Raw genomic sequence first — 117,940 nt, 5'->3', positions numbered from 1 at the left:
TCTCAAGAAGGAAGCTATTATGCAATTGAAGAGCAGGCAGAGAAAAAAAGAACTGAGAGCTCAGTCTATGTGTGGTATTCAAGAGGATGTCAGTTGGGCCACTGTAAGCAGATTTCATGGCTTTCAACAGACAGTTATTGATTCTGTGACAAAGATTCAGAACCTGAAAACTCTCCATATGTCACTTCATACATTAAATAGGCTTTCACAACAGTCCCATTTGGTAGAGAACATCTGTAATTTGGCTCCCGCTTAGAGTGGCTTGGTAAGAGGCGCAGGGAAAATGTTTGCTGTAGTTGGAATATAAGTCTTAGTTGGCTTTCTTCCCCTTCTCTATCTGACTAGAATGTGGCTTTTTTGCAGTTGTGAATCCTGGCTTTCAGTAAAAGGAAAAGTTTTAAGTTGCATTGCATCCAGCACCCTGCCATCCTGATTCCCAGCAAGTGGTTCAAAGACAGATGCTTCCATCAGGTTGTTGCCAGGTGTTCACAGCACTCCTGCACTTTCCCTTCCCTCCACTCACTAACATTGCCAGTGCCACTGAAGTCTAGCCAGACCCCTCTGTTCAGCTATACTCATTTATGCATGGAGTTTTTAAACTATTGCCAGCTTTTATGTGAGGGGTTAAGCTACACATTCTTTTCAGCAGGGAAGTGGCATCCAACCTGAGCTGGAAAGCAGCACTCAGATTGAGTCAAGTATTTTCCCCAGGGAAAAACTGAGTGGCTTGCACACTCAGCTGCTCTGAAAGAGGCTCTTCCCTTCCATTCCCACCCATATTTTCCAGCTCTGGCCATCTATCTGGGAGGAGAGACCCACTGTCAAACATTAGCCACAATTCTAGTCCTGGAATAAATGCTTCATCTTGGACACTGGTAACTGGGGTGGAACCAGTCTTTGAATGTTGTATCATCCTGTCCTCTAGAGCAGCCTGTTTCTAGGAACTGCGGTGTCATAATGGAAGGCACTCCTTTCTGTGTACTTTGGGAAGGTGTTTCCTGCACTCCTCATCTCTTGAGTCATACAAAGCCCATGCTGTGCAGAAAAGTGAAATGACATATTTTCCTGTGGAAAATTATAAGAATATCAGGCCACTCAGTTTGGGTAGTTTCAGGAGGATGTAAGCAGTGCTGATACCTTTCAAATTTTGTATTTTGATGTATCTAGTAATTTGGAATTGTAGATAGGTTTGTCTTGATCAGTTTTTTGTGTCAATTACTGAACTCATTAGACAGTTATGACCTGAGGTCATGAGTCCTTGCTCTTGTGATTTTTGTGGCTGCTTCCATATTCTAAATGTAGTTTGGATACCTGGAGCTTGATAAGCTTGTGACAAGTACTGATCCTCCCTTAAATTGAGCCAGGAGGGAGAGGGATGGTACAAATTTATAGGTAGCATGGGATTTACACTAGCCTAGTAGAACACAGGTCCGCTCAAGCCTCTGCTGTTGCTAGTAAACTTGTGTGTATGCATTTACATATATACATATATAATAATTTATAAAATATATATGGTGGCACATTAATGTCAAGCAAGAAATACTGAAGGATGTTCCTGCATCAAATTGCTCTTAACACATGTAACACGATGTGGTAGTCGCTTGGTGTTGTGCAGTTCCATTGAGGGCTGGAGAGAGGCTGGTAAACTGTGCACCAAGTTTCTTTCTTTCAAGAGAGTGCGAAGGAGAATGAGCTAAAAAATATCTCCCTTCACGTGACCCAAATCTTCATTGCAGTGAAGGATCACATTAGCACAAAGTGTTCTTTGGAGAGCTCCAAAAAGCCCTCCAGCTCTGACAGCTGTGTAGTAAAGGGGTACATCCAGAGGGATGTACTGAGGGGGCAGAACCTGATCGTCTTGCAGGAGATTCAGCCACTCCTTCCTCGTGAAGTGCATGGATATGCAATGCATGTCAGTGAGAAGCTGAACGTGGGGCTATGCATGTACAAAAGTAAGAGAGAAATTGCACCCATACACACAGCTTTGGCATGGGAGAAATTCATTCCCTTTCCTATTCCCAGGCTCCTCTGTCAGACCTGGGGGCTGGCTGTATGTGAGGCACCTGAGAGCAGAGAGGGGAAGATGCCGAAGGAAAAGCTAGGTCTCATCACACAGGTTTTCCTGTCCCAGCCCCAGCTGCTGGACTCTCCCAGGCTCTGAGGACAGACTGTTGATGTACACAGTATTTCCCTCATATCTTTTTGACCTTTGTCAAAGTTCAGATAAGAGCTTATGGCAAATGTAGCTTGGACTGGGTGGTGTCTTCAGTGACACATGGACATCACATCACCATGAACACAGAAAAGCCAAGTATGCTGATGATGAATGTCTAGGAGAAGTGGGCTGGAAGGCACATTAGAACTACTGTATCCAACTGTACTGTAACTCAGCTTTGTACTTTGCTGTTCTGTAGTCATGTTCTATTTTACATGTCTCCTTTTTACATGCCCCCACTGCCCGTTCACCAACTTTCCCACAAATGCCCTTTTCAACACAGAACGTGTTCTGTAAGGGTTTTAATAAAAATTCCATTCCTTCATTCTCCTCAAGGCATACTCTGCACATGAGTCCAAAAGTAACCGTCAACCGGTAGCAAATGGGCATGTGGGCTCTAAGCCATCTCTGATGTTTCTTTAATTTATATTACTTTAAAGTAAGCAAAAATTACATAACTATATGTAGGTAATACCTTTCTTTTTCTACTGTTACATTTCTTGCATCTTGTGATATTTATTTTTGTTCATTTGTATGAAAGGTGTGTTGTTATGTATTAATGAAATTGCCGTTTTTGTAATCCACAATGTCTGTAGGAGAAAACAAAGGAACTTCAGAATTGTGGTGGACTATCTAAGCACCACTGAAGAACTTTTAATAATGAGGACAAAAATTCCACCTAAGGTATTTTCAAAAATGAGAGAACAAAAGAATTGTTTCCTTTAGGGTTACCTGTTATTTATTTCTCTGTGGGGCTGTGTGGTCTCTGTCTTGTTACAAGTTTTTGCCAAGTCACACAAATTATTATTTATAGTGGTTATACAGCCACTATTTGCCAGTTATATATTCTTCTTGTCACTATGCATGCTGAAGGGCACATCTGTCCGTTGGGTACCATCATCCTCTTGCTGTAATTTAGTTTTTCTTCTTCCTCTCGGCTTTACAAAAGCAAGCAAACAAGCAGGAAATGCCTGGGAAACTACGCCAGTGGCTTCAAATTTTAGAAACAGATTAATCTGCCTCCTATTTTTACCAGATGCATTTATTCTTTCCCTGCTTTGCAGGGAAGTGTCACAGGATGCTATCACTGGGTTTGGTTTTCTGTAACTTCTATCTCAAAGTAACCATTTGTCACTGACTTATGTCTTCAGAGCCCAGTGTTCATCCTGATTCAGTGTGTTTCTGAAGTGTGCAGCAATATACAGTGCGTCTCCTTGTGTATTATCCTCACAAAAACCCAGTGCTTTTCATGCTTGGGTCTGCTTCTAGTTTCATTTTCTAGCAGTCAGCATACCTGAGGTTTCACAAGAAAATTTCAGGTGTAAGTAAGATTTGTACGAGGACTCTAAGTCTTTGAAAATATGAGAAATTGAAATTACTGTTGCTTGAATGGAATCTTGGCTACAACTTGAAATACATAGCTCCCATCATATTCAGGGAGGGCAGATTTAAATTCTTGTATTCTTGGTTTTGTCAGGCTTTTTATGTCTGTATTTTGATAATATCCTATCACTGTGTCTTTTGCCACAACAAACATCTTTAAGTTTTTGCATCACATGCCTGGACCTGGAATTTCCTTCTTTGCTTTTATAAGCACTCAGATTCTTATAGTGTGTAACAGGGCCGTTCGGCTGGCTTTTTTCTCTCCCACTCTCCTTTCAAGGGCTCTTACAGACAGCCCAGGGTTTTACCAGCCTTTCTGGTGCAAATACCTGATAGAATGCCAGGAGTGCTGCTGTTGCTACTGTGGCTATGGTTGCTGCCTTCCCTGTTTCCAAACCATTGGTGCTGGTGCAGGTGGAGATTGCTTCTGTCTTTACTGGGGTGCAAACATCAAGTGTACACATGGCCCTGAGGGAAGATAGGTGCCAGAGAAAAAGCCTGAGCATTCTTACCCCGGCTAGATACCAGTGTAATTGAGATGAAAATCCTTTCACAGATTCATTAATTCACCATAGCTAGGAACCTTGTGGCCTCAAATGCAAAACAGGAATAATGCTGCAAACTTACATGGAGTTGCTTTGTTTTCACCCTGGAAGAGAATACTTACCTGCTGATGAACAGCTTTCCCCATATGCTGGTTCCTGTGGAAATGAGGAGATGCAAGCTGCACATCCATCAAACCCAGTCTCTCTGTCCAGTTTCAAACCTGCTGCTTTGCTTCATATTCTCCACTTGTGTTGTCCAGCTGAATTGTTCAAGTGCTCCTTGAAAATGACATGATTGTGGCTAATTGGCTCTCTTACTTCTCTTGCTTCTCCAGAATTCTGTAAGGGATATGTCTGCCTTAAGGCTTGTGTAGGGAGGCAGAATGAAGAACGAAAGGAAGGAAGGCTATCTTTTCTGTGGAAGTAGAACTGTTTCCATTTTGGGTCAAATCTGAAAGACTGTTACAGTTTTGAGTGTGTTCAAATTTAAGGATTGCTGTGGGTCATTCCAAGCTGTATGTCTCATGTACTTAGATGCAATTCTGTACAGCTTTTGACTGACAGTATGAATGTTTCATACACCATTCTCTTTAATTCATCTGGTGAGAGACTGGGATGCATAATGCTTCATATTTCTCTTACTCATAACTATAAACATGCCTCCAGCTGGCTAGTCCACCTCCTGTGCTGATTTTACCTGGACATTTGTTAAGAGTGGGGTCATAGTCCAGGTTTACAATTTATTTCCTCTTCAGTTGTTTTCTTTGTTATCCTCATGCTGTAATTCTATTACAGAAAGAGATTTTCAAGACTGAATTGTATGTTTATCTATGCTTCTCCCCTCTGATAGCAAGAATCAAGAAATTCTAAAGGAAGCAGCTGGTTGGGTTTTTAGCTGTGGAATGCCTAGAATTCACAGCTGTGACTTTTTCTTCGCATTTCCAAAATAAATAAAACATATAGTTTTTAGTTAATACATTAAGAATCTAGTTGCATACCTTGGATGTATCCATGGCTCCCACAAAATTCTATGGGAAGCCTTGCTGTAGAAGAAATTAGAAATTGTCTTACCCAAATCCTTCTTTATCCACAATTTAAATGCTATTATTTTACCCAATATGCTCAATTTGCTGGTGGCTTGACCTTGGAGTTCCTGTATTCCAATTATCAGCAATAAACTCCACAGGCTTGTGAAGGGCAGTGTTAGACTACATTTTTGTGGCCTTCTTGCCTGCAGTGGATTTATTCACTAGTCACTGCAGTAGTAGAGATCTGAGGCTGAGCATTTGCTTCTGCATCGTTGTAGTAATTCATTGATTTCTCAGTTAAATAAATTTAAAAACTGAGACAGATCATGCAATGTTAAGTGTAATTTCCAACAAATTTTGTGAACATTTATTTTTTTTTTATGAAGTGGTTGAAAATGTTTGAAAACTTGGGGGTTTTGTGAATTGTATGCTGTCTACTGGCAGCCCTAAAGACAACTCTCCAAAGAAAAGCCCAGAGAGCAAAGACATGCCATGCTATTCCTGTTATCAGACAATTAGTGCTTTTTTTTTAGCTTGGATTTCTTAGTTAGAGTTTCAGAGGGAAGATGTGACAATCTCTACACCTTCTCCCAGCATCTTTGCCCCTTCGGTTCTTTCTGTGCTGTTGCAGCTTTGAGAAGCTTGCCCTGCCCCTGTGTCTGGAGAATTCACAGGAGTGGGCGTGCATGCTCCATGCTGCTCCCTCACCCTCCACTGCGTCCCTTTGCAATCATGAAATCTACATTAGGTACAGCAACAAAGTGGTTGCTCTGTAAATAGACATCCAGATGGTCTAAGGCAACTGATTTGTGTTAGACACTGCTTGTGCCTGGTGATTATGGATTAGTTAAATTAGTTAAATTTGCTAGGCTAGGAGTAGAATTATACAGCTGGTTACAGTATCCACATTAAGCTTCAAATGAATCTTAGCAATGGAAATCTTGCCTCTGGGCATGCCCTGTCCCTTCTTACAGCATAATTCTTGCCATTGTCACTATGCAGTATCTTTTTTGGGTTCTGTTGTTGAGTTGTTACTAAACAAAGGGACATTCTAGCTCTCCCTTCATTTGATTACACACACCTTCCTATTTTTTTTTTTTTTTTTTTTGCAGACCAAGTTTGTCCCAGCTTGAAACCAAATTAGCTGTAAGTCCCTCATTGAAAGCCCATATGGTTTTTAGATGTTGTATGTCGTACAGAGAGTTGGAATGTGTTAACTACTTCACAGATGTGTCTTTTATTATACCCTATAGTTTAAAATTTCTTTTCTTTTCTGAGACTTACATGGACAATTTCATTTTGTCAACATCGTGAAGACAGGCATGATATGTGTTTCTAAAAGAATTTGACAGTCTTGATTTCAGAAGTGAAAACAAACTTTAAACCTGTATTTTGAATCAGATCTTTTTATTTCAAAAGAAATAAAAAACCTTTATTGTCAGGAAAAAGTTATATTCAGTTTTATAGCTGGACCTTCACTTGGGTTCTCAAAGTTGACACGAATAATTAATTCCTTTTCACCACTTCAGTTTAAACTCTACCATGAGCTGTAAAAAAGTGGTACAAGACTGCTTACTGATACCTTTCTCCCTAAAGCAGGAAATCTACAGAAGGGAACAACAGTTTGTTTTTCTTGTTTTGTCACTGAAATAATACCAGCTACATTTATTGAGAGGAAAAATTGCTTTACCTTAGTAGATTAATTAATGGGGGTCTTTCAGCAGCTTTTGTTAAACTGGTTTTGTTTCCATGGCAACTCTTTCTGCCTCATGGACTACTTTGTGTCAGTAAGGCTGAGCAGAGTGGAAGATAGGCCTTTCTGTGTAGTTGTAATGGGGCAACTACAATACATTTCCATATCACGAACAGATTGCTGTGTAGGAAATGTAATGTTACAGATTGCTGAGAACCAAATGTCAGCAAAAAATAAACAGGTAATTGAGAGTGAGCCTGTTGATAATGCAGGTTCATCCAGGCTAAAAGCTCATACAGGATCTCAGCTACAGGAAACATAATGCAATTCTCTCTCTCTTTCTCTCTCTCTCCCTTGAATTTTTGTTGTGTTTAGGAGTGTGATAGAGACAGTCTATTCTGAAAAATAACCTCTTCTGTTTCAGTTTGATGCTTCGGCATCAAATTTGATGTTGATTACCATGCAGTTGGAAAACCCAGAGAGACATTTACCAGAATGCAATTTATTGCTGAAATTTATCATGTATGGGTTAGTGGTTTGTTTTCTAAAGCCACAGAGGTAATCCAGTTTGAATGCAAAACACTAGGTTTTGTGAAATTGTTAGAACCGCAAGCTCAGGGTTGGTTACAAAATTTTTTCTTTTTTTTTTCAAACAGCAAAAAAAAATTTGGATCTTTTTCACATATATGTTTTCTCACAAAACTATAATGTAGCAAGTTTTACAACAATTTATGTGCTTAGTCTTGATTTATTAAACTTTTTTTTTTTTTTTTTTTTGGTAAATGGTTAAAACTGTGGTCAGAGTTGACTCACCTTGAGTAGATTAGTTATCACTTGTGTTAATATTTAATGGTACGGTACCAGGCTGTACCCTGTTCCTTTCAGAACACTCCCATATTGTTTTGACAGATAATGCATCTCCTGCATTTATACCAGGGATCTGGGGTGAAGGGTGCTGTGTGACCACAAAGGTGCAGTGCTTCTGCTGCGTTTATCTTTATGTAAGAGTGGCCATGGATCCTAACAGTGCAAACATTCAGATTCCAAGAGCCTATTTCTGGTCTTACAGTGATTAGCAAGAAATTAGAAATAAATTAGATTAAAAAAAATAGATCATTCTAGTTAGTTATCTGTATTTCATTGTGAAAAATATGCTGAGCATTTGAAGCTGGCCTGAGGTCAAGGGACTGTGGCAGACCTTAGGGTTCACGTTTTCTGTTTTTCCTGTCTGTCCCTTTAGCTGCCTTTTCTACCATCCTCCTGTCACCAAGGCCAGAGATCAATTGCACCCCTGAGATGTGCTGCCTTCTGCTGCCACTTCCCCGTGGCCGTGGCTCTGCCTCCTCAGCTGTCTCCTGGTCATCCCCCGTGTCCCCATGCACAGCACCATCACCTCTGCAAGTGAGACACTGATGCAAGGAATGGTGCAGCAGGTGCCTCTGTTCTACAGAAACAGGGATCTGAAAAGATACCACGACTATCTACAGACTCATCCTCTCTGGCACTTTGTTAAACTCTCCAGTTTCTTCCCCTGCTCCCTTTGTTGTGCTTTTGGTACTTCACAAGAGGACAGAAAGCACATTTTTGGTAGTGAGGAGTGCCTTGGCTGCTCCAGACTGCAAGGCTCCTGTCCTTCACCCAGGCAGCAGAGCCGGGCCTACTTGTGGCTGGGGGCACAGCAGTGTCCACCTGAGCTTCCACCAGCACTCAGGGGAGCAGGCATGGTGCTGGCTCCTTGGCAGCTGTGCCACTGCCCTTTGCAGATGGGCTGATCTGGCTGATCTTGAACACAAGTGGTTTGTAAACTTGTAATTTGTAATTTCCCCCACTGGGCTAGTTTTCATCCTCATTAGTTCTCTGATCCAGTCCAAGTAGGACCACAGGAATGCTAGGACCAATATCAGGGAATGAGTGTGAACAGGATCTCAGAAGAATACAGGGAGTTTACTGTTGGGGGCTGCACTGGTGGGCTGGGTTGCATCCAGCTGTTATTGACAAGAGAATTCCCTGGCTAGATTAAGTGCAAATAGTTTGATTAAACTCTTTTTGAGGTATCTCTCTGTTTTAGTTTTCCCTCTTGGACTTCTAGTGGTCTGGAGTGATTTTAGGATTTCAGAATGAACTTACATATGTGGTACTAAGGGTCTGTTTTAATAGTGTTTCAAGTTCAATGTGTAGGATATTGCAATATGTTTGTCAACTTCTTGGTAGCCAATTCTCACACCGTTTAGAGGAGCTGGGAATAACACTACCTTTCTAGAGTGGGGACTAAAATTATTTTTTAACTGGTGAATATGTTTCAAAACCTTAATATGCCTTTACAACCTGGTTGTAGCAAAGTAGGTTCTTTTAGATCATCACAGAATATGTCATAGTACCACTCCAGGTTGCACTTAAGTGGCCTGTCAGGATTTTCCTTGGCTCCTCTTATGGCTGTTGCTATATGATCTTGTGTAAGGGCTTCAGCTCTTGTCACACCCTAGCCTTTTTTGAGTAAAGTTATTGTATACTCTTGAAATAGACATATCAATAATATCTCAAAACTACCTGACTTGCTACATGAATTGTTATCTTAATACAATGATGTCTTTATTCCCAGCTTCATATTTGTATTTTGATGTTTTTACGGACTTATTAGTATCTTTAATTACAATGTAGAGCTCATCCTGTGAATTTGACAACAGCTTTGAAAGTGCTAAGCTCTTTTATATGTTCTTTTGCATGGGATAAAATTGCCATTTCTCTAGCATTGAACAGCAGAAGAAGCTCTGGCTGAATAGCTGTTTCAGAGCCATGTTTATGCTCACGGGTAGAACCAGTTTCTCCCAGACACGGCAGATATGCACTTTGATTTTGTCAGGACTCCTGTCTTTTTTTAGTTTTTGTCTGTCTTTAAGTGAAAGTCACTGAGGGACACGGGTTTTTCTATTTCTGATTTCTATTTAGGCAGCAGAGTAAGTGACCTGAATTTCAAGATGCTGAAAATCACAATACACTAGTTGAAATCCCCTTGGAGTTTGCTGTGTAAACTGTAACCAATTTGCAGCATGAACAACAATTCAGGAGGAACGTACAAGTTGCATGTCTTTCCAGGAAACACATAGCCCTCATGCAGAGACCTTCTTCTGCAATTAGTGGTGTTAGTAACTTGGTGCTTAATCTGGCTCTGTGTTCCTTCACTGTTTCTGTGCAGTCCCTGTGCTGTGCTGCTCACACAGAAGCATTCTGTTTCCTCCCTGAAAGCAATGCCCTTTTTGCCTGATGCTCTTTGGGACAAGCTCAGGTGGTGACTTTCTGTCTGAAGCTTTGACCTGACAGATTGCAGATGTATCTGCTCTGCCTTCTCCCTTGTGCAGCCTGTGGAAATCACCGAGGAATTCCCAGGCCTGTTCAGCCGTGTTATGCTGGAAGCAATCACTAAGAATGCACTGTGCTTTTTAGATTTAAATGGTGAGAAATATGCTGCTGAACTTGATGGTGTGTACTGAGTGGGTATTTTCCTCATGTTCCACTTGAAAACAGGAAATCTTCTGAATAGTGCTGGTAGACTGTAGAAATTATACTTCCTTAGTGGTGGCGCATATAGGACATATCTGTAATGATGTGGAAACAGGTGTTTTCAGAACTTCTGTTAGTCATTAAAAAGTAACAAATACGTGAATTTTAAGACAAAGGCTTTTAAAAAAGTGATCTCTGTTTTCTTGACTGTTCCAATCATTATCCCTGATAACAGGCATTTCTGCTAAATGCATAGTGGTTATTACAATGTCGTAAGAATATTAGGAAAAAAACCACAAAAAATAACGACCAATATGTTTAGTTCTACATAATATTCTAGTGCATTTGATACACACAGAGTTTGTTCCCAAGTTATTTTTCAGTTGGAATGCTTCTACCCAAAAGGTGTAGATACGATTGAATGTCTAGTTATGCCTTGTAAGTACTATACTTAGAAAAGCAGAGTTGCATTTTTAAACTTTTTATTAGATATTTATTTCTGATTAGATATTTCAGTTTTGCCTACTTATACTTCCTAATATTCCTCATACTTCTGAAAACTTGTGCATTTCTGTTTTATAGTGAGGCTATATTAATGATAGTTGGGTTGCAAAATGAGTAGGAAAAGGGAAGGCTTTTATTAGAAGTTATGAGCTGCATTTTCTCAGCAGGCAGGTCAGCATACTCTGTGCACCTGCCTCTTAGAAGCACTACCTTGTAACACCAAGGTGAGCATTCAATCTAATCCAGGGCTTGCAGGAAAAAGCTCTTATTCATTCAGTGGCACATATATTGCCTATTAAGAGGTATTTTTAGAAAGAAGCAGAAGTCCACAGCATGGCTCACAGAGACTACTTTGAAATAACTGGCTACATCCACACCCATGCTTGTAGCCTTTACTTGAGGAAACCTTTTAATTACACCCATGACAGTTGTGTCCAGGTTGAGCAACAGAGGACAGACTCTTAAACATAATGGGCTACCTGTTGGGCAAGTGAATCGACTATTTTCAAAGAGGGAACATTCGTGTGCTCAGCAGTACTAAAACCAAAACATCCAGGTACATAGCATCTTTGAAAGCAGACATAAAACTTCACAAGATTTTCATAGACTTAGCAAGATAAATTGTGTTAGCTTGAGATCAGGATGATGTATGCTGGAAGAGGAATGGAAGTGCTTGATCTGTCGTGACATGGTTTGTAGTGACAACTGCAAAGGCACCTTAGAACTGACACTAATTTCCAGCAGGTGTGGGGATAACTGTTTCAGAGCCTTGCAGCAGGGAGAGGGATTTCCTTCCATTGGGATGTATTTAGCTGGCTGCTTGAGTTTGTTGTTGGCCAGGAGGAGTGGGTCATGCCTTGATCCTGACAAAGAAAAGAGGTAGATCTTGGAGGCTGGGGCAAATCAGTGTGTGCAGAGGCACATTTTAAAAGCAGAGTGAACATCACTGCTTTTACAGTACAGATGTAGGAAAAGTTGGGATGCCCAGTTCTTGACAACAGATCATTAAAATGCCTCCTCAACATGAAGAAAGTCACAGGCCTTCCTCAGCCTGAGGGCTTACTAGACCACATCTTTTTGTCAAACACCTTATCAGTATGCAGGTCATGCTGGCTGTGCTGCCTTCTTGTGTGCCATCCCAAGTAGCAAAAGGTTTTGAGAGGCACCCAGTATAGCAGAGCAGCAGCAGCCCAGGGGGCTGTGTCCCGAAGCTCAGGACTAGAGGAACAGTTTCCCCACAAAGTAAAAGTTCAGTTGGGAGTATATTTGGCAGGATTTACAGGGCACCTTGCTTCCACTGATGTCCTCTTGTGAGCAAGCAGACTGGCACTCCAGGCTTTTCTCTTTGACATGTTGTTTAGAGATCATGCGCTGAAGGTAAAAAAGGGCTTTTCATAACTTTACATATTTCTCATAAACTGTTTTGACTGTTACATATAAGCAAATTTCAAGTGCGTTGTGAAAATACCCTCCTGTAACTCATCTGCAAGTGAAATCTATTCTGTGTGAAGGAACAAGATTTCCCCTCCTGTAGCAATAATGACAGTATTAGAACTTTCTTACATTGGATTGGGCAAATTGGGTTGGGCAAATTGGGTTGCTACTGCAGAACACTGTGCTAATTCTTAATGCTTGCATCTTTTTCTAAACGATTGATTTAGAGAAGTGGGGAAAGACTACTTTGCTTTTGGGAGTTTGTATTATAAAGAAATACATTCACTCTGCAGGTTTTAATATAAATTTTTAATAATGCTCTTTTTTTGTTTTGTTTAAAGCAGGAAGAAAAAGCTTTTTTTCCTCCCTGTAGTGTGTGAATGTTTGGGAAATGCCTCCAAATGGAGAAAGAATCATAGCTTTGACTCTAAACATTTTGGAGAGTTCTAATGTTAAAGGTATGTCTTTTATACCCAGTAAGAAATTTCAGAGGCATGTATTTGTTTTTCAAGTCTGATCAACTCTGAAAGTATGACTCAGACACAGAAGAATGAATCCATAAAATTTTTCAGCTGCTTGCAGTTCAAAAGAAGTATTTCTTGACACAGGTGAAAGGCAAGGCTCCAGATCAAGTAAACTGTACAATTAATAGTTTTCTACTTTTAATCAAAGTGTGATTTTATCGGAGAGATGTTCTTACTATGAGATCATTTTGAATTCTTTGTTGAAAATATTATGTTTTGCAAGCTACAAAATGAACTTTGAAGAAAATTCCCAGCATGATTTAACTGATTTTTATAAAGAACTTAATACCTTTTCAGAATTTCTCATTGCAAACTACTGCACAATGCTGTGAGCAATATGATGAAATTAGTACCTTGAGTTACGTGAATAATGTCTGGATACACAGTGCATTTTACTGCTCTTTACTGTGCAGTAACATGGGCCATGTTACAATGTGTGGTAAATCTATTGCAACTGTAGCTTTGCTGCTGCGGCTTTCAGAGACTGAGGCTGCGGAACTCAGCTTCATTTCACTCAGTCTGTGCTGACCGACAAAACACCTAGAAAAACAGCCTGCCCAGATCTGATGCTAAAGGGTGTTCTCAGCTGATTACCATTTAGAGATATTTTCTCTTCCCTTGCATACTCTGTAGTATGAGGAAGAAATCTGTCATTGGAGGTTTTAACCATATCTGTACATATGGTGATTATCAGACTTCCCTCACAAGTATTTCAAGTATGTCGCCGTTAAATAATTTGGCTAAAAAGTTTATAACATTAGTCCTGGGATTTTTATAACATTAGTCCATGCGCTACTTAAAAAATTAAAAGTAGTTAGAAAAAAGAAAATATTATTAAAGTAGTAAAGCAGTAAAGACCTATTAGAAACGAGTGATCTGTGGATTGTAAATTAGCTAAAAAGTAAAGAAAGGGAAGAGATGCACTGATATCTTAACCTAATTTTAAGCAAAAGTTTGAAAGTGTTCAATTTTTAAAAATTACTGTTTAATGACTGCATGATATTTTCCTATTGCCTAACTGTAACAAAAAAATTTTGCTTGGACAGTCAGAGAATAGTAAAAATGAGAAAGAATTAGTTTAAACCTTAGATCTCAGTCATCATGATCAGAGAAGCAAATGAATGCTACAGCACAGTTTGGAGTTACTAAGTCTCTGTATCTTTGGGTGTTGGTAGCTCTTGGCAGCTGTTTTGTTCAGAGCTGGTCTCTGTCACATGGGGCAGCACGTGCAGTGCCAGCAGCATCCCAGCCAACCTTTCTTCCTTGGGCGGAGGGGAGAAGAGGGACTGTCTGCAAACAAAGAGGACTGCAGCTCTCCCAAGAGCTCCTCTGCTATCTGTGGCAGATGTCCAGGCCCAGAGTTTCTGTTCCCAGCTGAGAGCTCAGCATGGCAGGACCTGCACCAGTGTGTGTGGAGCAGAGCATGGATGAAGGACCCTACAGTGAAGCTCTCCAAACACCCACCGTGCCATTCTGCTTCCCAACGAGCTGGCTGTCAGCAGTGATCTTTCTATTTCAGGGTTTTGTTTCATTAGTGTGTTTGAAGGGCAGAAATGAAATATTGGAGGCTGATGAGGTTTGCAGTCAGATTAAATTCAGTAAGGTCCATGCTTAGTAAGATCTTGTAGCTAAAAATCATCTTAATGCTTTGCAAAATGACAGCTTTATAAAAGGAACAGAAGAAAATCCATAAGCACAGTGATTACTTATGCAGAGGTAGAAATTACCGTGTGTAAGTAACAGGCTGTGTTAGTCTGGGTTTGTGTACTTTAGATAGACGTGTTTACTTTAATTTATTGTCAGGATTGTATTTGAGCCTAACCAATTATTAGTTATGAAGCTGAAATGTCTTATGGATATAGGCATTATATAGGTATTAGAGGACTTTGACTTCATACAAATATTAGAGGACCTTGGCTCCATGTAATATTTTGTCTTTCATATGATAACACCTGTTATTTCCAAGTGTCTATCTAAACCTTGGTGTGTCTCGATTGCTTCAGATTATTATAGAAGTATGGAATCAGTTTATTAAAGCCCTCTGGGACTGTTGAGTCCAATGATTCCCCCAGCACTGCCAAGGCCACCCTAACCATTGTACCCAAGTGCCACAACTACACAGCTTTTTAATCCCTCTGGGGATGGGGACTTCACCATAGGGTTGCACAAACATTTTGGCAAAGAAATTTTTCCAAATATCTCATCTAAACCTCCCTTGGCACGACATGAGGCTGCCTCCTTATGGCTTATACTACCAATCTGGAATTGCTCTCCTTAAAGTTCTCCAGGGCTATACTAGTGTGAGGCATCTAGCATAATACAATCCTTTGCTTTAAGAAAGTGAGTATGGATTAGGATCCTATTTTTGCCATTTGCCTGTATGAATATGTCCTTTGGTTCCAGAAGGACAGTTCAAAATACAGGAGGAAGTTTTGTCTTATAGGTATATAGTAGTTAATTTTTAACTAAGACAGAACTTTCATGCATGCTAAGTTTTATTTTCTGTGTTTCAAGCAGCAGGAAATCTAGCTCTGAAAATGTATTGCCATTAGAATTGAGATGAATTACTTTACTGTGGTAGATCCTTGAGCTAATGCCTTGAGGCCTGCTCTCTACTCAAATGCAGCTGCATGGGCTTTGGAGCAGGACTGGGTCCAGATAGCTAGGAACTTAGACCACAAGTGAGAACGTACTTACCAATAAAGCATGTTCTAGTGTCTGTGAAGACTGTTTGAGAAGATGATCAGAAGACTATACTACTCACATGACAGAATAGTTAATTTTCAAAATTTTAAAAATACGTATTTTCTATTAATGTTAAGCTCTGCCTTACTAAAGGAACTCATTTTTGTTTCACACAAAGCCTTCTTAATGCAAAAGGAGAACAGGAACGGAGTTCCAGCCTCTTCTGCCTGTTTTCTCATTCTGCAGAGCAGATGTGAAATTCCAGGAGAGGACAGACTGTCACATGTCTGTTGGCCGAGTCCAGGAGGTGAGGGTGTTGCACAGCTTCAGTAGCCTCAGCAGATCAGCCTTTTGTCTACAGTTCACAGTCTAAGTTCAGCCTTGTGCCATAGTTCCATGCAGAACTATGCAAATGCAATGTTGGTGAAGTTACTCTTGAAGTGCTGTGGCCATAGCTGAGCCTTTTTTCTTTAAGGCAAGGAAAGATAGAAGTATCTCTCATGACTTCTAAGGTACTGGACCCCTTATCATTAAGATAAAGTGACTTCATTAGCAGTGCAAAGTTATATAACCCTGACAACTGTGTACCCTCTAACCAATAGTGATTACTTTTCTTTTTCCTCTTTGTAAGTATAATTTACAATGTTAAAGATGATCTTTGAGATCTTTACAAGATGAGCTTGTAAATTCTAGGTCTTCATCTTATTTTGACAGAAAAGTAGAAATGTCTTATGTTCTTCAGTTTACTGTTTTGTAATCTTAAATAATTAAAAACAAAATCCAGATTCTGTGTTGGCAAAATTCATTCATTCATTCATGATCCTAGTGTTATCAGGATTGAGTTACTAGCAATAAAATTGAATAGAACCTTGTTGTTACCATTACTTAGGAATGTACTGTTCAGACACTTGTCATGGTTTAACCCAGCCAGCACAGAGCTGCTTGCTGACTCTGCCCTTGATGGGATGGGGAGACAGTTAGAGGGTTAATAGTGAGAAAACTGATGGGTTGAGATAAGAAGGGTTTAATAATTAAAGTAATAATAATAAAGCATAATGAAAATTGACTGTAAATTAATTTCTGTTGGGATAATATTTTTATTCATTGCACATTAATCATAGGCTGGATTAATCAGCAACCTACTTTAAAAGTCTGCATATGAAGAATGCTGTAATGGCTTTGTAATTGTAATGATTTCACAGGACGCATCTTAATTTTCCTTGAGCCCTTTTTATGTCTCTAATTAGTGCTCCTTTAGTAACTCTGACTTCATCTTAGAGCAGAGTGTAATTTATCAAAAAAAATCCTGGGAGTCAATGGAGTATAACACATAAAAACCCAGGATGTTTTGCCTGACAGGCAAGTACTATTGCTGACATGGTTGCAGTTTCCTCTGCCTGATGGTGCCTGCCTTTTTGGAGGGAAATTCGATCTGATTCAGTGCAGATGCTGGGGAAAGACTGTGGTATTTTGGTTTTTGAGGGTTTTTTTCTCCTCAGCTTTAGAGGAAACTTCCGGTTTGTTTTGTTTCCTTTGTCTTTGTGCTTATGGAGAGCAGAGAGCAGGACTACTTTTCTGTAAAAGAAGAAAGTTGGTTTATTTTCTCTTTTAACTTAACATTTATAAGTCTGTTCTTGGAAGAACTCTCTTTTGGAACTAACACCTGAACCAAATCCCACTTGTCCTGTCAAAGCCTCAAGGTTTGACTTGGTGGGCATGATGCCTTAGTTCAGTTCCTCTTCCTGTAAGAGTGCCTTGTGCCTGGTTCCTGTGCCACCAAGAGCTGTTACTGAGCATCGTGGTCTTCCACCAAAGGCAGATGCCTCTCACCTGAAGACAGTATTTCAGGTGCTATTGTAGGAGACTTGAGAGCTAGAGGTCACTGAAGGCAAAGGCCCATGAATGGGCCCAGCAGAACCTGTTTGGTCACAGCCTGATTATCACTAGAGGGAGCTGGTGGAATTCTTGGGGTATTCCATCTTCTGAGCATTTGCAGAAAGTCCCATGGGCAGGATCTGACCCCTGGGAGTCAGAGGAGATGGCTGCAGGACAGAATACTGCTCTGGAATGAACACGTCTGTATTTCTGCAGCACTAAATTCCATGTTTTGATACACAAATGACACACCTACCTTTAGCTGTAATTATGGTACAAAGGGATAGAAAAGTCCTAATTCAGGAAATTAGTATTTCCCCATCCTCCAAGCCAATTGCAGTTCATTAGAATGGCACCACATCTGTGAGTTTGAAAACCTTTGTGAATGGAACAGCTGCAGTAGAGTGCTGTATCTAGTACCACATGGTAGACACGTTTTGTAAATTTACAGAGCATACAGTCTCAGTTGTGTTGTTCCAGTATGTTACCTTAAAAAAAGACTAAGAATCAATTAAATCATAATCAGCATTACATGTTATTTTCTTCTGCTTTTCTCCCTTAAATGTTGCTTAGATAAAAAAGGACCCTCTGTTTAATCTGTTTTTTAATCATGGTTTTTAATTGGTTCTTTAAATTGTTTTTTAATATATTTTTAAATAATGTTTTGGGGGTTTTCCTAAAAATTCCATCCTACTAAAAATGTGTGCTACCTTTGTATAACATTTTTGAGACCCGCTTGGAGGAACATGAACATTAAATAGTTGGCTTTATCATTGACAGCCATTTTAAGGAACATCTTGTAGCAAAGATTCTGTGTGCTGAGTGTATATTGTTAAATGGATTTCAGAATTCCAATTTGAATGATGATAGCAAAGATTGATGGAAGGGTGGGATTGCAGTTTAGGAAATCATCTTTTAAGAGTCTTGTGTTCATGTCTGATTTGCTTTCCTGATTGTGATGTCTGATTCAACTGCTACTGATGCTGAAAAATATGCAAGTAAAGACAGCATGCTGGAATATCAATCGTGCTAATGTGAAAGACATGTTAAATTTAAGCATTCATTTCCCATCTTGCTGCTATGGAATCAGTATGTAGACTGTTCCCAGCCAAAGCAACAGTTGTGGGATTGCTCAGCAAGTATAATTAAAACATTTAATTGGCATGAGCTTACTAATGGCTAATTCCAGATGCAAGACTGCGTGAGCAATGTATGAAGCATATGCTAAGGAAAAAATAACATAGGAAGGAAAATAATTTGGTGCTTTTCAATTTTCTTTCCTTTTTTTGAGCTTACCGATCTAAAATACATGGCATGATAGAGGTAGTCTTCTTGGGTTTTTTTTCTTCTGTATTAGAAGTTCTCTACCAACAGGATCACTTTAGGAAAAACACAAAGGTAATTAATGACTGAATTTTGCACCACAAGACCCAAAACCATAACACTGGTAATTTTTGTTCCATGTTTTCAACATCTGTTTTTTGTGGTTACTGCAGGGGAGGGGAGACATCAGTGACACACTGTGAGCTGTAAGACCATCTGTTCCTTATGCTGTGCTATGCAGAATTTGTATGCTAAGCTGATGCCAGTTTTCTGATCCATACAGCCATTACAAACACATAGTGTAGAAGAGAGGATGCTTACAGTACAGTGATGCTAATGCCTCATTTTTCTTTAACTTTTGCAAGAACGTCACACTTTTAGGGATAGAATAGAAATCTAAAATGCAAACCTGTGTGTAAATAGTACACTCCAAGGGAAACAAGCTTTTGCTGGCCATTTTGCAAAGCCAAGGTTTCACCTACAGGCTGTTGCAGAAATAGAAAAAGGATTTGTTTGTCTTATGTCCTACTTTTATCACAATAACATTGTTGAAAGAATTAATGAATGCAGGCTACAGCATGGTTTTTATATGTCACTAGAAAACAGTGTTTGAAGTGGTTTATTTGATTGTGGTATTGCAAGTCCAGGGTCAGTAATAGCTGTTCTTAAGTAAGGTTTATAGGTTCTTCTTTAAAGAGAGGGATTTCTGTACACTCATTTAGTGGTAGCTCTGCCCTGATTGTAAGCTTTTCAGTCTCCAAACTGGTAGGTTAAATGGAAAAACTACTTTTGTTGCATAGTTGCTGACTCCTTCTTAGGTCAGCATTATTACTAATAAACGAAATGTTCTTTGTATGTGTCAGTGTGTGTTGGTACATAGAAGTGTGAGCACTCACTCCAAGCTGACTTCTATAGTTCAGATCAGTTTTCTGTCTCAAAGTGGTGACAGAGATAGCAAGCAAGCACGTGCATGTGTATTAGAGCTGTGTCGGGAGCAATCGCTGTCATAACAACAGATAGTTGCTTGTGCTCATAAGTAGCTCATTAGTTCATCTGAGTTGTGATCTAATTAATAAAAGTAATCTGGAGACTTTCTTCTGTCTGTGGCCAGGAGACCATAGGCATCAAGGGCTCCATGATGAGCAGTTTCCTCTTGTGACTGACTGTCCAGCTAGAGTTTGTTAACCAATGTACGCTTGAGAGGTGGTGAGGACAGTTACAGCTGCATCACAGTGTTTTTGTGGATGATTACTGGAAAACACAGGTAATGCATCATTTGGACATTGAGAAATTGATGGCAGCATGGATGGGTCAAAGGGAGTTGGAGTTGTCCTAAGGTCACCAGCAGCTCTGTCTGCACAGCTGTCCAAGAGCCTGCCCTTAGTTTAGCCAACGGGTGACCACACATTCCCACTATGCTCCCAACAATTGTCTGAACTAGCATTGGCCTCCATGAGCAGCAACCTCTTAAACAGGAAAAGACCAAAGGAGAACAGCTTACAAGAGAATGCAAGTGGGAATTAATAACCTGTGTAAATACATACGTTGTGTTGCCCAGTCTTTCCAAATGAGTCTGTAAAGCCCGTGCCATTATTTCCTATGCTGTGTCTCACCTGCAGATGCCATAGAGTTACCACATCCTGCCACTGCTTCCATGAGAGTCACTTTCCCCTATTAACCTTTTTCTGATGGTGGGTGGGACCACCAGAAATTCTGCAAAGAAAAGTTATATTCCGGTTAGTCTTTCTGGTAGAAGCTGTACCAGAGGCTGTCCAAATGGCAGTGGCATTAGTGAAGCCTCCTTGATTCACACCTGACCAGATCTTTTAATGTAAAAAAAAATGTATTTGCATAAAATACAATGTTTGTTTTGTTTCTTTCTTTCTTCACGCTGTTTTCAAGGTCATTGGAAGACATTTTAAATATAGAATTGATTTTAAATACAGGGAGTTCTTGATGATGTATTTTTTTTAATGAAGTTATTTAGAAAACCATTATTTAAGTCATAAATAGAACAAATTTACAAATTTTTCAAATGTATGGTTAGGGCTAGGGTTTCATATCCATGTCCCACAGGTGATTTGTTGGTGTGGTTATTGAGGTGGGGGGAAGGGTATTGGGTGGTGAGTTTTGGGGAAGGAGTGGTTTGAGCTTTTTAGCCCAACAAAATAAAGGAAGTTTTCACTTCAGCATCCTTCTTCTTCTGCAGAGGAAACTTGCAGAATAATGTTTAGGGTCGTTTTAGTCATTAGATGTGAAGCACACAATAATGGCCAGCCTATGTTTGTACAATTGGAGGATATTTCTCACAATGAAGGAAGTCTCCAAGGTCAGCATCTACAATACCCGGAGAAGTTACATCACAAAGCCACAGCTGCACCAGCCCGCTCTCTTCCCCCGCTTCACCCCCCACCTTTTATTTTTGCACACTCTTTCTCAGCATAAGTCTTGCGTACATCTCTTGCAGGAATACTATGGTTTTGACTTGGGCTTGTGTCTACTGTGTTATTTAGCTATTAAACACCACCCCACCTTCAAGACCGAAACCTGAGTGGTTTTTTAAAAGTTTCATTATAGTCTTCTAATATCCTATACATTCCCAAACTCCATTTGTCTAGCTTCTGGTTTTGCAATGAGAATTACACTGTACTGTGATGATGGCAGCAGCAGTACCTGGATCTAGTCTGGGCCTGTGCATTTTAGTTACCTCCTGTCATGTGATGGCAGTAGGCATGGCAGCTCACACCTTTGTGTTGAGCTGCGTCTGAAGAAAAAGGCTCTGGGCTATTTTAGAAAAAATTGCAAGAGGGAAAAGAGAAAAGGCTGGATCTTAATTTTTCTAGTGCACTTTGTATCTCCATTTACTATGGAAATTAATATTACTGGTACATGAAACACCATTTGGAAACCTTGGATACAATCTGTTTCTTTCTTGGCATTTTTCTTTTTGTGTGTGTTTCTATACCTGATATTTCAGTGCAAGGAGAGTCTTTTATAATCCTGCTTTTTTAAGCAGTATTTTTCATGAGTGTTTGCTTGGTTTAGCTGTTACCAAACCATTTACTAATTGACTGTTAATCTAAATTCAGCTTGTCTTATAATGGAAAGAACAAGGACACTCCTAAGAAGCTTACTTGTTCCTTTTATTTGTTTTCCAACCTCCTGGTGACGTTTTCTGTTGTTTCATCTTGTAGGTTGCTCTACATACTTCTCATTGCTGTAGATCTTTTTCTGTTTATACCCAAAACTCTGACTCAGTGCTGTTCAGTCAGCCAAGTCTTTCCCTGGCATCAGGTTGTTCTGAATCAGCCTATAAACCTAAAATTCAAAGCTGCTTCTAACAAAGAAAATAAAACATTTTTCATTCAGTTCCTAACAAAACTTGTGTTGTGGTTTAGGCCTGTTGTTCACATCTAATCATGTTCACCAGTGATTATTCCAAGCATCATATGTTTGTGTGAAATCACCTAGTATTCAGTATTTCCTTCATTGCACTTGGTTCATCTACAATTAATGCATTTAAAAAGGGTGGTGGTGTTCTGCCATCCCTGCTCTCTCACTCTGCAATTGGGAATGGTGGTTAGGAAGGGTTGTAAACGTCATCTAGGTAGTTAGGTAACCCCTGGTATTTAAGGAGGTGAGAATAAACACTGATCTTCTTTTAGGTGTGGACAGGTGTGAGATAGGTTGAATTGGACAAGTTGAAGGAGGATTTTTAAAGTTGAAAATATGTGTTTTGGAAGGTGTGCTAGACGTGTTGGTTATAAGTTGCTCATCCTTGCCTTCCTCTGCATTGTGGCCAACATTTTACTTTATTTTCCCAATGGCGAAACAAGATTTGCTTCAGAGCATCACCTCAGCAAATATGTGGAGTGCCTTCATGGCATTCTAGGTGGAGGCTTTCTGGTAAGTAATAACCTAGTGTCTTCTTTCAAGTTTATTTTGGAGGTACTTGATACTGCTCTTTCTCTACTGGTTACCTGAATTTATTAATCAAATATCTTGTTAACAGGTGTCTCTGGAGTTGTATAAAAAAAGAGTTATATTATCCCATAGTTATTATTAATTACTATTGATTATCTTATCTACAACATTCTGTCACTTTAAAGCTGAAAAAAATCATAGGGTCAAGGCACAGAATCCAAATGCAAAAGTGAAACCAAGCCTCTCAGCAGGTCACCATTTGCATAAAGGGTTAAATCTTAAATTTTTGTTATATTATTGAACCACTTTGCTTTTAAATGTCCCTAAACAATGAGCATTTAGACACAATTCCTTAATTTATATTATCTGACATGCTAACAGGTATTTCTCTGCCTTAGCTGTTTATTCAGAGGAATTGAGTGGTAGTTGTCAAAGCTTTGCATTTGAGTAACAGGATGCAAGGACTGAGTGTGATCATTATAGGATGTCATTAATCTGATGCTCTTATTTTCTACCTCTAGCTCTTATTTTTGTGGACCACACTACAGCATATTTAAGACCCCTAACTCCAGGCTTCCTTTTTCATCTTCTTTTAGAAGTCCTTTTAGCAATAGGTTATAGGTCCCTTCCAATTCTTAACACTCCATGATTTTATGATCTCAAGGTGTCTGCAAATCACAGGTTGAAAACAATTGTATGCTGAGGTATTTTGTGTTGTTAGAGGTGCTTACAGCTGTATTACAGTCCCATTGGGACCTAGAGTGGGATTTGCAAAGACTGGTCTTTACACACAGAATAATACAAATGGAACCAATGGAACTTCTCCAGCAGTGCACTTGTGCAACCTCTTCTGGACTTGAAGCATTGGGACTCAGCAACGGGTTTGAGTAAGGGCTGACAAGTACGTGTCTGTTCAACAGGATAATTCTTATTCTAGTTTCATAATAAGTAAGTCTGTGGCATTTGCAAATAACTCTCTACCCTTTCTTTTTTTTTTTTTTCCAGATTACTCTTGGGTGTAGAGTCTTTTTAAGTGGACACTGTTAAGTGCTATTATTGCTAGTGGGAGTATCCTCTTTTTAATCAGCTCCTTCTTGTTCGTTCAGTTCATTCTGCTCCTTCAGTTCATTATTGATTTTTTGCTAAAAACTGGATTATGAAGGGTTTGTGTTTCACACGTATAGCTTCTGCTTTGTTACTTTGAATTTCTGTCACTGGGAACTGGTTGTGAAATCTTGGGAAAAAGTAGATGTCTGTAATGAGATGTTTGATTTAATTGAGCAAAATTTTACTAGACTTTCTACTCTAGTCAGATTGGTTTGTCACACAGGTAATGATGATTGCCCTTAAGTAACAAGTATATTGGCAGTAGCTGTTTTTCAAAAATCTGTATTTTGTAGTCCGCAATGGAATAAAGTTAATGCCTTTTTTTTTCTTCGCAAAGGATTTTATTTGCAAATACAGCCTTTAATGAAAAGAGAAAATTTTAAAGCTGAAATACTTTAAATGTAGCAATACCTCAACAGCCTCTTTCTGTGCTTAAGTGCAATATTGCCACAGTGGCAATAGAAACTGTCCTGGAGTTGGTGATGTCAGTAGTGAGATGCCTACTTTGTTAAACAGGAGTAAAGCTGAATCACCTTTACAGGCTGACTGCCAAGCAGCAACACGAATGAAAGCAATTTGAAGACTGTATTATATCTGCCCTCTCTGTGCAACCAAAAGGAACAGTGTGGTATTTTACTCCATACCCAGGTACTCATTCCAGCTGCAGTGTTCATTGGGCTTCACAATGACGACTGCTGTGGGTGCTTTGGCCACGAGGGCTGTGGAAAGAGCTGTGCGGTAAGTGAACCTGTACATCCCACCCCAGGTAAACCCAAAGACAAGTTGATGGCTGTGCTCAAAGTTCATGTTTATGTCTGCTGTGCAGATGCTGTCCTCAGTTCTGGCAGCCTTTGTTGGGATCCTTGGCTCTGGATACTGTATAATCATTTCAGCACTGGGCTTGTCTCAAGGACCGTATTGTCTTACCCACCTAGAAAGAAACTGGATCTATCCTTTCACTGACTCCTATGGAGGGTAAGTTTTCTGCTCATGAGGATGTTATCTCTTCCCAATATACACATGGGCTTTATTCCAGTACCTTTCAGCAATGTTCAGTAATCATATACCAAAATCTATTCATAACTTTATCCTTCCCACTTAGAACTTAACAAATGGCATCAGTTACTCTCTCTGCTAGAGTATAAAACCAAAGCCATAAAAAATATATATAGGTGACTAAATCTATACATGATATACTGTTCATGCCCATGAACATCTTTAACAAAATATAAAATTTTAGGACTTTGAAGGATTAACAAACTAGGAATAGTGATTGTTAAGATATTTGTCTTATCATGTAAGAGTCTGTTTTGTCAGCCTTGCTTCTGAAGCTGCTTTGCACCAGCATAAAGTGGCACAATTCCCACATTAGCGACAATGGCATAGAATCTCATAAATGAAACTTGAGAAGATTTATAAGAATCTTTGTACACTGCAGGGCAGAGGAGGCAAGAACTCCTAATTATCCCTAATTAAGGTTCTCCTGCAAAAAAAAAGTCTCAGTGTGCTATTCTCCATTAATACACATAAATCCTGATGTGGTTCATATCATGGCATGCATTAAAGTGTGTGTATGGTTGGCAACCTCAAGGGTGTATCTAGCAACAGCTTATGGCTGATGCCAGACTAGAGGTAGTTGGAGTACTAAGAAGCCACATAAAGCTCTTTGCAGCAGAGTTTGAATTTTATATTTCATTTGTATCTCTTTTATATCTTGTATTTCACTTGTATCATTCCTCCTTCTCCATCCTCCTGACCGTGACTGAGTGTAGAAGAACTAGGTTAAGTCCTTGCTGAAGGCAAGTGCTGATGTTCTCAAGATGTGAGTGAGCAGTAACAGCTGAAATACTGCAGTACCTCACCAAATTTGTTCTGTGTTTGGCTCATCCAAGTAAGCATGTGAGGGCCCAAAGACAGCAACACAGGAGAGAATGTGACCCATTTGCCTCAGATCAGTGGCTGCTATCTTCAGAAAAAAGGCCCAATCCTGAAAAGCTCTGTGATTGTTTTGAGAAAAACCTTTGCTCTTTCAGCTTTCTTGAGTATCTGCCTCACTTTAATCAGCAAGAGGAAATTCTGCCTTTAGAGCTTAGATTATTTTTTAAAAAAGAAATTAAGACTTAGCAAAAAGGTGTTGTTGATATTTCAACATCTTCCTAAACCAAACCAACCTTGCACGGAGTAAACCATTGCTTTTTCTATTCCCTTAGGAATCTATTTCTAAGGGAACCTAGCCTATTAGGACTCCATAGAGTGAATATCCTCAATGCAGTTATAGACATAATTTGGTTATAGTATATGGTAAGTATCCTACTCTGACACAAGATTAATATGCCTTTAATTGCTGTGTACAGGTACTTGTTTGAGTATAACAAGTGGTCTGAATGTCAGGAACCTCAAAACATCGTGCAGTGGAACATCACTCTCTTTTCCATCCTCCTTGTTTTGGGAGGAATAGAATTCATTCTGTGCTTCATACAGATAATCAATGGCATTCTTGGAGGACTGTGTGGATTGTGCTGCAGTCATGAGGAGGTAAGTTGCAGATCTACCCGTGCTTCTCAGATGAGCATGTAACTTGTTATACTGCTGAGGAGTTTTACTCAGCAGTTACTTTATAGGTATTCTTAAGCAAAAATTCCCTGTACAGCTGTTTCTATAGCCCTGTTGTGATTAGAACTTTCATGTAAAGTTTGATCACATGCTTTCAGCTGATTCCTCAACTGCCACAGTAAGGTTAATCTGCCTGAGAGCTAGGAGCTAGAGGGCTTTTGTCTGTCCAATGACACATGTGATCATCATCGCACTGCATAGGTGATATGACTGAGATATGGGACTCCTGGTGGTTGTGATCTTTGCCTAAACCATTGTTGCATAGTGTGGTGCTTGTTCTACCTATATTGTGTTAGCCTTGGATTTTGTCCACAGCAGTTCATAAGCTACTGACAATATGCTGCATATAATGAAAACTGCAGCATCCTGGTCTTGCAAAGTGGAAGTAAGATAAGAGAAAGAATTAAATTGCTTATAGCTAACAAAATCTGCAGAAAGATCTGGAGGGTTTTTGAAGGTGGATTTTTTTTTTTTTTTTTTTTTTTGAGGAAATTTCTCCAAATTTCGTTAAAGCCTTGTTAAATAATTTGGACATATTCCCAAATCAGTGTCAGAGTGCTAATGCTGGAATAACCATGGCTTAAAGTATGAACCAGATATAGTTTATATCACACACTATAGGTAAGCATGCGCTTCACATTTGTCATTGACACAGTTGAGTGCTGGGGGCTCTTTCAAAGCTATTGCTGTTTTCTTCCTCCTGTCTTCCTTGTTCTAACTCCAGTATAGAAGAGCTATGCTATGGTTTTCTAAATGTGCTCAGGTTAATTTTTGCATTTTTAGTTGGATACAATATTAGCATTCTTTCCATTAATATGTTTCTTTCTTTTTGTTCCCCTCCACAGACATATGTTTGCTAGAAACCTGACAATGTGTTGACATCAGTGCATGTGTGTGCTGTAAGGAATATGCTGTGGATTTTTTTTAAACATTCCAGGCAAACTGAAATACACATTGTTGTCAAACTGTGCTGTTGCCATGAATTTAACTGACTTGGGGCCTTTGTTGTTGGAGTCGTATGCAGGTTTTTCACTAACCTGCTGGAACTGAAAGGCAAAATGTATCCTGAATATCTATGGTTCATTTCATCTTGGTACAGGCAACTGCCTTAACACATGTCACTAAAGTGGCTTTATTTATTTTTCTCTTTCTACTGACACAACAGCTCTGTACTTTGTCCTGTTTTCCCAATAAAGTTGCTCTTTCGTTCCAATCTTGGAGTGAACACAAACCAAATCCAGCCTGGCCTGGATAAAAGGTTTTGGTCAGCTGGACCAAAACCAAAGCAGCAGTAAAATGTGGATGACTGAGGGCTTTTCAGGATTTTTCTGAACTTCCCCTGTATTTCACAAATAAAGATTTGTACTAAAAATACCCAGGAGGTGTCAGTGATTCCTTCTCTGCCCATGCTGAAACACTGCTTGCCTGGTCTTTGATGTAAAGGACAGTGGTGTCATGAGAACATGGATTTAATGCAGTCAGGTTATAACCTGTTTTTCCTCTCCAGCAGGCTCTGCCAGAGTGGGAACTGCTTCCTTGCTTGGTTTGGCTCATTTAACTGAAACAGGCATTTGTTCATCAATAAGGATTCAACAACAGCTCTGGGTCAGATATAAGAGCATACGTGGAGACTTAGTCCTGGGTCAGGGCTGGCAGTTCTCCACCAGGGAGCTGATGAGGTCCCTGCACATCTGAGCCCAGCTTACCTCCTCCTGCCCTCCCAAGGGGGATCACCTCCTGAATGCTCCATTACAGGCCTGAGATAAAACAAGATGTGGGCATGAGTCTTGGTTTTTTTGCCTCAGCTACCCTCAGGCCTCACAGCATTCAAAGAATACAGTCCAAATTCAGGTCAGTAAAGACAGATTAATCTGAAATACCTGACTTTACCAGTTATCAGCCTGAAGGCGTTACTGTAAGGTCCTGGGTAAGAACCTCTGAAGTGTAGCTTGTTGCACATTAGAGTGAATGTTTCATCACAAGTACATCTGAATAATGTGCTGCCAACAGCATTGCTGGCAAAGCCAGCATGGCAGCATTGCTGCTGGCTATGGCATTTTTCAAGTGAGAACCAAAATGTGACATGCTCTTTATTTCAAAGGAATGAGGCTCAGTTTTGGAATTTAGCTATTCATGTTGTCTTTGAAAACAAGAAAGTTAGTTTCTATTCATGGGAGAAAAAGAAGTTCCAATGGGTGTCAGTGCATCCTTAGGCTATTTGTAACTAGGAGGGTGGTCCTTAAAGATAGCCAGAAACTTCAGGTCTACCTCAGGCTGTCCACACAGCTACATCTGCCCTGTACAAATACATACCTGAAAAAAAAGAAGTGAACTGTGAAAGCAAAATTGTCTACATATATTTACACCAGCAAAAGAATACTCAGATGAAAAGAGTTTGTACCTAGAATCTCAGGATACCTGAATTTTGCAAGAGTATTTATTCATACCTAAATGCATAGAAGTAGTTGAGGGACTTTAATGCCATTTAATGCCATTTCTTTGTTGTATTTATCCCTGTCCTGCCTTGCTATGGGAGGGAGGAAGGAGAATATGTGCATGCACATATGTATACACACAAGATTCCTTGCAGCTGTGTGGTACAGTGTCTTTGTGTGTGAAGATACAGTTTTGAAAAGAATATCTGCAAGTTTAAATGGGGTGTGGAAGGAGAGAAAGTGGAAAAGAAAGTCCTCAATGGAGTAATGTGGCATTCACATTCTCTGGACAGAGACAGATAATTCTGTCTCTCAGGAGAAGCACAGAGAGAAGAAGAGAAAACAATCTTTATCTCTGCTCCTTTGCTTTCTCCATTTGGAATTTGGTATGGAGATTGTTTACCTGAAGTGATTGCTGGGTTGGATTCTGGTGAAGGTTGTTTGGGTTCAATGACCAGTGGGATCCAGCTGTGTCTCGGACTCTCAGCAGAGAAGTCACGAGTTGTTAGTTGATAGGTAAGTAAGAAGTACGTATGTAGAATAGGATAGTCTCTCTTTAAATAGTATATTAATGTAATATAGTATAGTTTTAATAAAGCAGATCCTTCAACCTTCTGATCTGGAGCCAGACATCATAATTTCTTCCCCGTCGGGTTTTTTTTTTACTATAGAATAATGTATAGTTACCATGCGACTTAAGGATTTTTGCCTTTATTCTTGCATAATGGTTATTTGGTTTTCTGGTACACACAATTACTTAAAGAACTGAAACAACTTTACAATATATAGAATTCCAACATATAGAATGATTAGGCTAGGGTTTAGACTTGAAACTTCAGCACAAATGCATGCAGCACCAATAGATTCCTGTAGCCCTAATGCACAGCATTACTGCTCACTATTTATATAGTCATGTGAAAAATGGCCAGCTGGATTATTTTGTTGTCTGGTGCATAAGAGAGTGTTTTGAGAGATTTATCAGTTACATTGTGAAGAAGTGATTGGTTTAGTTGTATTCATATCAGCTGGCAGAGAAGTCAGAGTAAACATGACTTTTCGGTAACTGGCTTGGAATCAGCTTATGAATAATGACAGCAATGGAAAAGCAGTGCTTGCAACACTTGGCAAGATGCTTGAGAAAATTACAGGTTTTCTTAATTCTTAGTATAAAGTAGTTGTTTCCTGTTCTAGTGGCATTGTGGGCCAGAAAAATAACCACACTGTAATTTGGTATTTGCAGAGCTCAGTTTAAAAACAAAGTCATGAAGCAGATTGCTGTACTGCAGAACAAATGCTGCTTCTGTCATCATTTCTCAAGTTAGCTTCTTCTAATCAGAACAGGTTATGATGGAAATGGCATCAAATTTTATTATAAAATAAGATGCTTGCTACTAATTTTGGCCTTTGCTTTTAAGAAAATATTTCAGCCAATTATATGATCTTTGAGTTTTGTACTGAAAAAACAATCACAGGGATTGGATGTGCATGATTTTAATGCAGCTGTTTTCTCTGCTATCTGTGACATAGTGTTGATGACATGAGTTCTGTCTCTGCCTATGAGTCTGGAAAGGCACATTTGCTACTAATTCTGATTAGAGGGAGACCTGAAAAAAAGTATCCATGGTAGTGAGAGAGTAAAACAGGAAATATGGGAAGATCAAAAATGAGGACTTCAAAATGAAGCCTCCTAGGAAAAGAGAAGAGTCACAGCAGAGAACAGGTAGAAAAATGGTGTAATTGTGTGAGTACCACCCTGCCCATTTCCTTGTGTGATCTCACGTTAAGCGATAGTATGGAATTAGTTACAACATACAATCCAAACAGCTTTTATGAGAGTATGAGAGAAGCCTCATGTGTGAAGAGTCTGAAACAGCTCACAAGGAAACACGAGGAAAATATGTTGTGATGTCATTGCTTCTAAAATCAGCCTTCCTGCTTTTGATAAAACCCTCTTTTTTTGTTTGTTTTATGGGGGTTTTGTTTTGTTTGTTTGGTTGGTTTTTTATTTTGTTTTTGTTTTGGTTTGGTTTTTTGTTCTTTTTGTTCTCTAGCTGCAACTTTGCTGTTGAGTAAAGCATAAGATCATTTTTGAGTTACTTTTCTGGTGACTCATAGGGGCATAATACTGAAGGCTTGGGTTGTGCTGCAAGTGTTCAAACTGCCCTGGCTCGGTGCTACTGGGATAGTGTTTAGATGCTCAGGGGTTGGGGAATGATGACATTGACTATGGGAAAGCTGTCTGACTTTGGCTTTGCACAGTGCAAACAGCAGGCATTTCAAAACAACAGCCAGACCTTTTGTCCTGCACAAGAAGTCACGTGTACATAGGTCAGGTTTGTAGCTGTGCAAGCTCAGCTGTAAGCACAGAATGAAACAATTGGAGAAATAGCAGGATTTAATTTGCAAAGGGCTGGAGACACATAATGCTGTGGGAAAGAGTAGTTGATTAAAAATGTGAAAATAAGTCTGCCTTGCAGTTTCTAACCAGTATTATTTGGGCTTCTATAGTCTCTGCAAGATGGCCTGGACTCAGCCTGCTGCTGCAAGTCAGTGACACATTGGTTCCCCCTTAGGGTCCTCTTAATAAATCTCTGTAGTGTAAGGCAAAGTGTGGCCTTTTGTACAGAGACTGGGCATATTTATCTTCTTACAGCCCCCTTCTCCATGCTGCAGTAAGGTTGAAAAACCTTGCTTCTGTCACAAACTATGTTGCAGTTTGTGTTGTGGGGAGGAGGACATTTTTGAGCAGTCACTAGGAAATGAAAGCTTTGAAGTTCCTTCCTGAGGCTGACTCTTAGACATATTTAATTTGGAAGATCACAAAAGAGAATCTTTTAGAAGGGAAATGACTGCATAAAGACGTGCTTAACACAGGATAGTGAGTTTACACAGTGATATTCATATGTTGTTTTGCTAACTGTTAAGCACTTCTGTGCCTGGAATCACACCCCAGTCACTGGTTCCTGTGAATATGAAATTACTGAATCAAGCTGGGGAGGTCAAAACGTTTCTTATAGTGAAGGTCTTGTAAACTTTTGTTAGCTTAGAAGAACAAAACTTCCAGAGCTCTTGAGATATGGCTTTGGAGACATGTGGAAGCTGTTTGAGTTGCCTGCTGGTACCTCTTGCACTTTGGAGTATTGTTGTGAACATCCTCCTATACTTTCCAAATGGGAAAGCTCTACATGCTGCCAATTACCAGCTCCCCAGCCATGAGTGGTATTTTGAAGGCATCTGTTTCTCAGGTGTGATGGTAAGTGCTCAGTCTATGGATTTTTAATGAATTGCATTCTAATGCAAATAATATTAGATTACTCTGCAGTAATGTAATTGCTTTAAAAAAAGAGCATATGGATTACTTCAACAAAAACCACTGCAGGTAGAAAAACTCAATCAAACTGAAAAAAAGTTAGTATACTGAATGACAAGTTATGTATGTTTTTAAGTACAAATGATTTTGCAGGGTGTGTTGGGTTGTTTTTTTTTTCTGCTGTCTTTTGTTTATATGTAATTTATGCTTGTATTATGGAGGCAAAGAGTTTGTGGATTTAATCACCTGTGGAGGTTGAATTAGAGCTCTTTTACTCAAATAAAAAAAAAAAAAAAGAGCTTCTCATAATGGTTCAGATGTTTTTCAGAGCTGTATGCAGTCCACTATTTAGAAGACTGAACAGAATTCACAATGCATCAGGTACTACTGTTGTCAGACTAAATACAGAGAATTGTCTCATTGTGATTAGCATAGTAGGATTTTCCCTGTTACATTTGTAATATGCTCATCTGTAGTAATAAACTACCACAGAGTTGCCTGTGATTCATGCTCTTTACCATGTTTATAAAGAGCTGCAGCCTCAAGAACAGAAAGCAGTTACGTGAACAAAGTGCATTGCACACAGTCAGTGCTTCAGAGGGTTTTTCTGCATAAATAAGGAGTTCTTATGAAGGTGCTGAACTGTTATTAAAACATTAGACATTCTTTAGAAATTGTATATTCTCCTTAAAGCAGAAGAAAAACCTTCTGTTCTAGCAGAAGAAAAAATCGACTAGACAGAGGATTCAAACAGAAAAACAGTTGCAAATGTATAAAAAATTTAACTGCAACAGTGGCACTGATATTTTGAAGCATTTTTAGCCTTAAGATCATTACCAATCTATTAAAAATGCATCTATCATTCTGTTACAAACCAGTCAGCAGCATATGAGAGGATAGTGTTGTGATTTAGGAGTATTCTCTTCTCATATTTCCCTTTTCAAACCTGTGCCTCTGAATGGCAGTTTGTGGTTCTGGAGCCCAGATCCTATTTATCAAAATTATTCTAGGATCAGGCTTAAATAATCCAGTAGTCTGAAGAAATCAATATGGATACTTGACAAATGAAAGTCCAGGTGAATTTAATCAAAAGTTTGCATTACTGACCTCTTCTAGAATGAATGTGTTGGTAAGGAAGGCAGCACTCTGATTTGTCTGCCTGTGTCAGCAAGGTGTTGAACTGATGTGTTTGTATCAATAAAATATCCTTCTTTTCACTGGTATTGATTCTTTTCCTTGTGACTTGGTTTTATAGTTTCAGCTTCACTGGTGTATCTGTGCCCAAGGTCGTAGCACTGTACTGTGATGGTAGAGGTTGTACTCTTGTCTTTCAAGTACAAGACACAAGTACAGCAGCAGCCTACTAAAACCACTCCAGTTCCATGTATGCCTCGAGTAATTGTGCTGTCCTATGGATCAGCTTTAAAATATCAAGACAGCAGAAGAGATGCAGTCCGTGCCTTCCAAAGGTGAAGGAGACTTTGGCTTAGTATCTGCAGTTATCTCACTTGACCTTATGATGTCCTCTTACAGATCCTTCTTTTGGCAGTAATTCTGATAACCCTGGAGTGTAGTGTGTTCTATCGGTGCTGCCAGAGTGAGAGCTGTAACAAAACCTACAGGGTGAGTCTGTGTTTTATTTCTGTACATCACCTTAGCATTTGTTTCGAATGCCTTCCTGCTTCTGCTCCGGCACATCCTGCTCCCCTCTCCACTGCTCTGTTTTCACTTCCTTTCACAGAGGATTCTAAACTTGGTTGCAAGGTCACAGAAAGTGTAGCTTCTTTCAGCTGAAGCATAAGCAGGATGAAAGAAAATTAGACACACCCTTCCCCTAAATCCTTGTAAAATAAAATAAGAACATAGAATGAAGCACACCAGCTAAATGACTTTATCCCTTTGCCTGTATTATTTGGAAGTGGGTTTTTTTCAGAAATTATTCAATACACGCTATCCGGGATGCAGATATATTTAATACGCAGCTGTGTTCCTCTGGTATTTCGGGAAACAACTTTACAGAAACTCAAGTTTAAAAACCCCACCCAAATAATATATAACTTATAGTTGTAGAACTGTCTTAAACTGTCTTAATCTTTATTTTGTATGTGTATTCTTACTATTCTTTACCTGCTATTTTTCTTTCTGAATTTTGAAGACTGGGAAAATCAAATGTGAAATTCAGCCCCAAGGAAGTAGCTAGACTGAATGATCATATTTGCTGTTGACACTATCCCCACAAGGTAATACTTCTCTCTCTCTTTACTTCAGAGTTTTATTTCTGTTGTGTTAGCCCTGCTTGGAATTGCTTTCTCGGGATACAGTTGCATCATTTTTACCCTGCATTTGATTCATGGCCCTTTCTGCAATTCATCAAGTGGATGGAATTATATTTTCAAAGACACTGCTGGGGGGTAAGAATCATTGGTGTAACCCTTCTGGAAGAAATTGTTTACCAAATGAGTAGTCAGAAACATTCTTCTTATTTCAGTCTGGTGTTTCTCTAATAGGTACCTCACAGATTACCCTGCCTGGTCTAAGTGCACAGAACCTGCTAACATAGTGGAGTGGAATATTATTTTACTCTCGATTTTGATAGCTCTCAGTGGGTTACAGTTGATCATCTGCATTCTCAAAGTAGCTGCTGAGTTGAAACGAACACTCTGTGGGACCTATTCTGTTTTTGTGCAGGTAACAAAACATCTGAGGTTCATTTCTTTAGCATCTCCTTCTCACTTAAGCAATTTCTTGTAGCTTCAGCAATTTCTCTCACTCAGGGACTTACTCTTTTGATTTATGCATTCGCTATGCTACGGCATAATTTTCCCAGAGAATATGTACTGGTAATACATTTGTTTGTTTTGATTCATCCACTAATTTCTTGTGGTATACAGAGGTTGGTGGCTGCTCACTCTGACCTTTAAGACTAGGACTGAGAAGAAAAAAAGTGGTTAAGAAATTAACATGGATGCCAAGTCCATTACTCTTATGTCAGCAGAGGTTGCTGAACACCTTTGTTCTAACATTCAATTTACAGACATTCTTACTAATGTGTGGCTCTCACAGCAATGATGAGAAAGATTAGCCCTTTTTTTTTTTTATTTTTTTTTTTTTTACTTGCAGGCTGGGATTCTCTGAAAATGTCAAGGAAATTGTTGCTGCTTCTCCCCCATACCCAGAAAAACAGAGAAATGGCCTCTCCATAATCCATAGCGGTAGATTTGCATGCTACAAAGAAAAATGAAACCCTTGTCTTAAATCTCTGTCCATCAAACTTCTCTGTTTTGTATGAATTATATTTGAACTGTCTGACATTTACATTTTTCTTCACCTGTCCTGTTGTGCCTGGCACGGACACTTCGTTTTTTACCCTCCAGCTTGTGACAGTAGGGATATTTGAATATAATGGAACTGCTTTTGTATTGAAATCACCTTACTATTTTTTCTTAATAAACTGCTGTAGAACTGCTTTTGTACTCCCTTGTCATTGCTTAGACCACGTGACTATTTTTTGTTTTGCAGGGGCCTGGTTCAAAGCCCAGTACATCAAGAGGGGTTAGTGCACTAGGTGAAGCCATGATTTCTAAATGAATGAATTTTAGTTACAGACAGACCATGATGGCAATCATGGAAGGGCATAGGCAGAGCCTACCCTCCTCCTTCCATCTTAGTTGTTCATAACTGCAAAAAGCAATTACTGAAAAAAGTCTGTCAAGTCTTTCTATGGTAAAAAAGGCACCTGAGCCTGATTGACTTATTAGACACACAGGTCTGAACTCAGCTGTGCTAATTGGTACATGTTAATATCTGTACAGGGTTTCTTTTCACTGTACACTTAGAGGCAAACTTTTTTCTTTTAGTAAAGTATGATGTGACTTGAGGCAACATATGAGGGAACCTTGTGAGCACCCAGTGCTAGCTTCTTAATATTCTTCCAAGTATCCTGACCTTGTTACACCAAATGGCTAACATTCTTGACAATAATGATCAGATGAAAAATAATAATCTGTTTTAAATTAGCAGCTAAAAGGTATTTAAGTAAAAGGTATTTGAGTAAAAAGGTATTTTTACTTTCTCAGAGAATTGTTTTTTCATTCTCAGTGAAAATTCAGGGATTCACAATGAAGTGGAAACCTGGTTCATTTGCAGTTGCATGGACAGCATTTTGCTGTATTTAGCACTTCTGGGGTTTTTGGGGTTTTTTTTTGGGTGTGATTTTTTTGGTTGTTTTGTTTTGGTTTTTTGTTTGTTTGTTTGTTTTTTCCTTTTGTCTTTTCCTCTGAACACTAAGAGGAAAGAGAAATATGTACTTCAGACTTGCAGTAATGCATGTATGCCTTTTACATCAGAACTAGTGCAACATTGTCATCAAATACTAAACACTGTTAGAAATGCAAACCATACAAGAAGTGTCAGCTTTGGCTAAATTATTTAGAAAAAAATAGAATATACCAGTCATTTAGTTCTGTTTCAAGACAATATTGAGTTTACAATATTGAGTTTTTGCCTTCATATTCCTTTGTCAGATACTTTTGAATAGCTGATTTCTTCCTGTAAGATTTCAAGAATGCATCTAAAATTTTAATTGCTTAGTTTCTTTTAAGTTGCAAGAAGTATAAAATAATTATATTTAAGAATGGGGCTAGTCTTTTGGGAGATAGTTCAAGGTGGCATGGATTGTCAGAGGTGCATGATACAAAGGCATGATGATAAAATGAGGTCTGTGTCATTGCACACTTGTTTTCCCTAGGCTTAAATATGTGACATATCATTTATCTTAAATGATAATCCTACATTTTTATGAATTTGTAGACAGAAGGAAAAGAAAGAAAACTTACAAATCAACCTATACTCCTACCAAACACCTCAGAAAATCTTTCTGATTTTTTGCCTACAAACCCTGGAACTATCTTTATCATTTTTTGTGTGATTGTGCCTGGTGAATTTACATTTCCTACATTACTCTATCACAGACATCTCTTAATTTTGGGGCTTGAATTAAATAAAGAGACATGTAATGTAGTTCTTGTTTGGCTTCCTGATCCTGCAACCCTTTTTACCCATAATCCAGAATCTGGCATCTCCATTACCATAGTCAGCTTCAACTGCAACTTGGTCATTCCGCTTTTAAAGGGGCAGTTTATTGATTTGAAATTGTTAAGAATACTAACAGCAGGCTGTATTTCCAAATTTAACAGCCAGTTTCACACAGGGCTTTTGGATGTAAGGCAAAGTTGACCTTGATATAATCAGTTTAAGTCCTGATTCAATCCTAAGTATTTTGTCCTTAAAAAGTGGTGCTATGAGCTGTGTCTTGTAGCAGAACCAAGATTCCTGCAAAGAATTTTAATTAACTGGCTTGAAATCTAGACATAACCAATGATCCTGATGGTGGTGTTTGAGGCAATGTGACCGTCCAGCTGCAGAGCACAGACCTCATTCAACAGGGAGAAGCAAGGGCCACGACAAGGTTTGCGCTGTGCTGGAATGTGGAAAAACCCTTCTTTGCGCAAGAGTTCCTGGACATGAAATGCACATCCTGCCTGCTGAAATCCCCAAGTAAAACACCCCAGGCACAGAAGGAAGAAATCTGCGGATATGAGTTTATAAACTCCCGGCAGAGAGGAATTAGTGCTGAATCTGCAGTAAGAGTTCAAGCATTATTTGTCCCCCACAGCCAGTGCATTCTGCCAGAGTATCAGGCTTCTGTGTCTGGGACAGTAATGCCATTCGTTTAAAAGCCTGCAGCTGAAAATCACAGTAGACATTCAGTTTTGTAGTAAAATACTCTGGAGCCCCATCCACACCTTTGCATGTATAGGGTATACTAATATTTTTTTATATTTTTGGAGTATATTAATATTTGAGTAGGTAAAAGTGACTCTTGCTAAACTACAATTTCCTGATTGTTCCCATTATGGATAGAGGGGTTTTCCACATAGAACAGCAGAGGATGAATGGGGCTGCACCAGCTCTTTAAATGGTGTTTAACTGCAGAGGTTTACAGGCAGCCAGAGCAGCAGTGTGGGCAGTAGGCAACAGACACACATCATTCAAATGGGGAATTGTGAAATGGTGGGGGTTCAACTCAGCCTCACTGTGTGACCTTATGAATGATACATATGAGATATATGATATATATGATATGCATATCTTATGAATATGAATATATATGTGACCTTTTGTCAGAATATTCCATTTGGGGGTTTATTTATTCTTTTCTTTCAAGGAAAATTTTTGAAGTAAAATATTGGCTTCATCTTTCCAATGCAATTTTGGGGATTTCAAAAACAGTCAGAATATTTCAGCATCCTCAATATGACAAGTGAGGTACTATGGTTTAAAACAATTAAGGGGTATTAATGACACCAAACTGCAGACTCATAATTTGACCAATTAAATAGGGTCTTTTTATTTAGGTCCTGAGAGAAGTTCCTGCTTTTCAGACAGCCTCTGAAGATAATACAGACTTGAGAAGCTGAGGTACTTTGGTCAGTTTTTTGAGTTCCTTAAGAAAAAGGTAAGAGGAGTGTGTTTAGGCATACAGATAATCTGAAAGTTTGGGGGAGGTGTGATTAAAAGCAGGAGTGGAAAATATTGCCTGTCAGAAGTTTTTGTTATATTTTTTCATAAGGAAAACATTCAGCTCTTTTGCAAATCAAGGAAGAGTAATTTAGAGTATTCAGCTGTGTAAGGCAAAATAAAGCTTATATTTTTACCCTCAAATAAATGTGGAGATTTCAAGGGTATTTCTTGTGTGGTTTTTTTTTCTCTTCCTCAATCAAATGGAAATCTGAACAAAATTATATCAAAAACCTACATAGTCATTAACAATTTATTTAGGAAGGAATAACTTTGAATTAAAGTATTTTTAAAAAAGATAAAAGTTTTCTTGTTTTTACCTCACCTAATTTACAAATGGGGCATATGCAACCCCGATAAGGTGATCTTTCCACTGCACTACTTATCTTCATCTGTGGCAAAGGAAAAAAAATCCCTACAGAAATAATTTTGAACATGTGACATCAACCTGTGAAACTCCAGAATTTCATCATAGATTTGGGCAGATTTCAAATTGTCAGCTTTGGCTTTGTCATTTAGAGAGCAGTAGAATCCTTCATTTAATCCAGATGTGTAGAAATATGAAGAAATTAAATAGTCTGACAGTGACTGATAAGAATAGTGATTAAAATTTGTGAATTATCTTATACCATAGTCCTGGTGAACAAGACTTAGATTTTTATGTCATTAAAAGAAAACTGCTATATTTTCGTTATATTCTGAATCTTAGTCTTCTATCCAAAATAATCATAATTTTTCTGCCCAGTATTAAAATAAGTGCAAGGGATATCCTGCTTATTACAGATAATTTTATGTTGCCATACAATGGAAAATTGTAATTTTAATTTAGAATGAATGTAATTGTGTCAGTGCTCCAAGCATAGATGACGGCTTTTAAGAATTCCCAAGTGACTGAAAACACATATTCTTTAATAGATGTTCGCAGGTGGCTTTTTATGCCTAAAGCTTCAGACATAACCACCTTGTGATAGATATATACTCAAAAAAGTGCCATTGCAAACTTTAGGTGGTTTTTAAGTGTTCCATGTTTGAGATCCAATTTTGTTCTTATTTTTCAGTGAGACCAATTCAAAATGTTTACAGAACTTGAATAATGAAAAAGAAGCTTTTGGCACTGGGTAGTGCATTTAGATAATGGTAACAGTTAAGATTATCTGGATCTTATGTCTTAATCATTGAAGAATGGGGCTTATCCTGTCCGGCAACAGACTAGGAGGAAGATAACATAGCGGGGTCATTTTGTGGAATTTCTGAGCCTCATTTCTGCAGTAATAAAACTGCTTGGAAAGTGGACGCAAACCTCCCTACCTCCATCCATGAATGGATGCTAGGATTGCTAGATCCTTTCCATCTCTAGCAATATGTGCCACACTGTGCTAAAATTACATTTCTAAGGGAACTGTGGTGGGTAGCAGAGCTAACCCAAGCATGCCCTGGTGGGCATACTGGTCCCAGTGACCTCAGTCCTCCCTTTTCTACTTGTGCCACACCAGTTTGGTGGTATGAACAGACAAGAGCAGGCACAGCTTGGGCTCATTGTGTCAATGCAGAGCAGATACATAGGGAAAAAGTGTTACTTAGAATTTTTCACAGTGTGCTTGAGAAATTGTATTCTTGTGCCACATAACATAGGATTATTTTCTCAGGAGTATACAAGCTGTAGAGAGAGTGATAAAGATAGTGAAGAATGTAATGAGCTTAAGTCTGTAAATCCATTTAAATCTGCTTTCAATTCAGTGACAAGATTTGCACTCTATGACAATCTGAATGCTATTTTGTGTGATTGTAGGTTGGCAGAAATAGAAAAAAAATCTTTGCTTTTCTGAACCGATGAAGTTACCAGAATATTTTGTTTGCTCTTGACACACAGAGACATTGTGCAACTGCTTTTATTGTTTCCACAAAAGCAAACAGGAACAGGGAGGGGGAGGTAAGGATGTGGGGAGTAGGAGAGATAGGAACATATAAAAGGAAATTGCATGTGTCTGTCCTGTGTTTTCATTTCATGTTTTCCACAAGGTCCATGAATGCAAAATGAAGCTATTTCTCCTAATCTGCTTGCTGGTTTCTTGCTGTTGCCACGTTGGGGCAGTGAACCGGGAGTACTATATTGGCATTACAGAGACTGTCTGGAACTATGCACCTGGCAATGCCAGTGCCATCTCTGGGCAGCTTTTTGCAGAAGAAGAGTAAGTAAAGCAATGTCACTGGTTGAGTTTTATTTTACAACTTCATCTGGTTTAGACACCAGGGCTGTACTGCAAACCTCGTGAAGGCAGTGAAATGAGTCTTGGTGTCAGTGGGTTTTCCGTCACATATGTAAGGGTATTTTGATTTTTTTCCTGGCTTGCTTGAGAATTGCATTCCTATGTCCTGCTAATTCAAAGCATTGGAATATACAGTAGAGTGTGAATTTGTTGTAATGAAATATTTACTAAGTAGAGACTAGAATAAGACCCTGAATGTCTAATGGTGTTTAATTTTGAATGTCTAAGGTGCTCGGGCTGAAGAGATGATTTCTGGTTTTAAATGCAGAATTGCCAAATTTAAAAACAAATTACAAATTTAAAACTTTCCTACTGAGCACAGGTTTCCTTTTTAGTTATTCATTTTTGGCAGGGATGGTTTTCACTGGTGCAGAAGCACAGCTGGGTACTTCCACCCACAGTGGAGGAGCTGGGTTGCTTGTTACAAGGCAAAGAGGGTCCAGTGCAAAGTGAGAGCAGTAAGTAGGCTGAAGATATGTAGGATGAGGAGGGGGAAGCATTCTGGAGGTCTGAATAATCAATAAAGAAAATCCAGATATAAAAGGCATCAGGAAAATATTTGAGAGAAGAAAACTGTTCCTTTAGTCTCTTTTTTCAGTGTGTTTAAAATTATATAGGACTGTATCAAGGCAAAAACAATGATGCGAGAAATCAGAAATTAGAAAATCAGAAATCTCAAAAATGCGGTCCTCATTTAGTCTGTGGATGAGGGATTGCAAGATTTCCTGTGGTTTGTTTTCTTTAGTGAGGACCTCAGCCATAACCTGCCACTCAATCAGGTGTGAGATGAAGCAGTTAGCTTTTCATTTTTTCACTCACAGACTTTGTGAGGTGTAAGACACTGCCAGGGATTCAGCAGGCTGATTGGGGGTGGAAACAGGGCATCCTGTCTGAGAATTGCAGAGCTGTGTTTTAATACAACAAACCACTGCTGTTCACTGCACTTACACCGCACTTTCCCCGTCACCCCATGTGGTGACAGGCAGCATGATACATTAATTTCAGGTTTTCAGTGGTTGTATGCCTGCAATGGAGCCAGTCCCTTGTATTGTACTTTTCAGTGTCAGCTTCTCTGATTCCCCTTCTCCTCCTGGACACTTTTTGAGGATGTGCTTGTGTAGAGATTGATGTTTATAGGGGCAGGGAAAAACACAGTGCAGAAGGAATACTTTACAACTAAATGGTAGCAGTTTAAATGGTCCAAGAAGAGCTGTACCATACATGTTCAATTTAGGTTGAAGCTCAAGACCCTCATGCACTCAGAATTACAGCAACTGAGCCTTTTCTCTCCAAGTGGAGCTCTGGACCAGCATTTTAATTACACTTCAGACCTGCACTTGCCAAGGCACCTACAATTCCTTCCCCATATGTGGAAAAAATACTCCACCTTGTAGAAAATGCTTTGCATTTTTGGGCAGTATTAACTTATTTCACCAAAAGGCTTGCATGTAGTTGTGCATAGCCCTGCAGAGACCTGGTCTTTATTTGAGACTATTAATTAAAAATCACATGACAGATGCATTTGTGTGTTTTCTTTACAGGCATGCTGAAGTCTTTCTCAAAAGAGGACCACACAGGATAGGAAACACTTACAAGAAGGCTATCTACGTTCAGTATACCAATCATTTATATGATGTGATAGTTGACAAACCTTCCTGGCTGGGTTTTTTGGGCCCTATAATTAAGGGAGAAGTTGGAGATTCCATTACTATTCACTTGAAAAACTTTGCTTCCAGAAACTACACGCTGCATCCACATGGTGTAAGATACACAAAAGAAAATGAAGGTAAGCTTGATGCCATGCTGGACCAAAATTTATTAAAAATTAATCGTCCCTCTGAGTGTAAGTGGTATTCTTCCATCAGAGAGAAGACTGGTCAAGTAAAAACAGATTTAAATTAGGACACAATCAATTTAAAATAGGAGCTAAGATTGATAATTTTTCAAGAGTAAGATACAAAGCCAAAAGTGGAATTTGTGAAGAAGGCAATTTTAGATCAACATTTTACCTGAAATAAGAATATTTGTGTTTCAACCACAATGAGGGTATAAAGGTATATAAGAAATTCAGGTATGGAGGGTATATAAAAATTTGATGCTGTGAGGAAGACATTGTTAACAGTAATAATGTACTGTTCCAAGTTCTTAACACTAAATTTATGTATATGGTATATAAGATGCACAGGAATTTCTTAAAATGGATAAACAGGTACTGCTTAGTAATATGTTTTCATTACAACTAGTATGTGCCTTGATAGAGACATACTCTGTTGGATCAAAACTGTGAATTATGTAGTACACTTTTTGGAATTTTTTTCTGTTGCTGTCATTCCAGCAACACCTGTATTCCTTCAGGGCATATGCAATTTTTTAGAACAGTTTCCAAGATTAATATTTAACAAATGTTTTACAAATATTTGAATTGTTATCTTTTTACAAGAAGCACATAGTCCCCTCCGAATAAATTAAGACTAACTTTAATGGGCCATTAATCGAAGTACTCCTATGGACTTCAAAAGCAAAGGAAAAGATTCCTAAAGAGAAAAAACATCTACTCATCTGATTTAAAAGTTGTGGGTTTTTAACCTGTGTTCAGATGTTCAGTCCATTTTGCTGCAGCATGTAGTCAACTTTCAGCATGGCAAGTGCTATCCTAACACCTATTGTGAATGGCTATGGTAATGGTGACTGTGTGGAATTCTTCAGGCGCTTTTTATCCTGACACCACCAAAGATTTGCAAAAGCGAGATGATGCTGTGGAGCCTGGAGGCCAGTACACTTACACATGGGATGTGACAGAAGATCAAGGTCCAGCTGAAGCAGATGCAGACTGCATAACCAGGGCTTACCACTCCCACATAGATGCTCCAAGAGATGTTGCCTCAGGGCTTGTTGGGCCTTTAATAATTTGCAGGAAAGGTAAACCATAAATAAATAAGTGAGTAAATAAATACATATGCAAGGTGATTGATAATTATCATTGATAAATGTAAGTGAAATAGCTTCCTGGAAGAGGAGAAGATTACAACTGATTATGAAATAACTGCTTTTGGTCTTCTCAATCAGCTGCCTTTAATAGTGTAAGAAGTAGTTTGATTTTGTGTATGAGAGTGAATATGATTTGCAGAAGACTTCATTCACAAATCCGGATGAGTGAGATGTGCAATGTACAAGGAATTGTAAATACTAATATAAGAAAGAGATTAACATGCAGTATTTATTCTCAGTAATTTTATAGAATCTATCAAAAGGGATTTTTCATTTCTTAAGTGTTTCTGTAAGCTTATGTATACAGTCATGCTCAAGGAAAGAGTCAAAACATGAAGTAAACAGGGTCCAGCCCTACTGAGAAGAGAGTTAAAACTGACAAAGAAAATTGTCAGTTACCAAAGATTGTGAATATACTGCTTTATTTTTCAGATACAATGGATAAAGAAACTGCTCAACAATTTGATGCCGAATTTATCCTTATGTTTTCTGTGGTGGATGAAAATCTCAGTTGGTATCTAGAGGACAATATCAGAACATACTGTTTTGAGCCTTCCAAAGTGGACAAAGATGATGAAGACTTCCAGGAAAGCAATAAAATGCACTGTGAGAAAACATTATATCAATGTTGCTTGTCACTGATATCATGAAGTAATATTTTTCTGTCTTATCTCTTTTAAAGATGAATTGTCGATTTTTTTTTAATCAGGTATTTTTCTTAGAGAATTAAGACAGATTCTTTTAAATAAAAATTAAAAAATTAAATTGTGATGGCAAGTATTGTACAATCAAATCTTTGTAGTTGTGATATAAAATTCTTAGGGGCCAAGAAGCTCTTTGCCAGTGTAATTTTCCCAGGTATTCTAAACAGAGTTGTGTTACTTTGTTTTCTTTCTTAGTCCTGAGCTCTGTACTATAATTTCATAGTTTAGAAAAACAGTTCTTACTGTTAGTGTAAATAAATAAGATACCTCTAGCTCTGGCATGCATTCCAGAATCATAGCGATGTAGAGGAAACGTGTCTGATACTGACAGTGATTTTCAAAGGTGTGGAGCTTTCTTTTGAAGCTCTTTCTATTCTGAAGAATAGAGCAATGTAGGTTGTATGATACCTGCATTTGAAGAAAACACCCTAAGGTCTGTGAAGTTAACTGTAATAAATAACATTTATTTTAGCAATCAATGGGTACATGTATGGATACCTCCCAAACCTCACAATGTGTGTGGAAGATAAGATAAAATGGCATCTTTTTGGCATGGGTAATGAAGCTGATATCCATTCAGCCTACTTTCATGGACAGACCTTAATAGAAAGGCATCATCGAGTTGACACCATCAGCCTCTTCCCAGCCACATTCATTGATGCTGTCATGGTACCAAGGAGCCCTGGGGAATGGCTGCTCAGCTGCCAAGTGAATGACCATATTGAAGGTACAGTACAAGTCTCAGTGATCAGAATTTTTTTAGCTTGAGCTAAGAGTTTACTGAGTCACTTTTGCAGGACTCTTGACCTGGTGATATGCCAGGCAATATTCTCCTCTAGGTAAAAAAACTCTGAGAGTAATTGAAATGCCTACAAGTTCATTAGATGGGTTTGAGCCTGTAGCCAGGGGAATCAAAGGAGTCTTTTCTCTAATGGACATCATCAGCAGGTGGCAGCAATTAGCACAGCTGCATTTTTGCAAGCCTCACGTTTGGGCAAAAAAACCAGCATGATGTTTGCCTCCTGCTGGAGATAACTAACCACAATTTTCTGTTTGCCAGCAAAAAAGTTGGGGCTCATTTCATCTTTAACAAGGGGCACAGGACAGGCAGGATAACTTGCCTGCTGACAAATACATGTTCTGGAAAGTACATTCATGAATAAACAGAGATGTTCTTTTCTCTTCCCTGTATTATCATGTATTTTCAGTTTTAATAGCCATATTTAATACTAAGAAGCTAATTTCAAGCTTTTGAATTATCGATATTCCTGTAAGTGAGAGAAGTAATTTGTCACAGAAGTGGGAAAGAACACAGAACTGAAAATCATTCTCCAATATTTGAAAACTCCAAAACAAAAAGAAGTGTCTAACCTACAGATTCGATTACACAGAGGTTCCAAGCTTTATCGGATCAAGCAATATCCTGATATGGCTAAGGCATTCTGGCCAAGATTTAAACCCTACAAATTGGCCTGATTTATAGCTGTAAAAGGGCTCTCTTCACTGTATTATTTGTGTCTCCAGCAAGCAGATTTGCTAACTGCTTCCCTTAGGATGCAGACTTGGGAGTTCCACAAGTAAGTTGTTGATTATATTTAGATAGAGGATGGTCAGTCTGGTAACACCTGACCTTGGCTGAATGGTTCATGGACAGCACTGTGTCCACTCGACCCTAATCTTCTCCACCATGCCAGTGGCAGCTTTACAAGCAGAATGCCCTTTACCACACTTGTCTGCCTGCTGTGGATACCACGGCTATGTTTCTATATCCTAGCTCAGCTGGCACACCTTCTTTTATAGCATTTATCTTCCACTTTGTGATTTGCATATCCATCAATGGTGTGGGAATTGTCTAGGGAACAGAAGAGCTCTTGGAGGCAGGGAAAGAGGAAACAAAATGCAGTTCCTTCTCCCTAGGTTTCTCTACCTCTTTTTTTCCCAGGTGGTATGCAGGCCCTTTTTAAAGTAGAAGATTGTAAGAAAGCCACACCAGGTCACAGTGAGAGTACAAAGATAAGACAGTACTTCCTTGCTGCTGAAGAGATCATCTGGAATTACGGCCCATCTGCACTGAACCATTTTACGGGACAAGAATTAATTGTTGACAGGTAAATGCCTCTAATTAAAGTTTTATTTTCCAAGAAGAATTTATTTAAGCATGCTAAATAAGGTAAGCCATATGGTAGAACTGACTTTTAAGCATAATTGCTCATTGTCCTCATCTGTGCTTAAATATTAATGCTAGAATAAATATCAGACCAAATTAGGTCATTTGTTTTCCTTGTAATCTTACCTTAAATTTTGCTGCTATGTTAGTCATTTCACTGTGATTAAGATTAATTATTATGTCATATATAGGCTGTGAGTCCTGATTATTCAAGATGGTTGATTATTCTGAGTTAGGGAACAAAGCAGGAGATCATGACCATTGCCTTAGATGATGAAACTCATGCTAATGGTATCTCATCTAGGAAACAGATTGCATGAGATAGCTTTGCCCTTTACACTGTGTTTACAGATTTAAGAACTGGATACACTGAATACATTGATTCCTCAAGTTTTTCATCTGTGAGTTAAAGCATACTTACCTCTTCCACAAGCATTGAGGCACAGTTCAGTGTCTTGAATAGTGCTTGGAAAACACTGAAATGTCCATTCTTAAAGAGTAGAAGTGTTGACGGAATCGTCTCACTTTGTATATAGATGTTACATATTCTTGGTGTTTGTATATGCTCCTGTTGATTTTTTGTAACTTCTAATTAAAAGAAGAATCAATTCAAGGTTACAAAATGTTGACTAGAAATCACCGTCAATGAGTCTCTAAGCATACTGGCTTTGTAAGGGCAGCTCAGAAGTTACTGAAGGATAATGGATTCCTGCACATCTTCTACGTCACTGCATATAAGTGTGTGACCATACCACTTAAAAGAAACCCACAAGAAAAACTCAGCATGCCATAGCTCTGGAAACAGGATTAAGGTCTGACTGCCTTTTTACAACTGAGCATTTTGACTTGAAGTGTTTGCATCTCTTGCAATTTCTTTTACACAGTGAATCTCAGATCTTTTTTGAACAAAGTGAAACAAGAATTGGTGGCTCCTACAAAAAAGCAATTTACAAAGAATACACAGATGGTTCTTTCACTGAACATAAAAAAAGACTTGCAGAGGAAGCACATCTTGGACTCCTAGGTAAGAGAGTCTAAAATTTTTTCATGTCAAAGATTTATGAGAGTAAACAGTCACTTCCACTGGTTAGCGAGCAGTGCCCCCACCTCCAAGGAGAAGCCCTTAGCTCTCCCTGCCTCCAGCAGTCGCTAGTGCCTGTGGTTTCCCCCAAGGTGTAAAGAAGCTCTTGAACACAACACTGTCATGGTACCCAGCTTCCCTGTAGGAGCATGCCATGGTCTCCAAAGGTCAAGCTCTTAATTACAAAGCCAGGCCAGGCAGATCTAGTTCTATTGATAACCTTGCTGCTCCTGGCACGGGTTGGTGCTAATGTCTGTAAATGGCTTTCCAAAGGGAGGAAACTGTCCTGAAAGTCACTGGGCCTCCACGTGAACAGGGATTGGTTGCTGCTGGGCTGTTGTGTGATTCAGACCCAGGGACCTGGTCTGTGGCCACAGAGGTCCAGGGGCATTCCTTGTGCAAGGGAAAAAGCAGCCAGCCACTGAATGGCATAAATTCATGGTGACCTGTACACCATTTGATTGAAATATGATAGAAATATCACATTTTTGATAGAAATATCATATTTTTAATAGAAATATCCCATAATTAGACCGTGTACACTTTTCCAGGACCTGTAATCAGGGCTGAAGTGGGTGAGCGCATCAGGGTGACCTTCCGGAACAACGCCAGCCGCCCGTTCAGCATCCAGCCCCACGGCGTGAGCTACCGCAGGAGCGGGGCCGGGGCGCGCTTCGGCACCGCCCCCACAGGTGAGCCGCGGGCGGGGTGCTGCGGCATCCGAGCACTCACCGTCTTACCTGCCCATGTGTTACAGGCGAGAAAAGAAAGAATGTGCACTTGGCATAATTCCCAATGCTGATTTCTGTAATAGGTACCGAATCTCCAGCCTCTCATGTGAGTCCCGGCACCACATTTACATATGAATGGGACGTGCCAGAAGATGTGGGTCCCACAGAGCAAGACCCAGACTGTTTAACCTGGCTTTATTACTCAGCTGTGGATGCAGTCAGAGACACCAGTTCTGGCCTTGTAGGTCCTCTCCTAGTGTGCAGGAAAGGAGCTCTGCTTTCTTCTGGGAAACAGGTCAGTCAAAGAAGAAAAATGGAAACATTTGCATCCTCACAGCTGAATCTGCTTTCTCTTCCCAGACTGCACCACCTCCTCTCCACATTACAGTTTCACCCAAGTCCTAAGGGGAATAAACAACATGAAGAAAGTGGGAGTGGTTTTCAATCTGGCTCCAGATAGACAGTCACTGCTATGTGAAAACACCACTGTCATGAGCAGCTGCTGGCATTCAAGCCTCAGCTATGATGAGAATCTCTAGGAAAATGTAGGGATTTTAAAGGTCAAATACAAACTCACTTCCAGAGGTGGTCCCTGCTGATAGAAAGAACATTAGCAGTAGATACTTAGTTACCAGATACAGCAATTACGGAGCTTTGAGATTATCAAAATGAAGTATCAATGTATGCATTTACTCTATTTTGTGATTTGTACTCATAAATTATTACAACATAGGATTTTTTCCCCTGATTTTTTTCTGTTCATTCATTTCTATTTTCCCTTCTACTATTTCTTTTCAACAGAAAAATGTGAACATGGAGTTTTTTCTACTTGCCACAGTATTTGATGAGAATCTGAGCTGGTATTTGGATGATAATATTTTGATGTTTACACTAAGTCCTGATAAAATTGACAAAGATGATGAAGACTTCCAAGAGTCTAACAAAATGCACTGTAAGAAAATTATTAGTTATTGAAATATTAATTTCTGCAGTAAGGTTTTTACTTTAATGGTTTCATGTTTGAGGCAGGAAAGCTGTATAGTGCAGAGACATTTCGTTCCTTTCCAGTGGAAAAAAACCCAAAACATTTCAGTGCAGTTCAGTTTCAACCAAATGTGATAGTTCAAAGTATAATGCCAGCTGTTCAATGTGTTGCATGGCAGTTGAGGATTTAGCATGATGATACCACTTTGAGCCGATAGAAGGAGAAAATAGGTCTTCAGACTGCATGCAACCACTACGAGTGCAACCAAGGCAGCAAGACAAAATTGACCTCTGCTTTGCAGATGGTGTAGCTGAAAGGAGGTTTTTCACAGAGTTACAGAGAAGTTGAGGTTGGATGGGACCTCTGGAGATCACCTGGTCCAACATTCTGCTCACCCAGAGCCACTTGCCCAAGACCATGTCCTGATGACTTTTGAATACCTTCAAGGATGGAGACTCCACCATCTCCCTGGGCAGCCTCTGCCAGTGCTTGGTCAGCCTCACAGTGTTTCCTGTGTGTCAGTTGGTGTCTGTTAGTGTCAGTAGGGCTTCTGTCCCTACCACTGGGTACCACTGGGAAGAAAGAGCCTGGCTCCATCCTCTTGGCATTCTCCCTGAAGGTGTCTGTACAGGTGGGTAAGATCCCCCTAGATGCCCCTTCTTCAGGCTGAAAGGTCATCACAGCTCCCTCAACCTTTCCCTGTAGGAAGAGGTGGTTTCTTGTCCCTTCATCATCCTTGTGGCCCTTTGTTGCCCTCTCTCCAGCGTGTTCATGTCTTCTATACTGGGGAGCCCAGAACGCAGCATAGCCCTGCAGGTGTGGCCTCAGCAGTGCTGAGCAGAGGGTAGGGATCCCCTCCCTCGATCTGCCAGCTGGACTTCACCTCAGAATGGCTCTTTGCTTCTTTCATAGGACAGAACTGAGTTTCACACTGATTGTGTTTTAGTACTGCAGAAATGTTTTTCAAGTTTCACATGAAAAAGACATTTTTACCCTCAGGCCCTCACCCTGCCAGTAAGTCCTAATTTTTAAGCATATTTGTTTTAGGCATTTTTGAAAAAAAATCCCCTCAGGGCCATTTCTGTTTACAAACTCTTGGTGCTGAGCATTCAGTGGTACCTGAGGAGCCTAGGATTTGAAAGTTTTGCAAAGGATTATCTAGAAAGGGTTAGTAACTCAAAGAAAAAACCCTTCTGATTGCCTCCACTGTACAGCTGGAAGGTGTTGCAGGGTATAAAACAGGATCCTTTATGCATCCTGTATATGTGAGAGTAGAAAGCAGGGAAATTTCCAGTTGGCCAAGGTAGCAATATGTGCTGTAGACATTGAAAAGGAAATTATTTTTAAACACTGGGGTTTAAAAGTTGCTTTGCTTGAATTTATTCTTTAGTTTTGTTGATGTGATAAAGTATTTCATCATTGATATTTATGTCAGTCTAAGGCATGACATTACATCTGAAGTGTTTATTAATTAATCTTTATTGCAGAATTAAGTAATATATTAATCAAGGTGGCTTTTGCTTTCTCAACTCTTCTATAGCCATTAATGGTTATATGTATGGAAACCAGCCTGGTCTTGAGATGTGTAAAGGAAGTGTTGTTTCCTGGCATTTGATGGGCTTGGGTTCAGAAGTTGATGTCCATGGGATATACTTCTCAGAAAACACATTTGTAACTAAAGGAACAAGAAGGGATACAGCAAATCTGTTTCCACATACAGTTCTTACAGCTATTATGAAGCCTGATTCTGAAGGTAAATGTCTTATTTAAAAATCCTGTTACTAATGCAGAAACTGTTACCTATGCATGCTCTGTGCATAGAGACAAGCTTTAAGTAGCTGGTATGTTGATCCTGGTACTAAAACTGTATACAGCTGTGTTTGAAGGGCACCAAACTGTAAGGACATGTGTTCTTAATGCTAAATCCTTGATTTTTCTAGCTTCTTTGTAAGCTGAATTTTATTACTACAAGTAGCCATACTGCACAAAGATTTTGGAGTTAATATGAGCAATAACCTGTGTCTCAGTCTCTTCAAGTCTTTGTTTCTTATATGACCCCTAGGAGTTTTTGAAGTGTCCTGCCTGACAGCAGACCACTACACTGGGGGCATGAAACAGAACTACAAAGTGAAAAAATGCCACTGGGGGAATGGAGATGTATCTACGTATTTGCATGAAAAGATTTACTACATTGCTGCAGTGGAAGTTGAATGGGACTATTCTCCTAACAGGACATGGGAATTTGAGCGGCATCAATACCATGAGGAAAGGTACTTCTGAATATACACAGGGGAAAAAATGCAAAAAAAGCAAAGGAGCAACTCCCTTCTTCTCTGAACCTTTTCCTCTTCCAGACATTTCTAGACACACTTTCTTTTCACAAATATATTTTGGGCTTACTTTAATTTCTCTTTTCCCAGCAGTGCTGCCATGTAACTGAGCCAGACAGCACAATGTTTGAGAAATAGCACAGATCTTCTGTGGGACAGGTGTAGATTCTAATGGATCCTGGATAATGCATGTGCATTTGTTATTTACTCATGTTGGTAGTCCTTGATGTGGAAAGCTTAAAATGTTCATTGTAATCTTATCTATGATGACTATGTCCTGTCTCATGTTTATTTGTAGTCTGAGTAAGGTTCTTTTTGACCCCTCTCAATTTCATGAGCTTGCACAAGATAGGTCCATGATTGAATCCACTTACCATGAAGCTTGTTGTCTTGGTGTTTTATTTCCAGTATTTGAATCTCAATGAGAGAGAACTGATTGGATAAACTAATTCACACCAATTAGCAGAAAATGCTAAACAAGAATGATGAATTTCTGTGTTCCACCTGAATTACTTGAGTAACAGATTATAACCGTATTTTGTTATTTACTTAATTGTATTTTCTTCTTTTTTCCTTAGTTTGATAGTACATTTCCTTGCCCTGTATACCAGTGGACTCTGACATAATTCTAAGCACAAGTAATATGGACTATGCTGTTACCAGACTTTTTCCCCCTCATATGGCGTCCAGCCCCCTTGACCTCAGCAGAGAATCCCTCCCATTTAATGTCAGCAAGGCACTTCAGCTTTACAAGTTTTAGGCTTCATTTCAGACATACACTGAAGTTGCCAAAGGCTCTGTTTTTTGGTGTGCAAGTTGCTGTGTGTCTTTGTGCAATTCGAAGCATTTGCCAGGGCAAGCATTCAGCATTTTTTTCAAGTACCATAGGCTTGACCTATTTATAGTGGGGTTTTTAACCTTCTAAAGGGGAACCTCTCAGCTTAACAAGAATGTTTTCATGTTGACGATACTAGCAGTTTATGAGATTACTCTTTCAGTTCATGAGATTACTTCTTTTGAGCCAGATTCTTGCTTGAGTTAATTGACATACCTGCAAAAGATGTTCTAAAATACATGGAGGAATGCATTTCTTTATTCTTTTGGCAGCCCTGGCAATCCATTTTTAAATAAAGATGACAAATTCATTGGCTCAAAGTACAAAAAGGTAGTATATCGTGAGTACACCGATCAGTCATTCAGTACTCTCAAAAGCAGAGTAAAGGAGCAGCAGCACCTGGAAATTCAAGGTAAAGTCATCATGTTCAGTTTTGAAAATGCAAAAAATGCAGTCACACAAATCAAAATATACTATTTGAATAATACTGAGTACAGTTCTACCCACAAAAAATTGCCTCAGTCTAAATGGAAAACCTACTTGGAACTGCTACTTTTACTGTAGTGCTTTCCCTGCAAGATAGCATTGCTTGCTCTACAAGGGAAAAAACCCTTATTGTTTGCTGCCTGGTCAGCGAAACTAAGTCAGCATGAAACTGGGCAGCAGCATCCAAACTGACTTCAGGTACACAGCAGGTGCTCAGAACTTGGGACATAGAGGCCTAACTTTAACATCTCAAGTTGGCATGTCATAGTGAACATTATACAGTTTTCATCTGAATTATAAGCCAATGTTGTGAATTTGAACACAACAAGCTGGCTCTCTGTCTGTTCTGATGTTTTGTAAAACCAAGTTAATCTTTCTTTTCAATCCAACAGGGCCACTGCTTGTGTCAAATAATGGAGATAAAATTACAATAGTTTTTAAGAACTTAGCATCAAGACCTTATTCTATCCATGCCCACGGAGTGAAAACAGACAGTTCTGGTGTTGCTGTAACTAACCCAGGTATCAAACCACCCTTTTTATTTCCAGCAGGTAACATCAAGACTTCTGGTAAGATTTAGCAAGCTTCCAGACAGCAGTAAAGACATAATTTTTGTTTGTCTTGCCTTAAGTTCTTAAATTTTTGATGCTGATTATGACAAATATTTCTACAGTTCAAATGACCCTATTATTGCTGTGTATCCCAGTCCTTGACTGATCAGTAATTTTTTAACACAATGTGGCTACACCTTTCATGAATGCAAACAGATTTGGCTCCATAGGGAAAACATAGCTTATGCTATTACTTCTCAATTTCCTCTGTGATCTTTACAAAATATACAATCAACTGTTAAGTATGGTGAACTGGACAGTTCAGACACACTCACACACATACAAAACCATTGTCAAGAAGAATCAGGGATCTGCAGAAGGGACCATCAGCTAGCCAGTGCAGTAAATAGGAAGGGGAACTTCAAGACAAATATAAGCTGTAAATGGAAATAACATCTACTTAATGATGACCATCTGTAGGTCAGCACACTGAAAACTTCAAAAATTAATTGATACTTATTTAATTCAGGTGATACAAAAATATATGTCTGGAAAGTCCCAGAGAGGTCTAGTCCTGGGAGAGGAGATTCACATTGTATTGCATGGGCATACCATTCAACAGTGGACATTGTTAAGGTATATTATTGATATCAGTTTTGTTCATGTCTCCAACATAGATATAGTCAAAGGAGATGAGTTTGAAACTTTTTCTGTTTTCTCTGCCAAGTTATTTCCCCTATTACCATACCTTTGAATTTATATGTTTCTTGAAGGCAAATTGCAAGAACATCAGGGCAGAAATTCAATGCTACAGACATTCATGGTTTTGCTTCCTGGCTGTTCTGCTGTTGGTATAGATCATCTCACATTCCCCTCTTAAAGCTAACACCTTATAGCTTGCTCAATATCTAATCAGTCATTTGTGGGAAAACTAAAATGCAACTATGAAACACAATTCTGACATTTTTTACCAAGTATGAATTAGCTTAACATAATATTTTTAATGGAAATGAATGTATTCTTCCATTGTCTCGACAAATATAAATAGTGTCAGGAAGTATATTTTGAATGGAAATGAAGGTCAAAATTATAAAAAGTTTGAAAAAGGAGCAGTAAATTAATATGGAAAAAATGTTTATCGCAGGAGATGAAACGGAAGTAGTCTTCATTGAACTTGATTCCTGGGTAGTATATAACAGTGGAGAAATAACTTAGCTTGACACTGGCTGCCCTTATTCCCAGATACTAACAGCTGTGAAGATAGCAAAAGGATTCCTGTATGTCATTAAAAGTACTTCTGTTTAGTTACATCTTGCAATTATGTGGGTTTTCATTTGTCATTTCAGGACACTTACAGTGGATTAATAGGCACACTCGTTGTGTGTCATAGACATTACCTGCCATCATTTCATACTAAAAAGAAAGTTCAGTTTGCTCTTCTCTTTATGGTTTTTGATGAAAATGAGTCATGGTACTTGGATGAAAACATTAAAACGTATTCTACCAACCCACACCTTGTTGACAAAGAGGATGAGGGATTCCTTGAAAGTAATAAAATGCATGGTATGTTTCCCAATTTAGTTCATGTGGCTCTGCGAAATCTACAAAATTATGTATTTGTAAGTAGTGCATGTAAATTCAACTTTCTCAGCCCCTTGAATTTCCAGTTCCAGGACAGAAGGCCTGAAAAACTTTACTCAAACCGTTTGAAAACACTGTTAATGCCAGTGAATGACTTTTTTTTCACAAGTTAAAAAAACTCTTATCAACAACAAAACCCCCTAATATATTCCCATGTTGAAGTTTTAGTAGAGAAAGAATAAAAATGAAATTTGAAGTTCTGATTTGATGTCAGTAAACAACTGCTCTGGATATGTTGGAAAGGCTATGTGCATCGGGAAAGCATGCCTTTGTAAACCTTACTCTTTTACAAAGATTGATTTAAAAAAGATCTGCAATTCCCACAGCTCTTTAAAAACTGCAATATGAGCAATGATGTATAGCAATGAAATTTTCTTTATCGTTTTCTTTCTAGTTTAATGTAGAATATAAACATTAATCATGTGCCCTCCAAAACTATTACTTTTGCTTGGCATTGGCTTTCGAATCTTTCATTCTGTATTATATTAGAGATAACAATACACAATACACAAAATCTTACCTGTTTTCTCTGTCTTACTTTCCTTCTTTTTAGCCATTAATGGAAAGGTGTTTGGAAATCTGCATGGCCTGACTATGCATGTTGGAGATAATGTCAGCTGGTATCTGATGGGAATGGGCAATGAGATAGACATTCACACAGTACACTTCCATGGCCACAGCTTTGACTACAAGGTATCAGATCTTTTTCACTTATTTCTTGCTGTGTTAAGAATGAGAGGTAAGTCAAATATCAAGGGCTGTTACCTATGGTGAAAAGTCATATTACAATATTAAGCAGGGCTTTTACTTTGACCATAGGGGTTTTATGCCTCAAACCTGTATTTGATCAACATACAAGAGGCAGAGAATATCTACCAGTAGCATTTGCTCACTGGTAACCTCAGAAGTTATTTCAACAAGATAGCTGTGAATTTTTCAATGCTGTGGTAAGACAAAAGCTATCGTTTTCCTTCATTTCCACTTAGTTGCTAGTTTATTAAACTTTGGAGCAGGAAGTGGATGTATAAAGTGATGCTTCAGTATAAATGATACACAGAAAGTGTGTTTAACACAGTTTAACTGTTGCTTCTTTTTGTCTTGAAGCAAACAGGGGTTTACCGGGCAGATGTCTTTGATCTGTTCCCTGGGACATCTCAGACTGTGGAAATGACGCCAGAGAACCCTGGAACCTGGCTGTTACACTGTCACGTTACTGACCACATCCATGCTGGCATGGAAGCGACCTACACTGTGCTCCCAAAGGAAGGTAAGAGCACCTAGCTCAGTAATGTTCGTTATGTCGTAAGATGCACAATGGGGCTCACAGGCAGAACAGCATACTTAGAACCAGTTCAGGCACCCAGCAATATTCCATTTCTAGAAGCCAAGATGTTGCAAGCAACATGGTCATACTTCCCTCAGCACTGTTCAGGAAAATGAAGTAGTTAAAGGATTGGATGATAACTGACTATTACTGACTATTACTTCATCCGTGAAATGTAAGTGACAGATTTTTTTTATTTAAAAAGAATTCTTCATGAGACAGAGCATTTCTGTACCCAAGAAGTGTCAGTAGAGACAGACTTCATCTCAATCTTGGTTCAAAACAAGGAAAGCTGATAAATACAGCTGAATTCATCATCCCCGAACACCTGAAGTAATGAAAAACTAAAATAGTGTTTACCTTCTGAAGGGCGTGTTGTAGCTTTACTATTACCTTGGTCTAGCAATGTCACCAGTGAAAAATCTTGAATTTTGAAGAAAAGTTCTTAATTCTAAAAAGTTAATACAATTTTAAAACCATCATTTTTCAGTACTCAAAAGACAGAGCATAACAGGTATTGAGAGAAAGAGAACAGTAGAAAGAGTTCAAAATATGTGATGTATGTATATATATACAGCCATATGATTTACATTTATAGCTATACTAAAAAATACAGAATGCATTGTTAAACTAAAATCTAATTCTATTTGATGAAACAATGGAATATGAAACAGAACCTAATTCTGTTTTATAACCACTAAAACTCATTTACAGACTATGTTATGCCAGATGTCCAGACAATAATAAGGCTAATTTAAGAGTACAAAGAAAACATGTAAAAATAGACTTTCAACTTGGATCAGCAGTACATTGGTTTTTTTTATTATTAGCCATCTAGACTGCATTAAATTGTACCCTACATTGCACCTTAAAGTTGTTTTTAAATCTAACTCACAATGTCCAGAAGGCACTTGGATCCTCTCATTTTGGACTCTGCTGGCTGCACGCACAGAGTATTCTTTTGATGAAATGTAACATAAAGCTATTTTTCTCCTTCTAGACTAACTGTCTCTTGTTTTCTCCTTCTAGACTAACTGTCTCTGTTCCCAAGATTGTACAATCAGTTCAAGTGTAAAGGCATGCCAGGCACTCAAGAATGATGAAAGCATTTTAACACAGTGATCCTCCAAGGTCTACCTTAATTTCTTGGAAAATGCTCTTCTGGACCACTCATCTCTACACAGTTTGGAAGATTTCGCATAGTGGCCATGGCTAAGAAAAGAGCCACAGACTAAGACAGATGAATGGATGTAACAGCTTATAAATATGTTTCTGTAAATGAAAACAGTATCTTGCAAGCAACACATATTCTAGGTGATGGCATGTTATTTAGCAGCTGACGAACATGGAAGAGCTAATGAAATGTACTTTTTTTTTAAAGTTTGCAAATAACCCTGAGTAACAGCAAAATTTGGGGTATCAGTCATCATTCTGTCACATTTTACTAGTATGTCTGTAGTAAATGCTCAGAAAACAGGAATTTGGTTATCACTTTATCCATAGCTTCACACTGAAAAGATATATAGTATTGTACAACTGAACAATTAGGCAAAATTAGGTTGAAATAAGCTTGAAGAAATGCAGACAGTGAAGGCCAAAATTTGGTGACTATGGTACTGAAAAGCTTTGCTCTGATGACTCCTGCAATGGAATCATTTTGTTGTTGCAGCTCTTGGCAAGGAAAAAGAAAGTGCTTCCTGACAGGTGGAAGCAGCAGTGCTAGAGCATGGCTGATGCTACTCAAAAACTGAAAACACTAAGAGCGATATGGTTGCGTTCCAATAACCCAACCCCTCATGTTAGATCCATGCTAAATGTGAAGGAAAGATGTATGGGACAGCCAGGGAAAGCAAAATATCTGGGCTTTATGCCTGCAAGAATGAAATTGCTTCTCTTTAACAAGCCGAAATTGCTTTGGTCTTTTTTTTAAAGATTATACTGAAACCAGCATAATACCTATCAGTAAATTAGATAATTCATTTTACCTGTAGCAGGGGTGCTATATGAACAAGTGAAACTACTTTTATCTTTTTTTTTTTTTTGTTAATGTATTTTAGCTGAAATATAGATGGTCTCTTCTGATTGACTTCTACAGGTTTAAATAACATTGCAACTCCTGTGAAAACACTTTTATAGAGTCACTGTCAGCTAATTAGGCCTTTAGATGGTTATGGGATCATGGGAGTCATATTTTTGGTAATTGTCAAAAACCCCAAACTACATTCATAAGGACATTGTAAACATTGTGACAGCTTATTATGACTGAATTCCAGCTCTGAAGGAGCAGAAAGATGCTTTCTGCTCATAAGAGAGACAAACATCAGTACACATATGCACAAGCACCTGAGATGCTTACCAAGAACCCTGGAAGAAATAAGAGGTTTTTTTTCTGGATTCATGGCCTAGTGATCCTTCAAATACTATCTACTGACTGAGCATAACAGAAGAAAGAACACGTAGCAAGCCAATCGTAGTCCGTATCTTCCACTTCTGTTTCTCTTTGATTAATGGCCTTTTCTTGCTAATTGCTAAATTAAAACATTTTCAGTATAACACTTGCCTGGGTATGTAACTAAAATGAGTGAGCAGCAGCCTGATTTTGCCAGCTAGAATTCAAGGAAATGTCTTTGTTGCAGTATGAAGTCAGTTGGGCCCAATTCCACTTAGAAGAGTAAGGTACTCACTTTTACTCGTACAGTTAGACACATGCCTGACCCTGAATTCCTCCCTATGTCAGTGATCCAACTAACAGAGATTTAAGACTGACTTTCTATTTTACGTTCAGTGAACACTGTATGTTCAGTTGTACTGCAGAGTCTGTATTTCCTAGCTGCTCTGGCACCAGAATTAGCTTCAAAACACATTTTTTGCCTCAGGAAACAGCTGTCCTTCAGTAGTTGACCTAAGATGTATGTGAAGGGAGGCACACAGTACCTTATAAGGAGTTATACTGCTTGTTTCATTTACTTTTTTATTATAGCATATTGTAGTTGAGTGGACAGCAGGTCCACAGGTCATTTTTTTAGGTCAGCAGCTTCCTCTGGCTGCAGTGAAGAAGATGTGGCAGAAAAAATGCTGCAGTTCCATCTTCTGGCAGAAGACTGAGGAAATCCCTTAGCTCCAGTTCCATTGCAACAATTGATAGAGTTTCTGCTCAGAGCAGGGGAGAAAATATTGTTTAGGTATTTTGAGTTTAGAACAAAGAAAAAAAAAAAAACAACAAGGCATCAACAATGTAATTATTAATCAAAGTCATCAACTTATTTAAATATTGCAACTGGAATGACATTTGAGACATGGCCATTTGTGCACAAACACAACTACGGGAAATCTACGAAGTAAACTGAAATTATGACTTCAGTCAAAAACATGCCTCTGTCTTGACACATTGGGTCTACACACGGCACTAACACTAAAGAAGTCTGATCTAGTATTTCACATGTTTTGTATGAAATGCAAATCAAGCCCTAGAAATCTTATTAGTACCCTAACTCAACACTGTCTGTAAAACTGGATGCTTTGCAAGAAGCTTCTCAGACCAAGCTGTGTAATGTTATGTTCTTATGCAATTACAACACAGTTAATGCATGAAAATAAATCAAAAGAAAAACTGCTGGCACCAGAAACTAGAACTTTACAAGAACTATGCTGCACAATCCACCCCCACAATGCTGTTTTTCTCAGGCATTCCAATGGCATACTTTGAACAATATATATGCTCTATTTAAAATTCCTAATTTGTCAAAACAATCACACTGGCTCCTCAGCTATACACAATATTATTAATTTCTTACAAACATGTAACAATAGGGCTAAAGAACTACTAGGGTGGATTTCTCTACTTCTAATATTAACATACTGGTTTTTTTAGTCTATGACCTAATCATCAATACACACTTAAGCCTCCCCTGTGTTGTCAGTAACAGCCTATTACCTAAGAACCATATAGTCATTTAGCCTAGAAAAAAACCCAATCAAAATTAGTTCAGTTTAGTTAGGTTTTTTAATGGTGTCTACTCCTTACCTATACAGAAAGAGTATGACTACAACAATTTACCTGTTTTCAATTCAAAATGAATGCCAAGATTTTTATGAGGCTACACTGCCTACATTGTAGAATTCTGTGCTAATGACCAAAAAGGTTGCTAAACTGCATTAGCTTTAACTGAAGAAAAAGACCCCCTTTTTTTCCAAATTATCATCTCAGTAGTCCTTAGTCTGAACAGTTATTAAGAATGTTAGCTGATGTACAAAGCCTTCTGGAGTTGAGTTACAACCAATTGATTTACCTTTGAGCGATGAAATAAGAACAGGGCAGTCATTTCCAGTAAGTCTAGTTCTCTTGCAAAGTTCAGGAAGCAGCTTGTTCCACCACAGAGCCTAATCCACAAAACCCAAGAGCAAACGTGTAAATAAACAAGGACTGAAATTAAGAGTATGAAAGACCTGCTAAAAATAACCTGAACTAAGCTCAGATGTGTACAAATACAGGTCAGTTATTATGAACTCAATAATTCGTTTACATAATGCTTTGAAATGCAGTGATTTTGCATATGTTGTGTTTTTCAGTCTTCAGTGTAACTTTTTTTCTGCTCAAAAATCTTTACACACTGTCCCTCATACCTCTATAGAAAATAATAGTTAAAAAGACAAAAATGTCACCTAATTAGCAATACCAATGCAGTCAGAGAATTGTTTTTTCTCTCAAAACAGCTCGATGGAAAGTGGTGAATAGCATTGCTCTGTCTCCTGACTTGATCTGTCTCATTGCAACAGCTGTAGCAGTAAATTAGGTTTTGTGCACAATTTTGTAGACAAGAATGGAGAGAAGGAAAGGGATTTCTTTCCTCCATTAAAACTTGGTAACTGTTTTCTTTAACTTGTGTTCAGATGCAGTACTGCAACCTCACATTCTAGTCTAATGTGGGAACAATCACAGAAACTATTTTCAGATTTGAATAAAAAGCTCAAATCTGGCTCTGAACAGAGTTCTAGTACATCTGTCTGGTAGAGATCACATTTCCTGACCCTAGTCAGCAGAGCTCCATACAATTAACTGAGCTGCTGTGCTGGGAAATAGAAATAAACTCCTGTAGTCCTGGAACACTAGAATAAAATCAGTTCCAACACTAAAATTTTATAGAGGCCTAATGGGAAAATGGGACACAAAGACATAATTTTTCTGCTAGTGTACGGTACCATTCTGATTGCTAGGTCAGAAGATGTCACTAGAACACAGGAAGAACATATTTAAGTGCAATTTCATTCAAGGGACCATGTTGTCTTACCAGTTAGTTTATTACTAAGATTTCAAATTATAAACACTGACAAACACTGACAAATAATTCAGAACATAGTCAGAAACTAGTGAGAAACTAGATAGCTTTTAATTTATAGCAGAAAAAGAACATATCATTCTTTATTCTGAGGCACTCTGCCATTTAAAAAGACTATGATTTAAGTTTACCACAATGAATAGAGTAAGTGGCAAAAGAAACTGGAGGAAAAAAAAATGCATTACAACTACTGGGGGCTGAGTTAAGGAATTAAAACTCCAAGGAAGAGGTGGAACGCAAGCTACACAATTTGCTTTGCCTGAAAGCTAGACTATGTGATCCATCCAGAGTCCATCTGTACATACAGCACTTCAGTTAGGGAAAAACCCCAAATGATAGTGAATAAGTGTATTGAAAGTAGCCCACCTGATTGTCACCTTTCAGCTCATGCTGAGCATAGAACACAGCTGCATCAGGACACCTGCTGAGCAGCTGGTCAATGGCTTCCTCGTACTTGCCCAGACGGGTATTGCAGAGAACACGGACGGTGAGGCCAACATCGTCAGCCTCTGTCAGGGGCTCCAAAACAGGCAGAGCTGAAGCTATATTGATTGACTGACTACATAAAAGAGACTGAAGACAAGAAGTATTGTTTGGATTTAAGACAAATGTTGCAAAAAATGCTAACCATAACTTTATAAGAAAAGCCCTTACTTGCTGGAATAATCCTGAAATAATACTTCCTTTAATAAATATTGCTGAAAACTGGGAAAGCAAGTTTAGAGTAGATGCAAATGTAAATACTGTTATCAACAGAACTCTTGGGAATTTTTTTCTTCCATCATTTCAGTCGACCTTTTATTTTGACTTGGGTAACTTGGATAAAAGTTTCCAGACTGCTGGAGAAAGTTGTTCACACAAACATGAACATTGGCAGAATGGATCTAAGATATAAAGTAGATGTAATAAGATGTAATACATGTTTCATACCTGTAGTCTTGAGATGTCTTCATGGTAATCTTTGTTAGATGAACATCCCACTGACATTATAGAAGTTACCCATGGGACAATCAACCCAAAATGACTACAGGAATTTATCTATACAAGACAGAATTAAGTTGCAAAAGAAGCATTTCTGTTAGTGACAGTTCCATATGAAACTCATTGCATGTAAAGAAAATTTTAATTTCAAATAGCATAATTTAGAAGAGCACCTATCCCTTTTTTCCTGGTTCATGCAATTTAATAAAAAATAAACTGGAAACTTCTATTTAGTTCTGTATTTCAGCTTCGCTGTTCATAATTCTTTAGAATTCATCATTCATACGATTTCCTCATTTAGTTAGCTTTGTAAAATTGTAAATAATCCACCTGACAAATTCTCATTGTTTTGTTTCAACCCTTATTTCTATGCAGAGCTGACTCCTGTTGGAAGTATATTTGCAAATGTCCCCAAGGAGCAAGACTGGCCAAAGACAGAAATACTAATTTGTAACTGCACATTACCTTATTTTATTTCAGTCTTGCTTCTTTTAAGAGATAAACTGTCTAGAATTAAAATATTAAGGATGGTACTTGGATAGATTGTGGAGGAATGCTGCAGTCCTAAAACTTCCTCTGTGTGGTTTAAAACTTACTAGATCCTCTGTTGTTTTCAACGGCTTAGTCTCAGGAAGTTGCTTCTTTGATATTCTCCAAACATACTGAGAAGTAACCCTCAATAGGAGCTCCTGAAGTATTTTTTCCTGAGAAGACACTACAAGAAGAGCTTCCCAGAAATCCACCAAGAGCTGGGGAATAGTGTTTTCACTGCTATTACACAACATCTAAGAACAAAAACGATAGAAGACAACAAGTTAGACTATGGTGATTATTGGTAGCAAAAGTTAGAAAAGACAGGAGGAACAGTTTTTTCTCTTTTACTAGAAGCAGAATTTTGATTTCATTTTTGTCCTGTGATTCTGTGTAATACATTGCTATACAAATTAAAAAGTTTATTAGACGATTTTAAGGAAATCAATTCTGACCAACAGATTTGATTTCTTCTTCAAGATTTACTCTACTCCCAGAAATGTCAGTACAACTGTCAGCAAGTATTACAGACTGCTAAAGGAGGGTTTTTATATATGCCAATAGACAAGTAAGTGTCTTGAAAAATGTCTCTATAGTCCATGATAAGATCTGCTGTGTAGTTCAGCTGGGTATCATGATAGGACCCACAAGGAAGATGTTTTAAGATCTGCTGTGCCAGCAAAAATAATTTTTACTTGGTTTCCAAATGGTTTTTAAACAACAACGCTTGTTCTAATTGGAACATCATGACTTGAATTTTTTTGATACAGGTCTTTCACAGTAACAGATATACTTAAGACTGCAACACATGTACATTGAAGAACACATGTTTTAACCCAAGTGTTGCTATTCATTGTAGATAAAAGAAAAAAACATTTGTCTAGTCCCAGCTGAAATAAAGAAAACTTCAGGACACTAGAAAAACTATTAGTATTTTTTCTTATAAACTGCAGACACATACTTTTCTTTCATCTATTTATACAGATCATCAGAACACATATCAGAACATATATCGGTATTTAAGCCAGATTCTTTAGACATATGTTTTAATTCTGAAGATTTCTTTAAAGGGAGATTATGGAATTAATTTATCTAAATTCTGTTACATTTCCATGGCCTTAGGAAGCTTAATCACTAGGAAGCCACTGAAAGGGTTCTGAAATCAGGGTATTTTCCATTCAAATGACAGGTTTAAAGCAAAGAACTCAATAGGCTGTTTTCTTGCTTTCCTTTTTGTTTTTTTTTTTTTTTGCTTTACTTAAACCAGCATTTCATTCCAGAAGGTCCAGTTTCTGACTCTGTAGCCATCTATCATGACTAGAGTATCTCTACCCCTCATCTCGCTCCTTCTGAAGAAATGGTGAAATGTGAGTGAAGGAGCAACTGAGGCTGCTTTTCTTTCCCACAACAATGTCACTATGAAAAAAACAGAAGCAAAAACATGATCACAGGTCAACCTTGAAAAAGGTATCTGCTTCTTCTAGTTCAATTTTACTGTTCTCATGTAAAGCCACAGTGGCAGCCACCAGTAAACCAGGCTGCATCTCCTTCAGGTGAACAGCAAACTCAGTTGGCATAACAATTCCTTCCTTACGCTGCTGCAGGAGCCGTGGCTGCCCAATGAAGCCGCAAGCCAGTGTTGTCTACAAACACAAATAGATATAAATCAGGTAAAGAATTCAATATATAGGTTATTCTACTCAGTAATCTCAGTATTTCCTCAGGCAGTGAAATTTAGATGGAAGCGGTCAGGGAAGAAGGCAAATCTTTTCTGCAATTCATAGAGTAGCTCTCCAGAGACAGAGATACAAACCACATTCTGGAACAGCGACTTCTGAAAAACAGGCTTTGTGCCTAAACACTGAAAGTAGTATGCTGTTGAAAGATGGAGTTAGCGTGCATAAAATGGATTTCACTAAGTAATCCATGACATTTGATATACAGGGTGGTTTGAAAAATCACTGCCTGACTTTTCAAGAGGCTACTTTGCAGAAGTGTGATTTTTATTTTGAAAATACCCCTGATACAATGATCAAAATGTGCTGCCCTTTGTGCAACAAGAAGCTATTTTGAGTTATGTGAGTGCTTATGAAGGCGAGTATAACATATTATTCCCATTTTAAAGACAGTGGAAAAATAAAGCCTAAGTAAACTAAATTAATTACACAAGACATATAAGGCAGACCTACAAGAAATATTAAGATTAGCTTTCTGAAAGTGTTTTTTTTCCTACTTTGAAATAAAATGCTTTTTTAAAGGTGAAGAGCAATAGAACATATTTAACAGATCAGATCAGAAAGAAAGAAAATCCAACCAAAAACACTCAAGCCTGAGCCACCTTATTCTCAAAATAGCATCCATGCAGCGTATGTTTGCTCACAACATGGCAATTTCACTTGACCAGTGAAATTCAGCACCTGCTGCAAAAGCAGGTGGTGCTGAATTTTTGAAACAGCTCCCAACAGTTCTGACTCTGCAACTCAAAATCAGCTAACTTTAAAAACTCTGCAGGACTTTTTTTCACCAAAGCATGATATCTAACTTTGAAACAGCTATCCATTTATTTCAAAAGTGTTCAGACTCCCAATATTCCACCATAAGAAAAAGTCTCTGTTTCAAACTCTATCAGCTTTTAATATTCCACAGTCTTGATCAAACCCAACAAGATGCAATTTACAGATTGGTCTCACACAATGTGAACATCTGTGGCAGAGACAGCTCCGCTAACATTTTTGCCCCCAGTGATGAGGAATTCTTACTTTGATATCTCTGAAGTAGGTTCTGATCTGGTTTTAATAAGAGTTAAAGTGCTTTGATTCCACGTAAGATGTGAAATTGTATAGAGAAGCTTCAGTTTGTAAGCACAATGGACAAATATTCTGTTCAAGAAAAAATTTATAATAGCTGTTTGAATACAGATGGTGTTTTGATGGGCATATCACATATTAATTTCAGGTGGAGAGGTGTAGAAATGCTACCATACAATCCTCCCACGCAGCTGAAGAGCACTGACAGAGTTGTTTACATCCCAGTAAAACAACATCTAATTGATCAAGAATAAAGAGCTTCAAAAGTTGCTTATTTTGTAAGTCTTCACCAAGACAAGACTACCCTACCTGCAGGGCAAACTGTACAGTCCCAGTGTGTGCCAGCCCTCCATTCTACTGTTACTGCAGACATTCAGTGGAGCCTACACAGCATATCAGGGGGAAGAGGAATGACTGGAAGCTTCTTTTACTGTAAAATGCAACTATAAGTCAAACTATTGCCTTGGACTTTGTAAAGCATGAACAGCTCACACTCTTGGCATACTTTACCTCCTTATAGGACTGCATTTCATGTTCATACATTGTCAGGTCTCCCATTTTCAGAGCCAAGAAAGCCTTAGTAAGTGTCAGGACCACTGATGGCATCATCTTTTCTACTTTTTGAAGATACTTCACAGCTGTCAAAGGACATATGTTTCTCATGCTGGGACTGCAAAGGATATCAGGCAGCTGCACAGGGTCCGCGAGATAGAATATCTGGAGAACTTTATTTCCTGATTCCTATTGAAACAAAAGCCGTTTGACAGTTTAGACCTTTTCAGATGTACATTCTTCTCTGGCATATGAAAGTAGTGCAGTTCTGTTGTTCTGGTTTTTGTGGCAGGTTTGTTTCTATTTTTTAACAACAGACAAGTTCAGCTTAGCTATCAAATCACAGCACCTTTCCTGCCTCTCTCTTCCCTACTGGTAAAAGTAAAGGATTTCTAACTGGTAATGATTCTGACTTGCTAGAAGAACATCTACCACCAAAATGAATTGTTTTTAGCAATCTGTACAACTTAGCAATGATAAAAGAAACAACTTATTTTGCTACAGAAATGGAAGATGACAGAAATTTGAGGCAGGACTTTCCTAAAACAAAAGTGTCTCTGTGCAAGTGGGAACCAGATCATAGCAACATGCATCATCATAGCCAAACCTGTAAGATGTTGCTTGAGTGCAGTCCAAAGCATCACAGGTGCTGCCTGCTATTCAACAAAAGTGGGAAAATAAAAATAATGTGAAAAAGAATAACTGTAAAACTAAAAAAGCAGCTCAGCATTTTCAAAGGGAAAGTGATTAATATTTGATACACAATTCTTAAAATCAGAACTAAATTAGCAGATTACAAATAAGCCAACTTATTTCTACCTTACTTAATTCTTCATTCGAGTCTTCATTAAGAGAATGAGTTAAGTAAAATATAAATCCTCTCTCGAATGTCTGTATTTCATCACCTTCTGAAACTAGTCTCTTTAAAACTTCAGTTATGGATAAACCTGACATTCTGTAGTATGGCAAAGCAAGGTGGTAATCCTCTGTGTCAAACCTGAAGGAAACAGAGAGGAAGGAAAAAAATAACAAAACAACTAAGGGCAATGCTTTTGCCATCACTCTTTGTAAGAACTAAAACCACATCACATAAAGTCACAGGCACATCAGTTATCTGCATATATTGTTCATATTCAACGTAATTCTGTTGAATTCAACATAATTCTGAATAATTGAATTCTGTTTAATGACAATAAAGACAACCAGAATAGAGGACTAGATTAAGCTGGTTTTGTAAAACAGGAAGGTTTGTATTACATATGCAATACTAATGTAAAATAGCAAAGAATTATGGATTTTCATTTTAAGGTTACACCACTGGAAACACAGCTCACCTATGCCACTTTGACATCTAAAACATACCTGCTGTAGCAGTCTCCTAAGAAGGCGCAACTTTCTCTGAATGCTCTTAGAAGATCTTCCTTCTCATCTGATTTAAGGAAATGAGGGTCCATTATAGCTGCTCTGACGAGTAAGTGAGCCTCACTTAGAAGATGGATGCAGCTCTCAGTTTTAACATTTTCGTAAGTTCTACTATATTCTACCTAGAACAGACACAGCATATGCTTAGGCTGCTGGCAAAAATTAGGAATATACGGGAACAATTTTAATGAGGACAGCATCTGTTTGAAATAGGATTATGGGCTATTCACAAGAAATATATTTCACCATATTCAACAATGACATGCATCAGAGATTAACTAGCAGTACTTATTTTTAGTTAGCAAACAACAAAAGCAGGAGTTGGGCAATACCATTTCTCTGTAAAGCTGAATTGTTGAAACAGTGTTTATAATATATAAATTCCAACCAGGCTCTGACTCAGAATTTGTTCTGGATTTGATGCTGTCAGCCTTTCTGGAACTAGAGAAAAGAGTTGAGTTGTCAGTGTTGAAATAAAGACTATGCAACCAAAAAACCCCAACTCATTTTGTAATTCAAATGCATAAATAGGTATGTTTGCAGACCAGTATGTGCTGGTGAGTCAAGCTGTGAATTTAAGTCATACTGGCTAATAACAGAACAGGGATAGGCATGTTCACACATAAGAGTCATCATCAGAACTGTCCACTACATCTCCTGTGCTTAACACAAGGGAGTATCAGGAATCATAGAATCATCAAATAGCTTGGCTTGGACCTTAAAGATCATCTAGTTCTAACCCCCCATCATAGGCATGGGATGTCACCCGCTGAACAGGTCAGACTGCCCAGGGCCTTATCCAACCAGGCTTTGAACAGTTAAGTAATTTAAATTAGCCATTTAATCTCCAGTAAGGACTAAGTGCATGTTTGCCCCTGCAGCTCTACCAAAGTGTTTGCCAACACATGGCATGAAGAGGTATCAGAATTCTTTTATTCTAAAACTTTGGCTTGGTCTATAAAGCCCTAAGATAAAAACACTGTAAGAAAAGACACTCTTTTTGTTCTGTTTTTAAATTTTAACTGTATAGATGTAAAGATGTTTACATCTTTAATTTTGAAATGATTGTGCTATGTAGCTTAGTATTTGTCCATTACATTCTTTACAGAAGGCAAAAAGTGTATCTTCTTCAAATGCCAATCTGATAGAATATTTGAATACTTGAAACAACGCAACTGGCAGAAAATGTGTGTTATACAAGAACACTACAGTATGGTGAATAGTCATTTTTCCTGACAGGCTTCCCCTTACCTTCTTCTGAATAATGTCTACTCTAAACTTTACGAAATACTGGGTCAACTAACTCTTCAATCAACTAAAGCTGTCCCACTCTTGTTAATTAACTTAAACTGACTTTAATAAATGTCATTTCTGAATAACTGCTTAGAATAGCTGCTTAGCTGTTTAATGAAAAGTCTTCAAAATGGAAAGGGAATAGGAGGTTCCCTGGAAACTTGTAAAAAGTCACATATACCTCTGGCTACACACATGCTACAGCTGTAACTTGGGGCAAAGTCTGACCAACTTTTGTCATGGATAACTACAGTGATGTTCACAACTTTCTTGGCAAGAACCCTTAGGCAAAGATAAGACATTTAATTTTGTGCTGCAACATATTTTGTAACCTGTACCTTTGGCACTACATATTTTTGGTACTCTACATTTTTTCTCAAGATAAATACTTTTTTAATTCTCAGGATAAATTCTTAGTAATGTTATTTTAACGTCTTCTTGATTTCAGACATTTGTGACTTTATGCTCATTTCTTCTCTGTCAACAAATACAATAGAATTGAAAAAAAAAGCTTGATTGCTCTTCTCAATCACTTAGAAGGCAATTATTTCTTGAGCGTTTTTCAACAACAAATTAACCACTATTAAATTGCAATATCCACAAATTCAGCACACAGAGCTGTATGTACCACCTCCCTAAAAGACACAAATCCTTACAGCATCCTTCTTGTAGGCTTTCTTCTTTCAGTAATATCTTCTGTGTCTGCCTTAGTCAAAAGAATTATATGGTTTTTGAAATGGCAGATAGCTCTTGGTCCTATAAAAAGCTGCATTCTTAATGTACAGACATCCAGTGTGACAGGTGGACAAGCCTATAAAGAAAAGTGACTGCTTTGTAATTTCACTTGGTATGTACATTGAGTTTTTCAATAAATCAGAAAAAACAAGTAACCTTTGTACAATGATGTGACATTAAAAACATTCACTGGCTTTCTTAACTTTGAGTGCTTCATTTAATCATTTAATAATGAGTGAAAAAAAAAAAATTTTCACTCTTCAAAGCAACTGCACAGTTCCAGCTATGTTTCTCAAAATAACTGAACCTGAGGTAGATGCCTAATGGAGAAAACTTTATCCTTTTTGTCTGAATTTGGCCACTGGTTATAAAAGTTTTGATTTCAGCTGCTTTTAAAAAGCAATTACAGGTAGAAGTATTATATTTGCTTGCCTATTGTTACCTTACATAGCCAGTATTATTTTCCCAATTTGTGCTATATGCACTTTTCATGTAAAACATATGCTATCATCTATACTGGAATAAAAATTGAAAAATGCAGCCTCGTTTGCACAGAAATATTCTAAATTTACAGCTTTAAAAAGATAAAATACTACATTTACAAATTAACATACATAGCGGAACAAGACAACACAGCGTTACATGAGTAACCTGCTTTTTGAAGACACCTCAACATTTCTTTTAAGAGGTGGAGGCCTACAGTGGAGGCCTGGAGGCTCTAGACTGCCCTGGGCTAGTGCGACCCAGAATGAGGCAGCTCTAGACCTGATTTTGAAAAAACAGCAGGAAAAATAGCAATGGCAAATAATAAAAATAACCACCATAACACTTCAAACTCCACACTGGAGTGTGCAAGAACTAAGACCACATCAAATAAAGTCGCAGGCACATCAGTTATCTGCATATATTGTTCATATTCAACGTAATTCTGTTGAATTCAACATAATTCTGAATAATTGAATACTTGAATCTTACACTGGGGCAGGGACACCCATGAGGGAACTGGCCCATGAAGGACTCACACCAGCGCAGGGATGCCCCTGAGGGACTGTAGCCCATGGAGGGATCCATGCCAGAGTGGGTGGGCACACTGTGGATGGCAAGCTGCAGCACAGAAATCTGCGTAGCACTGCAGCCTTCACAACTCTCCAGAACTCCTACAGACACAGGAGGCAGCCTGTTGACTGACTGGAGGAATTGTGATGGATTTCAATGTAACCCACAGTGAAAATGCAGAAAGCTGAGACTAGAGAACGGACAGGAGAGATTATGTCACATGCTGGTAATTAGCTATCCAGAGCAGAGAATACATGTTTGGCTCTTGAAAATTTTACAAAATTTCTACTGTCCTATGGTTTCTTTACATCTGCTGTCTACATGCTCAGAAGAAATCCTTAAATGCTACCTTAAAATACACCACCGTCTATCTTTCCTACTACGTTTATTAATGTGTATCACAATGTTTACATTCAATAGATTTTTATTGATAAGCAATTTAAAGAAGAGGTAAAGTTTAGACCTCCAAGGATCAAAAGCCCTCCACCTAAGAAACATGCCCTAAGTATCTGGTGGCAGACTTGTTTGATTGCCTAGATGCCTCTTAGAAAAACTGGTTTTTCAAGGACACCTAAGAGAGAGAGACATCACACAATAAAAGAAAACTCTGTGCCCTTTGTTCAATTTTATACAGAAAAGTATGGAATTTAGTTTCAAAAAGAAGTGATTTTATTTTTGAAAACATTCTGTAATGGTCTAAAATTTTACATGGCAGTAATAGATTGTTTCATTGAGACATCTGTAGACCACCAAAATACAACATGCCATTCATTTTGGATGTTATTTTATTGGTTCAGCCACCAGAAATGAACAGGATTTCAAACCCTAAGTCAACTAAGTGCCATACCACTACCCCCATTCTATTAGTGAGGTAACGAGAGGTGTACCTTCACGGTCGTGTCAATATACGGATCCTCACCACGAGCTGCTGCTGCACTGCATCGCACTGTGAAGCACTGCAGGTTCTGACTAGAGGAAAAGAAGAAAACACAACGATGAAGAAAAGAAATTAAGATCTGCAAAAGTCAAGTAGCCAAGACTACACTTAATCAGCTCTTTTTCCTTTCAAGAAATGAGCTTAAAAGCCCAAGCAGGAGGGTATGCTGAACTAGTACATGAGCCTACCCAGAGATTTCCAGGAGGCTATGAAGGATGTATCAGAAGGGAAGAAAATTTTAAAAGGACAGCAGCACAGAGAAACATAGTAATACTATCAGTAAAACCATAAGCAGAGTACCTTGTAATGACGTGCAGGAACTGTGGAGTGAGGACTGCCTGCTCTGACTTCTCTGAATATTGGTAAGTAGAAATTAGTTCTACTAACTTCCCAAGAGAGTAGAGATATCCAACATGAGGCAAAGAGAAAAAGCAGAAGAGACTCAGAAGTTTTCTCTCGTTCTCAGTTTCCTCATAGGTTGTTGCAGAAATTCCTAAATATAACAATAAGAAAGGCATTTTGTGTACTTCATAAATAAAAACCTGGCAATTCCATTCCAAGCCTGATGCCTAAAAGACAGACTCAAACCTGCCCAAGTTGCAGACTAGTTTTCTTAGTAGCTAGTAAAAAGAATTTTTATATGAAGCTCAGTGCACATGTAAAAAAATTGTATGACATGTAATCTCATTTGGAAGCATCTTCACAATAATAGGGACGTAGCACCTAGTGAAGAAATTCTATAGCTGTAACAGCATGAGAGAGTCCTAAATTCACCAGAACTAAGCATCCAGAGACTGAAAGTCTGATCTTAGACAATTACTTTTGAGTTGGAATGAATGCTCATCCAGAGCTGCAGCTCACAAAAAAGTAGGTATTACTTAAGGGAAGGAAAGGCTGGAAATGGCAGAGTTTATTAGGACGCCACTTTAGCAGGTAACAGCTGTGATCATATTCTACAGACCCTCTTATCAAAGCCTGTAAATCACACAAGAGCATAAGACAGCTGGAGTTAAATGGCAAGTAGCTCATTCTTTTCAGTCAACTGCAAGTTAAATGAGGCATTGCTACTTAGCAGAGTCAATCATCTCAAACTGAGTGAGGAGTCAGGAAAAGTCAAGGGCCAGCCATATCCTGGGACGCATCAGGCACAGCATTGCTCAGGAGGCAGGGATGGGATTGTCCCACTCTGCTCTGGGGCAGCATTAGCTTGAGTCCTGGGGGCAGTTTGGGGCACCATAATACAAGAAGGATATAAACCTACTAGAGAAGAGACTAAGGGAGGGCTAAAAAGATGGTGAAGAGTCTGGAGGGGAGGCCATAGGAGGAGTGGCTGAGGACACTTGGGTTTGTTCAGCCTGGAGGAGACTGAAGACAGATCTAAGAGCATTCTACATGCAGTTCCTGAGGCAATGAAGCTCTGTCAGGGGAGGTTTAGGTTGGGTATTAGGAAAAGGCTCTTCTCCCAGAGGGTTGCTGGGCACTGAAACAGGCTCCCCAGAGCAGTGGTCATGGCCCAAGCCTGCCAGAGCTCAAGGAGCATTTGGAAAATGTTCTCAGACACTTGGTGGGATTCTTAGGGTTTTCCTGCACAGGGCCAGGAGTTGGATTCGTTGATCCTTGTGAGTCCCTTCCAACTCAGGACATTCTATGATTCTACAAAATCTGACTGCTAACATACAGCATTAAATTCTTCCATGGGTCTTTTGGGGCTTGAGCTAGTGAACCCCTAAAATCTGCATTCATCCCTTCCAGTTTTAATTAAGGCCCTTCCGAAAGGTAACCAGTATCTTAGTGATTATTAAGATTTACTACTCTGATTTCCTTGGCTGGCTGAGTGGCAGTCTAGTATCTTGCAACACTAAGGAGAATTTTATTAATGCAATGTAAAGAGTAACTGTTTTGTAACACAAAATTTATCAGTAAAGAACTGATAAAAGCTGATTTAGTCACGCTTATGGTGCGCTGAATTCATATTTTAGTTCAAGGTTTGGAGGAATTAAAAGACATTTTTGTTAACAGAAGCTCAGTTCACGTCATTGAAATAGGAGAAAAGATCTCAATTTAAAAACAAATCATACAGAAATCACACAGTGTATGAGAGAGGATACACAATGAAGCTCTTTCCTTTCTCAAGCCTCCTGTGACACAGTCCATTGTGTATTCAGGCATATCCATTTACCTGTCTGGTATACAGGAAGCAGTTGAACAGAGTGCAATTTCGTCTCTTCACAAAACCCAAAAGGTGACTGGTCGGGTGCAAAACGTCTAGGAAAAAAGTCCAAAACAACATGGGACTGCAGTGAAAAATGATGATGATATACTTTGGGCAAGCAAACAGCACTGGCTACAAGACGCATAGCTCCTGTTGCAACACTCAACACCAATGCGTACTCCTACTACCAATGCCGTTAACAGCAATGCCAAGAAGCACACGACACAGCTAAATAGAACTCTATTAATAAGAGTTCCTGCAACCTAAATCCTCTCCCTTTGTTTGTCTGCAAGATGCACGTCAAAGTCTGACAACACTGAAGAAATCCTGCAACTGATTTTGACCTCAATTTAACCTTTTTTTTCTTCTTTCTTTTTAGGTCACTGAGCTATATGGAACATCATGCCATGTCCAACACTATTTTTTCCTACTATGTGTCATCCTTTTCCCTGCTTTGCTTTGGAATTCACTGTTGGACCCTGGCATCAATTCTTCCTCAGCTTTTGATAGAAATTTTGATGAAAAAGGAAGACTAAATCGGCTTCCTGAGGAGGGGACCTGGAGACACAGGTACTGAACTCTTCTCCATGGGATCCTGGGAAAGGCTCAAAGCTGTGCCAGGGGAGGTTTACACTTGACGTGAGGAACCATTTTCTTACCAAGAATGGTGAAACACTGAACAGGCTCCCTAGAGAGATGGTTGATGCCCTAGATCTGCTGCTGTTTAAGAGGCGTTTGGACTGTGCCTTTAACAATACACTTTAACAGCGGCTCACCCCTGAAGTGGTCAGGCACTTGCACTAGACGATTGCTGCAGATCTCCTCCAAGTGAAATATTCCAAGATACTAAAAAATGGACTTTCCTCAGTATCCCATATTTTCCTCAGTTCAAAAGAAACACCAAACCTTATAAAAACCCCAGAAGTCAAAATATCAGGAGTTTCCTTTCAAAAAGACAAAACACACAACACAGTTTGGTTTTTTATAGTATATTAACCCATAAAAGGGAAAATACGTCTGTAATACCTGAAAAGTAGATACTGCACTTGGAAGTGCTTTGTGTCTTCTGTAGGTAACTCTGTGGACTCCAGTGTGACAGGTATTTCACATAGCTTACTTTCTTCCCCAAGCAGTTCCACTGGCTTCTGACATATGATGAATTCATCTAATTCAAGCTGTAAAGGATGTGTTGAAGGACTTTCATCTTTCACACCTGAGCAATGAAAATGCTATCTTAATTGTTCAAACCATTCCATGCAGCAGTAAGAAAACAGGATGACAATATCAATTAAATACTCCAATTACAGCTACCCTGCTAGCATTGGCTTCCTCACACCACAAGATTTTGGAAACAGCCGTACTAGAAGATGGGAACAATTCCTATTTAAGCCTCAACAGTCTGAATACTTAAGAGTCAAGATTTCTGGGAAAAAAAAACTCTAACAGGTAAACTGTTCATTAGAAGGTGAGCGAAAGGCAACTGGTGCTGCAAATGGCTGGTCACCAAAAAATGTTGACCTTTGCCTGAAGAGGTTTTGAGAAGGCAAAGGCAGCTATCACAGGAAGTTGTGTTATCTTTACCTCACTTAAGTCCTGGACAGCAAATCCAAGTAACACTCAGAAGGTAACTGGAACTTTTCTATGTAGTTTTTAGTAGTTAAAAAAAACTATGGGCAGGACACCATTATCTGAGAAAAGACCCATCTTTACTCAGTGAAGAACATTGCACTTATATTGTCCCTATCTGAAAAGTCTTAGTTACCCATAAATTTTTTCTAGGTGGTTTCCATTTCTAAATGACCCTCCTTTTAAGTTTCTTCAATTATAAAGACAGGACCTTCCTAAGGTTTGCTGGTGTTGATCTGATACATATATGTTTGGAAAAGTGGGAACTGATAATTGATTACATATGGATTGATATCTTGCAATACACAGGAATGAAACCTCCTGAGTACATCTATTTCTGGGATTTCTATACTTCTAAGACAAGCCTCTGAATAAGATAAAGGACTGAAAAATGAGAATTTGCTTGATTATGGCAGGTTCTGAGCCTAACAGTTAAAAGTACACAGACATCACTACAGAAACATTTTTAATTGTGTAAGCCAGTTACTTAGGCAGTGACACTGACAGAATAATTTTTCTGAAGACAGCACACTAAACTACTACTATTTTAACTTGGCCTGTTGTGGCACCCTAAACCAGGGACCTAATTCTGTGTCTGCAGAGGCTGTACTGTCCTTTAAAGGTGGAGCATGATGGCATATTTGTTTGAAATGTTACCTCCAACTGCAGGTTGGTACAACTTTTCATGCTCTAGAATATTTAGCTGATAGTCAGCGATAGGGCAATCTGGAAATATTTTCTGAAGGGCAAAGACCTTGTACAAGACTACTTTCAGAACAACGGGAATCAATTATCAGATTCTTGGAGATTAAAAAAATAAAAAATTTTATTTCAGCACCTACCTCCATCCACAGCCTTTTCTGGTGCACTGACTCCCTGAGCACATTGCTCTGTCCTGTCTGCACTTTGCTGAACCAGTTCCAGTTTCAGGATCAGAACATCCAGCTCTGTTGTTATGGCTATATGTCTGGCACAAAATGCAACTTCGGAAGGAATGAGGTTATCAATGTGCAAAATTAAGGAGCGTTCAAAATCTAACACAGTCAAATTCTGGTTTATGACACAGTACTTCAAACAGAACATGACTAGTTTATTCTTGCAGCCCACAAGAAGATCTCCATTCACAGGACAACATGAAATGCACAGTGGAGGATCTGAAAGTGGCATTTCAACAACTGACATCTGTTCTTTTAAGGCTTCACTGTATGACTCTTCCATCTTGTGACCAACCATCCGGACACACACGCGAGAGCTCCCTGCAGACATGCATCTCCAGTTCATATATGCTCTTAGGAAAGTTGCTTTGCTTTTTTCTTCAATTGTCACCAGGTAGTCTCCTTAAAAGAAAGCAGTCATACTGATAATCATTAAAAAATAGATAACAGTTTCTGAGCTCTTTATCTGCTGTAGTACGCTAGAAAGAACATCTTCAAGTCTCAACTCTTACAAAGAATTCCAAAAACAGTTTTCACCAATTTTCCTCTAATTGAATACAAAGTACAACTTTCTTTGCTGGGTGGTACACACTTCACACACCACTAAAAGCAAAGACTTACAGATGTAGGTCCAGAGTAACTCCTGTATGAATCCTCTCTTTCAGTTGTGATTGCATACAAGGTTCCCCCCACCTCCCCGCCTTCTCTTACCCATTAGTGAGGAAATGTTTTGTTCTCTACAGAACATGGAAAGCAATGGACCAAGAGATTCATGAAGAGCTGTGGAATGGGCTGGAACGACCACCCCACTCCGCGCTCTAAAAACAAAATACAAAAAAACAAGAAAAAAAACCCGAAACAAAAACAAAACAAAAAAAGCAGGGGCAGGAGCACAGACCGCAACCGAGGCGGAGGCAGACGACGAAGGGAGATACGGCTCCCACCCTCCCTGCACCCCCGAGCGCTGCCGGCGCTGAGAGCGGCCCGCGCTCCCCTGCCCGGCCCGCAGGCCAGCCCGCTCCTGCAGGCACGCCCCACCTCAGGCTCGGTAACAACTGAGAAAGAGCCTGAGGGAGACGCGGGTGGGGGGGCCAGGCCCTCCCCCGGCGGCAGAGCCCGAGGGCTTTGCTGGCCGCCCGTCTCCCGCAGGCCTCCGCCCCCGACCCGGCTGGCCCTCCATCCCCACCCGGCGGAGCCCCAGGGCAGCTCCACGCACTCAAACCTGACGCGTCCCGGTCTTCCCGGCCGAGCACTCAACAGACCCAGCGATGGCCAGGACTCACCTGCCGAGCTGTGCGCCATGCGCAGCACCGGACCCAGCGTGGCGAAGGAGCCCAGGGCCTCGCAGCGGCCCTGTTCGCGCACGGCGAACACCTCCACCCTGCAGCTGGCCGCCGTGCTGGCCACGAACAGCACATCTTGGCCGCAGCAGAAGTGCGCCGGTTCTTGCTTGCAGGGCACTACTCGCTGCGACCCGAACGGGTGCAGGTTGTAAAGCTGCACCATGGCTCCGAAAAGTTCCGCCGCAGCAGCTGAGACAGCACCCGCAGCCTGCCGGGGCGGCGCCCAGCACTTCCGCGCTGGGCAGAACCGCCTCCGCGCGGCGCCGTGCGGGATGGGCTCGGGTGGCCGTGTGTGGCTGCTCCGGCACAGGTATCCAAGCACGAGGTTCCGTGTGTCCTTGGCGTGACTCAGTTGCTGGGTGAGCACCCCCAGGAATCCTCCGTCGTGGCAGAGCAGTGCCGTACACTGGTGGAGCTCTCGACTGGGAAGAGAATCTGGAAGTGATCCATGAGGAGTGCGAGACGGACGACTGGGAATGGTGGCTCATAAATGGAAGATCTTGCTGACGGGTGTTTGGTCGGTGGTTTGTGTGTGGAGCAGCTTTCACTTGGGCACGGCTTGGAGCTGCTACTGCCGGCAGGAGTACGCCTAATGCATTAGGCTACTGAAACCTGGGTTCTTCCAGTCTCCCAGCATCAAAAGCAGACTTTTTTCATACTTAAATGCAGCAATTCTTTCTTAATAACCAATAAGAAAAATTAACACCCAAACCATCAAACCCCCCCAAACAAAAGCCTAGTTATTTCACAGAATATTCCCAGTTAGAAGGGACCCACAAGGATCACTCTTAACTAAATGGCCTATATGGGGATTGAAACCACAAGCTTGGTGTTGTTAGCACCATGCTCTAACCGTCTGGGTCAGCACTTTTTGCACAAGTCAAATGTCCTATGATAGAGCTGCTTCCATATTTCTCTAAAGCTCTATTCATGTGACCATACTAGTAAAGATTATTAGATTTTTCTTTTTTACCATGCTAATGTAGGAAGGTAAAAATTACTATGTACTTTTAAAGCAGGTAACAGATCCACTACCAAAACCTGCAATCTCAAATTGTCCTTCCTCCATGAATACACACATTAATAGTGAAGAAGAAGAAGAAGAAGAAGGAAAAAAAAAAAAAAAAAAAAAAGCAGCAGTATAATCTTTGGAACTTTATTTGGAAGCATATTTGAAAACAAACAAACAAGAGTTCTGCAATTTTTTTGGTAAATAGGTTTTTTCCAGGCTTTAGTTTTCTCAATATTCATCTCCTTCTTCAGCCTCTGCTTCTACTGAGTCTAGGCCAACTTCTTCATAATCTTTCTCAAGGGCAGCCAGGTCTTCCCGGGCTTCAGAAAATTCTCCTTCCTCCATCCCCTCCCCAACATACCAATGCACAAAGGCACGCTTAGTATACATGAGATCAAATTTGTGGTCGAGCCGAGCCCATGCTTCTGCAATAGCAGTTGTGTTACTCAGCATACACACAGCCCGCTGCACCTTGGCAAGATCAGCACCTGGCACCACAGTTGGAGGCTGGTAGTTAATGCCCACCTTCAAGAAAACAAATGAGAACTCTCCTTAGGAATGCCAAGGCTTAAAGACTCATTTCTGTTAACAAAAATTATCATGATTACAAATAAATAAAAAAGATTAGTTAATTTTGTACTTTATCAAAATATTTAACAGGGACATTACAACATTGTAGCATGACTGTCACCTCTGAAGACTACACAATTGCTGTCACTTAGATATCGAGCACTTAAAAGGCTACATACCTTGAATCCAGTTGGGCACCAATCCACAAACTGAATGGTACGTTTAGTCTTGATAGTGGCAATGGCTGCATTGACATCTTTGGGCACAACATCGCCTCTGTATAACATGCAGCAGGCCATGTACTTGCCATGGCGAGGGTCACATTTGACCATCTGGTTGGCTGGTTCAAAGCAAGCGTGGGTAATTTCAGCCACAGATAACTGCTCATGATATGCTTTTTCAGCGGAGATGATAGGGGCATATGTTACCAAGGGGAAATGGATTCGTGGGTATGGAACCAGGTTAGTTTGAAATTCTGTCAGATCTACATTGAGGGCTCCATCAAAACGCAGTGAAGCCGTGATGGATGAAACAATTTGCCCAATTAATCGGTTTAAATTGGTGTAAGTAGGACGGCCAATGTCCAGGTTACGACGACATATATCATAAATGGCTTCATTATCTACCATAAAGGCACAGTCTGAATGCTCTAATGTTGTGTGGGTAGTTAGAATTGAGTTGTAGGGTTCCACTACAGCAGTGGAAACTTGTGGTGCTGGATAAATTGCAAACTCCAGTTTAGATTTCTTGCCATAGTCAACAGATAGCCTTTCCATGAGCAGTGATGCAAACCCTGAACCAGTGCCTCCTCCAAAACTATGAAAGATGAGGAATCCTTGCAGCCCTGTGCACAGGTCAGCCTATAACGAGGTGGAAAATAATGGCAGAAAAAAAGTTATTGATGGTTTTGGAGAAATCAGTATTAAAATAATCATTCAAAAGCATTTCTGTCCCAAGTTTGCCAAGCATTTCTTGCCCAAGTTTTACATTGTTATTATTTAAAAATCAGTGTTCTTGAAAGGTCCTGGCTTAACTAATTGAGTTTTTTTTTAAAGGGGGTATGGGGCACACCAGGAAATAAAAAGGTTTATTTTGTTTTGAACAATTAACTATGCACAAAATTGTTAACGAAAAAACAGCAAACATCAATGTAGCTAGCTATAGAGCTGTATCAATTACTTTAAATACTAACTTGCAGCATGAATCCTTACCAGTTTGCGAATGCGGTCTAGCACCAGGTCAACAATCTCTTTTCCAATGGTATAATGGCCTCTGGCATAATTATTGGCTGCATCTTCTTTCCCAGTAATGAGCTGCTCAGGATGGAATAACTGCCTATACGTGCCTGTACGTACTTCATCTACAAAAAACCCCAAAATACCACGTCATAAATTTGATCTCTTCAGTTCTGCGTGTGCTGCCTGGTGACTGCACAGGAAGCACACGTGTCAAGAGTGTAGACAGCATCTCTGACTACACACAGCTTGCCTGACTAGTCTAATAAATTGGCACAACTTCTGCCCCTTTGTTTCAGGGTAAACATCAGGCACACACAAAGCAGTATTTGTACTCAAGGAACACAGAGATCACTCAGAAAACTACATTACAGGTACAGACACAATACTGGATAGCGCTCAAACAAAACTCTGTATGCAGTGCAGCAGTCTGGAAAGATGATCCAGATCATAAAAAAGTTCTCTTGTTTTCCAGATATTGTTACCTATAGACCATTATTTAATTTCTTTCAAATAACAACCACAAATGTCAAAACAGCATCCAGACACATGTTTTAAAATCTGTAGTGTTCTAAGCAAACAAAAAAAGACAGTAGGGAATCCGTAAAGGATCCTCACTTTTTCACTTGAGATCTTTAATGTTGGGTACATACCAACTACGGTTGGTTCTAGGTCTACAAACACTGCTCTCGGAACATGTTTCCCAGCTCCTGTCTCGCTGAAGAAAGTGTTAAATGAATCATCTCCACGTCCCATAGTATTATCACTAGGCACTTGACCATCAGGCTGGATCCCATGTTCAAGACAATACAATTCCCAACATGCATTGCCAATCTGAACACCAGCCTGGCCAACGTGGATGGATATGCATTCACGCTGCAAAGTAAAAAGAGAATAATGAGACATAGAGCTACCCGCCCGTGGGTTGTCTCTTCCATGATCTTTCTCTGCTGCAATATTCCCTGGCTGCCCTTAAGTGACAATTCAAGAGAACAAGTTGTTGGCTGTTGGCAGGACACTACTCACCTTTGCTGACCTGCACTGACTTTGTGAATACTGGAAGATCCTAAAGATAACATAGTCCCTATGAACACATGGGTGAATACAAATTAATTATCCCTTACAATGCTGCATATATATTCCATCTTTAATATTCAGCCTAGTCTCTTTTTACTCTTCTTTTAGTTTTTGGAAGACCTCTTAATATAATATCCCCCAATTTCCTTGACTTGTTACCACACCATATACTGGGTAACTGTTGCAAGAATCTTTCCTGCAGAGAACCATTCAGAACATTTTCCTTTCTAATAAGCATACCAGTATCTAAGCCCTAGCAATTAGTAGATCTTTTTTTCACACATATTCCTGCATGAAATCGTCTTACGAGTCCCAATCAAACGTAATCTGCCCCCTTTAAGCTAGCTCCTTCGATTCTAAGCAATAGTGCCATGTATGTTTAATCTCCCAATAGCTCAATTGCCTTACACCCGAGATGGAAATAAGCCGCTTTTCTAGTTTATTGTTAAGAGTGTATCTAGAAAAAAAGCAGAGGTGGAAAAGAAAAAGCAAGGTGTCTGGGCTGCTCTTTCTCGTTTCCTTGGTAGCTTCATCAAATTCCACGGTTTCCGCTCCACCCCCGCCGATCCGCCGCGACACTCGCGCGGCCACCGGGCCCCTCACCGCCGCCGGCCACACCCCCTCCTCTGATTGGCTATGCCCACGGAGCGGCTCACGGCGCGCGCCGCCCGGCCCGTTCCTCACCGCCGCCGTCCCCCGAGCACGCGCCGTGCCCTCTAGGGCTTCACGCGCCAAGGCGGCTCAAAACCGGCATATACAGATCCGGTCGGCGGCCACCACGCCCTGTCCCGCTATCTCCCCGCCGCCTGGATAGAGATTTCAGTCTGTCTCCTCGCCTTTTCGCGAGGGAGGTGCCTGCTCCGAACAGACTTCCTTCGCACATACCTCGTCTTGCTAGCTATCGGCCGGTTTCTATGCCTCGCCTCCCCTAAAGTTAGTAAGCTTTCATACTAATTTCTCTCCTTCTCCCCAGTCTTTCTGCCTTAAAGCTACCACGGGGACTTCAAGCAGAGACTGCCTGCGAGTCCTGCCGCAGCACGTGCAGTCATGAACTCCCCTGAAGTGCCGCAACAGAAGCGGTCCCAAACGCCCTTTCTCCCCCCGCGGCCACAAAGGATCCCGTCTCCCAAACGCCCTTGCTCCTCCCGCAGCCGCAAGGATCCCGTCTCCCACCATGGTGCCTCGTTAAGGTGACGAACTCCGACTGCGCCACAATACGTCCACCGCCGCCACCGACCAGCACCAACTGCCGACCGTTAACCGCCTCACACCCCTGGCCTCAGGTGCTGTCTCCCCATTGGCCATTACGCGCGCAGATGGGCGCGAGGGAAGGCCTCTGATTGGCCGAGGGCGCTCTTCTCCCGGCGAGGGGGAGGACTGCCACGAGGCAGGGGCGTGTCCGGGGGCGGGGCTTGAGCGGCCCGGGGCGGGGCGCGCGCGGCCTGTCCTCTGGAGGCGGGAAACGGGCGCGGGGTGCTGGGGCCGGCAGTGGCGATGGAGTGAGAGCACAGTGCTGAGCTGGTTTCATATGTCAACGTGATCTATACTGGTGTGGTGCTATACATGTACTGCTTCCTGTAGTCTCTCCTGATAGTAAAAGGATACAGATCTGCTTTCCCAAGGGAGATTTATTTGATTGAAATACAAAACTGGAGTGGCGTTGTAATTATGTAGCGAGCACACTTTCCATTCCCTGCTTTTGACCAGGCAGATTCACTTTGGCCCTTCTGGAAATTGTGTCATTAACTCCTCAAACCAGCTGAGGAAGAGGGAGGACACAGGTGACTTTTTGCTTACATGCTCAGAATGAAATATTAGTAAGAATTGTCAAATAAAGTGCCAAATAAAGATATTTATTGCTCTTGAAATAAAAGAATACTAGGGTATTCCAAAGAAATAGGTGAAAATATAACATCCTCACCCCTTTGAACATTAGTGTTATTAACAGTTTTTGTAAGACAACAAGGAGGATACCCTTGTTGATTTTTAGGATCCAGAAGACCAATGAGATATGGTCAGAACCTTTTTTAGAAGGTTGTTGTTTATTTTCCCGAAGAATACAGGATGGAAAAATATTTGAAATTTGTTCAATATAATTATTTAGAGCTTAATTATTAACTAAGTATGTCGTGAATTTCTTTACTTAAAATATAAAGCAATCTTAACTATAAATGATGTCAAATCCATAGTATTGTTGCTACTTGAACAGCTGCCAGAGGAAAATTGCTTATTCCCGTTAGGCATTGCGTTGCATACATATTTATCACTGAGCATTCTTTAAGTTCTAAGTACCGCTTTTCCAAGTAGGACTACTCTTAATATATTTTGAAATGTTAGGCCAGAATTTTCTGTAGTATTGGGCACCTTGCATTTTTATGTATTGTAGGCTATATCCTCACTGTGTATCAAGTGTTCTGATTGCATTTTGATCAATGGAACTGTTTTGAAGCATGAGAGATCAGAATATTTCCTGTATGGAAATCTCTGGGTTTAAATATGTTTCTGTATTTGCAAATGATAAAACTCCTGAAGAATTGCGTGAGACATTAGTGAGTAAAATTAAGTTGGTTCTGAGCTCTGGTTCAGATGAAGAATGCACAGTTTGCTTGGAATCACCGACTCCTCCTGTGATAACACACTGTGCACATGTGTTTTGTAAAGCAAGTATTTTGAAGTCCTCAGAAATGAAGAGGTTGGTTGTTCTATGGTTGAAAGTAATTGTAATAGCAATTCAAAAGCAATGAACTGCTATCACCAGGAGCTATTGTTCGTTTAAATTGTGAAGTGTGTAAACCTAGTTATCATCTGGCTTGTAAAAACTATTGGCCTGAAGTCAATCTATGGTGAGAGTAGCTGTCAAACTGAACAGTGGTAAGGTCTATCAGTATTTTCAAAAGCTTGTTCTGTAGTTCTTACCTTACTTTTTCCCTGGGGTAAAAGTGTGCAGCACTGTATGCTTCCATATGGCTGGCTGCCTCTTTACTGTTTGTATGTGAGGTGATGCACATCATATATATTACTGAGCTTAAAAGAGACCCAAGCTGTGTATTGGAAGTTGACTGTTGAATTAAAGTCATGTCTACGCTCCCTTTTCCAAGCTGATAAACTTGGACAGTGAAATATCTGTCTTGCTAAAGCTTTTTATTAAAAAAAAAAAAAAAAAAAGTCTATGACCACTGTTAGGAGGGTGTGTTTTTTATCCAGAAAACATTTTTCAGATTTAATAGAATTCATTTATTTTATCTTGTCACTGGAGGATTTTGGGTTTGCTGCCAAATCAGGAATGGCTCATTCATTCACTGTTTGGAAAACTGTTATTTCAAATTTGTTTGTGTTAAATAATCTGTCTCTTGAAAGGATATCTTTAATGCTGCAGTAAATTAATGTATCAGACTATGACTGCCAGTCTCTCTAATTGGCTAGCGATTCATTCCAGATTAGCAGCCCCCAGTATTCCCCCCCAGTATTCCTGTGTTTTGTGAGGTCTGCTTTGTAGCCTCTCTAACGATGCCTTGGTTTTGTGGCCAGATTTCTATTTAAACAGTCACCCAATTTTAAAGGGTTGCTCTATGAGGCAGAAGTTTTCCAAGTCTTGTCATTTTTGCCTCACTTCAAGTTGTCCATCTGTACACTGCACACAGTCTATTATTAAATTTTCTGAGTAGTCCTATGAAAGTGCTATTGTATAAATTTTGCTTTATCTAGAAATGTACTTCAGAGAAAAAGGCTTTTGGTGTTAAATTATGTCCCATTTAATGTGTCTGTTGGGGAAAAAGAGAAGATACCCCGTGTCTGGTCCTGACAAAGCATATTTCATCAGACTGCTATTATTTCTGTGCAGGCTTTGAAGAAAAAGGGTAAAAGGTCATTCTTTTGTTTGCAACTAAGAAAGATATGTCTTTGAAAGATGGTTTATTTTTCCCATATTTTAAATAATCTTACTCTCATAGCCCACATATATCCTTGCTTTAAAACCTTGAGCTACTTATTTCAATATAAATATGCTCAGAAAGAAGACCAATTCACTTTTAAGGAAGGCTGGGTATTTATAAAATGTGCAGTGTTTCGGTCATATTAATGATCTTGCAAATAAAATATTTTGACTGTCATGTCAGAAATGAGAAAGTGTGTTGTAAGAATGAATCCTTGAGGATGTTTTTACATCAATATGATAAATGTATAAAAGGTGCTTTGTAGAGGTGGTATTTATCATTCACTATAAATAACTAGATTTAATACATTTCTTTTACTGTTGTTTGGGCTTTTTCACCGCCAAATGCCTTCTCTGTAGAAATGAGCTTCAAGCAGACAGCTTGGTGGAATGGTCCCCTAGAAGAGGAAATAGACTCCAGTAATGGAAAGAAGCCTGATCAGGAGTGGATATCTAGCTCAAAGGTGCATTCTATTATGTTTTATTTAGCTTTCATTATGGTTTTGTAGAGCATACTCTATTAATTGTGTAAATATACTGAACATATTATACACATGGATAACACACTTCAAGTTATTATTTAGCATGTCTAGCCAGCACAGAAGAAAATGCGTACCAAAACCACACCACAAACTGCAACTCCCTTGCAGCAGGGAAACAAGACAAAAGGAACACTAGTTGTAATTTGATGCTGATCATTGTTTGGTACATAGATGTGTGTTAATTAAATAAAACTTCAGGGAAAAGAGCTTTGCCTTTTGTTTCAGTTTCTGAAGATAGGGCAATTCTATAACCACTGAAACTTACTCAAATCTTAATTTACTTTTGGAAACAAAATCTAAATAAATCCTTTCTTAAATCTTATTTAAGCAATATATATTCTGCTCTAGAGTGGAAAACTAAATGGACATATGTTCAATACTTGTCAGAGAAAACATTGCAGTATTGTTATTTTTCTTTGTAGACTTGTTTCTCAAGGTCTGCCACATCATTTTTCTTTGTCTCACTTTCATTTGCTGCCAGAATTTGTATCTTTCTGCTTGTACTTTGACCTTTTCATTTTGAGATTGCTTTTCTGAAACATTAAGTTTTTGACTTTTAATGAAGAAATTGTTCATTCAAATGCTGGTGACAAATTTGTTCCCTAAAAATCTTTTTGTGGAGACCTAAGAGCTAATTTCAGACATTATGTTCTAGAAGAAATCATGATTTTTATTCTTTTTAGTTGGTGCAGTTACTTTCTCTAGTTAGTGGTTCTTTATGTCATCATAGCTAAACCTAACAGAGAAAACTAGCAGCATTCTTCTGCCTCAAATCCAATTCCTTGCTCCTTTTTTTCTCCTGTCGGTTCCAAGAGAGCTTCTGGTGCCTCCTTATTCCCTGGTATACCTAGTCAAGGGCCTTGTGTACCTTATTTGCCTCAGTATGTCTGGGGGAAGCCTTTCTCACTTCTTGAGTATTGCTATGGTAGATCACTTCCCTTGGGGCTGTCCATTGTTTAAGCCTTATTCTCTGAAGTTCCAGTACTTTGTTCCTATTTTCCATATTCCCTGGAGATAGGGAACTTGCAGACTTTTGACAATGTGAAGCATGTCTGGAAAATTGGTTGTGAATTCTCCTTCCCAAAGCACTCTCAATCACCCTGTAGTTTGTGACTATTCAAAATGCTTTAGTGTCCTATGGAAATTAGAAGAAAGCCTACTCACAAGAATTCAAGATTAGTTCATTTAAATGGTATTACTGAACAGTGATTTCTCTCAATTAATGTGAACTTTATCAAAGCCAGCTGTAGGAATGGACTCTAGTCAAGTCAAAATAACTTCCTTTCATTTCAGATAAATACTTAATTTGATTTCAGATAAATGCTCTTATGCATGCTTTAGTAGAACTATGGAGGGATAAGTCCAGCTGCTAAATGTCTGGTTGTTTCTCAGTTCACTTTTTTGCCAATGATAGAAAACCATTTGAAGTAAGTACAACTGATGTTATTTTTAATAAACATGTCCTTTTATGGTGTTATAGAAAGATCTCTCAAAGAAAACAGAATTTTAAATATGCAGAGGTCAGGGTTTTAATGCATTTATTTCCCTTAATGTATTTATTTATTGTAATATTTTAATGTATTTATTCATTGTCACCCAAAATGGATTGTTAAATTCAACATTTGTACTTTCTCTTTAGAGAATCAGAGCTTGCATTTATTCATTTGGATGGGTCAATGGCACAGAAGAAAAGAATGAAAGCAATTTGTTGTTTCCAAAGCAACCAAGCAGGGTCCTGAACTATAATGCTTTTGTCTCTGAAAGTGGGTGGAGTGGGATTAAATGTGACAGCAGCTTTCCTAGTGTTTTTAATGGATCCTCTGAGTAAAGGGTTGTTCATAATGATATGACTTAATCTGGATAAAGCTTCTTTGGTGTTTTTCTAAGAGGCAGAAGGAAAACCTGCCTGAGAAAGAATGACACTGATGAGTATCTGTTTAAAAGAAAAATAGGACTTTTCTTCATTTGTTTCTCTAGCATCTTCTTTGTTTTAACACTATATTTTTGTGCTGTCCATTTATTTACTGTAAGTGGAAAGAATGCTAGTAGTACTACTAACAGAGTGGTCTGACACCTTACAGTGTAGCATATGCTATCTGTTCATTCTTCATATCTCTCTTTCTTTCTGATACTTTCGAATGAGGTTTTCTATTTGTTGTTTATAAACTTCAAAAGCCATAAAGTGGAATTTGAGGAACAGTATATATGTAATGTAGTACTTGTCTGCTCTAGTCTCTTCTGCTATAACTGAGAATTTATTTATAAATTAAGACATTAGTCTGTGGTTACCTCTTGTGATCATGGGAGACTGGTAATACCTACATTTAGGGAGGTTTTTTCCTTTCATTAAAGCACTCAGAAATGCAAAAGTATTTGTAAAGAATAAAAATGTAAAATACCTTTATTGATAGCAAAATAGTTTCCTTAGCAAAACTGGTTCATATGTTGTGTCATTGTACCAGTTTAAGGGGTTTCTACTCACTTCCTGCCTTCCCCCGTTCACTCCTCTGCTGTAATTCCCAAGATTTTTGGCAGTTGGAAACTGTAACAAAATCTGCATTTGTAAGAAACAGAGTAAATTAAAACAATAGTTTAGCTTTGGACTTGGACATCTGTCACCGCCAATTGTAAAGAAAAAGTACTAGCTTGGACATCAGGTCATTGATAGTAACAGTATGAAGACAAAAGCTATTTATTTAATAAATTAAAGAAATTAAATATGAATAAGAGTATGGAGAAGTTGCCATGGAAGAATTTTTTTCATGAATCACAATGCATCTTCACAAATATTGTCTGTGTATGGACTGCATTGATCCATTCAGTTGGAAGGGACCTACACTACCATAATGCCAATGCCATCAAGTCTGACTGCTTCTTTTTTTCAACAATTCTCTGAATACCTGTAGAAACTGCAAAATAATTTTAATCTTCTGTGAAGATAATGAATGAGGTATAATGAATTCATTGTATTGTGGCAAGCAGTTGTAAGAAAATAAGCTAAGCATTGCTAACACCGAGTCATCTACAGTCAATAGGTATACCTAACAACCCAGGGCCCAATGTAATTGCTGCCTTTACAGACCACTGAACAGCGACGTCTCATCCCTCCAGTAGCGATCCTGGGATGGTACCCATCCCAAGTGGCAATGGTTGACTGCTTGTGTTTGATGGAGCAGCAGTGGGCCCACATGATCCTTTATGATCTCACTTTTGAATAATCAGTGCTGAATGAGATTCATTCATGCACTAGCATGAATGCACTACATTCCTTGAAGTGCACTAGCAGCAGTAATAGGATTTAAGAAGCAGAACTATCAGTGGAGTAACAATTTTTTCAAATTCTGTAGATTTATTGTAGAACTGTAGCTTGGAAATCTGCATTCCTTCTCTGAGAGGTGTAATACCACAGTGCAAAGGAGAAATATTTATCCAACTAGATTACTTTCTCCCTCCCTCCTCTTTTTAAATTGTTTGTTTAAATGCAATCACAAATGCAAAATTCTCACCTTTAGGCAGAAATACGAACCTTTAAAGTGAAAGTATCACAAATAAACAGATGCTTCTCTAAGGCTCAGGTTTTTTAATATTTTCCAAAGTAAAATACAGTATCCTTTGTATGAGATACTGCAGAAAGGTACAGAAGTGCTGTAATTCACTTTTTCTGTGCTGGACTGATGAGAGGAGTGAAAGTAGTACACTTCAGTCTTTCTTGACTACAGCAAAAATAGAATGGAACATACTTCTGCATGTTTGTCTTTCCTCCAGATACCATGTTGTTCTCATACAGTGAGATTAATAATAGAACAGTTTGCCATATATAGCTTGCCAGGAATGTTCATCTTGCAGTGACAAATACATAATTTGTTGCTCTTTTGCTACCATAGATTGGAGAAACAAGACCTGTTTGGCTTTTATCTTGCAGCTTGATGTCTCTGAGTGTGCACAGGCATCAGAGGTTCTTAGAATCTAAACCAAGTCATTAAGAAGAATTCTTAGACAACCTGCAGTATGTGGGTGGCATGACATAGCAAGCCCATTGCACGAGACTTGCTTATAAGAAACAGAACATAATTACAGTCGATGTAGGTTTAAGTATCAATTTTCTGAGAACTAGTAGTACTGTACCTCTAGATAGATAAAACATGCTGGGAAAATGCAGAGCAGAGACTTGGCATTTCACAGATCCTCACATTTATTGTTACATCCAAAGTAGTAACAGCTACACTGGTTTGTGTTCAGCAAAATTTCTTGTTTACCTAACATGGTGATTATTGTATATACTAATGAAAGCATATGTGGCCTTTCTTAACAGTCCAGTTAACTGTTAAGTAACTGCCTGTGTCCCGCTGATTTAGAGTTTGCCATCAGGTACTGAAGCAGTTAGTATATGTAGTGTTTGTTTCAGAATTAAAATAACATAGGATTGTTTTGATATCTCCTAGATTCCTGACAAACTCTATTTTTAAAGCATTTACCTGAAGTTCCTGCTTGTTATGAACATGTAACCAGAAGTTCTAAAAGCTGTCTTTATAGCGGGATACTTAAAGAGTAAGACATTAGGCACGGAGTAACTCATCTGCAGGCAGTATTTGTTGAAGATGATGTTGATGGTACAGTATCTGCTTTGTGATGCCACGTGCATATATTTTGAAGGGAGGTTATTTAACTTGTTCATTGCTGCTACTAATAGCTTGGAATCCCACTGCAGACGACCAGTGTTTTGACAGGTGTCACATGCTGGGTCAGAAGCATAATGCTGTTATTACTAAGGTGAGTTAAGAGATGATCCCAACAGTTTCCTGGTTATGAATAAATAATTATTTTCCAAGAAGCTTTACAGTATTTTAAAAATAATTGTGCCATCACAGTCTCACCAGAAAAACTAAATTGTGGAGTGACTGTTGAAGTGTGCTTTAGATTGTAAGATTTTAATATTAGAAATTAAATGTCTCTATGACTCAGATGGAGTAGTATAACTGTTGGTTAGCCTGGCTATTACAGTTCATTATCTTGAAGGTATGTAGAATGCTTTTGTCATTGTCATAGCAGCTTGTTTAGCTGTGGAAGAGCAGCTAGCTTGCCTCATTAATAGTCCATCACAAAAATACTACTTCGAAAATTGAAGCCAGGCTCTCTTCTAATAGAAGTAGCAAAGAAGAGATAGATATCCTTCCAATAAATGTTTAAAACAAAAAAAAGCACAGAAAAATTAAAATACCTCATCTTTTCATCCAACTGCTTTACAACCCTTTTCTCTGTGTTTACAAAGTAATAACTAAATAATGCAACTGTAAAATAATGTACTTAGGATACTCAGCTCCCTAGCATTTTTTCCCAGAATACCTAAACTTCTCATCCTAATTTGTTTTTGGTTTTGTGGGTTTTTTTTTAGATTTGTTTGTTTGTTTGTTTTTGGGTTTTTTTTTATGTTGTGGTTTTTTTTTTTTTTGTTTTTTTTTGGTTTTTTTTTTTTGTTATTTTGGTTCATTGTGAAGGATTCAGTAGAAGAAAATACCCCGAAAATTCAGAACAAAAAGAGGGAACTTGCAGCAGGAGCCTTTGCTACCAAAAAGCCTTCAGCAAGTGAAATAAAACAAAAAATATTTAACAAAATTAAGCATAAATAACATATTTAATATTTTGGATAATACTTCAGGTTACATGTCCCATGCTAATTTTCAGTTTTGCTGTCTTTGTGCTCAAAATATAAATGCTTCAAATAAATTATAAAAACTAACTCCTGAAATTTTTCCAATGTTCATTTCTTCAGGAGGTTGCTTGTTAGTACAATGCTTAAGAGCACAAAAAACCCCTCAAAATCAAAATGTGTATCCATGAATTCTAACTGATGCCTTACCAAGGCTGACCTAGAACAGAGGCTAGATGGAGCTAAAGAATAAAGTAGGACTTTATTAAAAGGCCTCAATGGATCCACCTTGGGCAGCACAAGAGCCCAGCCAGGGCTACAACCAAGACGAACCAAAATGGTCACAAAATGCACGACCGCTCATAGGGTCTCTCACTTTTAGAAGTTCTGCTCCATTTGCATATTGGAGTTAATTGTCCAGTTATAGCTTTAGGTTATGAAGTCCCATCCTTCTTGTTTTTCTCTCTTCAGTCCACATTGTTTATGCTCTTGGGCCTGAAATTTGGGTGGTTGTCCTGGGTTTCAAGCTAGGAAAGGAGTTGTCTAGCTACTCTGTGAAGACAGCTTACCATCCCCTAATATGAAGCTCTGAACTACACACTAAAGCAGTACAGAATCTGAAAAATATAAAAGCAAAAACCAAAGGCATCATTACCTGCAAGCATTTCATCTCATTTTAGAGGTGAAAAGGTAATAAAAGGTAAAAAATGTGTCTTCTCCTTCAGACAAAACACTCTATAAATTAATTAGTTTCATGTTCCTATCTTAGCATTGTCTGATAAACAAACAGATCATCTGGACTGATTCTTTCAGAAAAGGTGGTCAGTGGCACTTCATAAGAATTCTTACTTTTGCAGAATATGTCCAGAGACGGTATTTAATTCAAAATTTTAAAGTACATTTCACTGTTTCTGAATAATACACAGGTGCAGGAGGGAGTTTCTCTGATGATTACTTTCCAGGACTTTGTAAAAAGGAAATACTTTAATTTGTGAAACAATTACTTTTAATATTTCACTAAACAGAACTCCAATGATTTTTGTAAAAGTAAAGGTTTTTTGGATAAAATGCATGTATCAACAGCATGCTATCTAGTAATTTCAATAGACACTTTGAACAATAAGACCATGCTATGTGCAAAATAGAATCTAATCCACTCGTGTCAGTGAATGAGGTAGTCCTTGCAAAATAAATTAAAACAAATTCTTTTATAGCTGCCAGCTTTCTAACAGTTTTCCTGTACTGCTTTTCCTCTTGTAGTGGAAAAATGACGTGTTTTTCACATCCATACATATGTCTAAATGGTATGCTGATCTGCATGCCACTGGACTTATGGAGGAAGAATTTGGTAAACTACACCTGTTCATGTACCACAGAGTAAAAAACAGCACTGAAGAATCTCAGTTGAGTATTAGTTGAATATTTATGTCTGTTCCTTTCTTTCCATTTGATTCTTATCTTCTGATATATGTTTACCTAACATTCTGCTCCCTTCATTGTGATGTTCAGACTTCGAATTGGAGGCATAAATTGCTCTATCTAGGTCCTGTTTAGATTTGGGAAGTGTACTCAGCAGCAGAGAAATGGAGTCTGTAAAGCCTTTCACCTCTTACATCTGAGAATATCAACCTGCTGATTATAAGATGAATTGCAAACATAGGAAGTGGAAGAGAACTGAGAAATAAAGGGAAGATATCTACTATTTGGAGCAAGTGAGCTAATCAAATGAGTGAGAAAGGAATTAAAAACAAGCAAACTAACAAACTGATGCAGTTTTTGGAGAGCCTGCACCTTAGCTATAGAGAAAGGCATACTTTAAGTCTGTTAGAGAAAGAATTACAAGGACACAAAGACAGCATGAACCCCAGTATCTGATTGCCACTGGAAAGCTGGAAAAGAGCAAGAAAACAGCTAAACCTGATTGAAGTTGGGTTTTGAGTGGGGTTTTTTGGTGTTTTGTTGTTGGTGGTTTTTTTTTTTTGTTTTGTTTTGTTTTGTTTTTGGTTTTTTTTTTTGTTTGTTTGTTTGGTTTCTTGCATAGAGTTTAGATAAACTCTATGGGTTTTGCTGGTACAGATTTTGATATTTAGAGATAAGCTGGGAAAAGAATTTGCAATTATGAAGGGGGCATTTGGCCTTTTTTTTGTTATATCCATTTTCCAAGTAAAAATTTCACAGGCAAGAGAACCATAGTCAAGCTACAACATTACTTATGTGAACATATGCTGACATTTTGTAAAATGGCTTAGTATGATTATGAAAGTAACTAAAAACAATTACTAGCGTTTTCTTGTGTATTAGATTATTATTTCCATGTTCCAAAGCCACATATAGATTACTGAAGGTAGTACTAAGCTTTATGGTCTCTCCCAAGAAAGCTGTTCATGTATCTGAGAGAAAAGAGGCAAAAGCTGAGCACAGAAAAGTCCTGTCTGATTTGATGGAGCTGTTCAGTAAGCAGATGGTTAAACATCTTGGTGTTCTGGCTGTTTGTTTTTGGTTTTTTTTTTTTTTTTTTCTGATTTTCATGACATGTAAGTAGTATTTGGCTTTTGGCATTCTCTTTCATGAAGTTTGAACAGTATGTTCTAGAAGTAAGCTTTTGGAATTATTTTTAAAAGATTGAGTTAGTAGTCTACCATTCTGACTTTGGTTGCTTGTTTGGGGGTTTTTGGTTTTTGTTCCTTTTTTTTTTTCCTTACCCTATATATAAAATAAAGATGTATAGGGGAAAAATGCTTCTTAAGCTTTTAAGAGTTGCTCTGAGTTGTCACCTTTTAAGGAACACCTTAGATTATAGGCTTCACAATGGCAAATGAAGTTTCAATATTTGAGTTGCAATCTAAGCAGCGCTGTGATTCTTCTGAATAATGATGTTTAGAGTATAGTGCTGTTTTGAGTACGTCCAGATTAGAGCAGAAAACTGCTCGATGTATCAAGTGATACTATTGCAAGGAATAAAAAGGGATCTCTGCTTTTCTGCAAAAGCTGCCTACACAGCAATTGCGAAGGAAATAGTGGCAAATAATGACATAAAGGTCATTTTATTGAAAAGAAGCTGCACGGAATTTAGTATAAGATGTTATACCTTTCCTGAGGCTGTGATAAACACTTGATCATAGTATGAGTTACAGAGGCTACAACAGAATTATTTTCACAGGTTATCTTTTTTCACTAACTGTATTTGTTAACGCAAAACATGCTGGTTTTCATCTTATTCAGCATCTCTCCTTATCTTATTGTGTTAACGTAACAAAACATACATGCTAAACCAAATTTTCAGGCAGGTAATAAGTATCATACTTTTATACTTTCTTGGTCCTCTCCAACTAAGCTTAAAAAGAAGCAATGTGCCTACTCTCCAGTATGAATACAGACAGGGGGAGGAAAATTTAGACTGTTTGGCTTAAAAGGAGTATTTTACTATTTTCCATAGAGTAGTCTGTGAGTATGCAGAACTCTCCAATATTTGTTTGATAAAGTATACTTTTATCATTACAGACTGTAACTAGTAATCCCTCCTGCTTTCACACAAATTCAAATTTATCTGTTAAAAAAAAAAAAATCCCCAAAAACACAGCAAAAGAAAAACCCATACAGGAAAGGGCTAGTTACAACCTGGAGTTCAGACACTATGTTCTTTCAAGTAGCTACAAGCTACTTTGGTTTGGACCTCATCTTTTAGCATTTTTTCTAAATGGTGAACAACTAAGTCATAGAGCAATTAAGTAGTGAAAACAAGTTAAGATAGACCAACGCTTATACTCATATTATGTCTTCTGCTTTACCAGCAAAGGGTGAGAACTTGTTGTTTATTTTATCTCTAGGCTCAAGGTTTAGCACCATCACTAGATTCCAGCCAAAATCCTCCTTTACTAGGAAATAAGGAAGTAATATTTACCTAGTATTTCTGGATTCGTACAAGGTACAGCTGTCAAAAAACACTAATTTTTTTCCATTTAAACTTTCGCCCAAAGGATAGAAAACCTTAGTACAGATGACAGCCAATCTCCATCTGTCATCAGCATGCTTTATTTTTACTGCTTTTCCATGTCTCTTGGAGTACATGTAGCCTGAGTGTGGCAAAAAAAGCACTTTCTTTTACTGTCTTTATACATGGAAAGAGTAGTTTTCCTTACCAGGGTAGGTACAGTTACTTAAGCAGCTATGTAATCTTTCTTTGCCAAAGTAGTATCACAGTTGTTTTTATGACTAAGTTCAGTGTACAAGGCTTACATTAGGGATGGTGTTTCTTTAGTCACTTGAAAGAAGGATGCTTTCTTCCCAAACTTCAAGTTACTACTGTAAACAGCTTCAGCAGGTACTTCCTCATGTGCCCTCTCCTATATGCATGGCAAGTTAATACAGAGATTGGCCCTAAACAGCTCCCTGGCAAATGACTAAGTACTTCTAAATAATTACAAACTAAAAGCTGGACATTTGCTAATGAGAGCTTGAGTAGCATCAGCAAAGCTTAACGGATATTTTTACCTGTTGAATATTTTAGTTAGACTGCTTTGGAGCTCCTTTTTTTAATTGCTCAAGAGTTTAGGGAAGACAGAAATGCATGACAACTTTTTATTTTTGTATCAAGTGCAACATTGCAAGGAACAGATAAAACTCAGTTTACTAGTCCCATAGTATACAGAACTGAAAAACGCATTCTGCCATGCTGCAGGCACTGTGCGTAAGAACCTGGTCAAAATTTCAGTGCAATTGTGACTGGAAGAGCAAAGCAGTGCTATTACTGTTACAACTGTATGTACCCCAGTGTCATTAATACATTTATGGTAAAGCAGAATGGCTACCACTCCAGTGTATGAGCAATCCCATGAATTAGATTTTACATCTAAAACAGCAAGCAAAGGAATCAATGCTAATCACCTAATGAGGTGAGGTAACAAACCCAGTTTAAAGAATATGTTGAGCCAATTGATCAAAAGAGAAGATTTTTTAAGCTGAAAATACCTGGTTTTATCTAGTAGGGAGAATTGGAAATTGGGCAGTAATAGGTGGCCCAAGGATTCTGCTTCCTAGCTTTTGCTCAGTCTTCATCTGTAGCACTGCAGAGGCCTTCAGCCAAGAAGTTTTTCCTCAAGCTACTAGCAAGTGTAACTGACCACCATCTATACCTTTCTAGCTGTTAGTTCTGGAACAAGTCCTTGCATCACCACTGTTTGAGACAGGCACTTCTACTGAAGGTAGGTATCAAGTTTCTTCTTGATGTTGTCAAAGGAATCCACTCCCATATAGTCAGCTTGGCCCTGTTCCCACCGTTCCTTGCGTTCTTCTGAAGATTCAGTTGGTAATAGTGGTGATACTGATACGTGGGACACTGCCTCTGTAACTTCTGCCTGAAAGGAAAAGTAGAATAAAAACATAGAAATACTTTGTACAGCTAAAGCGAGTAACAGGCCATAGAATGGGACAACAAAGTTGATGTTATCATGCGCAGTAGCAAGCACAGCCAATGGGTAGGGATTTGTGCAGCTTTCCTAGCAAAACAACAAAGCAGGGTTACAGAAGTTAGCAAGGGGAAAAAAAAAAGGAAAAAAAGTAAAATTTAAGTCTTCATACCTCTCTACAGAAGCCACAAGAGAAAGCCAGAGTATAGACCAAGCCCGATAGCTGCAAATAGTTTGTTAGAAAGATGCAAGATTACCAAGAGAAGCACATCTGAAGAGGTCAGTAACTTTGATCTTAGAAAGGCTGAGAACTTAAACTGGTCCACGTACTAAGCTAAGACTAAGAAGTCTGCAGTCAGATGCAGGCTGCTAAACTCCGTGAATGAGAACTAGAGTTAGAAGCATTACTTTGGCTATCCTAGGCTTGCCTAAATGTGATTCACCATGCAAGATCTGTATGTACATATTTGCATGCTGAACTGGGGTTCTTCTGCTTGAGAACCTTATTAGCTGCAACGCATTAAGACTTAGACCCTTCTCTGTATAAATTAAAGAAGTTACTACATCAAAGAAGTTACTACAGTATAAGACCTGCTGCTACATTAACTATGTACATAGTTTGTTTTAGGCAAGCATACAGCCATGTCCAAGACCTGTCTAGCATGCTTCTCTTTTGTAGCATTATTTATTCCAAGCTTAAAAGGACAAAACTAAAATACCCCGCATCCCACAAACTAAACCACACCCATGCTTTGAGATGGACAGAGGGAAGGGAAATTGATGCAATGGTAAATAACCTGTCATCCATACGCAGGTATGGACGTAAAAGATTATTACAGCACGTACCATATTTACCCCTGCAGTAATTTCTTTAACAATTCCATGCTGTTCTAGTAATGGTAAAACATCTGCTATGTAGGTATCCCACCACATATTGAGGAATTCCGGGTGAACTATTTTAGGGTCATCCATGTTGCCCTTTATGCTTTTTGTTCTGGAGTCATATGTATAGTTCCATGGCTTTGTGCTTCCCAGGAAATGCACCACCTTAGTATTTGCACCAAACCTGTTGGGCAGAAAAATTTTACAAGTCAGTTTGTACATGTGTCTAGAAAACAAGTTTTGATGGGCAGACATAATTTTTTTTAACCTGTTATTTCTGTATTTGTCCAGAAAACAGAAATATGAATATGTTTAGGAGGCTAAATGCTAAATGATCAAACTGCCAATGCCTATTGGGACTGAAAGCATTGCGATACAATGGAAAAAATGCAAACTGAATTCTACATTGCACTACTCAGAATACAGCCAAAACCTAGTGGTCTGGGTTACTTAAATACTTACAGACAACTCAAGTCTTTAGAGTGATGTCCATAGCTCAGGGGAGAACAGTCTCAAGCAGCCGTTGCAATTGGAACCGGTTTTAAAAGTGAAAAAGATTCTACTCCAAGGCAGCAAGCCAGAGAGTTAAGCATGACAAGTATTATGTAGAGAACGGTCAGTGTCAAGAGTTACCCTTTCAGTTTATAGCCCTGTAGAAATGGATCATTGGATGGCTCTGCTGCAAGGAGACCAAGTCCCTGCAAAATAATAACTTTTGTATAACCAAGGCATTTCAGAAGGCTCCCGATCTCCGTGCAGCAGGGTCTTGCTAGACAACCCTTACTTCCTAAATAACCTTAGGGCAGCCATACGTGGGCGTGGGAATGGGTTGTTTTCGTTTCTTTTTGAAACCATTTAAACTCTATTTTCAATATGGACTTCTAGCTTTGTACCAGCTATTATCAGTATGTTCTTCTGTATTAAAAGTAAAGATGAGATGTGCCTCTTCTCAAGTACAGAACTTAACACCGAAAGAGGCAACATTTGTGTCATTCTCCTACAGTTCCAGAGCTGGGTTTTAGCTTGATTCAGTTTTGTGAACAAGCAATAGTAGTCTGTCTGCTAACAGTGACTATCTCACCTAGTTCTGTTTGTATCACATTAGACTTTCTTGTCAACACAATATGACTGAAATGGACAGTAACATCAAGTAGCTTGCCTAATGTTTTATTAAGCAGATGCTCATCATTTTGACCAGAACTCAGGTGTTAAAGAGTTTTGTGTATGGAGACAATACGGGTGTGTTTCAAAAGCCACAGAATATTCAAACCAAGTATGCATTTGGATGGGGTTGTAGGTTTCATACTATTTTAAGGTCCTCGACTGTATTTCAAAGTTCATGTTCAAAATTTCAAAACAACTGATCTTACTGCAGAATGACGACTTATGTGTGCATGAAAGGCCTAGTATTTGCTTTAACTGCATGAAAAAAAGTGTCCTCAAGAAGTCAGTTACTGGGCTTTAACTTTAAATCCCAAAAGTCAAGATTCAGCATAAGGGGACTACCTTAGTTTTATTAGCTGTCAGTCCTAAACACCCTGAGTTTTCTTCATCCTATGCTGCTGCTTTTCTGAGAAAACTTGGTACTCTTGGTATCCTGTCCCCTCACAGTCAGAACAACGGATGCCAAGCTTCTACAATGGTTTCAGCATCTGCTTTCTAGATACTTTCTGGACCTGCAGTACTTTATTTTGGCATTTAAGCTCAACTGTTAGGAAGCTTTATGTCCACATTGGCCTCAGCAACTAATCTGTCTTTCCACATCTCCCAGAAAAGTCCTTCATCAATGTTTTGAAGTTAGAGAGCATTTGTCATGAATTGGCATTTTCCTTTGGAAAAAGGATTACTGAGACTGCTGTGAAATCTAGTCTCGCTGTACAAAGCTGCAAAAAACTTAGCTATTGCTGTCAGTAGGCTTAAATTTCACTATATTCTAACTGTTGATTATCAGGACTGTAGCTGCTGATCTAACCAAGGCTGTTCCACCTATTGAGCAGGGAATGTTACTTACAAGGACTGCACTTCCAGCATTCTATTTTTGAAGGTCTGATGAATTCAGTTAAGCAACTGATTTAATCAGTTAAAGATAATTTTTGTCAGGAGCGCCCAGATCCAATTAGTGTTCTGTGGCAACAAAGTAATTTGTAAAATTAAGGTCACGTGACTAACAGCCAGCCATGGAAAGAGGGCATACTTCACAATAGACGTTAGTTTATCGAATGCTATCCAGCTACTTAGTCATTCTGAGGCTTGCATATATTTCTTTAAATAAGTGTTCCATTTTTAGCATGACATGATTCCAAATAGTATTCTGATCACAAGACATAGTTTGATCTTGAGCCAGAAGGCCCTGCTTATGCCAACTGCTGCTTTAGACACTAGTAACCTGATGTCATTCAGAGATCAGATTGTTCTTATGCACTTGGCACTTTCCCTCTTCCTTGCCTCCAACTTCTTGTAGCTCATAATAGATAAAGAGTTTCTGTGTACCATCTCAGTTTCACTTCTTTCCCCCCCGCCCCCTTTCTCCTGGATTGTTATAACACTTTGGGCAACCCTGCCTCTCACGTAGAGTTTACTCACACACCACATTCAAGCTGCTAGCTAGGGAGGATACAGGCTTTGTCACAGAGGAAACATGCAATGTTATGTGGTTGGCTGTATTCTTTGTTCCCTCTTGCTGTTACTTAAGGAACTGACAGAGGTCTAGAAAGACTGTTAGGAGAGAATTCTAGCTTGATACAAATCTGTGTTCACCACACTTATTTGAATGGTATAGGTTGATTAGATGAAACTGTAACTACTGGTTGTTAAATACCCTAAGTAACTGGAGTGAAGAAAGGGCAAGTTATCTAAGTGGGAAGAATACCACTGGTGACATGCTGAAGGTCAGCTCAAGTTGATTAAAGAGCCTACTGCCATTGGTTAGAACTGTACTAGACTGTATCCTATACTGGAAGAGTGGTTTTTCCTTTTGCAAGTGACCTGTCAAATGTGCTTACTCAACTTCAGCATTAGCACCAGGGATGAGTGGTTTAAGCTGCAGATACAACTGTATTTGACTTTCATCAATTCAATCTTTTTTTTTTTTTTTTTAAGAGAAGAAATTATGATATTTTGAGTGGCAGGAACAGTCTACTTCTAGAAAACCTGTGTAAGCTCACATCATGCCTATTCATCCTGTTACAAGAAATTTGTTTATGTAAGCTCTGAAGGTCTTCTTGAAGTTTTCAACTTACGCTTTAAATGCTGGAAGGTAGGAATATACAGAAGTGCTGCTCAAATTATAAATAAACGGTAGATGTTTGCTCATGTCTGTTGTTGCCCAGCTGCTGAAGAACGTGTTTAATAACCCCTGATCTGCACCTAAAAGAGAAAGCATTAATAGGCTACGAGCATCAGACCGCTGTTCGAGGATCTTTTTCAGTCACTTTACTAAGTAAGAGTTGGTTATGCAGTTATCATGTCCTGTACAAGTCTGGCACAGAGCCCTACAGTTCTATTTGTGAACAACCCTGTAAACCTTGCAGCCTCTGAATATTCCAAAAATGCAGAGAATAAAATAGCATATATGGGGTTACTTTTGTTAAAAGATAGGAAGCTGCTCACAAAATCTGCCATTCAGTTTATTTTACAGCTTAAGTTCAATCTGTATAAGGCAGCAAAAATACCCCAACAATAAAACAGTACAACTGAGCACTGCTCAGCTGTAGCTCAGAAGATCAAATGGCAACAATTAGTTTTATTACTTAAGCTTACAGATGCATGACCAACATCATCTCACTGACAGAGTTAGGGTATCACTGGCCTGTTAGACCTGCAGTCCCAGATGCATCTACCTCCACACTGATCTGATAAGAAAAGCACATGTAGTCTTGGTGATGATTCTAGGAAAACTCCATCAAATTCCTTAACAGACAATAGGTGTTCCTAATTCTGTACTAAAAAGCTCCTGGCTAACCACTAAATGAGGATAACAATCTGTGTTCAGAGGGGTCATGTCTTAGTTTGCAAGTAGAGGTTGTTACAAGGTTAAGTGAATCTGAAGTTGTTTGGTATCTCAGTAGTAGAGTAGATGAAAAAGTAAATAAATATAGCCTTTAGGCCAGAGCAAACTAGTTTATAAGCAGCGACTGAGAAGTAAAAACCCATTTATCTATATCCATTCATTCTTTATCACAGTGAGTACAATTATTCTTTAAATGGTAATCATCCCTCTTATCAAGGAGATTGAAGGGAGTCCTCTGACTTTCCGTTGCTGTACTCTTTCACCTATCACTGCATTCACAAGCAGCATTACTAGGGGGTAGGTAAATGGATAGCTTAGTTAGCAGACAATGTTTCATTTTAATCTTTCATTTTCTTAACCACACAGTCTCTGCTGACTCAGGAAAAGGTTTTTAGTGGCCTATAATTCGATTTAGTGCAGTATTAAGGTTTATACCATCAGTGCTGTTTGAGCAGGATTTGCTTTTTGCAGCTGAAGTATCTAGACGCCAGGCATAAACTTAGATGTACGGACAGTACGCTGACAAATATAAATTCTAGGTATCCTGTTACAGCTGTCAGCATACATGCAGCTTGCAGAGTAAGAAACAGCCCAGAGACTCAGTCCAGCAATTTCAAAGCTCTGACTTGCCTCTCAATCCATAAAGGAAGGAAAGCACTTTTCAAAAATTTGTATCCATCATAAGATAATGGAAGGGGAAGTAACAGTGTATTTAATTTTCTCTACAGGACTTTCTCTCCTCAGATTGTATTACATACTTGGCTTTTTTTCAGATTGAATGCATTTGTGCCAAAGCAGACAATGAAAGCAGCATCTAGCTGTCCTAATGCAGACGTCAACAGGATTATTGTTTATATAAACAGGATCTCAGACATAAGGTGAAAAATCAGGCAGTACTTATATTAACTACATATTTACAGATACATATCAAGGCACAATACAGCTGACTGTGAAAGGAACTACTTTGGATCCCAGGCTAAAGAGCCAGAGGATTGTCTAAGCAATAGCAACATTCTTAAGGTAGTGGTACTACCAGATTTCTTCTAAAACCAAACTTTTCCACTACTTTTAGATGGTATCAGGTGTATTTGCATGACACGTTCTTTATTATTTAGAAAGGTGAAGTTTAGACAGACAGAGCAGATGTCCACATAAGTAGCCATCATTCTGCCATTTCTGGACAACAGCACTACGTAGAAAGCAGTTGTCTGCTGTTACATGCAAGAAATGTTCTGGAAGGTCTTCTATTCCCTAGTAACTCCTACTTTGGACAAGGTACTTGCAAGCATGGCTTCAACTACACATAGTTTGGTAGGTTGTTCAGTTTGCATCCCTGTGTCCCATTGAAAGCAGTGATCTTTCACAGGTTTCTCTTACTAAGTTTTCTAGGCCCTTTTGTTATTCTCTAGGTCAATTTAATTTTCAATTCCCTTTCTCCCTACCAAAGTTCCTGAGTTCGGCAGTAGCTTATGCAGATAGTCTAGGTCTCCATGGCATCATTACTCAGATCAGTGCTACCATTTAATAAAAACTAAGTAGATTTTGAAGCTGAAGTACAAATTAAGTTCTAGAAGTTTGATAACTAAACAATTATCCCACTATTTTTGCTGTTAAGTGCTGCAACAATTGCTTTGCGTTTAGGGCAGAAGAAGTTTCACCATTGCATAGCTTTAGCATTCAAGTCAGAAAGCATATTGTAAAAACAGTTTTATTCATTTGGGGGTTTTTTGATTGGTTGCTTTTGGAGGGGATGGGTTTTTTTGGGGGGGGAGTAGGAGGGAGTGTTTGGTTGGTTTGTTTGTTTTAATGCAACAATTCAGAATTATGCTATAGATTTTGCTATAGCTGGTGATCAATTTGCACCTTTGACCTTTATTACATGGCAGTATTCATTTTCATTGGGTAGCTATGACCATGCAACTGTGACCAATGTTCTTTAGAAGGACACACACAAGAGCCCCAACAGTAACAAGGATTACTCTGCAGACTAGGAGTGACATCTGAATATTTTACTTTTCACAAAGTACTGAGAGGTAAATCAACAGGCTAGCTCATTATCTTTTATCTGAGAGTTTCATTTTATGGTCTTATTTACATCATTTTTTGTAATTTTTTTTAAAGTTAGACTTTGTACCACAGTAGTTACATAATGAAATTAAGTGACAGGAGACAGTGATACTTGGAAGCCTTTAACTGCAGCTGTCTCCAAGGGACATAGGCCTTTACTGCAACAGTAACAGATTTAGTAGACTTACAGGACGGCACAACTTGGCTTCTCAAGCTCAAACCTGGTGCAGTGGCGGATCCCAGGTAACCTATAGCTGGAAGCAGCCAAGGCTACTACATGCACTTGATATTGGGAAAGAGACAGTCACCACCCTATAATGACAGGAAGCCATCCCAAAGCATATGAAAAGATAGCTGTACCTTCAAATCCTTCAAATGTTTGATTCTCTGAAGCTGTGTTCAAGGTGACCAGTACTATTTTTTCTATAGCAGCTTGAGCTAGTATAGAACACCCAAGCCTTGAGTGTTAGGAATGTCTGAAGCGTAATACTGGAGTTTCATTTCTTGTTATATGATTCTATACCTGTTAGTCTGGAGGCCAAACTCAGTTTTTATTTCATTAAGTCTTAAAAAAGTAGTTTTACTACATATTGTAATGACAGCCTCTATTTCTGAGGATACAATTTTTGCATAGTTACATTGAGAATTCTATCATACAGAGTCCCCAAGAGATGTATGTAGTTACTGAGCCATCCCAAGTACTGTCACCATTTTGGTCTAACTTACACTGAAATACAAATTAATACATACCATCAAAGCTGCCTTTCTCTGTGGCAAACTGTAACAGCTGACTGTATGTTTCAATGGAAGGTCGGTAAACAAAAACTCCTGAATTAAAACAGTCGGGCCAGCCTGGATCTGGTGCTGCAGATAGCTCTTCTCTCTCAAAAAGCTCATCTATATTTGACAAAACCTAATTGCAAAGGAGTTAAAAAAATGCTTTTAGGTTAGGAATTGTGGTAGCACGTTTCCATGGATTTTGGCATCAACACTAAGACATGAAAGGAAGTTCTTGTATCAGTGTTCATCTTCCAGAAGACAATACTTGACAGAAATAGTCCCCACAGACTTCATAACAGTTAATATAGTTTGAAAGGCACACACATTCTTACTGTTACTAGTCCATCTAGTAAAAGGCTTCTATTACCCCTACTCTTAAAAAAAAAAAAAAAAAAAACACTCAGAAAAAAATCCAACAATCCTGATACTAGGTCTGTGAGAGGTACCACGAGACCCAGCCACTTACCATTGTGTCTGCATCCATGAAAACACACTTTGAAAACTGTGTCAGCTCCCAGCAGTGAAGCTTTGTTAGTGTGACGCCCAACTCAGGTCTTTTCATTAACGCCAAGTGTGCTGAATCCCCGCTATCCAAGACATTTACCAATATGACTTCATCAAAGACTTTTTCCAGCACTTTCCTGGGGAAGAGTCAGTTGGCAAGATTTAGTTCTAGCATTACCCCAACAGCAAACCACATGACAGATTCCGTAAAGAGAAATGGAATAACAGGGAATCTGGCAACATTTCTTCTTGAAAAGAAGCAAGAGTTGACTTCATATTTTGGAACGCACACGTACACCTGTCTACCATAAAGTCTGTAACATGCACATTTTGGGGAACAAAGAAGTGTCTTGGGTTCTTTTTTATTTCCACAGAGTATTAGTTGGCATTGCTATCAAGTCCAGTACACTAAGCTTTTTTTTTTTTTTTTTTTTCATCCAGACTCTGATTTCTGGCAACTTAACGGCCTACTCTGAGCAGACAAGAAATGGGAAGATGTTAGACTAGCTTGAGCAGGACAGTAGCTGACTCTGAAACAGCTGAGACACAATTTTATGCAATACTTACACTGTTCTGGATTTGTGACATCTGGGACATCTGAGACATCTGACTAGACCTAGTTGCTAAAACTTTCTTTATCCCATAAAGTCTTTTCAAGACTGACTTACTCATGGGTGTGGGTACAAAATGTTTGGAACCAGTATCATATTTGCTAAAGAGCGACAAACTTTCAGGCAGTGTAGTGAAATTTTGTGGCAGATATCCAACCTTTGCTTTACTATCAATAGAGCATTACCATTAGTTCAAGAGATTAAGGTGCTCATGCTGCTTAAAAAAGGAAGCATCAGTAAAGTCTTACTGTTTTACAGCATATCTAGAATGTTCAGCAATTGCCAGGGCTTTTAAATGGGTTTTGGAACTCTGCCTTGCAAGCACTTCTGAACTTCAGGCATACTTTCTTAGTGGAGACAGGGTGAGAAATGCAAGATCCAATTACACCATAGGTACATAGGTATCACTGGTCTAAGGGCATAATACTAGGTGGCTTTTACTAGCACATAGGTACATTTAGGGTTCATCTTGGAAAAGCACACTCACCTAGTAAGCTGAAATGGATGTTGCTATATGCAACATTTTAATAGTGATACAACCGTTTAGCTGCCAGGAGACTCCAGGGAAAGTCACTGCATTTTTTTAATTGAGTCACCTCCCTATTGTGTCTATATATTGATAACTCTTTTCAGAATTATTTCCCCACACAGAGAATCGTGACCTATCATCTGTAATTCCCAGAGTTATCAACTGTTTCCTTGTCTTTTTTTTTTTTTTGCCCTCTCACATGTGGAAAGAATCCAGTCCACTCCATAGTGAGACTATTCTAAGGAGGCTGTAGAAAGCCGTTGCCTCTTAATTTCATTTAATGTACTGTGGTGACCTTGTTAGATGCCTCTGTTCAGCTGCCAATTTGACATACTTGGTGCTACTTCAGTTCTGCACGCTTCTCCCATGATAAAATTCGAAGTGTCTGCTAGATTTCAATAAAGCTTGTGTTATATTATGTCAATTGGGAATATTTCTGCAAAACAAATGCCAATTCCCTGCTCCCACCTCCACATGCATACACATAGCACTAACAAATGCACAGGCAATATCACATTGTTGGACAATTCTAAGTAGGACTACAAAAGAGCAAAGATCCAGCAGAAGTATCAGTATCAAGTGATGGTTTAGAGCTCTAACTGCAGACTATTTGTTTAACTCATCGTAGGGAAGGAAAAAAAAACAAAACCACACTATAACATAAACAGTTTCATGTTTGAAGAACTTACAGAACTCCAGATAGTACAGATAAATTGAGTTCTGCTGAAATTAGCTGTTTAGCTTCCAGAGTTTTGAAAGGTTACTATCAAAGAAGTTAACTTCCATTTTTCAACCTGCACATCAGCAGGAACTGTTGCAGTCTGAAGCATGTAAGTGACCTTACCTCATAAGATCTGAGACCTGAGGAGTTATGAGTGCAGTCAGCTTCCTTGTTGTTCTATACTGTTGCAAGGATGAACCAAGTACCAGTGCTCCTTTCACATAGGAGTCATTTGTGGCTAGAGTCACAAAAGACTGGTCTGGAAGAAATCAACGTGGTCAAGTTAGCACGATCCACTACTTTAGTCTGAGACAGATACATTAGAAACCTCGTACTGTTAGGTAATCTTGCTGTGAGACCTCCAAGATGTGCCCTTTAATTCTGTGTATAGGGCCTTCCTACGCGACTCAATGAAGCAGATTGCTTGCATAGCTATATTTGCTATTGGTAACTTGACACATGGCAAAATGCAGTAAAATGACCCACAAAGTCAAGACTGTTTTAAGAGAGCATCAGTTCAAATTTGCCCACAGGTTAAATAATTCATGCCAAACGTAGAGACAATCCAAAATTCTAAAGAGCTCTACTTGGGCAACTAATATGCTATTATGCAAAAAGCATTTGGAGTCTGTGGGCTTGCTTTTGGCCTGAAGTTAGTAGGGTTTTGTAGAGTTTCTCTAGGTTCAGCTCTCAACCCTGAAGCTAAAGCAGCAAAAAACTTGCAATTCATTTTCAAATGAAAGTAAGCATTGAATTATATCTTAGACAACAGTTTTAAGTTTTGCTAGCTCAGGATTTTGCAGATGAGTTGTTCTGCAGCCCATGACTGCAGCTCTGTCACAAGAATGCAAGATTTAAATGGGAAGTAACTAGTAATGCAAAAAGCAATTTAGAACTTGCAGGAACAATTTTCACTCTTTGAGCAAAAAGAGGTACTATAATCTTCTGCTCCAGCTGTACCTTAAATATAGCTTAAGACAGATTGTTTTGCCGTATAGTACTTATTGAAGTCATATTATACAAGCTTTGCATTCTTTCATGTTGTTTTAAACTGCCAGAGGGGGACTCACAAAAGCAAACAAGAAAATTATAAAAGTTCCTCAGTTCACTGTTAACTACTTTAACGTAGACCTCCTTTCAAAGGTATATCACTTTACAAAGCATGCTCTTTTCTACCAATCCGTTTTTCACTCTATCAATAATACAGTTTCTTCCTAAGAATTTCAAGGGTCAAATTTATTTTAGCAACTTCAATTTCTTTTCTTTACAGAAGGTGCTAACTAGGTTAGATCAGAGTGAGAATTCTGGGCACTTAAAGGCTTACTATCAAGCCTAGTAGCAAGATTAAAATACTGACTCCTTTCAGAAAAAATGTTGTTTGGCACAACTCCTAAGCTCACAAGACAGTCATCATCAATATCTTTTTAATTTAATACCCCCCTAACAGTTGACAACAGACAATTGCGTACAATAATTGCCTATAAGCGCTGTAAACCTGGTCTGCAAGATCTATAGACCAGCTACAAACCCTTCTATTTTGCTTAGCAGCAAAACCAACTAGTCCCAAGGGATTTAGATTATAGTGGTAAATCACAAAGATCAAAAAAGCTTCTATAATGCCAGGAATAAAGATATTTTGCTTCAATTCACTTTTAGCTGCCTGTTTGTACTAGTTCATATTCAGCAAATCTGCAGAACAACTTTACCTTTCTTTGAAAGGGCAAGTGTGTAACATTTTAAGCTGTATAAACGTCCTCCTAATAGGACAGAGTTTTTCATTAGGTAATTTGCATGTTAGTACTCAATACATGGAAGTCTGACACTATGCTCTCAGACAGCTCACTAAAAATCCAGTGTAGTCAAAGTGGGATTGTGCCCAATATTCATCTGAATGTTGGTTTTTTTTTTTTCCCCAAGCAGTGTAGCACTAATTCTTAAAGTGACCTTGCCACTGAAAGAGAGATCTTTTCTTCATTGACCTGTTAGCAGATATGCTTCTACTCTGTCTCATCTTGAAACTGAATATTCAAACACAAAGGTCTTTAGGGAAATAAAGTCAATTTAATGATGGAAAAAAGGCTAAGAAGCCCCCTACTGCATCCCAACTCTAGGAAGAAACTTTACAACTGCTTGACAGGAGGTGACTGTACCCAACCTGGAGACCATCTAAGTCAGCGTAACTTTCCAAAGTTCTGAATAAACTATGTTTTAGTCTATAGCTAAAGTTTCTATTATATTTATTCTAGATCATCCTGTTTGTGTTCTATATCATCTATATGTCATACCTAAGTGTTCTATTCTGTATAATTCATAAGTACATAAGTCCATGCTACAAAGTGGGCAAGAGCAGTTGGTGCTTACTATGGAAGTTATATCTGCAAAAGACTAATCCATTCTAGCTAAACATCAAGTATTTCAGCTGTGTGGGTCTCCCTTCACATGCTTTTCCCCTTCTCTGTAAACACTTTCTTCACAGAATCTTGTGTTTATACAGCAGCCATGGTTAGGCCTGAAACATAATGAACTCTTGGTGACAGTACATCCTCAAAACCCAGTCAAACCCCTGCTACTTCAGAGAACTCTTTGGCTGCCCAGTTCATAGGCTATAATATCTCTTTGCAAGAGTTTTTGTGCTAGCCCTTACACATCCAAAAGCATCCTGGAAGTCTGAGCTAGAAGCAATCTTTCATTTGATGGCATGCAGGAGGTTACTGTAGTGCTTGCCCCAGATAATTAAAAAAATTCCCCTGGAAGATTTTTCGTAGGCATAGCCCGAGTTCACAGGTGCTTTCCTTTTCTCCTAGTCTCTGAGTCAGACGCTAGTATATCCGATTTTTTTTTGAGTACAGGATTCCTAGAGAGACAGGAGCATGTTATCAAGACATGCATCGGAGGGCAGACTTCCAGCAGGCTTCCAGACCTGAAAATGAAACCGACTCTGCTGACAACTTCAGGTGAAAATCGGGGGGGGAAAAACCCCAACAACCAAAAAAAAAAACAAAAAAAAACCACCAAAACAAAACAAAAACAAAAAAAAAAAACCCACAAAAAAACACCAAGAAACAAAACACGGAATAAAGAAGTGACACATACGTGGACAGCCGCAAGGACCTACTCACTGCAAAGTATCAAAATCACAGAAATCACAAGCTCTCTCCGGCGTTTCAGGACAAGGCTGAGTTTTCCCCTGTGAGCCGCTGTAGCCTACAGTGGCCTCTCCGGCCCATCCTGCCTCCCCGCCATGCCGGCGACATCCCGCCCGTTAGGGAACGGAGCCTGGGTCAGAGCATCGAGCTAGGCGCGGAAATAGCCGACACCGTACGCGTCCGCGCGAACCGCACAGCGATGCCCAGCGGGAGGGCTCCGAACCCCCCGCCCCCACCAGCCGGAGCCAGCTCGCCGCCGGGACGGCTGCCTAAAAATAGGCGCGGTCGCGGCGATCCCGCGGCCGGGAGCGCGTGGCGGCTCCGCGAGCGCGGCCCGCGGCGCTTGCGAAGGGCGGCGCGAGGCGGGCGGGCGGGCGCACACTGACCTGCCATGGTGCCGAACCCAGGTCGGTGCAAGAGACGCGACGGCCGCGGTCGGGGCCGCGCTGAGGCCGCCCCTTATATAGGGGCGGGGCCAGCAGCGGCTCGTCTGTGGCAGCCGGAGGAGGCCCCGCCCCGAGGAATCCCCGCGGCGCCGCGGGCGGAGCCCCCGCCATGGCCTCCTGCGGCGGCGGCACGTCACCCCCCCTCCTTCTGGGGCCTACACCGCGCCCTCCGTCTCCGGGAGGCCTGAAAACCCCCCGCCCACCCACTCCTGTGTCTCTCGGGTAAAGCGGAGCTTGAAAATGCTTCAAAATGCTCCACTGCGCAAATAGAGAGTAGGACCGTGTCAGGGTGGCTTAGGCTCGGAGCGGCGGTGGTACACAGGAGGAGCGTTGCCCCTGTGGCCGCTAAGCCCTGCGGGAAGAAGGACTAAAACCACTGGGAATAGCCTGGCTCTGTCCTCCTGGCACTCTCCCTGCAGCTGTTAGTACAGGTGTATGACTCTTCTCCGAGGCTGAACGGTCCCAGCTCCCTCAGCCTTTCCCTGTAGGAAGAGATGGTTTATTGTCCCTTCATCATCCTTGTGGCCCTTTGTTGCCCTCTCTCCAGCGTGTTCATGTCTTTTATACTGGGGAGCCCAGAACTCAGCATAGCCCTGCAGGTGTGGCCTCAGCAGTGCTGAGCAGAGGGCAGGGATCCCCTCCCTCGATCTGCCTCATGCAACCTAGGATACCATTCACCTTTTCAGCAAGGACACATTTTTGGCTCATGTTTAATTTCGTGTCCCCCAGGATGCCCAGATCCTTTCCTGTGATCTGTTACCTTCCTCAAGACAAAGAAATATACCTGTTTTTTGATCACAATAAACTGAGGGAAGTCTGTTAAGGAAGGGGATTTCTTTCTGACTTGAAATGGCAAATGGGCCATGAACGGATTTAAAAAATAAAAAAAAAAAACCTCAAATGCAAATTCATGAACAAAGAACACGCCAACTCCTCATTTCCCCAGTATGGGAGATCATATTTGAGCTGAGACAATTTTTGTAGACCTTTTTTTGAAGTTACTTCTAAAAATACCAAAATCAAGGAAGTGTACCTTGACCAGCCACAAAATAACAACCCCAAACCAAAATATGCATTTAGAGCATACCGTTAATTTGTAATTCATGCATCATATGCATAAAAGCATGTAAATCAGAATTGTAGGCAATGCTGGTAATGTTGTACGTGTATAGAGATTACTAACATTTTTTTTGTATGCAACCCTTTTTTCAGGTATCCGTGGCTTTGACAAACTTCCCCTATGATGGTATTAGGCATGGTTTGTGTCTGTCTCAGATGAAAGTTTTGAGAAGTTTTTAGCCAGCACATTTCAGCTGTGTCTAGCTTGTTGCTTTGCCAAGTTTTTGAGAGAAAACAATAGAATAGCCACTGTTGGTGACTGCCCTCCCCCCTTCCCTTGCTTCCTTTGTGTTATGTTAGAGTGGAGCAAAAGAGCATAATTCCTTCTGGTTTCCACACTGAACAATCAGAAAAAAAATCCCTAGGATTGCCAGTGCTCAGCTTGATAGTGTGACAGAGAAGTGCAGCATCCACCCCTATGCTAACACTTGTTTGCACATGCACTTTTGCAATTTTTCTAATGTTCATGGTTGAACAGGCTGTAAATTCTATGGTTCCCTTGTGTGACTCGATTGCATGTACATCTGTGCCTTTGTACTGACTGTTTACACTTCTTTCTCCATAACCTGAAGGGAAAAGTCACAGGAAGAACCTGAGAGAAGCAGGTATCCCATTGGCTTCCAGTACAAATGGAAGAAAAGATCACGTGAAATGAGAATAGAAGGAAAAAAGCTCTATGAGAAAATAGAAGAATGCTCAGGAAAAGCTCTCGTGAGATGAGGGCTAGGATAGGAAAGCATCTACGCCTAGGATAGGCTGAGCAAAAAAACCAGCTAAGTCCTCAATTTCCATGGAAGGGAATAAATTTAAGAGTAAGTGAAAGATAAGTAAGATATGAGGATGGGAACTAACCAGGGAAACTGTTACTTGTCAGCACACAATAAGACTTGATAAAAATGTAGTGAGGAGGGAGAAGGAATAGATTTTGCTGGATTAAGAGACAGCATTCAGAAAGAATGGACAAAGTGCTGCATAGCAGCTCATTGGGTGAATACTGGCACACTGAACAACGTTCAAGTCCTATGGAAAATGATCTTGTCATCATGCAATTAAAAAACTCGATCACCGTGCATGTCACAGAAGTCCAATTACCCTTATACATTATAGAATGTCCTATTTTTTATGACTAATAGTGTTATTTTAATAGGAACTTGTTTATAATGTAATGAAAAAGGCATTTCAAAACACCAAGTACTAAGGAGTAGCTTTGGGATTTAAATAGCAGTAACAGAATCTGCTATCCCTGTAACAGGACTGTTTACTGTAAACTTCTAAAGTACCTGATTAGCTACTTAAATTTATTACAATTTTAATTTTGCAAATGTGCACAGTGAGTCCCACCATTAAGTTAATAAAACTTTGTAGAGAAGGTTTCAGAATTAAACATTATTTCTGTCTCTGCAAAATCCATGGGGAAAAATTTTTAAAAAGCAACCCAGAAGAGTCAATTCAATATATCCAGTCCAAGTTTAAAGTACTAGAATTCAGTTTTTACAACATCAAAATGGTTGGTTAGGAAAGATGCCTTAATAGTGTGAAGTGCATAGATAGGTGAAAAGAATGTAGCCCAATTCAAGACTGTATTGAGACATTTGATTTCATTTTTGTCTAGCCGTCTCTGTCTTGCCCTAAGGTTGTCACAAATGATGACAAAAACTGTTCTGGGTCATCCTCTCCTCTTTTTGAAGCCCTTCTAACTTTGACCTTACTGTGAAGTCAGACTGAACAGTTATTGAGTATTTAGCGTAGTCTGCAAAGAATTTTAAAATGTGCCACAAATTTTTCCCAGTGCTAGGATTTCAATGTAATGTAACTTACTCCAATAGGACTGAAAAGGCTTTCATGTTTCTATTTGAACAACCAAAATATTATGTTGTCACTCTAATTTATTTCAGCTTTTCACATTCTGCTTTCCTACTGGATATTCTTTTTGCCCAACCCAGAGCCAATTATAGTTCTGGTCTTGTTTTCTTAGGGAAAAAAAAAAAAAAAAAAAAAAAAAAAAAAAAAAAAAAAAAAACCACCACCTGTTAGATAAATGTGATAGTCTTCTAACAGGCTGTAATTTGCTTAGTTCATGTTATTTATGCATTTCAGTGAACAGATGTTTAGTGGATTGAGGAATTCTTATAATTTCTTCTAGCTAGCACAATAAAATAAACATTCCTATAAGCAAGGAAGTGAGTAGATCTCAGTTTCTCTTGTATTGTCTTTTGGGTTGATTCTCAGTGATCTGCAATGCAAGAAAACTACAGTAGAAGCTGTTCTCCTGGTTGCATGATTAACTTGGCATCTATTAAGAAGAAAATTGGTGCATTGGAGAAATAGTTACCTCTCTCACCAGTCTTTACAAGACTTTTAAAAAGTTCTAATGCTGAGACCTCCCACTGCTTTCCCATACTTAATGAAAAGGTTTAAGTATCACTGAGGAGGAACACAGAACCACGTACAACTGATTCATAAGCCTCCTTTCCTTTGGCAAATTGGCTACCCAAGGCAGATGTATGTGTGTTTTTCTCCTAACTTGCCCTCTACTTCATCTTTGCCTGCGCCTCTTTTTTAGTGATTCTTTTGGGATGGGAGGCCATAAGACCTACTGATCAGGACATGTGGCTGAGAACAGAAAGCATGGGTTTATTATCAGCTCCACTCGTCATTTGCCATGGTGATAAGTACAGGCTGGGCAGCTCTGTATTTCTCTTTTTTTTTGCTCTCTTTACTTGACTTGAAACAATAAAATACTCTCCTGCTCTATATTTGTACAGGGGAGTCGCAATCATGTGTCTAAGTCTAGCTGTGTTCTACCTCAGTAGGTAACAATAACTCATAATTTCTTACCTCCACAGACGAGAGTTTTAAACTCTCTCAAAATAGAAAAATTCGAGTATCTCACCTGAACATGCATGTTCTTCCTTACTACAGGAAGTGCTAAAACTTTTAATACTTAAAAAACTTAGAATTCCTGGAGATGCAAAGTTCTCAAGAAATTTTAGCAGGGATTTTAGAAGCAGCAGTGGCAATACTTCCACCAAGTTACTCTGACTTACAGCAATGCTTCTGTTCCATGCTAGATTTTTGCTGAATTTCAAGCTAGTACTTCCTCCAGGCTAGGCCAAGCAATTAATTTTAGGGTAAGTCACATGAAAAAAAAAAAAAAAAAAATTACAAATCAGGGTGATATACACTGGGAATGGCATTTATGGTTAATATTAAAGTGGATACAGTTACTCCCTTTTGAAAAACTTTAGTATCACCAAGGTGAGATGCTTTGACCTCTTCCCTAGATAAAGTATAATAGCATCAGGACTAGAATATAATAGAATGGAATAGTTCATTTGGAAAGGATCAACACTGATCATCTAGTTCAATTCCCTTACCACTTCAGGGCTGAAACATTGTTAAAGTATATTATTAAGGGCACAATCCAAGTGCCTCTTAACACCGACATACCTGAGGAATCAACCGTCTTTTAGGAAGCCAGTTCCAGTGTTTCACCACTCTCTTGGTAAAGAAATGGTTCCTAATAATGTCTAGTCTGAATCTCCCCTCAAAAAGCTTTGAGCCATTCTCAGGCATTCTGTCCCCAGCTCCCAGGGAGAAGAGCCCAGCACATTCCCCTCCACACCCCTTCCTCAGGAGCCTGCAGGGAGCAATGAGGTTGCTCCTTGGTCTCCTCTTTGACCTAGACAAAGCCAGAGTCTTTGTACAGGACTAGACCATTACTATAGAGATGATGCACTAACAGTAATGCTCATCAATTATAGTTGTAAAAAATCTACATAAGTATTAATTCCCCATCTCTGAGCATTTAACCATTACTGCATTCATTTTTTACTGAAGTGATCATAGGTCTCATTTAGGTTAAACGGGCAGAGAGTTTGCAGTTTCTGCTAACATGAAGCAACAGCAACATTGCTTGGGAGGTCATTTTAATTGACCTCAAAGAAATTGTTTCAGCATGACCTCATCAGTTTGGGCAACACTGGTCTTTCTTACACTAATTCCTCAGGACTCCATAGAACATCGTCAGTATAGATCTGTGGTGTAACAAGTTCCGCACCTGACCTCACTGACATCAGAGCTGAATGATGTGAACCTAGAGGTACAGATTCCTGGGTTCTTGACCTAAGTACGCCAGTGTGCTCAAGGGTTAGTTAGTAAGGTCTTCTTTAAGTAGAGTTTTATCTTAGGATGTGCGGGTTTGCATTAGAAAAAGGCCAATAGACTAGGATATAAGATGATGATCAGAAGTCCTTGTTGTCAAAACCATCATTGCACAATATGGTCTGTAGACATGAAATCCCATCTCTCTGCTAAATCCAATGTCAAAAGTGCTGAAGGACAGAGGTTTTGTCACAGTACTGAAAAATACTTAGGCTGGGCATAAAAAAATGTTTTGGTGAACTGTTAAAGGAGTGCTGAGTCAGTCTTATGAGTGCCTCAATCACACTGATGGTGTGCTGTAGTGCTGTAAATTTCATTGAAGATATAAAGAATTGTTTTTCTGTTGAAATTCTGGAGAAAAAAACTTCTTGCTCTGTCATGTTGGCTGTACTGGGTATGTTTGCTATCTCAGGTGTATCATTCCAAGAAAATGTCCACATGTTAAGAGGTTAATCCTTAATTTTACACTCTCTCATAGTTACAATAGCTGTCAAATATAGCTGCCTTGCAGTATATGCTGTATGAAATGGGCTTCTTAAAAATATTTTGGAACTATATTAGGAAGCTGGACATAAGTAGTTTGACAATGCCTTCTCTTATTAATTGATCCATGTGTATCAGGTGTGGTTCAGTGATGATTTTCCAGCAGCATAGTTCATAAAGGCCATAGCATTATTTATCCTGTGCAAACACTGAAACAACACTCATGCTTTTCTCACTGTACAGTCCGGTTATTTTTTCATTGTCTTTTATCAGGATTTTCATCAATGTTTCCCCACAGCTTCCAGATTGTTCACAATGCAGATGCAGCAGTTCTGTTCACTGGGCTGGGCAATAGCAATCACATTACCCATGCCCTGCATTCTTTACATTAGTTGCTCGTAGGAAGATACATTTAATAGTACTAACTGGGGATGGAAGGACACTTGGTTGGCTGTTCTGTGCCTGTGACTGACACAGTAAGAAGTCTTAAGCTCTGTTTACTTTTTTCTGACACTTTTGCTAGTGACTG

At 39.1% G+C, this 117,940-nt stretch overlaps 6 protein-coding genes and 2 long non-coding RNA genes across 13 annotated transcripts; 5 read left to right on the top strand and 3 right to left on the bottom strand.

Moving 5' to 3' along the window:
- Positions 1-22,252: 22,252 nt before the first annotated feature.
- On the top strand, positions 22,253-27,587 carry TM4SF1 (transmembrane 4 L six family member 1). The gene is made up of 5 exons (XM_068200092.1): positions 22,253-22,613; positions 24,387-24,476; positions 24,565-24,713; positions 26,093-26,273; positions 27,197-27,587. The coding sequence occupies exons 1-5, from the start codon at positions 22,437-22,439 to the stop codon at positions 27,209-27,211; spliced, it is 612 nt and encodes a 203-aa protein (XP_068056193.1). The 5' UTR covers positions 22,253-22,436; the 3' UTR covers positions 27,212-27,587.
- A 4,019-nt stretch (positions 27,588-31,606) lies between these two features.
- On the top strand, positions 31,607-35,558 carry TM4SF18 (transmembrane 4 L six family member 18). The gene is made up of 5 exons (XM_068200091.1): positions 31,607-32,039; positions 33,630-33,719; positions 34,365-34,507; positions 34,604-34,784; positions 35,217-35,558. Exons 1-5 carry the CDS (start codon positions 31,863-31,865, stop codon positions 35,229-35,231), a joined length of 606 nt encoding a protein of 201 aa, XP_068056192.1. The 5' UTR covers positions 31,607-31,862; the 3' UTR covers positions 35,232-35,558.
- A 2,999-nt stretch (positions 35,559-38,557) lies between these two features.
- Positions 38,558-58,312, top strand: CP (ceruloplasmin). 5 transcript variants are annotated; one of them, XM_068200085.1, is made up of 20 exons: positions 38,558-38,576; positions 40,695-40,864; positions 42,484-42,728; positions 43,649-43,861; positions 44,363-44,536; positions 45,107-45,361; positions 46,577-46,742; positions 47,686-47,825; positions 48,434-48,574; positions 48,697-48,908; positions 49,415-49,565; positions 51,139-51,351; positions 51,661-51,868; positions 53,036-53,175; positions 53,642-53,770; positions 54,330-54,436; positions 55,147-55,363; positions 55,995-56,134; positions 56,546-56,708; positions 57,480-57,772. In XM_068200085.1, exons 2-20 carry the CDS (start codon positions 40,710-40,712, stop codon positions 57,521-57,523), a joined length of 3,213 nt encoding a protein of 1,070 aa, XP_068056186.1. In that variant the 5' UTR covers positions 38,558-38,576; positions 40,695-40,709; the 3' UTR covers positions 57,524-57,772. The 5 variants fall into 5 exon arrangements, with proteins under 5 accessions (XP_068056186.1, XP_068056187.1, XP_068056190.1 ...); XM_068200086.1 differs by lacking the exons at positions 38,558-38,576; positions 57,480-57,772 and adding an exon at positions 57,795-58,312 and having other exon boundaries at positions 40,611-40,864; XM_068200088.1 differs by lacking the exon at positions 38,558-38,576 and having other exon boundaries at positions 40,742-40,878; positions 42,629-42,728.
- Positions 58,313-58,317: 5 nt separating this feature from the next.
- Positions 58,318-60,377, top strand: LOC137479624 (uncharacterized). Its single transcript, XR_011002396.1, has 2 exons — positions 58,318-59,145; positions 59,384-60,377. It is a non-coding gene; the product is annotated as an uncharacterized lncRNA (long non-coding RNA).
- Positions 59,720-78,875, bottom strand: HPS3 (HPS3 biogenesis of lysosomal organelles complex 2 subunit 1). The gene is made up of 17 exons (XM_068200090.1): positions 78,472-78,875; positions 77,096-77,590; positions 75,654-75,840; positions 74,595-74,680; positions 72,716-72,908; positions 72,366-72,447; positions 70,344-70,498; positions 68,727-68,835; positions 68,335-68,516; positions 67,792-67,969; positions 66,931-67,161; positions 65,071-65,256; positions 63,679-63,867; positions 63,032-63,139; positions 62,468-62,674; positions 61,055-61,145; positions 59,720-59,915 (listed from the first exon to the last, which is right to left on the bottom strand). Exons 1-17 carry the CDS (start codon positions 78,692-78,694, stop codon positions 59,788-59,790), a joined length of 3,030 nt encoding a protein of 1,009 aa, XP_068056191.1. The 5' UTR covers positions 78,695-78,875; the 3' UTR covers positions 59,720-59,787.
- An 847-nt stretch (positions 78,876-79,722) lies between these two features.
- Positions 79,723-83,754, bottom strand: LOC137479644 (tubulin alpha-3 chain-like). Its single transcript, XM_068200107.1, has 5 exons — positions 83,599-83,754; positions 82,002-82,224; positions 81,325-81,473; positions 80,293-80,973; positions 79,723-80,068 (listed from the first exon to the last, which is right to left on the bottom strand). Exons 1-5 carry the CDS (start codon positions 83,599-83,601, stop codon positions 79,772-79,774), a joined length of 1,353 nt encoding a protein of 450 aa, XP_068056208.1. The 5' UTR covers positions 83,602-83,754; the 3' UTR covers positions 79,723-79,771.
- A 1,803-nt stretch (positions 83,755-85,557) lies between these two features.
- LOC137479656 (uncharacterized) lies at positions 85,558-111,020 on the top strand. Its single transcript, XR_011002418.1, has 2 exons — positions 85,558-86,820; positions 110,903-111,020. It is a non-coding gene; the product is annotated as an uncharacterized lncRNA (long non-coding RNA).
- GYG1 (glycogenin 1) lies at positions 97,110-111,771 on the bottom strand. 2 transcript variants are annotated; one of them, XM_068200117.1, is made up of 8 exons: positions 111,580-111,771; positions 108,177-108,307; positions 106,155-106,329; positions 105,659-105,821; positions 102,072-102,198; positions 98,797-99,016; positions 98,123-98,173; positions 97,110-97,899 (listed from the first exon to the last, which is right to left on the bottom strand). In XM_068200117.1, the coding sequence occupies exons 1-8, from the start codon at positions 111,754-111,756 to the stop codon at positions 97,738-97,740; spliced, it is 1,206 nt and encodes a 401-aa protein (XP_068056218.1). In that variant the 5' UTR covers positions 111,757-111,771; the 3' UTR covers positions 97,110-97,737. The 2 variants fall into 2 exon arrangements, with proteins under 2 accessions (XP_068056218.1, XP_068056219.1); XM_068200118.1 differs by lacking the exon at positions 98,123-98,173.
- Positions 111,772-117,940: the final 6,169 nt, after the last annotated feature.

This window comes from Anomalospiza imberbis, chromosome 10, assembly GCF_031753505.1.
Source record: "Anomalospiza imberbis isolate Cuckoo-Finch-1a 21T00152 chromosome 10, ASM3175350v1, whole genome shotgun sequence".
Classification (NCBI taxonomy): Eukaryota; Metazoa; Chordata; class Aves; order Passeriformes; family Viduidae; genus Anomalospiza; species Anomalospiza imberbis.
This window is presented reverse-complemented; position numbering and strand designations above follow the sequence as displayed.

Coding starts and splice junctions, on each gene's coding strand:
- TM4SF1 (XM_068200092.1), top strand. CDS start 22,437: ATGTGTTTTGGAAGGTGTGCTAGACGTGTTGGTTATAAGTTGCTCATC. Junction 22,614..24,386: donor TTCTAGGTGGAGGCTTTCTG/GTAAGTAATAAC, acceptor CTCCATACCCAG/GTACTCATTCCAGCTGCAGT. Junction 24,477..24,564: donor GCTGTGGAAAGAGCTGTGCG/GTAAGTGAACCT, acceptor TCTGCTGTGCAG/ATGCTGTCCTCAGTTCTGGC.
- TM4SF18 (XM_068200091.1), top strand. CDS start 31,863: ATGGCTTTGGAGACATGTGGAAGCTGTTTGAGTTGCCTGCTGGTACCT. Junction 32,040..33,629: donor TCTGTTTCTCAGGTGTGATG/GTAAGTGCTCAG, acceptor GTCCTCTTACAG/ATCCTTCTTTTGGCAGTAAT. Junction 34,508..34,603: donor TTCAAAGACACTGCTGGGGG/GTAAGAATCATT, acceptor TTTCTCTAATAG/GTACCTCACAGATTACCCTG.
- CP (XM_068200085.1), top strand. CDS start 40,710: ATGAAGCTATTTCTCCTAATCTGCTTGCTGGTTTCTTGCTGTTGCCAC. Junction 40,865..42,483: donor CAGCTTTTTGCAGAAGAAGA/GTAAGTAAAGCA, acceptor TTTTCTTTACAG/GCATGCTGAAGTCTTTCTCA. Junction 49,566..51,138: donor AGAGTCTAACAAAATGCACT/GTAAGAAAATTA, acceptor ACTCTTCTATAG/CCATTAATGGTTATATGTAT.
- HPS3 (XM_068200090.1), bottom strand. CDS start 78,694: ATGGTGCAGCTTTACAACCTGCACCCGTTCGGGTCGCAGCGAGTAGTG. Junction 72,448..72,715: donor TTCCTGCACGTCATTACAAG/GTACTCTGCTTA, acceptor CTTTTCCTCTAG/TCAGAACCTGCAGTGCTTCA. Junction 63,868..65,070: donor AAGCAGATACCTTTTTCAAG/GTTGACCTGTGA, acceptor TTTTGTTCTTAG/ATGTTGTGTAATAGCAGTGA.
- LOC137479644 (XM_068200107.1), bottom strand. Junction 81,474..82,001: donor CCTAGAACCAACCGTAGTTG/GTATGTACCCAA, acceptor GGTTTTTTGTAG/ATGAAGTACGTACAGGCACG. Junction 80,974..81,324: donor TAGACCGCATTCGCAAACTG/GTAAGGATTCAT, acceptor ACCTCGTTATAG/GCTGACCTGTGCACAGGGCT.
- GYG1 (XM_068200117.1), bottom strand. CDS start 111,756: ATGGCGGGGGCTCCGCCCGCGGCGCCGCGGGGATTCCTCGGGGCGGGG. Junction 105,822..106,154: donor TCATGGATGCAGACACAATG/GTAAGTGGCTGG, acceptor CTTTGCAATTAG/GTTTTGTCAAATATAGATGA. Junction 102,199..105,658: donor AGAGAAAGGCAGCTTTGATG/GTATGTATTAAT, acceptor TTTCTCTTTTAG/GTGCAGATCAGGGGTTATTA.